General features: G+C 41.3%; 4 protein-coding genes across 8 annotated transcripts in view; 2 read left to right on the forward strand and 2 right to left on the reverse strand.

Annotated features, from left to right (window-relative positions):
- slc41a1 (solute carrier family 41 member 1) overlaps positions 1-3645 on the forward strand; it is a gene marked incomplete at both ends in the record, with an annotated part of 22386 nt that extends 18741 nt beyond the window's left edge. Inside the window, 3 exons of the mRNA XM_080025524.1 lie at positions 264-398; positions 1815-1963; positions 3460-3645. Coding sequence (XP_079881650.1) covers positions 264-398; positions 1815-1963; positions 3460-3645 — 470 coding nt within the window. The remainder of the gene's footprint in view (positions 1-263; positions 399-1814; positions 1964-3459) is intronic.
- A 4593-nt stretch (positions 3646-8238) lies between these two features.
- Positions 8239-15743, reverse strand: LOC307250110 (EF-hand and coiled-coil domain-containing protein 1). The gene is made up of 9 exons (XM_080027069.1): positions 14978-15743; positions 13346-13787; positions 12039-12173; positions 11224-11303; positions 10537-10681; positions 9796-9946; positions 9387-9503; positions 9021-9090; positions 8239-8767 (listed from the first exon to the last, which is right to left on the reverse strand). The coding sequence occupies exons 1-9, from the start codon at positions 15597-15599 to the stop codon at positions 8595-8597; spliced, it is 1935 nt and encodes a 644-aa protein (XP_079883195.1). The 5' UTR covers positions 15600-15743; the 3' UTR covers positions 8239-8594.
- A 15349-nt stretch (positions 15744-31092) lies between these two features.
- On the forward strand, positions 31093-54316 carry etnk2 (ethanolamine kinase 2). Its single transcript, XM_080025580.1, has 9 exons — positions 31093-31444; positions 42525-42662; positions 42776-42897; positions 44052-44192; positions 48039-48181; positions 48768-48851; positions 48934-49094; positions 49182-49255; positions 52825-54316. Exons 1-9 carry the CDS (start codon positions 31298-31300, stop codon positions 52895-52897), a joined length of 1083 nt encoding a protein of 360 aa, XP_079881706.1. The 5' UTR covers positions 31093-31297; the 3' UTR covers positions 52898-54316.
- A 5904-nt stretch (positions 54317-60220) lies between these two features.
- sox13 (SRY-box transcription factor 13) lies at positions 60221-112252 on the reverse strand. Of its 5 annotated transcripts, none has more exons than XM_080025709.1 (15): positions 95741-95863; positions 82149-82362; positions 81537-81639; positions 80332-80418; positions 79213-79385; positions 76677-76745; positions 76401-76515; positions 75841-75888; positions 72783-72856; positions 71723-71858; positions 70913-71031; positions 67995-68100; positions 66847-67017; positions 65263-65479; positions 60221-64013 (listed from the first exon to the last, which is right to left on the reverse strand). In XM_080025709.1, the coding sequence occupies exons 2-15, from the start codon at positions 82359-82361 to the stop codon at positions 63719-63721; spliced, it is 1926 nt and encodes a 641-aa protein (XP_079881835.1). In that variant the 5' UTR covers position 82362; positions 95741-95863; the 3' UTR covers positions 60221-63718. The 5 variants fall into 5 exon arrangements, with proteins under 5 accessions (XP_079881835.1, XP_079881836.1, XP_079881834.1 ...); XM_080025710.1 differs by lacking the exon at positions 95741-95863 and adding an exon at positions 111918-112252 and having other exon boundaries at positions 60222-64013; positions 76401-76512; XM_080025708.1 differs by lacking the exon at positions 95741-95863 and adding an exon at positions 111918-112252 and having other exon boundaries at positions 60222-64013.
- Between the last annotated feature and the right edge of the window lie 22743 nt (positions 112253-134995).

Consider the following 134995-nt stretch of genomic DNA (forward strand, 5'->3'; position numbering starts at 1 on the left):
ATTATAACGAAAAACAAACAGGCATTGATCTTGGTAGAGGTTGACATGGCTGCTTCTACACTTTATAGGCATGTTATGATCATTTTGAATTGAATTGAAAATGTGTTTATAACATACAGTGAAGAAAAAAAAGCTAAGGAAAAACTCATATTTACAAATTATGAACATAAACTATCCAACAGTTGCTTTACAAGTTCGAAAAAACTCCTATTCATATGCGTCTTGTGTCCTATATTTTTTCCTTTGTGTTTCCCTGTTACCAGGTGTGGGAGGGAACCTGGTGGCGGTGCAGGCCAGCAGAATCTCCACCTATCTGCACATGAACGGGCTGCCCATGGGGGATCCAAACCCCGTCCCTAGGAAGTGCCCCACACCCTGCACCTCCTTCCTGGGCTCCTGTAAGTGGAACGTTCCACCCCCACGCTTTGACCTCATGGAAACATACCTTACCACCATGAAATTGGTCTTTTTATTATTGGGATTTTATGAGAGGTTCACCCATGCCCTATATTTCCAGTTTAACATGCCCTCAAAATGACTTACACACCTCATGGTAGGCCTATAGCTTATTGAGGTGAATCTTTAAAGGTCACATATTATGCAAATTGTTCAGCTTTCGAAATTGTAATTTGGGTTTCTACTAGAAACTGTTTTCATGGAGTAGTAGTGTCCAAAGAAAAACTTTATATTTCTTAAGGCCAGGACACACCGGCCCGATAATCGGGCGTCCGACATGGTCGGAGAGTCTGGAGGGGGACACGAATCTGTTTGGTGTGTTTGGTGACGTCGGCCGTCGTAGGTGACGTCGGGCTTCTTTTCAGCCGATTCAACATGTTCAATCAGCGTCGTCTTTCAGCCGGAGCAATCTGATTGGTGGAGAGCTAGCCCGTCTCTGCTCTGCCACGGCAGCGGAGCAGATAGGCCTATTACTTTCACTTTTGTCAAACACTATTTAGGATTTTTAAGCTATCAACAGAATCGGAGAATGTTCGGATTGTTATATAGGCTTAACACAATCAGCACACAACATTAGATTGTCCGTGCAAGACGTTCACATGTTTTCAGAAATAGTCGAGGTAGGCTAGTTTGGGCGAGGTGTGTGTGTGTGTGTGTGTGTGTGTGCAGCATGCATTCTCTCCGTTATAATGACGACCAATGTTATGATAACAGCCTACTTAATTTCATCCGGCGCAAGCGCAGAACGTACGGCAAGTCAGTAGTAGGCTTGGTGTGTTCTTCTCACGGTGACCGTCGGGGAGAATGGAGCTGCCTGAATCGGCAGACTCCATTTTCTGCCGACGGTCGGTAGTCGGACCGGTGTGCCTCTGTCTGAAACGGTTTAAGAGCCTGTCTCTTGCCTTCCAAAAAGCACAGTCTGCTCTGATTGGCCCTAAATCTAACTGCTGGCTTGAATCTAACTGACAGTTAGATTCAAACACACCTCCACAGGTGGATAAGTTAGGTCTGTCTTCCTGACCCCGAAACACACAGCTCACCATGGGTCTTGGTGGATCCCAATATGTTAGAGAGATCTTATTTTCCAGGTGAGAATAGTACCAGTTCCCTTGAATCTGAAACCCACTCTCTTCAGGAGCAGGCTTGTTGAATTGTAAGTCCAAGCACAAGCTTACAGTTATCTGACTGGGCTTTTTAAAACCAGGTTGTCAGAGAGGCGAAGGTGGAGAAAAAGAGAGACAGGGTTGTTTTTTCTCATACTTTTGTATCTAGTCATATTAATGTTGAAAGAATTTTTTAAAAAGTGAATTCTGCATAATACGTGAATCTTTAAAATATTTTATTTATTTCTCTTCTAGCTGTGAACTCTCGCTCGGCCCGTGTGCTCTTCCTCCTGGTGGCTCCAGGTCACATCGTCTTCCTCTACACCATCAACTCCCTGAGGGGGGGACACACCACACTCACACCCATCTTCATTAGCTTCTACCTGGCTGCTGCACTACTACAGGTATACACACTATGCCAAACACTCACTCTCTCTTATTTACTCCCTTGTTTGTTGTGGCTTAGGACAGTACAATATCTAGAAAAGTCCCCGGATGCAAAGTACGTGTGCAATATTGAATACTACAAATTGAAAATATTAACCCCAACCGAGGATTTGGATAATCGTGACACCCCTATGATAATTAACTCAGAGTATTGAAATAACACAAAGCCTCGATCTCTCTCTCACGAAGCTCAAGAAGAAGGTGACAGAAACCGTTCCTGTAACTGTCGGTGCATTTTTAATGTAGAAATGGGTAAAGGTTGCTCATCCTGGTTAGCTTAGCTCAAACACTGGTAGTCAAGGGGAGTAGCTCAAATATAAACTTTACAACATCACTAAATGCTCCTGTGTGCTTGTTGGGACTTATTTCTTTACCACGTTATGTTGCGCTCTATAGTATTACATGTTATGCCATTTAAAAAATTAAAATACAGAGTGGTAGGAAACCAGAGGCAAAAAGCAAAACATTTTAAATGTTGAACTATTCATTTAAGTTGCATTGCTTCAAACTCAGTGAAGGGTGTTATGGGTAACTGTAACTGTAGGTATCTGACACGCATACACAGCCTGATGTCACATCATCAATATTTTTATTTACTTTTTGCTAGACAGTTTTAACCACTACAGATTATGTTTACTCAGTGATTCTTGAGAAGTGGGACAAAACAGGGTGCAATGTTGAAAAAATACAAACCCTATGTTTCGGCAAATTACATGTATGTATCCAACATATACTAAGCTAGTGAGCTAAGCTTTGACACAACCTCCCAGCTTTTGTTTTTTTTTACCGTCATTGGCCTATCACCACCGTCAGATGTCAACTCCGTCAGATTTCCTGTCTGACGGTGTTGACATATTTAACGTTACTTAAACAGAACAAATGGAATTTATCTAGTGGCCATTTGGTTTTTCTGTTGATGTTAGGTGCTAGTATGAACTACTTCAGGAAAATAAAATGATCAAAAAATGTCAAACAACTTCTTAAGAAATTGTAAGTCGGTGTTGACATATTATGGTTGTGACGCAGGACTTTCAAGATTCGGAATGTAAAATATTCTAAAACTGCAACACTTATCAGAGCCTGTCTGACTCTAATGTACTCTGCAGATGTAGAATTTGACAAGAGGTCCTTCAAAGTGACAGCTGCCCCTTATTTTGCCTGATTTTATTACATTTTAATTAAATGTCTGACGGTGTTGACCTAAAGTGGTCCCACCACTTAGAAACCATATAAAACATGAATGTGTTGTAAAAAAAACAGTTTTTATTGATATGAGAGATTATTTAGTGTTGTGTTTGATGAAAAAAGCTATTTTTAATCATTAAAGTACATTTTTAATAGGTATTATTGCATATGAAAGATTGAAACCTTCTCTGAGATATGTAGATATGGAAGACAGCCTTTTGTCCCGGTTCTCAAGAATCACTGAACTTGTGCTTGGTCCTCCCTCCAGGTGCTCATCCTCCTCTACCTGGCAGACTGGATGGTTCACTGGATGTGGGGCCGAGGGATGGACCCCGACAACTTCTCCATCCCTTACCTGACCGCCCTGGGTGACCTGCTGGGGACCGGCTTCCTCGCCCTCTGCTTCCACATGCGCTGGTTTTTGGGGGACAGAGACAGCAACCCGGGCAACTGACTGAATGCCTGCACTGATACACGGGAAAAACAATTCAAATACTGTATACGCTTGCATTGCACGGACGGTGACAAACATCACACACGTACGCCCGGAGCACTTAGCCTGAAAGTGGACATCGTCTATAATAAAAAAGGGCTTATCTCTCCTGTAAGACTCTGATGGATGGTGTAGCAGTGCATACGTATAAGGCAGTAACTTCTCATGTTCAGGATATCGGGGACACTGATGCAGCGCAGCAACAGCCCACATTCTTGACAGTATATGCGTTTCACCTTAGAAACAATGGAGACAAACACATCTCCAACTCAACAACTGAAAAGAAAAACTCCACCCCTTTAAATCCAGCCCCACAGACTGCTATATTTCCCTTAACTAAAAGTCCTACTACTTTTGCTATCGTTAACACCATAGACAAAAATAGAAAAATATGCGTTTGATATGGATGGATATCCGTTCTACGTACAGGGCCGCTCCTCATTATTTTCAATGGGGATGCTAGGCCTCCGGTTTTTAAAATATCCAGTTTTAACACTGGAAATCTTACTGAAGATTAAAGATTCAGTTGACAGAAGACTGCAAAAAACAATTTCGGAACAAGAATGTTTAATCACCAAGTGCTATGTTGTATAATACAGAGTGAATATTATTTCTGATGAAGCAGAAATGCGTAGGGCTAGCTGTTCCCTGGGATTCACTCTGGCCAACACGTCCCTTTTCAGATGGTTTTGTTTCAGGATTGTGATTTCTGTGCTTTCCCTTGATTCTATTAGAGACTATCAGAGCGGTTGTGAATCGCCTAATAGATACCTTAGACTAAGAGCCTGTTTTGAAGTCCCCAACCAATTTCTTACGACCACAAAGGTTATATTACTTGCGTGCGATATGATGATATTAGACCGTGAGGGATAAGAAAGTGTCCACGATCTGTCATTACATAGATCACACTATTTGCGCCTCCATTAGATACACGCAGATAAAATCACAGCGTTCACGTGGTGCAAAACAGTGAGCTCTGCATTTGCTGTAACTTGGAAAATAGTCTTAACCAATATGAATTTTTTGTTGTTGTTGATAAAATCAAGATTCTTGATTCTTCGACTCTATGATATAATGAGAACATATCACAGCCTGTCGTGAGCTACCGCTTAATCGTGATCGTGCCTTAATTGCCATATCGCTATGCAGTGTCTTGAGTAAGATCTGTCTTTGTCTGAGCAAATACACAAAAAAACTGTGGGAAATAGTATGTGGAAAGTGGCCTTTAAGAATGTGTCTGTCTACATGACACACAGCTCACCATGGGTTTTGATGGATCCCAATATGTTAGAGACAGGTCTTATTTTCCAGGTGAGATAGCACCAGTTTCCCCACATCTGAAACCCACTCTCTCCGAAAGCAGGCTAGATGTAGTTGTAGTCCAAGCCAGGCTTACAGTAAGTGACAAAGAGGCTCGACATGTTGCAATGCTCTGGAAACAACCTGAAAGCCATTGTGTTCACACATGGTACAGAGTGTGAATGAGTGTGAAGTTGCTTTAGCCAGGTTGGGCTTACCCAGGTTCAGCTGACACCAGATTGCTGGTATTTTTTCGCCAATATTTGTTATTTTTAATGGGATTACAACAACAAATTTAGACATTAATGGAGCACAGGTGTTAATAGACAGCCTAGGCTCTGTAAATGGATAGTAACCCCATTGTTATAATATCCGTTTCCAGAGCCGAGGCTGTGTATTAACACTAGAATTTTTTTCAGTACACACAGTATGGAAAGGTAGCAGTTCTTAAGGAGATATTCACTGATTTTGACAAAAGGCATTTTCCAGATTACACCTTCAACTTATTTTTTGAGGTTGGTAGTATTTTAGAGTGGGTATTGGATTGATTCAGATTTGACAAAATATCTTAAAGCCATCTGAGGGCCTAGTCAAAGCAATGTTAGTAAAAACCTTAGATTTAAGTCTTAAATCTTGTTGTAGTGTCAGTGGGCACTGAAGAAGATTTCCTTAGTTTTTTTGTTTTTTTCAGATTCTGTAGAGTGGGTGAGAGCAAAATTCTGGATAAATGTGTTGTTTTATTTTTTTTCCACACATATTAATTATGAATCATAATACTCCTGTAAAGGTGGAATTTAACTGTTTGTAAATCAAAGACTGACTGGATTATGTTTAATCAAAGGGCAACCCTTACAAATACACACATATACAATATATATATATATATATATATATATATATATATATATATATATACACACACACACACACACACACACACACACACACACACACACACACACACTGCCACCACACATAGTAACTCAGCTGAGCCCAGCTGACTCTTTTTGAGGGCTTACAGATGAGGACAATGACAGCGGAAGTCTTCAGACACGGAGTACAGACGTTGGTCCAGAGGCAAAGCCCAGTGTTTTAGGAGCTGCCCGCATGCGATTCTTTTCAGACTTGCGTGCTGTTTTGAAGGGTCCAGCAGAATGCATGTGCAGGGCACATAGTGTGAATGTGCAAAAAAAACTTGATTTTACCTGTTGAAATGTTTTGTTGTTGTTGGTCTGACTGATTTTTTAAAGTGTCAATTATGTTAAAATTGTGATTTTTATTTTCTATTCCTTTCCACTTTTCCCTAATCTTTTTAACTCCTTGTGATTTTTATTTTGTGTCATAAATGTCATCAAACAACCACTGTAAAGATGAAGCCACTTGTCACGCTGGTCTAACGCATAAAGCACTGTGATCTGCGTAACGGACACTAGAGGGGAGCGCAGGGATTCTCTTAACTCTACAACTCTGGATTCAATCCACCTGCAGTGACATTGTCCCTGTCTTTCCTCCAGTGTTTGACTGGTCCTCCTTCCATCTGTCTGTATGCTCCACTCTCTTACTGACCAGGTGCCAGCGTTCTGCCTCTATGTCAATAGAAAGTTGTGAATACTTCTATAAGGGAGGCAGGTAATGCTTTGTCTATTTATTTTTAGAAAGCACACAAAGCAAATTGTACATACTATATTTATTCTATATATACGGTTGTTTATTTTGCCATTTCATTTTGGCTCAGCTTCTCTGTCACCATGACTTTGTAATTTTCTCTTCTCTTCTATGGTTTTTTTTTGTTTTGTTTCGTGTGCAAAAGGCCTGTAGAACTTTTTGGTGCTTGCCGCCATAGAACGGTGGTAAGGGCTAACGAATAGCACAGTGCCTAATACCAGTCTTTACACACATTGCACACGCACACACACACACACACACACACACACACACACACACACACACACACACACACACACAGACACAACTATGTCTGACAGGAAAAGTATACTTATAAAACATAGAATGGCCTTAACCTATCGGAGCCAAGCTCAACTCAGAGTAACCAATCAGGAGCTAGGTTCGCCTCAGAGTAGCAACTCTTTAATTCGCTTTGATTAATAAAAGATGTACAGAGAGATTGATTGATTTATGATGTGTAATGTAATAATGAATTTCTATGATACAGCAATGGAGAGAGGGGGAGGGCTGGTAGCATCAGCTACAAGCTTTCGGTAAAACCACAGAACATATATATATATATATATAATAAATTAAAACATCAAATCTTCTAAAATTAGGACTTTGGGATTTTACCGGATGTCAGGAAAAAGTCTGAGGTCAAGTTAAGCACCAACCGATGTGATATTTCAACCCACATACAGCAGAACACCTGAGAAAATAAGTTTCAATGTGGCAAGATGCACAATGCTTCTCCTTATGATTCTAGATGTATTAAGTAGAACCAGCATTTAAAAAGACCCTTCACCCACATTCTGCCTTGTTAGCCTCAGTGCTTGAAAACCCCTGGAGTCCCTGAACTCACCGATGGTCAGCTCGCCAGCATTAGCCTATCCACATGGAGATTGGAGCCTTTGATTCAGATTGTAAACCTTCACCTGTCTCAGGCTGAGATGGGGATGTCAAACTTGTTATGTCTTAAAGTTGTGAGTCTCACCGTATGTTATAAAAGCCCTCTGAGCTCTGTGAGGCGAAGAGGAAGGCTTTCTCCCTGCAGGACTTTGTAAATTGCTGGAAATAAAAATACTATATTATTTCGTACCAGTCCTTCCGTCTTACTGTTTATTTAATGTGTCCGTTTTCACTGTGAATATGTCCGTGATCTGACAAGAAGCCATGCACTATAAAGTGTTTTCCTCTGTTCACTTGTTGGTCAGAAGCAGCTTTTTATGTTGATAAAGCCATGAGAGTTAAACATTTATTTCATTTTGACTACTTATTGGTGTTGTAGATTTGACAATGAACAACATTTATAACAAATGATCTGTAAAAACCTTCAGAAAAGTGCTTAAAACGTACCATGTAAGTACTTGAGACTTTTGCTTCACAGAGTATTGAAAAAAACTAATGTTGCGATAATGGCTAAAAATGGGGTGGTTTAGGAAAAATATACAGATGCAAACAGATAAGGTTTAGTCAAATAAACACCTAAATGTACAGTTTGAACCTCTGATTTATACAGTACAACTATGAAAAATGGAAAAACTGTTTTTTAAACTGCTTGAAAAAACAAATGTTTTGCCTTCAGTGTCTCACCTTAACAGGCGGATGTGTATGTTTACAGTAAATCTAGAAATAAATGATATCAAACTCCTGACCATTGTACTGTAGAATGGATGGATCAACTCTTACATCTTCACACTATGAATAATCCACAGGGAACATGGGGTTTGGATAAAAAATATGTAATCATTCAAATTAAATAGACAGTGTATACTACACAACAGATTGGATTAAAAGGAAATACAAATTAATCTTTAAATACATTTCAGAAATGTTCGTACACAAGTGAAAAAATGGACATGAGTGCAAAGACGCCAAAGCATATTGTAGAAAAACAGACAAACGTAAAGGAGAGGTATAGCACAGGACACCAGTAGCTTATTCTAGCAGGAGATGAGCAGAGGGTTGACAGTACTGCTGCTCTGACGCCCTGAAGACGGAAGCTGGACTTTCTCTCTGCTCTCTCCTTCCTCATCCTCCCCTCCGTTACCAAGGAGATCCCTGGAGGACAGGCGCACACACAGGGCGTCGGCTACTTGCAGGATCTGAGAGCGACCTGGATGGGTAAAAAAACAATGCACAGTAGCAGGGATTCATTTGGCTCAGTATTAACCTGCTTTCTTTGTCTATTATGAGATATAATTTATTTTTTGATCATTATTTTTGTATTTTTTACTTTTGCCAATATAGCTTTCAAAGGCATGTATGGAACCTGACACATTGTTTGAGCTGCAATTGTGCTGTATTCTGAGCATCTTTTAATAAAAACAAATCTTTACAATCAAAAAAACAGCAGGAGGGGGGCCTACCGTCCCCCCTCCTGCTGCACACGTCCAGAGTGTCCATCACAATCTTCCCCAGGGCTGAGCGAGACACGTTCTACACAGGGAGAGAGAGAGGGAGAGATGTTTTAAGGTGTTTTTTAACATATAGCTACAACAATAAACATTAAAAACGCCTATAAAAAAACAAAAATCCCGATATCTTAATAGCAGAATAGGAATATTAAAGGGGGATCAGCAGAAATGGTTATATTAAATATATATTTTTTTTAAATACATAAAAAGAAAACAAAGCTAACAAGCCAGCCAAACTAATGAGACTTTAGCTAGCTACAGTATATTAGCTGCCTTGTTAAGCTGACTGAGTGTGTTGCTTGTGTGTGTTGTGTGGACCTTGTTGCGTAGCTGCAGCAGCAGTGTGAGGGCGTCTGTCAGTTTCTCCTCTAGCACAGACAGGCGGCTCTTCTCTTTCTCCTCCAGCCGTGTCCTGTCCTCCTCTTCCTCAGCTTTCTGGCAAAACAGATCAATGCACAAAGCTTTTAAACACTGTTCTGCCCATATATATTTTTACTATTCTGTTTTACGGTGATCATGTGATATTTATCCTGTGAACACAAGATAACTAACTTGTGATCATGAGATAACTGCATATAATGTTGTGATTATAATGTATAATAAGTGATGCGTGGATACACGTTTTGTTATCTAGCTGAAAGACGTTTTTTTCTTTCATTGTCTTCGATATGGACACTTCTACTCATGGTGAAGAGGTTCCTTTTCTATTGGCTTCTCTTTAACACACCTTTTCGTTCTCTTTGTGTCTGCTTCCGTCTGGCTGCTCTGGGTGTGATCCCCTCAGCAGGCAGCGCCCCCTGCTCTCCATAAACCTGCTGCTGAGGTTCTTATCATGCAGGTGACTCTGAGAGGGCAGTGGGTGGACCCCATTCTGACACCTTAAGGAAGGAATAGGATTAGGGAGATTTACAGTGAGCCTCGTTTCCACTGAGCTGCTCAATACGGTTTGGTTTGGTTTAGCAGGCATTTATTTGCGTTTCCACTTTTAACGGTTGAGAAGGGTACCAAAATAAGCAAAAAATTAGCATGCCGTACCTTTTCCCTTCCGTTGGATTGGACAGGCCCCAAAGGTGGACCTAAACTCTGTAGTCCGTTGATAGGTCGACAAAATAGTAATTTCCATGCCAGAGATAAACTGCTGTATGCAGCAACGTTGACAGGAGTGAAGAGTCTTCTGTCTTGTGTACGCAAGCAGCTCTTTGTTTATTGTGTGGCGTTCCTCTCCATTGAATTAATCAGCAGGCTACACTGTATCCCACTGCTATAATGGCATGGAAGTTACGTAGCTGCTATTGCCATCCGGCACATAACCCGCCTAGAAAGTAAGGTTATTGTTGGCTGTACAAACGCAAGCCAGATCTAGGGATCCTTACCAAATCATACCGTACCAAACTGAACTGTATTGATCAGTGGAAACGAGGCATTAGTGTGCACAGTGGTGGTGTATGTGTGTTGGATATTGGCTCACCCTTTGTCACAGCCGAATGTATGTTGGCTGATGTGCTTCTTCACCTCCATCGGGCTGCACTGTCCTTCCTCCCTCATACCCCTGTCCTCCTCCTCTTCATCAGAGGCAGCTCTACCCTCCACTGCTCTCTGAAGGCACTCTGGATCTGCAAACAGGGGAAGGGACTCATTAACTTTCTACTCAATTATCCATTTCAGTGGTTTAGACTCCACAAAAGTGTGCTATGGTTTGGTGTTTTTTTTATTTTTACTTAACTGCTGCAAAGCATTGGTGAATAATGTTCTGTGGGTGGTGTAATTGACAACATTTAAATGACTGCATTCCATTGAGGTGAGTGAGCTATTAGCTTCCATTGCTCAGAAGGCGAGTAAATGGAAATGAGCCACAATGTAAAAATGAAAAAGTTAGGAAAACTCTAAATCTCGAGAAAACTGTTGTCTCAGAGTTTTACTAACTTTTTCATTTTTACAACCACATGTGTTACTACCCCTGTGCTTTTCCTGCTACAAGTCAAAAGCACTGCTGTGAAAAACAACTATTACAAAGCTTTATGCAAATATTATTGCAGAACCCTTAAAACAAACATGTCAGTGAGCACACTGTGGCAAAATGTGGCTCTGTAGTTGGGTTAGAACATACTCCTCATCCCTAATTGCTCAGTGACTCATGGGTTATCCAGCCACTCACCTATATGTCCACAAGCGTCCTGTGCTCCCATTGGGTACATGTGTTGATGGGCGGAGTCAGGGAGGGAGGTGCAGCGGGATCTGAGGGGGGTAAAGGGATAGTGTAAGATAGCTCAGATATAATGCCAATCAGCAAACAGAGGCAGCTTCGTTAATGGTTTTGATTATGATGAAAAGGTCCTAGGGATAAACATTGAAACATACAGTGGGTGCTGTTGAACTGTGATGAACGGTTATTTGACACGAAAAGCTGTTGTTAGTAAAAGTGTTGCCTATGTAGACTGCTGTGTTGCTTCCTGCACATTAGCATGTACACTACAAATAACGTGGGGCCATCAAAACAAGCTGTAAACACGAGATTCTCACATTATCACCTCATAACTTTGTGAGGGGTAAATGTGAGAATCTTGCAAACGGTTGCCTATGTGCACATCCGGCAGACATAGACACAAACTTGTGTGTAAAACTGTTGGCTTTCAGTAACTTGAATTTCAGCTAGGTGGAGCACAGAGGCAATTAATGTGTAAATGGACCATGTACCAACATGCCGCCACTCTCTCACCAGCGCACGCACGCACGCACACACGCACGCACGCACACACACACACACACAGTGTGTATTACTCATGTTGCGGGGACATTACATAGACTTGCCGTAACTATAAGCAAGTATTGACCCCACGTCCCAACAATATCTCGGTGTGAACAGCAAAGATGTCCCCGCAACATTAGTAATACATGTGCACATACGCAAGCACACACACACACACACACACACACACACACACACACACACACACACACACACACACATACCTGTACTGGCTGAGTTGACTCTCTAGCTGGCTGACCCTGGTCTGCAGCTGAGGCACACACTGAGCCTGCTCCTGGATCATGCGGACCCTCTGGAGCCCCAAGCTCAGAGCCTCTCTGGCCTCCTCCGCTCGCCTCCTGAGGGACAGCATCCAACATCACCAAACCATACTCATCATATCTAGCCATTCTCCCATGCAAACATAGGTGTAGATTGCAGGACATGTCCCCCTGAATATTTAAAGGTAAATATGTGAATGTCAATGTGAATTACATAACTGTAATCTCCCCAAAGAAGGTCAAATGAACAGTTCAGCGTGTGTAAGTATATACACTTATTTGCCAAAAGTGTTGGCTCAATTATTTGGATGGGTGAGTGAATACTTTTGGCAATATAGTGTATATATCTGTCTTACCTGTAACTATGTATTTCCCAACCATTTCGGACAAAGTGGACCATACTTGGTGATGGCAAGGCAATGCAGAAAGTGTGATACAGTAGTAGTTGGCTAATATAAATACTTAATCGATCTTGTTTATGTTTGAAGGTTTGAAGGTTTTCTTTTTGTCATTTACTTTGTGTACTTGCGTACATAAAAAAAATACCGTTTCTCCCTGCCGACAAGCAATTCTAAAAGTGTTAAAAGTGACTAGTGAGGGGGAAAGTGCCTGGTGTATTCAGATTATAGGTGGGTACACTGTGTTCAGCTTGGGGGGAGGAGGGGGGGGGGCAATAAATTGTGTGTGTTCAGAGTTCTGATGGCTTGGGGAAAGAAGCTTTTACACAGTCCGGCAGACCTGGCCCAGATGCTCTGAAAGCTTCTCCTGGATGGTTAATATTGAGATGGTGGGAAGGATGGGAGGCGTCGGCTGCTATGTGTGTGGCCTTTCGGACACATGGTGCTTTGTAGATGTCAGCTATGGTGGGCAGAGAGACACCTGTGTCCTCATTTTCTTACCTTCAGGGTTCCTGAATTATATTCAAATGTCTATGGGACTTGTAACAAGTACCTGTATGTTGACTTTTGTTTTACATAGGGTGTCAATATATAGTTATAGGTAAGAAGCATTTATAAATGGTAAGACCACCTGAACTATTATTTTCTTTTAACTTGGGGAGAAGGGGGTTGTCTTTTAGGGGGACAAATTGACCTCTTGTAAATATTGAGGGGGACATATCCACTGCATTCCCCCTGAAATCTACACCTATCTGGTTACTGTCCCCCTAAAACCCACCTCCCCCCAATGTTGAAACTAAACCTTCCGCCATACATGCAACACATCATCCAGTCCACTGTAAAAGCTCCAACCTGATGTGAGCGTTTTCTTTCCTGAGGGCAGACTCCACCCCGTGCAGCCTGCGCACCCTCTGGTAGGCCCAGCGCAGCTCCTCCTCCAGACGCTGGTTGAACTTCATGGCCTCGTCAAGCTGTCCGTCACGCGAGGAGCGGATCAGCTTCAGCTCCCTGAGGAGAGGGTCCCGGAGGTCCCATCTCCTCCCCAGCCACCTGGCCCCCTCTGCTCCCACAGTGCTGCCTCTGAGCCTGTGCGTTGGGACCAGTTTGCCCTGGACCAGAGTAATGGAGCGTGGGCTGGTTGAAGCTGGCGTGGAGCTGAAGGTGGATGGAGGAGGAGGTGGAGCGCGGCTTCTCTCCCGTCTGAGAGCCACCTCTAGGGCCAGGCAGCGAGCGTCACTGCCCTGCAGCGTGGAGCGCAGGTCCTCTACCAGCTCACGCAGAGCGCACACCTCATCTGGAGGAGGAGAAGAAAGAAGGAACAGTTCAACTTAAGTCAGAAAGTCCAATCAAATCAAATTTGCTTTTGATGATAATTCATACATTATACCTTTTATGTTTAGGATCTGAATACATTCTTCACCAGTGTTGGACAAAACTGTAGACAGTATAAACAAGTAACTAAGTAGTTTAACTGAAGTACTATGCTTTGGTACAATTTACTTTTAAAGTACTTTTACTCTACTTCCATTCAAAGGGAAATATCGTGTATGTTATGCCACGACAATTATCTGACAGCTTTAGTGACTAGTTACTTTACAAATTAAGATTGTATGTTTAAAATGTTTGTAGAATACAAAACATTGTATTAGAGCATAGGGGTGTTCACGTGCATATGTAGGGGAGACCAGGGTTGTTTGGCACACACCTATTTTCTGGTCCTTCGAAGTTCACAGAAAAAAAATTAACATCGTAATGTCTGCTTGCTTTTGTCACTCATTTACTTATTTCAAAACATGTGAAAATCACTAATGTAATTTGTAGTTTATAAACAACATTTTAAAGGGTAAGATTTCATAGTATGTGTTGAGTGATGCTAGCTGTCTAACATAATTTCATCTTAAAGTTGGGTCAAATTTGAGTGGGGATGGTGTTGGCACATGAACAGATCAACCCAGTATACGTTTGCGTGTGTGTGTGTGTGTGTGTGTGTGTGTGTGTGTGTGTGTTGAGCCACTGTTGTAAACTAGCCGACTGATTATAAAGTAGTTCAAACGTGAATTTTCTCCACCAATGAAACAGTACAATACCACAGTATACAGTATAAGAGTAGCCTACATCTGCCACAGGGAGCATTAATATGGAGAATGTGTACCTTTCCTTTTGTAGTTTGAGTACATTTAGCTGATAATATGTGTGGAAATTACACGAAGTATATTTACTTAGTTGTATTTGTTTTGCTACAGTAAAGTAAAATCGTGTATTACAAGAGATTAAGAGAATGAGAGGACAGGTGGTAGAGGGGATGAAAGGGTGTTGCCTATTGCCTCCCCATCTCTTACTCTCAAACTGGAAAATGATTACTGCTGTGTATCTTAATGATGGTTAGATGAAGCAGAAGTGAATTAAAGTTTTTGTATAGCCTACTCCTAGTGAATCCCATGAGACATTGAAATGCAATCACACATGGAACAGACAGTAGCCTACCTGACTCGCAGTCCTCTACAGTCCGCCCTTTCATTGACCTGTTACCGGCTCCACTCTGGTCCCTTGTCAGATCAAAACTAACGCTCTTTCTCCGCCTGACCCGCGGCCACCGGAGCCGGATCTGTCTTTCCACCAGCTCCGTGTCCTCTGTCACGGGCAGGCGCCACACGCTCTCCCCGGCGTCGATGCCTCTGCGCGCACTGCGCACACGGAAATAACCGCAAAGCCGCGAGTGGAAGTCTTTAAAGGAGAGCTGGCTGGGCAGCCCGGAACACACATCCCCAAGCTCCTCATTATCTTCTTCATCTTTTACACTATCTCCGCTTCCTCCTTTATTAACCGTCCTCTTCTTTCCTTTGTCCGCCGCGGTGAGCCCCAGCACGGCGCACAGCTCGCTGAAATCCTCCGCCGACACCGTATCGTCCTGGTTCGGGTAGGCCAGGTGGTGGAAGACCTCCTGCAGGTATTGGTCTATTCCAGTGGCCAGGACTACTATCTCGTTGTCCACGCCGGGGTCGGGGCAGTGGTGATAGGCCAGGGCGCACCGGAGCCACTCGCTTTTACGCGCTGTTCGCAGGGAACAGGGGAAGACGCGTGGCATGGCTAATGCGGTGCGCTCCATGAATCCACATAGACTAGGTTTTCCTCTAGATGTTACCAAATAAACAATCTTATCATGTAAATATGCCTAGGTAGCGATTTAAATCCAGATTCAGGCTAAAACACATCCAGGTGTGGTTTAATTCCTTAGAGGCCTCACCTTGGATTCCTTCCTGGCTCATCAAGTCAAGATCTGATCCCTGCGGGTGAGAAAAAAAGTCCCACTGCTGAGACTCCACCTTTTAGTGTGCACACTCTGATGGCATGTGTGTGTGTGTGTGTGTGTGTGTGTGTGTGTGTGTGTGTGTGTGTGTGTGTGTGTGTGTGTGTGTGTGTGTGTGTGTGTGTGCGCGTGCGTGTGTGTGTTTACCGTTTACAGTTAATTGTGCAAGAAAGTGCGGGGCCCATTTTTCTCCATTAGCCTACATAAGTGGATCAGAAATCATGTATTGCCAAAACGGTTTGCAACCCATGGCTATATAATGTTCCTCCACGCGAAGCATCGAGCAATTCCTCTCAGGGTGAGATCAATACATAATTGTCATGCAGATGTTTTTGCAAGTTGTTTTAATGCATTTAGTCATCCAGTGACAAAGAAAAATCCAGATGTTGGATAAAGTGTTAAAAAGAGTTGAAATCTTTATTTTATTTTCACAACATATAAGTGTCTAAAATGTGTGTTTTAAAGCTCCCATATTATACACTTTTCGGTTCTATTATACACCATATTATATGGTCTTAGTGGTCCCTAATACGTTTTTCTTTAATTGTTTGCTGAAAAAAACTTTCAGATAATTTATTGTACTATGCTGATGTTCAGCTAATCTCACAATGGCCTATTTTAAAAAAAAGAGTTGCAGGTCCCCTCGTAAATATACAATCTTTGAGCTCTCCCCGCCCCCTGTCCGGAAGCGAAGCCAGATACGCCTCGCCCTCTGTCTGTCAGGGCCGTGGACCAATAAGAAATAGGGGTGTGGGCTGCACAGTGGAAGCTTCTGGCTTTACGGTTTGTGAGGTCAGAAAAGGGGATAATTCTGACTGGAGTGTTTTTGGGGGGAGGGGTGGGGGTTTCAGAAAAGGGGAGAGTGAGAAAAGGAGAGATTGTTATTTTTTTTGATATTTTGGCAGTCTCTAGGCACACCGTGGACGCATGGATATGTTGGAACACATTTAAAAAGTGCATTTAGCATAATATGTGACCTTTAAATCGGGTCTCAAAACGTTCTTGTTTCCCTTTTAACCTGTAATTTTTTTTTTTGGTAAAATGTTTTAATTCTCTTATTTAAATGTTGTATTTTTATCTATGTTTTAAATGTGTTCCTTTTTTTTTGTATTTATATTCTTTATTTGATTTTAACCCCGTGAAGCACCTTCAGTGGCCATGTGCCTGAAATGTGCTCTATAAATAAAATTGCCTTGCCTTGCCTTAAGTGCCTTTGACTCATGGCCTGTGTGACAACATAAAAGGTAAAATGAGCTCTGATTCTCTGTAGCTTCTGACTGTAGTACTGTTCTCACTCACCGGGAGCCTTCAGTTGGAAGTCAAAATAATGCGTTTTCCGCTGGGCTGGCTGGGTTTTCCAGGAAACTGAGCAAGTCTTATTGGAATTACCTTTCCCCACCCTGACCACCATGTGTCACACACCTGACAGTCAAAACAAAGGCGGTGACTTGACTGCACTCACCTAGGCTAGAACATTCCATGCAAATTACATATACACTCCACTGATGCACTTAACCAAAGCATTACACACAGAAAACAAAAGTAAATGACATTATCAATTTTTCAGTTGATTGGAAAAAGTATCAAATTGTAACATTTGTCATTTATTTGAAAATGTATCAAGCAAAACTGACAAACAATATAATGATGGGTGATCAGCATTGACTCAAATGTCTGTAGCTTTGTACTTGCGTGGTATCCATTTTTAAATAAATAATCAAGTCCAAAATGTCTAACAATTCCTTCCAGTAAAAAGGCCTACTGTGTACGAAGAAAATGTAAGCATTCTACATACTTTTTTGGGTGGTTGCTAATGACAAATGTCTCATGTGTCATGATCCCGTTTGGGCTCCTTGGCCTTATATGTGTTTTCCCTTTTCACCTGTTTTCTGTGTGCTGAGCTAATTGCAGGGGTGGAGCCAGGTGTGCTGGAGTCAATCAACAACATTCACAGCTGCCTTCAATCCTCATCAACTGCTCTACTTATACCCGGGCCTACCTTCCAGACACTGCCAGATTGTAGCTTCTGTTCTCACACAGTCAGTTCACTCTCTCGCGCACCTGTTTTCAGCCATGCTCTGTTGCACGTTTTCCTGGTTAACCCTTGTTTCTCTGCCACAGTTCTCCCGGCCTGACTCCAGCCACCAGCTCCAGCCCTAGCTCTCCAGCACTACTCCTCGGACCCCTCCTGCCTGCCCGCTCTAGCCTGCTTCCACTCAGCCCCCTGGACTTGCCCCGTTGCTCTCTCCCTGGACCCTGATGCCAGCCAGTTTCCCTCCCCGGATCACGGTCCTAACACCCTGCTGGTTTTCTCCTGAAATAAATCTTCTTTTACTTACACTGTCTCTGCGCCTGTGTCCTCCAGACCCAACCGTAACATCATGGGAGTTGAGGAATTGGGATTTATGAGGACAGAAATCTTTGCACAGCACATAAATAACCACTCAAATGAAAACTCTTCACTGCCCATGAACTGGACTTGTTTTGTGCAGACCAGTAAATAAGAGAGAACCACACACTTTTATTAACAAACATTGAGGAACGTAAAGAATCGTTTCAAATGAGTCAAAAGTGCTACTGAAAAAAAGGAGATGTCTAATAGTCAAACTTCACCATATTTTTCCTCTCTGCATACCACACACATACTGTACTGGCTATAGCCCATGAGTCATGTGCAGTCACATGATCTCACAGAGGGAAACCTCACACTCTTAATTCTTTGTTTTGGTTTCCAGCACTGGCCTGACTGTGGATGAGCTGCAGCGCTTTCTAACTGAGTCACCTGCTGGGGCTTTGACCTGTGGAGAGGTTTGTGAGTGGTGGACACTGCTTCAGTCAATGCTACTTAAGGCTACAAATAATTTACTGTCCCGAGGCAACCATACATCCTCTCAAACACTCACACAAATTGTCAAGGAAACACAAACCGACACATATCACCTGTGGCCTGTTCCATGGACGTGTGGAGGCAGGCACAGATCAGTGGTGGCAATCAGCTCAGGTCCTCAGGCTCAGGAAACTATCTTCCTTCCAGGGAAATAATCTTTGATAACACACTGCCAAGGTCAAGGTCTACGTGGCAACAAGGAAAACAACAAAACAAGGTGTGCAGATCAGTCGTCACATAAGGGTTTACATATAGATATTTCAAGCCATTTCTTTAAGGGAATAGTTCACACTCTCTGGTCGTCTTAAACCAGAGTGAGGCAACAATTGGCTTAACATTAAAATTGTTGAACTACTCCTTTAAGTTCCTCTCTTTCCGTCAATATGCTTCCGTAGAGAAGTATATTAACACATTTATGCACGATTTTTGTGCGAAATGGGGGCGCACACGTGTGTCTGTGTGTGTTTAAACGGGGGTGTTTGTGTTAGGTCACTAGGAGTTAATGTGCGGCTCAGGCCCTGTTGTAATGCTGCTCAGTCCTCCAGCTGCTGCCGCCTGCTCTTGGTGAAAGGAGCCAATCTGAAAATGAAAGGATGGCAAGCAAGAAGAAGAGGCTGTAAAATAAAAGGGGGAGGGGAGTGGTGCGGTGTGTGTGTGTGTGTGTGTGTGTGTGTGGGGGGGGGGGGGGGGCGGGGGGCTAGTGTCCTGTTGTTCACCTTTGAGAGAAGGAGGAGCAAGACAGCATCAGTATTGATAGGAAATGAGTTAAGGCTTTTTGTTGGCTGCCATATGCTCCTCTAAAGGGTCAACAAAAAGGCAAGTACATGCACAAATGCACGCAGACACACACACACTCTTTGGAGCGGTGACACTGACCAACATCTGTGTCCGTTGTCACAGAGGGCCAGTCCTGGTTTAACCCAGAAGGGATGTGAAGGTTTCTAAATGGGAGGTCACACATAGTGAGTTTTCCTCTCTCTGAACCACATGTTCAGTCATGAGCCCCTTCAGAATGAGGGTTCTCCTTCCAAATTCCAATAGAATTAAGAAAATAAATTGGGGGGATTTTTTTGGAATCCTAAGAACTTCCTTTACAGTCTTTTATTATTATTTTTTTTTTACATTATTATGAGGCCCCGGTGTGACTAGAGACTCCCAAAGTATGAGAAAAAAAAAAATCTCTTTTTCTCCACCTCCAAATTTCTGTCAGATTTCTCTCCCCGTATGACATCATAAGATAAGATAAGATAAGATAAGATAGTCTTTATTGTCATTGTACAGTCACCTATACAACGAAATTGGGATTGCCAACTGAAAGTGCATTACACACACAGAAAAAACAGACAAGCAACTTAAGTTAAAAACAGTATAAAAACAAAACACAGAAATAACAAAAGAAACAAGACAAGGACAGGCAATGTCATAATAAATAAATCTAAAAGGCAGAAAGCATATTGCACTTGTGGAAAGTGAGGTAGCCTATGTATGTCTGTTTAATGTTTTAAACGTCCCCTCATTACCAACCTATCTTAGCACTACCTCCACCTGTGATAAGCTGCACCCCCAGATACCCCTGAATCTAACTGGTAGTTAGATTCAAACCAGCAGTTAGATTCAGGGACATCAGACAGGGCTTTTTGGAACTTGGGCTTTAAAACAGGCTCTAAAACAGAATGTTTCAGCCAGAGGCTGAAAAACTTAGCAAATGTGGAGGGGAATACAGAAAATTGGATACATGTTGGGGAAAACATACAATACTTTCCTCCGAACAGCAAGAAATACACAGTCTTTCTATATCTGTAAGAATACAAGTAGTCATGTCCATTGTTAACATAAAATGCTGCTATAAATTGCAGTTTCTCACAATGACAATTGTTGTTAAGTACAGTGTTGAGCTCATTTCCCTAGTTATTTGATGTATGAGTCTTGTGTCGTCTTCTCTGTGCTTTAGGAGTCAGTTTATACTTGTAAGAGTCAGCACCCATTTTTCAGAGCTACTGTATGTGACTGGACATGCAATCCAGCTTTATGTTATTGTGATGGAACAAACATTATTTTGTAAGCAGTGAGCACACAAGCTTTTAAGTGCTTTGGTGAGCTCTACTTAGTGTGCTCAGGTGCGGCTATCTACAGTATCTGGAGTGGGACAATCGCTGACCTAAATCTCTCAACAAGACTTTCAACTGATAAAATATCGAAAAATTTGTTGAAATGTCACAGGCACTATAAACAAGCTGTTTTCAGAAAAGAGGTCGAAAAGATATGGGAAGTAGAGGAGGAGTGGAGAAAAGAATGTTAAAGGAAAACAAGGACGGCTGGAGATGACAAAAGAAACACAGACAGAAAAAGGCAACGTACAACGTTTATTTAAAGATATAAGTATAGGTAAAATATAGCAACTTGGAGGAAAGAAAACTTTAACAAGTTCAATACATTAAATGCAGAGTTTCTGACCCACAGTAAGGATAATAAGGACTGCAATAGTAAAGTACCTTTAAAGCAGTGATTTGGTCGTTTTTAAAGGTGAGATGCTGGAGGCAAAAACTTTATTTTTTCAAGCATGGTCATATTGAGATTTTTGGCAATTTTGCATTCAGTATATTTAATACAAATCAAAAGGTCCAAAGTGTAAATTTTTTACAAGTGTTTTTTAATTAAACCTTGTCTGTTTGTGTGTGTATATTTATCCTATACAACCTTTTTTGATTTATAAAATTAAAAAAGTCTGTATCCAAAATATATTCTTTGAAATCATTGTAAAACTAATGGTGTAAATACATGTAATACAACATGTGCGTATTCATTCAGACATTTCTGAAAAACAAATCGTTTTAATGTGAGTAATCACCTGGCAAAGTTTCATGATGATATCTATGAGTTAAAATTGTTTCCCAAATCACCTGCAGTGTTTTGCATTAACAGGAGGAAGCGCTCGCTACAATTTTGGGATTTGGACAGCTGTCACTGCAGACACTGGTTAATTAGAGAAGATCAAAACAATGATGACATCACAGCTTACAACCAGTATGGTCATTCAAAGTCTGTCTCTGAACTGTCCAGATGGTCATAATATGTCCTTCAATGACCTTTCCCATTCATTTATTTAGTTGTAGATAATAAACCGTGCACATTGTGTCCATCCACTCAACAAGAACATCTGTCAACTCTGAAAGAAATCCGTGACCTCTGTGTGGCTCTGTCTAAATGTTATGAAGCTGTGTGTGTGAAGGTAAACACTCCCTCTTCACACTGGAATGCTCCCTCTTTTCCAAACACACCGATTCACTCTAATCTATGATAGATGAGAAGTGTGTGTGTGTGTGTGTGTGTCGACATGAGAAATTAGGTCAGACAAGAAGTGGGCTCCGGGGGGTTCACTCTTTCAATGCAAATGATTTATGATGGCTGTTTTGCATTGTAAACGGGCGCTCCACTGTGTGACAATGTAAACATTTCCTCATTCCACAGGTATCAGAACAGCCTACCTTTGAGCTGTGTGTACAAGGTGATGGCCGAGAGACATGCTCATTTACATTCAGCCTCTCTCACAGACACACATGCACATACACACACACTCTAGTTAGTGGTAGATGGTATTAAATGTACGGTGCCCATCATCTTTACCATTTTGTCCTTGAGCAAGACACTTAACCCCAAACTGCTCCAGGGACGCTGTACTATAGGATATAGTTGAACCTACAAACCTACGTGGAAAACTTGAGAGGGGATTTGTGAAAAGATCAATTTAAATGCCCTGTGTACAACTGACTAAATTGACCTACTTACTTACTATTACACACAAACTTATGCCAGCTGCATTCCTGAGAGCCAGCGAAGAGCTTGGATGAAGTTGAGGGAGAGCAGATGAGGCATGTGGTTACAGGTAGACAAGACATTCTCACACACACACTCACACACACAGCCTGGGCGTGACGGCACACACACCAACACATCCCACTGTCCTGGAAAACTTAGTACACAGAGTTTGGTTGCTTAGGATTCAGAGGCTTTAACAACATACACAATACACTGCCTTCCTCAGTGAGGCTTTAATAACCTTCATCTCACACATGCATACACTGACACAAACACTCACAGCAGATGCACGTTCACAAAGTCCTTAAAGGAATATTACAACATATTTTTTTTTAGCTTGCTGCCTCACTTTCAGGTTCAAGACAAGCCGACGGAAACTGTTCCTTTAACTGCTGCTAGCGATATATAAACTTAGAACAAAAATGAAGGAAATTTGTGTTTGGTCGAGTTTTTCTTTGTAGTATCAATGCTTCTTGGCAATACATAGTATACTTTTGGAAAGCCTGTTTATATCCCTTTTTAAATGTGCCACATTTGTAAAGGTGCGAACACACTGCACTCGCCGGTGTATAGGTTGACGCTAGAAACGCAAGTGGCTCGCCGCTTGATCATATATCAGACAGCCTACCTGAAAGTGCAAGTGTGCCGGGTCTTTCGAAGGACAACACCGGTGCTTCGCTGTACTATATTGGCATTCCACACTGTCGTCAAGTTTGGGTTTATCATGTTATCCTCCGGAACAGCAAAAAACTGGGTGAGTTTCTCTATGCTAACCGGCGCTACGTTGGCTAAAGTAGCCTACAACCAACAGCTAAACAGATGCTAAATACACATATTCACAGAATGTATTAGGAAGCCCAAAGTCCTCACTCTCCACACATCCACCTCGTCTTGCAGACCACCGGGCAATCCCAACACTGATTGGCTATTGCAGCGCGTCAACGCTGAAAAGTTCAATATTTTCAACCTCCCGCGTTCGCCGCTCCGCAAATGACGCGTGTCAGATGATGCGCCCCCGAAACGCCCGCCGTTTGAAGGCCGATTTGCGCGTCGCCGCGCTTGTACATTGACTTTGTATGTAATCTTGATGCACATCAGTGTGTTTGTACCTGTAGGAAAATGCATTTTTTTGTTAGCAGGTGCCAGGCTGTTGTGGCTGTGTATGATTCTTCCACATGCGACTGAGGCCCCTGTTTTTGAAATGAATTAATTGATAAACTGTCAATATGTTTTGTTTCTTCACACTTCAATCATCCAATCCAATAAACGACACCAGACAAGAGTCAATAGCAGAATAAGCTGTTTGGCATTGGCAGAGAAGATTTGGCTTGTTTTTCATGGGTGCAACCCACATACTCAACTTTACTACTCAACCCACAAATGCATTTACCTTACAAATGTGCCACCATTCAAAAGGGAAATAAACAGGATTTCCAACGGTATAAGATTTATTTCTAAGAAGAATTGTAACAACAAAGAAATACTACACCAAACACAAACAACCTTAATTTTTGTCCTCAGTTTAGTTCAAAATCCAAAACTTCTCACAACTATTTGGGTTAAAGCAGAGGTGTCCAAACTACAACCAGTGGGCCAAAGGACGCCCATAAACACATTTTAATTCGATCGCAGCAAATAAAAAAAGATATAATGGAATATGGCCCTTTATTCCGAAAAAAGAAAGAGACGCTGTAGATGGCGTATTTATACAATAAAAAACTGTTAATACTATTGACGGGGACGCGGGAGAGCGGGGTTTGAGTCCCGGACGAGGCAAACAGTTAAATTAAAACAGAGTTAAAGAGACATACTGTACAATAAAGGGTCATATAATTAAATTACATATTTAAGTCCACTGAAGCAGACAGGCAAGGCAATTGAATTAAATGGGAAAATAATCAAGCCACACCATAGACACAAACCACACAATCAGTCATGAAGGGACTCTGCCTTGAGAATGTTGAGGACATTAAACAGATCTCAGTATAGGCCCAATCCTGACTCTCTGCTCCCACACAGTAAACACTGCCAAAGTACCCCAAACTTTCTGTGGACTTGTTTATGTGTTCTGGACTCCCCCCCCCCCCCACACACACACACACTCCAGTTGTGTATAGATTGGCTGCCTCTAGCTAAATTAGCAACAAGTCGGGACAGATGCAAGTCGGCCGGACGTCCGATGTTGTTTAGTTCATGTCCGCCAGTTGTTTGTTTCTGAGATTTTAGAGACAGATAAGAAGAGTCATGATGGACCAGGAAGCCATAGGATCTAATAAGAGCTGCTGTGCTGACAGGCAACTCGTGAGCTTAAGTACAACTTAGTGGAAGGCATTTTATCTGCAGTGACCTTCACTGCAGATGGACAGGGTATCATTTTTAACTTATGTACATCCTCATTAAACTAGTAATCAACTAGAAATTATTGTTTGTATAACACGTTTTTCACAAACGTTTGAATAAATATGCATCTTTGGCAATATCTAACTAGTTATGCGTACATTTGCATCTCCTTACAAAGCAAAAATCTAGATGTTGGATAAAACCAAAGTAGGGGAGAACGGGGTAATCTGAGCCACTTTTTACATTTGCTCCCCTCTAAGCGAGCTAAAATGATTTATCACTCAAATTTACACATTTCCCATTAATTCAGGATGTTTCCAAGAAATGGGCATTAGCAGAATTTTTTCAAGACAAAGGGCAGTGAAAATATGATTGTTTTAAAAAAAGTTGTCATGTGGCTCACTTTACCCCAGCTGTGGGGTAAACTGATCCACTTACTTTTTCCACTCTGCAACTACCATAACAACACATATTGTAACAGTAAGAATCCTGAAAGCTAGCCACACATTCCAGAACTAATGTCGGACTAGTAAAATAATAATGGGGTTTGGTCAATTAAGCAGAGCAAATTTTCTAAATACTTGAAAGTAACTCTGAACAAAATCAAATAAAAAATATTATAATTTAAACGGTTTTAATAAGATTCAAATGAAAGATAGAACCAGTTAGATTAGAACACAGTCTGGGGGTCACACAGGACACAGGACCCTTAAAGCCAGCTAGTGTCTGGGGGTCAAAGCATAGGAAAATCAGAACCAGCGAGAACAGCCTGGGACTCAGAACACAGGAGAAGACCCAACTGGATTATAACATCAGCCTGTCATACTCTACAACTAGGCCTACTCTACATTCCAGCCCTGATGGTTACAGGGAAATATGAGAAGGTGCTCTTTCCGTGTGGTTGCCCCAGGTCGTCTTCCTGGTGTATTTGCTTGGCATGATGGCTTTTCTACAATGTGTATGACATTAAAATAAAACATATGTCATGTAATATTACATTAAAATATGTTTAAGACTAAACTTAACTTGTGCCTCATGGTGGGGGAAAGTGAGACAGTGGCTCACTTTCCCCCACAGCATTTGGCTCACTTTCCCCCACCACCACAATTTGAGAAAAAACTACCTCTCTTAGCATTTCAGGCTAATCTTCAGTTATCAGCATCACATGGTTTCATATGTTGGTAGTTCATCAACACGTATGATAGAAGTTTTTCTACGTGAATACATTTGCTTTGGCACAACAGTTGATTAAGTTGACAGCAAGAAAATTTACTTTTACATGCAAAATACCTATTTTGGTGAAAAAACATGCTTACCACAGCACCATGAGGTCCTCTCTTTCAGGGCCACGGGGAAATGAGAGGGGCTTGAAAACATATATCTCACATGACCACAAATGTTTTTTGTTGCCTAGATACAGGGGGTGGCTCACATTACCGATGCCTCAGATTCCCCTGTTCTCCCCTATAACGTTTATTTAATTTTTACAACATATTGATGTGCAAACTTTTTACAGAACAGATTTTCCCATCTTTAAATAAGAAAATATGTACAGGTCTTGAAAATGCATTTTCGTCATGTTTTTGAGAACAAAATCTATCGTAAATCAGGCAATTAACAATATTTGAACAAAATCCTTCAGAATAGTGCTAAGCATGCTGATGGAAAGTTGAGTTCATGTAAGTGCTTTAGAAGTTGACAGTTTTTGGTTCAGAGTATTGAAAAAAAAGGTATGTTGAGATAATGTCCGTTAAAGATGGTTAAAAATATACATAGCGAAAATGGACCTTCAGTCTGAAATGAATCTTTATGGGACATGAAAGAGTTAGGAAAGTCTTCTCAGTGATAAGACAACTGTCCATGCAGCTATAGCGACAGTATTCCCTCATGCATTCATCCTAATACTACTAATCCTTGTTCAAGTAGACTCCTTAGAGTTACCTGTCCCCATGGCTGCACCACGTGGCCAAGACATTCTTATTACTTTACCCCCACCATTTGGCCAAGGTTGGTACTGCCATAGTGGAGGCTGCTGGTTGTTGCAGACAGCTGCAAATGAGTGTGACATGCAATCCCTCTGACAATAGGCTTGTTCGGTGTGTAAATGGATCTGTGTGTGTACAAAAATCTGTGTGTAGACACATCTGTAAATTATATGAACGGCTGATCTGCTCTAAAAGCTCGAAATAAAGACAAGTCATCAGTTACAACTCTGTCTATTTACACGTGACTTTTGCTACACTTGTACCGTGGCTTGATCTGTAGATTCGTGTGGGGATTTGTCCGTGTGCTTCAGTGGCAGGAATCTTATTTTGAAATCCCTAAACCTTTGAGTACTCAGTGTACTCATCTATTAGCCTTGGGTTTGAGAGGATGAAAGTTGCTATAAATAAGTAGGAAATTTCTGTACACTGCAGCGTTAACAATCCCTTTTAAAATAACGGGGCCTGTGTACAAAAGAAATTGTCGGAATTTGGTTGCCTTCCAGTGTTCCATTTCTTATTTTGCTCTGGGTCTCCAAGCAACCTCAACCGGGACAAAGTTTGCAACATCAGTTAATCTTTGGGACAGCCTGGCGACCATTGGGAGAGGACAGTCTCCAGGTCAGAGGACCCTTCGTCCACAACATTACATTTTTTTTCATAACCCCAAGGCAGACAAGACGCATATAATCCAGGGGTTTTCAAAGTGTGAGAGAGTGAGCAGAGAACAAATTTCAGCAGAGCCCCCCGCCCCTCTCAAATATATATATTTTTTTCTAAACCCCTGTGTGTTTTGAAAGATATTTTCATTATTTTACACATTTTAAACATATTTTTTAAACATTCTAAACATCTTTGTGCGTTTTTAAACACATTTCTTTAAACATTTTACCATCTTTATCGAAGTAGCCTATGTTTTTGTTTAACTTTTTTAAAATACATTTGAACATCTTAATCCAGTGGTTTAATCCTGCTTCCTTTAAGAATGGATTGTAGTGACTGAGTGTGCAGTGGAGTGAGAAAGATAGGCAGACAGACTTCATTCACACACCCAGTGTTTTTTTGCTAGTGCCTCCAATGTCCTGCTGGGTGAAAATATTAGCCAGCAGAGAACCAGAACCCCCTAGGGGGGTCCGGGGGTATGCCCCCCAGAGAGAATTTATTTTACCCTTTTAAAGTGAAATGCATGAATCTGGTGCACTTTGAGAGGACAATTAAGAGGCTAAATATGAGGAATTTTGTGTGAACAAATTATTTGGAGTCATTGAGTCGGAGGAATTAGAAGCTATTGAAGAAGGACACATGAATTTTCCATAAAAATATTAATTGAAAATAAAATATTATGCAGGGTCCTCTGGGTTGGGCTTGAAGCTCTTTTTCTTTAGTGAGACATATTTCTCTGTAATATAATTAATGTATTTAAATGCAGTGAGAGGAACGAAGCGGAAGAACTATTGTCCAGCTATCTTTATTTCATAGACGAGGCTGAAATAGGCTATAGCTATAGACTATACACAGTGCATGGGCAACTGAGGGCAGCCCCATTTCCAAATGTTTTTAAAGAAACTCAATACACACTGTGCTAGGACGTGAACGTGATGTGATCAGTTAACCTCAGATTATCTCCCAGATGAACTGATTCGATTATTAGGCTATTAACTATCTAGACCAAAACATTGTATTCCTTGTTTTGTATGATAACTTACATTTGCTTAGCTTAATATGATGTTAATATCAAAAACACAAACTCAAAAAAAAAAAAAAAAAATCACATAAACCACAATGGATGGGATGTTCTACGGAGGGGTGACGGTCCCAGATGGTGCTCCTCATCACTCATGTGTTGAAAGTCGTCATCAGACCTGAGAGGAGCACCGGTGTCAAAAAAAAAGAAACCCTGTTGTCTATGTATGTTCCCTCTTGTTTACGCTTTCCACAGCCGAAATATCCAGGGTGTCCTTTGATATTTTTTACAAATGCACAAGCTGGAGCATCACACACAACGGAAGAAAGTCTAAGCCTAAGTATCAAGCCCTCAAACCCCCTCTCCAGCTCAACAACTTCACTGACAAAGTCCTCCAGATAATCACTGATGGAATTAAGTTTTTTTGTTCCACAAAAGAGACAAAGAACAATGGTATCCCCTGGGAAGTTGTCCACCCGTCCCAGAATTGGCCATAATTGTGTCGTTGAACTTCTAAACAGGGGTAAGCCATCAACATTGGCCTGTATATTGATGGTCATATTATCAAACAGCTGTTTTTCTGAAGTATGTCTGTCTTTAATGCTGTTAAGAACCCCAAAGTAATGATGATCTCCACCAGAGCACTGTCCCTAACAATGTCCTTGAATCTTTTGGCAGTGATCTATGGTGTACTGTAAGCAATTTTACCAGAAAGCGCCAACACGCCTGAAAGTAAAAACACACAGAGAAAAAAAATAAATACCATGAGCATAGTGGCAGTGGTTAAGGCGTCATCATTTTTTAAAATTGTGTATAGTACAAATGTTAAACATTACAGTAAACAGATGAGTAGTGTAAATTAAATTGTTAAATTATTGGGGTGCGTTACTTTCCAAATGTGTGTCCATAATAACACAGTATTTACACCTTTTATTACAAGGAGCTACCACAGCACTGAGTAGGCTAAGTGTTTGTGTTTATTTTTTTATATTACTTTACTGCTAGTGTGAAAAGTAAATGTATAGTGTATTTAAACATGACCATTATAGCCTAAATGTGTCCTTAGGTAGCAATGAAACTGCAGCCGTTAAAACCATTAATGAAATCATGAAATCGGCAACACCAAAACCAATGTGAAGACCAAGGCTGATAACAGGTGGGTGATAACTTTTTCTTTTCAGTTGTATTATTATAAACTATAGTATAAGTTATAAGCCGATAGCCTACCCCTAATAAGACTGCATTGAAATGACAAGCTAACCTTTGAAGGAATTTGTTTTATTACATTTAAAAAATGACACATTTGGATAAGGCTTCTTTACTGCTCGTTCTACTGATACGATATGGTTCTACTCAGTAGCGGCCTTAGCTATGTTTCAACCCATTCAATTGAATAGGGCCCCGCCCTCTGGGGGGCCCCCAAGCCCCCCCTAAATTTTTTTTTTTTTTTGATAAATAATTCTTGAGCAGGCTACCGGGCCCCAGGCCCCATAGTAACTTTTCATGTTGCATTGTCAAAGAGCTCAGTCACTCATGTCAATAACCGGGTCCAAAAAGGAATAAGCCTAAATATAAGGAAATAAATCATCATGGGCCCCTCAACTAGTAGGGGGAGAAATACAAAAGCATAAGAAACAGCATTAGTAGCTCTGTCTAAGGGGCTTCATGATGAGCCTTTAGGGCCCCCACACACATACAGGAATACGATTTCTATGTGTAAATTCTATGCTGTTCATAAAAAGTAGCTATCCACCCTGTATCTGTTGAAATGAGTCTCTCCATCATAGAACATGAGTCTGCAGACCAATCTACTGTACTGTTTTTACAGTAGCATAGTAAAGAGTGCTGCCTGGTTAAGAAAAATCTGAAAAATAATGTTCCTGCTGCATCTCAGGATTTGATATAGCCTCTAAATTTTCCCCTCAAAGTGCACCAGATTGATGCATTTTAATTCAAAGGGCACACATTTTCTTCCGGGGGGGATGCCCCCGGATCCCCCAACAAGGACCAGGGTCCCTCCCACAGTATCCCTAAATCCTGTGAGAAAAACTGACTTCATTAATATGTTTTTACCATTAATTGTATATGTGCTGAAAAGTCAGTATACCTGACTGGATAGGTAGGAGTGGGGGGCCCTTTAAGAGTCTGCACCCAGTGGCCCATCATCTCATAAAACTCTACAGTCTGTTTTCTTTTTGCGGGAAGCATGCACAAGCATGCACAAGAAATATGTATTAAAAAAAAATAATAATAATTTTTTTTCAAGACAATACAAAAAAAGTGGGGGGCCCCACACAGGTCTTGAATGGGGCCCCCAGATCGTTAAGGCCGCCCCTGTTTCTACTTAGAAATGATTGTACTTTTCCAAATCTCTCTTTTCCCATAAAGCCAGTCGCATGGAACGCTTCTTTGATTCGGTTGAACTCGGACTCCACTTCGGACACGCTCGGAAATAATGGGCGTGCTCGGCTTCGGTGCGTCTCCAACCGGCGGCACAATCGGATGATCCCGGGCGGGCGGAGCTAAGTATAGAGGAAACCGTACCGCTGACTGACTGCTCCCCAAGAAAACCGGCGAGCAGCACCAAACACCCGGCAGTTTACCTCTACATCTCCACCGCTTCCCACCAACTCACCAAACTACAGCCAAGCCAGATAAACTTCAGTCATTCACACAAAACACGTCACCATTTCGCTTCTTTTAAACCGAGCGACACCTGTATGCTGCAGTTTCCAGAGACATCTGTGAAGGGCTCGGAGATTAACGTTTTCAGATAAACGGCTGCAGGATGGAGACGCAGATACACGTGCCCGTCGGCTCGCCGGTCATTAGAAAGATTCCAGTTTTCGTGGACGAACACGATGTGGCGAAGGGAGCCATGAAGCTCATTAAAGAACTGAGACCGGCGTGGGAGATGAGCCACGTCAAGACCAAGGTAACGTTAGCTGCTGAGCTAGCTGTGCACAGTATGCTAGGCTAAGCTAACAGACTGACAGCATCGCAGCATCACCAGGCACTGCCAGTCAGTCATTGAGCTGGAGGAGGGCCCCGGAAACACTGTTCACTTACTTTAACGAACGAACTACCTCTATTTATAATAGCATACTCCCTCCTTACATGATATAAGAATGAAGGCGGCTTATTTTCGATAATTTCTGGGAAGTCTTGGTGACATGATACCGTGTATTAAGCTAGCAAATGTGCATAAGTAATTCCGTTATCTCTAAGGCTAGTAGAAAATAATTCCATTCACAGACGGCTTTATATGTCCAAAGTACAGTACACATAGCAGCGAATTCGGCGTAAAGTACAAGTCATGCTCCTGTCAGCGGTCAGCCAGTGGTGATGTTCACCTTTTATAAAGACTGAGTGCTTTATAGCTGGTTGAAGTGGTTACTGGCATTAAGCCTTGCTTCATCATCATGTTTCTTGTCAGATGTTTTAAACCAAGTGTGACCATAGACTGTGACCTTATAAATGTGAGTGAATGTTAATGGTAATGGAGCTGTGGGCTCTCTACTGGCTAGAGAGAGAGAGAGAGAGAGAGAGAGAGAGAGAGAGAGAGAGAGAGAGAGAGAGAGAGAGAGAGAGAGAGAGAGAGAGAGAGAGAGAGAGAGCTCTCTGTGCTGTTGTAAGGGTGGAACGCCTCTGTAGTACATGATAAAGGCTTTAAAGTATGATGCATTCACAGCACAACATTTGTTTTAACTGTAATTTATGGTGACTATAGTTGGCAGCTGTTAGTTTTCTTGGGCTTTTGATGGAATGGTTGTATATCAGCTATGTAGCACATTTTATATTTTTATAATATTTGCATATTGTATTTTAGAGTTTTCACATATTTTATTCTTTTGAGAAACAACCTTGGTAAAGGTCAAGCAGGACCGAAACATTGGTTCATGGTGATGCTGAGCAAGAGCTGAGCGTGGGATAAAATGTTTTCATCCAAGTGCATACAAATGCATACATCCAAAGCACATGCATCAACGTTTGATGGTTGTGCGAATATACATATTCATATACTTGGGTTGAAAAATAAGGTTCATTTGAATAACTCTGCCAGAGCTGATGCTGACGCAAATGTACTGAAAGGATGTGTGCCATCTAGATACAGGGACTTTCCTTATTAATCAGTCACTTTAAAAGCATGCTCTCGCTCACTGGACTACGACTCGGCACCAGTAAATTAGCTGTAACTGCTTCAATAGATAACTAGCTAATGTGAGGATAGCAGACAGTAGCTTAAAGCTAGATGGACAAGCAGCCTGGTTCGCAGGTTCCTGTGACTGATGTGTTTGTTTGACTGGTAAAGAAAGGTTGTGATTAATCAAACTAAACTGCAAATAAAGACAGAAGAGCTCTGCTGCCCATGGTGCCCTCTGAAAGTGGTGAGAGCCTTCGACATGTTTCACTATAAAAGGCATACTATTCAACATTCTGATGAGAAGAAAAAAAAAAGAATAGAGTCACACGAAAATAATCCCTCTCAATGATAACTTCTGCCCCACTAGAATATGTGGTGGTGTGTTTATCTGCACAGTCCTCCTCTCTCTGGCTATATTTTACATAGTAACATTTGTTGGTATTGTTTTGTAAACAGAAGACTCAGGTCTAAGCTCCACCCAAGCTCTTCCCTGCTACTTTGTGGAGCACAGAATAGAAACCTCTCCCCACTTCCTTGACTGGGGTTACACACTAATATGTACTGTACACACCCCCCCCCCCCCCCACACATGCTGCAAATATTCTCATTTATTTATCCGAGAGGCTGTCAGTGACGAGCGCTGCCCTTTTTCGACATCTCACAGGAGTTCTGTTGTTGGTCAGCTTCTTGGCCTGAACTGTAGCACTGGTCTTTCTAATGCAAGTGTCCTTTTCCTATTTAACCCCGTCACAACGAACTCCAATGATCTAATGTATATCTATAGATATCATATTATCAGTCGGTCAGATATACATTTAAAAAATCTATATGTTATTCATGAGAAAATTATATAACTCTCAGCACATGAAAAAAGTTATATAGAAGCAAAGCTAAAACCATAGGCAAATTGATTGCGGTTTCTCTAATTTGCAGTTTGGAGTCTTCTCAACACACCAACACACTAGTGTATTGTTGAGCAATCTGTTTTAGAGACTCCACAAATGCATAATTGATTCCTTGTTAAAGGATCAATAGTGACAGATGTGTCATGGCCAGGTCAGAGGCTTTGGAGTAGCTCTTGACAGTCGGCTTTTACAGTCGGCACTATAACCCCATTTACCACTACAGCTAATGCCTCGTTTCCACCGAGTAGAGCGGGTCGGAGCGGTTCGGTCCGGGTAGTTTGGCTTTTCATTTGCCAAAAGTTGGGTAGGGTACGGTTTAAGCGCACCTAACCGCTCTGAGCCGCTCCCGATCTCAGTACTCCTCCGTAGGGGTACTAGCCGCCTGAAAGCGGGCCGAAACGGCGGAGCCGTCATTTGATTGGTCGAAATAATCATTTCCGCCATGTGTAGTCATCTCGGCAAGAGTGAAGAGAGTCTTGTGTATTGGCGAAAATGTGAGCACAGCAATGTTTATTGTGTGGTGTTTTTCCTCGTCAATAAATTAATCAGTTGGTTACACTGTGTCCCACTGTGTCACGTAGCTGCCGCAGCCAGCGCTGTTCTCTCACTGTCTCTATCAGTTGCAACTTGCACCGAGCCGTCTCCGTGTGTTTTCGCCATAGATAGTAGGCTAGTAAATACACGTTCACAACAACACGGGGGGAATAAATAAAGAAACGGCTGGTTTGACCAAGCAAAAACGAGAGATCGCTGGCTTGTGAGCGCGGCACTGTTTATTGTGTGGTGTTTTTCCTCATCATTAAATGAATCAGTTGGCTACACTGTGTCCCACTGCTACGATGTCACGTAGCTGCCGCAGCCAGCGCTGTTCTCTCACTGTCTCTATCAGTTGCAACTTGCACCGAGCCGTGTCTGTGCTCACAACACGGGGGGAATAAATAAAGAAGCGGCTGGTTTGACCAAGCAAAAACGAGAGACCGCTGGCTTGACCACAGTTGTTCCACAGCCCGATAGTTTAACCCACATTCTGGCGGCGGCTATCGCAGTCCAGCCTAAACCCCGCCCCACCAGTAAGGGTAGGGTCCGCGGTGGAAACAACACCGAGATTCTTAAAAGTGAGCTGTCCCGCTCTGAGCCGCTCTGATCCGACCCGCTCTACTCGGTGGAAACGAGGCATAAGACAACCATGTGTTCCTGCTGGCTAATCTCTTGTTAGATACCTCACCCATTCACACACCTGCAGCTCAGAACATGTGTTTACCTTCACAGTGTTTCCCTCAGGAAATGTCTTAGGCAAGGTGGTCACTGCCCAAGGCTACAGGAGGAGCACCGTGCCATGCCGAAAATGTTGGGGGTATTTTGCTCAAAGATGCCACTAAAGAAATAAACAACTGTTTATTTAAATACAAAAGACACTGACCTTACAGTTGTGCAATTTTGTTTGCTATGTGCAGGTACACATTTTGTTCAGTACTTACTACGCCGAGGTTTCAAGAAGTAGGTTCCAGATTCTAGGTGGTGATTGGTCAGAGATTGTTGTGTCATCATCAGTGGGTGGCGCCCTGTCCTGCACAACAAACAACCAAGTTATGTTGCTTTCAACTGTTTATTTGAATACAAAAATACAACAGACACTGACCTTACAGTTGTGCCATTTTGTTTGCTATTTGCAGGTACAAATGTTGTGCAAACATGCACAGTACAAAATACAATTAAAGAAAACTTCTACTGTTTTGGTGCAATACTATGCAGACACACTAAATACAAATAATGGACCATACACTTAACATGGCATGTGTATGCATATCAAAGTGCAAATTAAACTTTTTAAAGTTCATTTTTGGATGGGGGCTGTTGTGCGATTATTTTGGACAATAGGCCTACTGTGATGCGATAGCCTATAATTCATTAATGGTCATTTTTAGCCTACTTGCTTGATATCTTTTTACATACAGAGTTTATTGGTAGTTTTGGAACATGTATTTCCCAATTTAAAACATAAAAATAAAGCAGCATTGAACATTCAGAAAATAAATCTTGTTGGCCTACACTAGCATGCTGTTTTACAAATAACTCAATAGGTTGAAATAATAAATACAATGTGTTTTCCCTTTAAAATTACTAAATGCATTTCTCCAAAGGTCAAATACAGTAACAGTGTGACAGTGGCACTTCTGTAAACTTACTGAAACTTCCTGGGCCATCACTCTCATGCATTCATCAGACGTTTCTCTGCGCTGTCTGAGCTGATAGATAGGTTGTGTTGCCAACTTGCCACAGTGATGTGGAGTCTTAAACTGTTCTAGCTTTGCACAGCACTTCTTTTTGTTCAGCTAAATATCCTCATAGAGCAGCGCTGCGTTTACTATCGCCACCAGTTCAAAGTCAGCTTGCTTCTGCTCGTTTACTCTCCCACGTGCAGGCCCTAGTCATGCACGGCGCTGTCACAGGCCGTGTGACGGCGCTGTCACACGGCCTGTAGACACACACACACACGTAAAACAGGGCAGCTGATAGAGAAAAAATATATAATATCTATATGTTTGAGACGTGGACATTTATTTAGCTCAAATTGCGGCCTTTCGCGCAGTTATGACCATGCACAAGCAGACATCGCGCTTGCTAGTACATTAATTGTGCAGCACTTAAAATAAAAAAAATTAAAAAATATTTATATATATTTTTTTGGGCAATTGGTAGTCAAGGTGGGGGGGGGGCTGGCATTGTTAAAGAGCACCTATTATGCTTTTCCAACTTTTATGACCTATAAATGTTGTTATAATGATTTATAGTCATGTTTAACCATACTAAAGTGTCAAATAATGACTTGCATGCATTTAGACGTATTTTCTGCTGACCGTCGGGGTGGCTATGCAGAGCGCTAAACACTAGGGACACTGGTGGCGATTCACTTGTTAAATTTTTCGGGATTTATCTACGTACAACAATCCAAATTTTCCATGTATGGTAATTAGGGATGGGCATTTTAAGAATTTTTTTTGATCGATCATCGGGAAAATTAACGATAATTTATCGATTAATCGTTATCTTTTTACATATTAAAAAATGCCAACAGAACATCCAAAATACAGCGTTTTTAGCATAGACTGTATCCAAGAGGTTTTTACTCGATTAAATCTTTATTCCAAGATATTCTAGGAAAACAATAATCTATTAAAACAAGGCAACTTTTTAAAATAAAAATAATAATAAAATGCAGCGCTGGTTAAAGCCCGAGGCTATGAGCCAACAATGAGCCAATGCTACTATACCTTTTAAAGTTTAAACACATATGCGCCTCCTAAGATGCTGCCAAAGACTGCATAAGGGCACGGCACGTTTCTCTGAGTGGTAAAGGACCTAACTTTACTTCATCTAATAAACAAAATGTGCAAATGAGTTCCCTGATGAAGGCGAAGTAGGAAAGCAAAGACGCTAAAGTTAGCCGCTAATGCTAGCGGTGCTAACGTGACACGTTAAACAGGATCAGATGTAGGCTTCAATGTACAAGTGGTACATAGTTCGGTTTGTTTAGGTGTTGTACTTATACAAGGTTTCAGAATGCTTAAAAGGCCTACTTCACCGGTTTGAATATGAAGGTGTATTGAATTCTGAGATCCTATGTAGTATAAATGTGCGAAAAAAATTGAAATCGGTTCATCCTAGCCTGAGAAAAGGCAGAAAGAGTGTTTTTTTAACCCTATATTTCTCTTTCTCGTGACATCACAGAAAGAGAAATATAGGGTTAAAAAAAACTTACTTTGTAAATAATACTGTGATGTCTTTTACTGTGACATCACAGTAATATTTACAAAGTACGTTTTTTTTAACCCTATATTTCTCTTTCTGTGATGTCACGAGAAAGAGAAATATAGGGTTAAAAAAAACACTCTTTCTGCCTTTTCTCAGGCTAGGATGAACCGATTTCTAAAATGTTTGCACATTTATACTACATAGGATCTCAGAATTCAATACACCTTCATATTCAAACCGGTGAAGTAGGCCTTTAATGAACTTAGTTATTTTCGGTTCTAACGCTGTCCGATGCCACTTCGCCTTGACTTCTTCATGTTTATGTTTTGACATCTACGGAAGCTCGCAGGCTGCTGCCTGAGCCTGTTCTGTTGTCTCCTACTACTAGTTAAGTATCTCCCCCTGCTGGTAGGATGCTTAATTGCTGCCCATACAGTCTTTGGTGCTGCCACATAGTGAAATTAATTGCTGTGCTGCCGGACTCGCACTGCGCAACACAACGGCTATATGATCGATAACAATTTTTCATCCACCTGTCAACTTGACCCCCTACCCACACATCTGGTTAAGGCCTCCCTCCCCTCCCTAGTTCCTCTCATTTCTGCAATCATCCACTCCTCTCTTACTACTGGAACTGTCCCTACATCCTTCAAAACTGCTGCCATCACCCCAATTCTGAAAAAACCTGGTGCAGACCCCTTCAACTTCAACAACTTCCGTCCCATATCCAATCTTCCCTTCATCTCCAAAATCCTGGAAAAGACAGTGGCCTCCCAACTCCATTTTCACCTATCTGACAATAACCTTTATGAACAGTTCCAGTCCGGATTCCGCCCACTCCATAGAACTGAAACTGCACTCATCAAAATCACCAATGACCTCCTTATGGCAGCTGATTCTGGACTACTCACCATCCTCATCCTCCTGGACCTGAGTGCAGCCTTTGACACCATCTGTCACACTACCCTGCTCAACAGACTATCCTCCATTGGCATCACCAACACTCCATTAGATTGGTTCACATCTTATCTTTCTGGCCGTACTCAATTTGTTCAAGTAAAGTCTTTTAAATCCATCCCCTCCCCCGTCACCTCAGGTGTTCCCCAGGGCTCGTTCCTGGGGCCCCTACTCTTCATCATTTACCTCCTTCCCCTCGGCAATGTCTTCCGCAAATTTGACATTAATTTCCACTGTTATGCTGATGACACCCAGCTCTACCTCGCTACAAAGCCCTCGTCCACTCTCCCGCCCACTTCCCTTACTGATTGCATCTCAGAAATAAAAACCTGGTTCACTCAAAACTTCCTGAAATTAAACAGCAGCAAAACCGAGGTTCTCCTCATTGGCACCAAATCTACATTATCCAAAACCGACAGCTTTTCTCTCACCATTGATAACTCCACTGTTCCCCCTCCCCCCAGGTTAAGAGCCTGGGTGTCATCCTCGACACCACACTATCATTTCAACCCCACATCAATAACATTACCCGGACTGCCTACTTCCACCTTCGAAACATCAACCGCCTCCGCCCCTCCCTTACCCCCCACACTGCCACCATCCTTGTCCACAGTCTGGTCACTTCCCGCATCGACTATTGTAACTCCCTCCTCTTCGGTCTCCCCCTCAAGTCCATCCGTAAACTCCAACTGGTCCAGAACTCTGCTGCTCGCATCATCACCAGAACCCCCTCCATTAATCACATCACCCCTGTCCTTCAGCAGCTTCACTGGCTCCCGGTCAAAACCCTTCATCAACTTTAAGATTCTGCTCCTCACCTTCAAGGCCCTCCACAACCTCGCCCCTCCATACATATGTGACCTCCTGCACACCAACACACTCTCCGGTCCTCCTCTTCCATTCAATTCACTGTTCCACCCGCCCGCCTGGTTACCATGGGGTCCAGGGCATACAGCCGATCTGCCCCCCACCTCTGGAACACCCTCCCACCTGACATCTGTAATTCTGACACTCTTTCCACTTTTAAGTCCCGTCTCAAAACACATCTTTTTAATCTGACATATTCCATTTAACCCATTTCACCCCACTTATGTAAATTGTTCAATGTATCTTGTTCTTGTGTTTTTTATGATTGCTGATTTTGTTTGTTTTGTTTTTAAACTGCCCTGTAAGGTGACCTTGGGTGCTAAGAAAGGCGCCCTCTAAATAAAATGAATTATTATTTATTATTATTAATTTCACATGATCGACAATATTCTTAACGATCAATGATCGATCATCGATTAATTATGCCCATCCCTAATGGCAATGCTGCAACGTGCTCAGGCACACTCCGGCCATGCCCCCACCTGCCTGCTCAAATCTGCCCTCACGCTGCTGAAAGTCTTCCGGAAGGTAACCAATCACAACGGAGTGGGGTTGGCAGAAGGGGGGCGGAGAAGGACGAAGCCGAGTGTTGACAGAGAATGCTGAAAGCGCCCAGATGAGAGGAAGAGTTTCCCAAAAATCTACATCGTTTTTGGTGCTGTGATTTGTGTCAGGTTGCTCTATAGGAGTCATTAATGAGAAATTAAGACCAGAAAAGTAGTATAATAGGAGATCTTTACGGCGGCCGCCTTAGCCATAAAGTGCTGGTGGAAACACTGTGTGATATTATCCTGGTGTTGGGTACTATTTTGTAATGGAAATCGACCTACAGAAAATGACAAGGTACCAAAGGTGAGTAGAGTAGGTACCGAGTAATGGAAAAGCACACAAAGTCCTGAAAATGGCACAGCTTGTGAAGCAGATCACAGTGAGGGCAGTGTTAGACTAATGTAAAAAAGTGTTATATAGTTAAGCTGAGGAGGATGTTCTTGTGCAGCGGGCTCATTGTTTTGATGGCAGCGGGAAGCGCTAAATGTGGTGAAACTGTTGACAGAGACAGCCGATTAGCCCGGCCACCTGGACAGGAAGACTTTTACTGTAAATATGCACTGTTCTTTTCCAAACATCACACACACTGAGAACACACAAGAGTGTGCCAACAGAAACAGTCTCCTCTTACAACTTTCTCATGCGCTAGTGAACCATTGGTCTGCCTAGCTGTCGCACCACAGACTCAGTCATGGGAAAAAAAATCAGAGGTCAGGCAGCATATCGGTGAATGTTTACCTCTGTCTGGGTCCAAGCTTATCACGGTCTGTCGATGTATTGATCGCCGGCCTTAGCGCTGCTTTGTGTGGCGGGCAGAAGGGATCAGTCATGTGGTAGCAAAGGCGTAAATGCTTGTGTATGAACGGTCATAACAGGGATGCCTGCGCGCCCATCTCTGTGGTCAGCCACGTGCGGAATGCCAGATATGTGTGAGTGAGCGTCTGGGCCGGGGGAGATGCAAGCAGCGTGTATGTTGTTATTGTGTTTGCTGCAGTGGGATGGACTGGCCCACTGCTTTCCACTGGAGTCATGTTGTCACTGAGATATTTAAGGCCTAGTTCAGACACACAGGGATTTTACTCTTCATTTTAGAGGCGTTTGACTTTACTTGTTGACTCACCGAGGCAACTAGTGTGTCAAAACGATGATGAAATATATTCGTCAACGACCCTTTTTTTCCATGACAAAGACCAGACGTTGACAAAATTTAGATCTTTAATGACAAAAGCTATGACAAAACGTTTCATTGACGAAAATGATAGTGATGATCGGCTATCAGACATTCAAAAGGCAGGACTTTTTCCCTCAATTGTGAGTCTAGTCCGTCCGTCAAAAACATTCGTAATGCTTGTTTGAGACGGGAGACAAGCTGCTCCACTGCTCCTCGAAAGTAGCCGAGAGAAGTCCAGTGCCGTCAAAAAAAAATAAAAAAAAAAATAAATCAGTTTTGACAGTGCTGAAAGAATTAGCGTCGTTGTTGCTACAGTTGATTGTTTGTCTCAAACACATATTACACAAAAACAGGCACTCGTCAATGAGACATAGCCATGTTATTATGTAAGGGATAACGTATAGCAAACGGGTCGCTCTGGAGAAATAAAGAACGTCAGCTACTCACGTATAGGAGTGTTTTCAGGCATTAACCATGACTCGAAAGTTCCTTGCTCTATGCATTCATTCAAAGTCATGTTGAAAAAGTATTCCATTGCTTTTTGAAGGAGTTAGTAGGCCTATGTAACTGTTGTAGACGACTTTCAGCGGATTGATATGACTGGAAGTGATCGATCAGAACAACGTAACAGTCTGTTACCCATAGCGACACTGAATTATCCACATCAGACCGTAGAATGCTGTGCACATCGAAGGCTACAGTGCCGTGTAATAAACAAGGCTTCAATCAGGAACAGAAAAAATAAAGAATAAATTGAATGAGTAGCCCACTAAATTTATATTTCTTGCTATTTTACTGGAGGACATTTCATTTTATGTGATGAACATATTGTACCAACCAAACAAAGGATGGTTATTATTTATCTATTTGCTACAATGACTATGAATATAGCCTATGAGTTAAATAAGCCTATTTTTTCTTAGAAAATAATTTTATATTAGTTGCTGATGAAGTGGATTCAATAACCTATCCCTTATAAGAGATAGATACACTTTTTCTTAACGATATTTTTCTGTGTTTTAACCTTTATTTGACAGTGTGAAGTATACAGTATAGTCAAAGAGTGGAAATCGAGAGAGTGGGATGACGTGCAATAAAGGACCCCGGGTCGGACTTGAACCCGTGAGCATGAATTGAGCCTATGTGGTACGCACTCTACCCACCGTGCCACCGGAGCGCCCAGATAGATAAACCTTTTGACCAAGACTTGACAAATTTAATTTATTTTTTATCAACTAAAACTATGAAGAATACAAATGACAAAAATGTGAGTAAAACTAAGAAATATTTTAGTCTAATGATGACTAAGGCCCGGCAAACACATCCTGGGTCGACTGCATGTCTGCCTTTATATATTTTTCAGAGATACTCGGGTCTCTCTGCTTTAACTGATAGAGAAATACTCTGTTGATTGATCTGTCATTGGCCTTATACTAGCAGCTGTTGCTGTTGTTTCACCATTTCCTGGTGTTTCTCTTTTAAAATAAAACTTCCCATAAGCGCAAATGTGTGGGGAAAAAAGAAAAGAGAAGAAAAAGTAAATGAGGCACACAGATTACGGTCGAAACTCAATATTAATCATGGTAACCAGTCTGGTACAGTCAGAGGTTTGGAATATTCCTATGTTTCTCTAATGGGTTATATTCTATCTTTTATTTTAATCTTCCAGCTCTTTACCGATGGAACCACCAACAAGCTAGTGGGCTGCTACGTGGAGGACAGTCCAGAGGATGTGGTCCTGGTCCGGGTATACGGGAACAAGACGGAGTTGTTTGTGGACCGAGACAATGAGCTCAAAAGCTTTCAGGTAGTGTCAAACCAAAATAGGTGGGGAGATCTAATGGGTCCCGTCAATTGGCCAGTATGTGCTTCAGAAAAGTTTCTCCCATCTTATTCTCGTGTGTTGTGTGTCTCCTTCAGGTGCTACATGCTAATGGCTGTGCTCCTCGCCTCTACTGCTCCTTTCAAAATGGCATCTGCTATGAGTTCATGCAGGGCGATGCTCTTGGGACGCAGGATGTCAGGGATCCTACTTTACTCAGGTCAGGACATAATATGCTGGAGTCATGACACAGCTCAAGTTGCTTTGTTTACTTTATTTTAAGTTATTTTCGTTACAGTCAAACAAAGACACATGCTCTAAAAGCAAAAGACAGCCAGTATTAGGGATTAAACATATACAAATACAAACTGCAGCAGAGCACATTAATCTAGCAGTTAAGTATAATCCCACAGCTCAGAGTTTTGACTGACTTTGCTCAAAGATGGTGGAATTAGAAAGATTGTGACAAGGTTAACTCTACATACACACACAAAATACTTCACAATGCAGAACAGCTGCAGAGAAAAGAGGCAAATAAAGAAAACACACGTGAGTCACATGCAAATGACATTTGGCTGACAGACCACAAAAACAAACCCACCAACAAAGGCCAACTCCACACAACTGAGTTCTTCTTATCATGTTGTTATTACTAGAGAACACTTGTTGGAATAGGCCTAAAGCAGGCCTTTCGACTATACGCGCATAAACGGGAGGTAGATGAACAATAAAAAGGCACTGAATAAATATTTGTATCTACTTTTTGCAACCTCATTATTTCAAAGACAGTCGCTTCAGTGGTGCGTTCACGTGCACACGTACATTTTGTGAGACGTTTTCAGTGCAGACTAGGGGTTAAGCAGAAATATTTATTGAAGCTCGGCCGAGGAGCACATGACAGCAGCACAAGTGAAACACAGTCACAATTCTGACTGTCACTTCCTGGGATCAGTGTTTTAACTTTGTGCAAGTACAACATATCGACATTACTGCATATTCAAATCAGGTCATTATAAGCATATGTGAACATTCTATTGGATACTTAATCATAAACCGCATTTCTGATTCTGATTCAGAAACTAGTAACTACGGTTACCTAAATCATGTTGTCTGTCCTCACACACACTATCTGCAATCTTAAAGGGACACCGGGCATATCAATGTTTTGGGTCTGAGCTGAAGTAGTAAGAGTTCGACCTTGGTGTCTGTCTGTACAGCTGACCTCACAGTGTCTTCTAACAGGAGACAAAGCTGAACTATTGTCTGTGACATTGATAAACACAGAAGTGTATTAATAACCCAAAGGAAGAACATTCTCTACCAATGCAAACCTTCTGAAGCTTTGTGTATGTGTGTGTCTTTGTGTCCCCTCAGACTGATAGCCAGGGAGATGGCCCGTATCCATGCCATCCATGCACACAACGGCTGCATCCCCAAACCCAACCTCTGGATCAAGATGAGGAAGTACTTCTCCCTCGTGGCCACAGAGTTCACCGACCAAGCTTCCAACAGCAGGTGGGACTTGGCCGCTTCAGATGCTCCCCACTGGTTTATAGCGCCACACACACACACACACGCACACACTATGATTTAAAAGTTCATCAAACACAGTCTGATTTGCCTGTAAGTTACGAGGACAATGTCAATCTGCCCTGACCCTTATATTATATGAGAGTACCCAGCGTTTTTTTTTTTAAACATTATTTTCTGGCATTTTTTGCTTTTATTAGACCGTTTGGAGAGACATAGATAAAATAGGGCAGAGAGGGGAATGACATGCAGAGAACGACCCGGGCCGGATTCAAATCTGTATCTGCTGCAATGACGGCGCTCTTACCACTACGCCACGAGCGCCCCCCTAGTGATAGCACTGTTGCTATACAGTTAGTACTGTCGGTCAGTCCATCCACCACTCTGTTCTTGACTGAAATATCTGATGATGAAAGGTGGTGAAAATATTAAGTATTAATTAATAGTTAATGCAGTTTTAAGTAGTTATGGCCAAGCATAAAATACAACTCTCCATCAGCTGTAGCAGGCAAATCTATGTTGTGTTAAAATAAGGTTGTCCATTATGAAAGCACAGAGGGCAACAACAGTTGATGTGATATATTAATCGGAGAGCCTTCTTGGCAAAGACACTATAAAACCTGAGAGTTTATAACTGCACCTATCCAAACAGTGTTTGCCTCCTTGGTTGACACATACATAAGCCTGTAGCATCTGACAAGGAGAAAACAGTTTCCTAAAGTTGGACCTGAAGGTGGTTCTGTTTGCGTCTTGGCACTGGACCTTTGGAGCAGAGAAAAAGAAGACTATTTCATAAGCTGGCCAGCTGCCTGATCCCAGCTGATGTCTTTGTTCTGATGTCCAGCATGGGGCTTATATAAGTGTAACAATAATAGCCAGTGTGGATTAGGGAGTCTGAGGCATGTAGCAGGCCAGCAGATGTTTGCTCAGCTCAGTGTATCAGGTGGCTTCAGTCTCTTCCTTGGTTACACAGACAGCTAGAGTGTCCTGGTCCTGGTTCTATATGGTCTGAAGCACATTGTACATAAAACCCAGATGTCATCTGGGCCTTTTTCAAAGAATTGAATCCAATTCCAGTTTGAACTAGAATGATTTCAGTAGAGAGGACAGAGGAATTATGACCACCAGCCATAGAACAACTTAAGTTGTGAGTGAACATATTGTATCTGTCTAGTGTTAGCTATCATCAGCCCTTGTGGCAAATGCTTACAGATCTGAACTGCTCCATCTTAACTTTCACTTTGGTTTCATCTCCATGTCAAACAGCTGGTCGGATCGGCTTGAGCCGACAGCGGGAGTCAGTCTAAAGTCAGTTGATCACTTAATAATCAAAAAGCAAAATTATAAAATAAATCTCTCTCTCTCTCTCTCTGTGTCTGTCTTTATCTCTCTCCACTGCACACTTAGTCACTCGACAGCGTCGTCCAGAAAAAAAAGGAAAACTCCCAATGACATTGGCTGAATAAAAACTGTTGCTGATCGTACCATCTATCGCCGATGGACGTATCCATTGCCCATTGGCAAATATCGATATATCGTGATACTTAGTTTCGCGATATCAGTATCGATTTTTATAACCAAAAATCGATTTTTTAAAAATTAATTTTATGATTTTTATTTTTTATTTTTTTTTGCTTTTCAAGGCTTAATTGACAGTGCAGAGATACAGATATGAAATGGGGCAGAGAGGGAATGAAATGCAGAGAACAACCACGGGTCAGATTCAAACCCATGTCTGCTGTCAGGCCTGAGCCTATAGGATACTGACTATTGAAGTTAAATCAGTTTTGTTTATAAGAACACTTAAGATTCACTGTGTCACAAAAGCACACTGATGTGTTTTCATTTTCATTGTGTCCTGTATAGTTAGTACAAGAGTGAATTGGATTTGTTATTTTGATGTTAAGCAGCTGCAGCAGTGTTTGATCATTTGCCAAAACCAAAAAAAAGGAAGAAAATAGTAAAGGAAGTTGTGAATGAAATAGTTGTGACTTCATTTGTCTGTGCAATTATCAATATATTGTGCTGTTATGTTTGACAAGGCAACTTGTTTATGGAATATCGCAATATATTGTGATATATCAAGATACGCAATATATCGTGATATATCGTATCGTGACCAGTGTATCGTGATACGTATCGTATCGCGAAGTCCTTGACGATACCCAGCCCTAGTTACTATAATGACAGTTTACATTGGAATGAAATGCCTAGCCAACATTGGAAACGAAAAGGCTGCACTATCAGCTGCTAGATAATGTTAGCCAAACTGTAACTTAAGACAAAGGTTAGAAACCAGATAATGTTAGCTTTCATCCTTAGACACTTAACACAATCTAATTCAAAAACCCTGAAGGTAATAAAGTGTTCTGTATTGGGTTTAACAATCACACTAGCAACTTGCATTACTACGCTGCCTGGCGCAGACTAGTGATAAGCGACAGCAACGAGACACAGAGCCGACCGGAGCTAGGCAAGTTTAAGATGGGACGGCCCACTATAGGGGTGTCTGAAATCATTGGGAAAAACATATTAAAAATTAAGAGGGATATATAAATCTTCCCACCCCCTGAACTGTTATTTTTAGCTCTCTTGGGGAGAATGTGGTTGTCTTCCATATTTTCTTGAGGAGGACAAAATTACCTCTTCCAAAGATTGAGGGGGACATATCCCCTGCATCACCCCCATAAATCTACACCTATGCATCTGAGCCATCATGCTTCAAGTCAAGTTTTGAGTTATTAAATTAATTAATTGTTTTCTCAAGTCGCAATTCATTCAAACTTTGACTCGAGTCGTCTCATGTCCAAGTCACCAAGTCTCAAGGCAACAGTTGAGACTTAGTAGTCTAGGAGATCTCCCAAGTAAAGGAGAGGCAGAGATCTAGGTAGAAATATGCAGTGGGTGTGTGTGTGTGTGTGTGTTTCATCTCCTGCTGAAGGGGGATTACGCCCCATAAACCCATTACACTTAGCACAGGGGTCTCTGGTTGGCTGAGACACTAACTAAGCGACTTAACCCTTTCTCTACGAGCCAATCATACTACTTTGAAGCTGACACATACCATGATCTGATGTTGTCAATGTGCTTCATATTACCGGGGCCAAGCACAGGTTGGATGAATGAATGTTTGCTATTCCTGGTTCATATAAATGTTAAAGAGCAAATATTACAACAGAAGGAAATCTATGAATGCCATTTAAAGCTTAGGATTTGCATTATAGTGATACAATAAAACGAATCAAATCTTTATAATGAGAGATTGTATTGTTGTACTGTAGCCATAGTGACTAAGTGCTCTGCAGCACCATGAGTGTACACTGAGAGCTTCTCTCTCTAGAACTGTCCTCCCAGCAGGCTGGAGCCCCACTGAGCCTGTGTGTTATCTGTGCATGTGGCCGTAGTTGTTTTCACTTCATATACTGTATACTGTATGCTCTCCCTTTGTGCTGGTCACACAAGGAAGAGTTTTTTGTATGGTCATGGGTAAATTATTACAACTAGTAAAAAAAACTATTCCTGACACTTTCATTTACCATATGCTTTCAGGCTAGTGTCTTGCTTGCAGATACTCGGTGTGGTTGGTTCACTTAAAGTGAAGTGTGTGTGTGTGTGTGTGTGTGTGTGTGTGTGTGTGTGTGTGTGTGTGTGTGTGTGTGTGTGTGTGTGTGTGTGTGTGTGTGTGTGTGTGTGTGTGTGTGTGTGTGTGTGTGTGTGTGTGTGTGTGTGTGTGTGTGTGTGTGTGTGTGTGTGTGTGTGTGTGTGTGTGTGTGTGTGTGTGTGTGTGTGTGTGTGTAAAAAGCTGACCTTTGTCCTTCTCTCCCTGAGCAGAATCCAGCAGGAGGTTCCCAGCAAGGCGGTGCTGGAGCAGGAGATGGTGTGGATGAAGGAACATCTCTCCAAGCTGGGCTCTCCTGTTGTGCTCTGCCACAATGACCTGCTCTGCAAGAACATCATCCACAACACCAAAGAAGGTAGCTACCTGGATATAACATGGTGCATTGGCTGATTGTCATCAGTCCCCCACACTGCTGCCATCCAAAGACTGATTGACGAGCTAAAACACCAAACGTGAGACTGATGCATGAGATGGGTTACATATTTTCAGACTAGTAGTAGGATGCAACCAAATATTTTTTTTCCATTCATCTGTCAATCATTTCTGGAATTTTGGTAAAAAGTCCAAAAAAGGTCCAAAACCTGAAGATAGTGACAGTCCTTTAACTACGGTTTGGCCGATGGTATCATCTATCGCCGATCGATGGATCTGTGACCTTCGTCACAATCTGTAAGTCATTGCCTTTGTCCATTAACATTTAAAAGAAGTCAATACACAACAAAAAGAAAAAATAATTCCGACAATAAAATAATAAATTGCCTTCCACACGTGTACTGCATCGATTCATGTTGCATTTCATTGGTCATGTGTCTTAAAGACGATGACATCATCCAACACGGGCAGAGGTCTCATCGTTCTTAAAGGTATATGCAAACCTTGTATTACATTTTTGTATTACACAACCCATTATACTTTTTAAAATGTTGTTGTCCTCTTGTCAGGTCTTGTTCGGTTCATAGACTATGAATACTCAAGCTACAACTACCAGGCCTTCGACATTGGCAACCACTTCAATGAGTTTGCAGGTTTGTTGATCTACAGTCTGATTTGTTATAGATAATGTTATATCTAGTCAGTGTGGCTTCTAATACAACTGTGTTTGATCAGGAATGGCGGAGCTGGACTATGGTCTGTTGCCGAGTCGGGAGATGCAGATGGAGTGGCTCCGGGTGTACCTGCAGGCATACAAGCTCTTCACCATGAAAACAGAGGAGGTCAGCCCGCAAGAGCTGGAGACGCTCTACGTACAGGTCAACAAGTTTGCTCTGGTGAGGAGGAATACACACACAGACATTTACACCCACTGTGTCTCTCATTACTGTACTTTATCTAATGCCTGATTTGTCCCCCTCAAGGCTTCCCACTTCTTTTGGGGCTTCTGGGCACTCATCCAGGCCAAATACTCGTCCATCGACTTTGACTTCCTTGGGTGAGTCGCAGTGTGTGTGAAAAATTTGGAGCTGCGTGTGGTAACCCCCCCTCGTGTAGGATATTACCTAAATGATAGGCTAGACTGTGTGTCTGAAAAGAATCTGTCAATGAAGGTAAACAGCATTATAAAATGTATCAATAGTGTTTGAGCATTCATAGCACTTAACACGTCCTGCCCACACGCCTGTAACATACACGGACACCAGAGAGGAAATAGACCTTAGGAGGTTCCTGGATGGCAACCCAATCGCTCCTGCCGCACTGACAGAAATGCATTGATAGCAGAACATCTCCCCTACTTTGCATTGTTTGACTGTGAAAAGAGTCTGCTCACAGGTTTACTGCTGCAAAAAAAGGGGACATATTAGAATTCAACTTAAACTAAAATATTTGTTTGTTAATGAATAAGAAAATAGAGTGGAGATATAGTTTGGTGCACTGCTTCCTTAATGTTAGCTTAGTCTCTGCATGAGTGCACACAAAAGTCTTGTTTCCACGGAGCGGCTCGGTCCAGTTCGGTGTGGCTCAGCATGCATTTATTTGCGTTTCCACTGATTCCACAAAGTTGGAAAGGGTGCCAAAATAAGCAAGTCGCGCCGCACCCGTTTTTAGGACGCTTTCCTTGTGGTACCAAGCCATCCCAAACGGTCCCTAAAGGGTGGAGCTACACACTGCAGTCTGTTGATTTGTCGACAGAATCCTGTCTGTATGAGAGCCATGCAACGGCTCTGACCACAGTTATCGCCGTCCGGCATAAACCCCGCCTACTAGGGATGGCCATTTAGAATTTTTTCTTTAACCGGTTAACCACAAGAATTAACGGTTATTAACCGGTTAAGATTTAATGTAGCCTATTTATAGTGAAATACATGAAACATTATAGCAGGGCTCCCGACCTTTTTTTGTTCCAAGGACCTGCATATTAATTTAACATACCATTTTGACATTCACACGGCATCTTATCTGTTGTGAGAAGAGGTCTAGTATGCAAATCTAGGAGCAGAAAGTGAAATAAGGACTGAAAAAGGACATTTACACACACACAGGCTTAGGGGATGAGTAGCCTACCGAAACCCGGTGATAAGTAGTGCTGAGCACGGGGCAACATTTTGAAAGACCGTAGTATTGATAAGCTCCGACGTTATCAGTACAGCATAACGGTACTTTATGCTTTTGTTTATGACGGATTTTCGCTATTGATCCTCGCACACAAGCATGGCAGACCTCTGTAGGGGGCGGGCACTCACTGCCTGTCTGTCACTCCCTCACACACTCACTGAGACGGTGATAGATGCAGGACAGCATCCACCTCAAAGAGGGCTAATGCTAGCGCTATGTTAAGCTAGCGGGAGCCCACGCTGTTAATTCAATTATACAAACACATGGCAGGGGAGTGTTGTGACCATAAGTTGTGACTGGCTATCTTTCTGGGAGCGTACCATGGACCTATTATAAAGTTGAGAGTAGGGGTGTGAACGTTTACAAAAATGCCTAACCGTGTACACGACAATTTTTTTTTCGTGTACACGGTTAACCGTTACGTCATTGTCCTCGTGCCCCCGCCGTCTTGTAGGCGCGCGCGCGCGCGCACACACACACACACACACATACGCGTTCGTTCACTTGTAAACACACAATTGACATGAACTACGCTCGTTCACACACCTCTTATAATAGGTCCATGGTACATACACACACACACACACGTTCGCCGTCATAATCGCGCTTCATTCATTTCCTGATTAATATAGCCTATCGCTTTCTACATGTCCACGTTAAATGCATGTTGAACAGGTGTTATAAAGTTCGGGCTACTTACGAGCGTAGTTCACGTCAACCGGGTAACTTTAATCTTTAGGTTATCTTTCATCACTCTTCAATGGCTGTGAGTCGAGTCCCAGCACGGCGACTCCCCGTGTGTGTGTGTGCGCCGATACAGACACTCACTCACACACACTCGCCGAGGGACAGACAGATTCTCGGCAGACTAGCTTTTATCCTCCCCAATTAGTTTATTAGTGATGTAAAATCAATAAAAGCGTGTCTCCAGAACATATTTAAAAACTTTGAAATTTGAAAAAAAAAAAAAAAAAAAAAACGGTTTTCGTTTATTGATTTTTCCTAAACGGTTATGATTTACTAAACGGTTACACGTGTACACGTGCACACCCCTAGTTGAGAGTACCCTACACAACTCTTTTCATTCTTTACCGACAGTTGGCATTCTTACATCCAGTTTAGCGATATCAAAATAAGAGTCCGGATTTCAGAGAAATTAAGATGATTTAATCTTTTTTAACCGTTTAACCTTTAGTATTAACCGGTTAAAGATCTTCTTAACGGTTAACCAGTTAACCATGGACATCCCTACCGCCTACTAAGTAATGGTGCTCTCGGCAGTGGAAACGCAGATCTAGCGTTACCATGCTCGTGCCGACCAGACCCGCACTGCTCTGTGGAAACGAGGCAAAAGTATTCACAAAATATTTCACCTCCACTAATCCCCCATAGAGTTTCAACTCTATATCTGCCATGTTAGACTCTCCTATAATAATGTTATCCGGCGGCCGCCAATTTTAGGGTCTGACTGACGATGTCATTACTCTAATGACGCAATGTTTACAACTACAAACAGTTTTTAATATCAGTTTAAATTCAACAGCTACACAGGTGCTAGTTACACAGGCACTTAAGCAGCTGTTGCTTTTCCCCATCTATCACGTGAGCTCTCCTTTTTGTGAGTGAGTAGCTTGGTTACTCCATGTCCTGATTGGAATCACAGCGCTGAAATTTCAGGTCTACCTGTTGCTGCTAGTTTAAACATTTTGGACATTTGCCATCAGCTACTAGCGCTAATGCTAGCTCAACACTTGCTTTTGTAGAGTTTGGCACAAAGCACGTATTGCAAGAGCTTCAGATGACTCAGCCAGTGGTGAAATAATATAGATGTAAATGTTTATGTTTAGTAGGAATCAGCTTCCACTTTGCCTTTTTAAATACCAACTAAACAGCAAAATGGTGTCTTTCTAAATGTTGTAACTAATATAGAGACAAAGATGAAACGGGTCAAAAGGGAAAAATGTGCCTTGTAACAACATTTGTAGGGTTTACATGTTCTACCCTGTTTCGAAAAACTGAAGAATATGCTCAATAGTTACAACTATTGAGCATATTCTTCAGTACCGGAAATTATAGTTGATATTCCCTTAGACAAAAAGTGAGAATAATTAAAATTTGAAGGTCACATTAATGCTCATTTTCAGGTTCAAAATTGTATTTTGGGTTTGTTCTACCAAAATAACCTTTGTATTTCTCAGAGTGCCATTGCTTAATCTCCTATTTTCAGCCTCTGTCTGAAATGCTCCATTTTAGATCCTGTCCTGAAAAATTAGAAAGGGTTGACCTATCTCATACTTAGGGAGTTTCTTTACGCACTGGGGACCCAAATACATTTTTTTTAAAAAGATTTATTTAGCCATTTTGCAAAATATGTGACCTTTTAAGTTTGACTTGAAGGCTGGATTCCTCTTTGTGTCATCATGGTCTCTCTGCTTTTCTTTCTTGCAGGTACGCTGTGCTACGTTTCAACCAATATTTCAAGACCAAACCTGCAGTGATGGCCATGCAGATCCCAGAATGAGACACGGGTGTTATTGTGGGACTGCCTGTAGGGCGGGGACTCTTCTCTCTGAGCCAGCTGTTGATTGGACCACTGCTGGCATCCTTTTCTTTAACATGCGCATTTACTCTTTCATTCCTCTAACTTAGCCCCGCGGCTGTCACGACTGTAGCTCAAGAATTATAACACTTCCATGAGTTCTGTGTGTATGTGTGTGAGTGTCTGCTCGTGTATGTTTGATTTCTTAATGAATCTTGATGATACCCACATCGTGCTTTCCCTCTTAAGGCAGCTGGACACGGCGTTGTGAGCACAGCGGTGTGGGTTTAGGGTACAGATCCCAGAACTGCTCTAATATATGTCCCACTGGCGCCACAACGCTTGTAATGAAGGTCAAAAGAGAGACAAGACTGATGAGGAGGTTGAACGCTGACATTGATCTATATCCTCTGTGCGCTGTATTTATGGCTCAATGCCATGGCATTATTAATCATTTCACCTCAGATTTGTGCAACCCTTTCCTCTCTTTCCACCAACTTTAACTCTAAGTGCTCGTAGCTACTAGGGATGTGCTATACAATCGATACCGCAATATACCGTGATATTTATTATCGTGATATCTATTGTATCGTTGGCTCCTAAAACCAATATTTTGTAGAAAAAGGTTATTAAATAGTAAAATGCAATAGTTTTGACTCAATTTCTGCTAAATCATCAATACAATGCAATCGGATGTATTAAGACCTCCCAGATCGTACACAGCAACTTGTATTTCAGATCTGTTTTTACATTTTCAGTGAATTATGTAAAAAACATATATCGCAATATGCATCGTTTCGCAATGTATCTTGCGTGATATATCATATCGTGGCCATGTATCGTGATGCGTATCGTATCGTGAAGTCCTTACCAATACTTCAATAGCCCTAGTAGCTACGGTACATCTGCACTCCACATAAGCATCCAACACTACAGCGGTCATGTCGTCTTTCTTTGCATTATTATAGTTGCTGCAGGTTGAGCTTTTGTCACTTCTCTCTGCTTGTAATTCCAGACAAATTGCTAGAAATGTAAAGCAACTATTTCTGTGTGCCAGTGGTCTTTCCCCTGGAAGGACCGACCAGACCCTGAGTGTGTGTGTGTGTGTGTAAGAGCAAATGGAAAAGCTTTGTATGGACTGGCTGTAGGTTGAATCACTATTGTGTTTTAGCAATCAGTGATAGAGAGTTAGCAACATGTTCAGTTATTTATTTATGTGGCGATTTTGTAGAATATTTAACATCTTAAGTGAAAGTTTGGGATGCTTCATGATTTGCTTTGTGCTGAATTGGGAGATAGATGTGTATTACACAGGTGACCTAAAGTGTGTGTGTTTCTGTGTGTGTGTTTCTTTCCTCAAACCGTTTTTCCACCTCCTTGACTTTTATGGTTACAGTGTATCGCTCCATTAAACTTTCCATTTGAACTTTCCAGACCTCTTGGAAAATTACAACCTCTGAACCCCCCCCCCCCCCCCTGCCAGCTCCTCCTTCTTCTCCTCCCAGCATTGCAGGGCTTGGTGATGCCCTGCACTGTAATCCATTCCCGTTCACATCACACATCTTGAGCCAAAAAGTTGGCATCTGAAACTCCAGAAATGTTGCATTTCTAAAACACAGACAGAGAGTATCTACAAAGGTAAAAAATCTAAATAGTGTTTACAAAAGTTGTACAAAAGCCTTTGGCATCTCCAGAGGGAGCTGCGTAAGGTTTGATTAATGTCCTCAAGTGATGTCTTTTGGGTCAGCGCTGGTTGACAAGTTTGAAAATAAAAATCATTTTGAGGGTGTGCATTGAGAAAGACGTGAGCTTACCAGACCTCTGTAATTCATTCCTCATATTAACCTCCACTAGCATCACTCATCTGTATCTCCAACCCCAACAATGGCGTTGAGTTGTGTTGTCACCGGTAATTCAGGCAATAGGCCTGAATTATTTTGAAAAAATATCTAATCCCAATTGTGTTTTAACAAGGACGTGTTTATCAGGCGTCTGTCAGTGTTAGGAGGGCAATGCTAAATCGATGGAGTAGTCTTTTAAAACTTGTTTTATCAGGTTTTTTACTCTGCGTTTAATGGGTTTAGTAGTACAGTACATATCATGTCTCTCGTTGTACTCCAGCTATTAGGTATTTCACTTTCAAGGGGGGAATGGATTAAACAACTAACAAATCAAAAGGAAGCAACAGAGGCTGAGATTTCTTTGGACCCCTCCTATTGGTCCAACATCAAAAACACTGGATCCTAGACTTTCCCTGACCTTTTTTTGCCCATGTCTTTCAAACTCTACACCTAGTTGGCAGTGCAATGTTTTTCTAGTTTGTGGTGTGGTGTCCAAACCCACGCTGCAGTGATGTCACTTGAATCTAGGGCTGAAGCTGAAGCCAATGATTATTTTTATCATTGAGAATACTGCAGATTATTCTTTAGGATGAATCGTTTAATCTATGAAATGTTAAATATTAATGTGAAATGGTCATCACGACTTCCCAGTGCCCCAAATGACCTCTTTAGATGTATTTTGTGTACAAACAAAAATGAAAAATTATTCCCTTTTCTTTAAAACATAGAAAAAAATAATCAATGGATGATTTGGCTCTACTTGACTTATTTCCAGACTTGACAAGGCTTGTCCAGAGCCACTCAATAGTATACATCATACAACGTTTTTCACAATACTAAACAAGACCAGTTAACTGATCCTCATGTGACAGTCAGTGGAGCAATATACACAGCTAGTCTTATAATAGCCTTTACTTGGACATTTTTTTCTCATTCTGGCCACTCATAGTTTAAGAGCCTTAATCAAGCATTTTCAGCTTCATTCCCATTTAATTGAGTCGGCTTTGCATTCAAACCTGCATTCACTTAAATAGTCTTATGAAATAGATGTCCTCTCTCTCACACACACACTGTTCAGGACACAGAGCTCTAACCTTTGTCCTCCACTGCAGCTCTCATGTAACAGACAGACTAAATAATTTACTGAGCAAGCAGAAGGACATTAACTGATGGTGCTGTCAGCTGGATCAGATTTAGATTTCAAATGTGTCAGTGGTTGTTATACATGGAAATGATGATCAGAACCTTTTGGAATGGGAATTCTAAATCATTGTAGGGCTGTGTGATGCTAAATGGGTTGAAGAGTTACTTAGTGAAAGAGTGCTGGCATGAGGGCACATCTGGGAGCATAAGGCTACCAGTAAAATTGTCTTGAAAAAGCTCATACTTCAGTAAGTAGTGCATTTTTTGGAATATAAGCGACATGACCTTATTTAAGGGGAACTCGTAGTAGACTTATCTTCTTAGAAGATGTGCAGACATTTGTGAGCTTGTTACTTGAAAGCACAATCTGAATACCCTAGTAAGGATATTAAAAAAGGGTCATGGACAATCCATGTGCATGAAGACACTGGCCCAGAGTGGACACAGTTTGGGATTTGGTAAGGGAAAAGTTAGTTAGTTAAAATGTAGCTTTCTCTGAAATGAAACCCTTTTAGTCTCTGATAACACAATTGAGTTTGTCCTAAAAAACCTTGCAGTCAATCAGGAGTGTGCTCCTATTTTAGCAACCGTCTGGCCAATTGGTCACCTTACCCACTGTGTTGTATGGCACCAAAATCTTGGTGTTGGTAAGGTACTTTAGACCAGTGTGTTTTTTTAAAGGCTTCAACATCCTTCACACACTGCTTTCCCAATCAATTCAAGTACCCTCGCCCATTCTTCTTTCTCATAACCATACACTGATACACACTGGATCTTTCTCTTTAAATACACAAACTTAACACTGGACGACAACAGAAGGATTTTAACTCCAGTTATTCACTAGGTTATTTAGGTGGAGTTAGGATTGCTTTGTCCAGCTACTTTCCCCCAAAGAGTTATTTCTCATGATGTTAAATGGCTTTTTTCTATAGAATCTGTAAGAAGTAGTTTTTACTTCATCCACAAATGCTTCACCTACACGTGAGATATACCTAAAGGTTACTTTAGTGTTCAGTTTCCAGAGGAGAATGATATTAAGGTTGAAAAATTAGACTTATGACAGATAACTATTTATACGCGTCTCACGTAACTTCTTTTGTCTACCAAAAAATTAGATAAAGGTTTTGCACTGTTTACTGCACTGACAATGGAAGTTTGACATGTTTTGTTCAGACCATAGAATGGAAAATAAAATGAAGGATAACGCTGAATAATTAAAGTCTTATTAACGTGACTGGGCACCAAGATAATTTTGTTGACCATAATTCCATTACATAACAACACTGGATATGATGAAATAAACCTAACATGAAGTGATAGTAGACATTCGGCTAAGTAGTTGAAATCGAATGCTAATTAAAGTCCAATAAATACATTTCAAAATGCTCTTGTGACTACCACTCTAGTGTCCTACAGAGTCCGTCTTGAGTTTCCTGTTCAATGCAAACGGTCAGTGATTTCACTTTCTTAATGTTGGGTTTAAGGCCGTTTTAAACAGGGTTTATTTATTGAGCGAATCTAACATTCATATTTGCTTTTGTTTGTTGTGTTCTAAGTTCTAATCATACCAAAATGGTTAGCTTCATAAGGTTTGCATTGCAGTTCATTTGAGATTAACTATTTTTTTGGTGTGAATGTACTAACTAAATGTTACGACAGCACTGTACAGATAACTGATTATTTTTTGGTTTGTCTTTGTACGCTGATATTTCCTTTTTGAAAATGCTTTGGGCGCTTGCAAAGGAACTCAGCGTGTGGCTTGCAAGTGATTTTGTTATTGTACTCATCCGATGCTAAAGGAGAAGTTGCGTCAAGTGGTGTGCGGCCAGTAGAGATGAAGGATGTGAATACTGTAAGAAATACTGTGAAAAGCTTACTGTACAGTGATCCTTCATACCTCTGTAGGAGTGGAAAGAAGAATTATTTAACAGTTGTCAGTAAATATTTCCATTAAAATGTGTACAAATAATGAATACTCTCTGTGTGCGTTTGGTTTGTCCACTCTCAAAAGTCCATCAAATTACCAATATCACAAATTACCAATATCACAATACACTAATAGCCTTGGGCTAAATGCTTGAGCTGACATGCTACCAGCTATAAGATGTTTACTATTTTCATGTTATTCTATGCAATTCCTTATACTTCAAATGTCTTTATTTACTCCCTTGGTCACTGTGGAAAGCCTTCACATCGTTACTGCAGTATAATATGACAGCTCCAGAGCTGCGTGTCTCATGGCAAGACTGGCTCTAAAAGACCAAAAAAATAAATCTGCAAATGGCTCGTATTGATAATGACCCTGAACATTATTCAATAGCAGCGTTCAGTGCTTTGGCAATAACTGTTGCCCCATTATGAACATTTATACATTTTTCAATCAGATTTTTGCAAAAGCTTATTGAGACACTCACCTTTTGACATAAGATTTTAGAATATTTTTTTTTCCAACAAGTTTCCAGAGGGCAGCCCAATCAGTGTCATTGGTTACAGCTGTGTTTGACAAATTTAAGGTACAGCTTGTTAAGAGAATTGTCTTTTGTTCAAAACAGACTACGCTCCCCACTAGCAATGGAATAAAAAATATGCATATAGGCTAAGTATGTTTTACCCATAGATAGTATAACATTGGAGTCGATGGAAACGGGCTCTCTTCTGCATACAGCCCCCAGTGGCACTTCCGGGTTACTACAGTTGTGGTCACTTCCTTATTGGATGCTGGTAAAAATCCAGGCCCCCAGGATGCTGCCTTCTCCGAGCAGCCAGCATGGACATGTGGCCAACCCATTGGTATTGCATGGTAAGGGGTGGAGCTTATTTTCATGCGGCCCGTAGGCAGATGTCCCTGTCCACACAGTACAAGCGGCGATCAAGATTGTGTCTCTGCACATTTTTTCTGGATATCAATCATAGGCTCATACTTATCTTTAGACCATATACTATTAAAATGTAAGTTTTCTCATTTCAAAACGCCACCTCAAGCGTTTTATTAGCCCAACGGCTTTTAACGGCTTTCAGTTTGTTTTCGCCAGGCTAGATGCTACAGAACGAGACACCCGCCTCCAGTCCGCTACGCTTGCCGCCCTCTTTCTTGATAGGTCCATAATGCCGCTACGTCCATGCTACGTCATGCTTTGGGCCGTATGGAATTTCCGGATTATGCTTCCTTGTTGCTTCTCTGCGCCTATGAGCAGCTTTCATAGGAATGAATGGGCGCCATGTTTCAATACGGTGTCCATTTCTTTATATGTCCATGTAAAAATCGCGAGAGGCACCTATTTGCAGACCCATGGGGAAAGTGGAGCTCCACCGGAAGCCACGCCCCAAACTCATTTCATTGGTCAGAATTGTAACCTACTCTGAATTTGTTTTCTTCTTTTTGTTTTACTGCCGGAGTTCACCTAGCGGTGAATAATAATACACAGTTTCCACCGGTTATGGTGCTAGTACACAGTAAAATACGTCAGTTTGTTAAGGGTCCCAAGTGGCCAGGACGGTGGTAAAAAGTAGATGTTGAGGTAGAAGATGAATGAAGCAACGAAGCTTTGTGTACATCTTCCGAAATCCGTCTGTTTAATTCACAATTATCACGAGTAGGTCAATCACATACAAATATAAACTCTTGTAAATGAAACACAAAAAGTGCCACCACATTAAAATAAATAACTCATTTTAAAAAGTGCAAAAACTATCACAATTAGGTCTATTTCTAGTAGGCCTATCTGTCTAACAAACAATTAGGCATATCTGTGTAACAAATATATAATTATCCTGACTTCCAAAAGCTGCTTGTCTGAGTCATGGTCTGAGTGTGTGTCTTTTCCTGGCTGAGGACAGAAAGCCATTCTGATACTTGTACTTTACAGTAAAATCATTGAATGAAGCTGTCAAATGTACCGGCACTTATAGCTGTCAAATTTACAAATCGTCTTCTAAACCAATTAAATTGAGAGTTCATGGTTTTCCACCAATGAAATGACGTTCGGGGAGGGACAACGCTTTTGACCAATGAACGAATGAACTGAGTTTGGGGCGTACAATTCTGACCAATGAAATTAGTTTGGGGCGTGGCCCCATCCTATTTCCGGTGGAGCTCCGTTTTCAATGGTTTCCCCCATGGGTCTGCAAATAGGTACTCTTGAAAATCGCTGAGGTTGCTTGGTTTTACCGCAGTGGTAGATGATGCCAACTTTGACCACTATATGGTGCCAAATACACCTTTATTACGCTCTATACCTTTTAAAATAACATCTTCAGAGAGTGGAGAGAAAAATCTTACACATTGATCTACGAACACTCTTTGCACTGTGGTTCAAACAAACACAAAAATAAAATAACACAATTAACACAACCAATTTATTGTCTTTCAAGAAAAAGAGGATAAACAAGAACAACAACACAAAACTCTGAAAACATAGAGAAACATACACCTTTAAATTACACAGGCTCTTATAAACAAAATAAAGTCTCTTTCTATATTTACATCAGCAGGGGTGGTGACAGGTGACACCTCAGCATGTCTCTCCACTAAAATGAGATTGAAACACTTTGCCTCTGATATCCATCTCTGTGCAATAAAGCCATACAGCCTGGACCATGATTGTACGTACAGGATAAGCCCCAACCCCAAGCTCTTTGAAATAAATGTTTTTCTCTCGACATTTTGATTTGTTGACCTTCCCATTAGCTCCACGTGAATTGACCTGAATGTTGTGCGGGTGGGCTACATACAACACTGGGGTCAAGGTTTTCTGTTAAATTACCCTATTGGTTGATGGTTGATTGGTTGATATGGTCATTGAGCGATGAAAGCTAAGACACCAAAACTACACATGCTCAGACTAAAATATAATTTAAAGTCATGATCAGCTGGGGAGAGACTCCAAAGCTCCAGCACCACATTAGAAAGAGCTAAATCAGTAGTTATTAATACCGTTCCTAATACCTGAATAACATTATTTTTACAAACTTGTTTACCTTTAAGACACAAATTTTAAATAAACCACAACGCCAATACAGTAACTTCAAAAATTATTATCAAATAGCCTAACATGGTGCAGGCCTATGCTACATGCCCCATTTGCAATCAGCTAGCTAAATTGTTAGCATAGACGACCAGAGCCAATGATGTAGCCTTAGCCTACTGAGGTGTCATGGATGATTTTGGTGTCTGCGTTCTCATGAAGCTGACCTATGGTTCAGTCGCCCAAAACCTTTCCATATTTCTTACACTGTCAACATTACGCTTAATCTCAAGTCGTCAAATCTTAAACTATTACCAGTGTGGAGCTTCAGGAAATTCAAGAAAAAAAAATGTATCTTGGAACGAGGCCCCAGGTTGTAGGCCTACCGATAAAGATGAAGGTTTAGGCCTATACTGAATAATCCCGAAAGTAGTTTTTTTTAAGTTTCAAAAAAACTAAACGAACAAAAAAAAAACACATTTGGATACACATCTAGGTGGTGCTCAACACGACAACTGATTTACACTCAAATAATCAAACAGAGATATTTAAAAAATAAAATAGAATGAGCAAGGCTGAGGTCAACCCACCATGCTATGGAGAGGGGACTGACAGACACAGGGATACAGCATTTACAGCACAGGTCAACTCAACAGTGGGACAGGGAGGGAGGGAGGGAGGGGCGAGGAAGAGGAGGGCTTGGCTGGTGATTTACTGCATGTTATCTGGGATCCACTCCATTGAGTCAGTGACATGACTGAAGACATGTGAGAGAGATTTTAAGATGTATTCATCAGCATTAAGTGAACTGTTTCTCCTGAATGCTGCTGTGATGTGATCCCACTAATTCATTTAAGTCTGTCTATTTAAAACAGCCCCCAGCCTGCACTGTAAAAATTAAAAAGTTAGGAAAGCTCATCATTTCAAGGCAAAAAAATGTGTGTCTACATTTGAGCCATCTGGTAACCTTTTGTTGAGGTATAGCTTATATTACGTAGAATAACTTAATATTTTGACTTACACATGCTAGTAAGAATTTCAAACATTGACAGTGGTACCAAATGATTCTCTGTCATGCGGATAACAAACAAGACGAAGTCAGTCAAAATGTTGATTCAAATATTAAACAGCGTTAAAACTTCCAGAACACAATTATAATAAGTTGGCTCAACTTTTACTTTTTTAGAATTCTTAGTATGTGAACACAAATGTATGTTGAGTTATCTCAAAAAAAGATAATTAGTTGTCTCAAAATTGTAGTCCTAACTTTTTCATTTTTACAGTGTTTGAAAACAGTTCTATGATGTCCTATTTTCTGTTAGGAGGGATCACTCCCAAAGTCCCAGTGATATCAGATATCTCAGCCTGGGTTCAGAGAATACTAGCATATAACAGAAAGCCTGTGTTACAAACTGGAGGTGTAGAGTGTGAAGCATATATATAATGGGATCTCTGAACTATGAGTAGAGTGGGTTAGATGTAACAGCATTTCCAGTGCTCTCCTCACTGAACTCCATGTACTAATAACCAGCATTAACCAGAAGGGGGCGGTACCAACATACACATAGCACAGAGCTCGGTCACAGGCCTGTTGCTCTAACCAAAGAGAAGTTCCTCGGCTGCTGACCTAGCAGGTGGAAAATGGGATTCTATTGAACTTGTATGTTTTTCTTTTACACTTTCCTCCAATGAGTGGAGTCCCAGTGGGGCCTTTTGTTTGACAAAAGTGGTCACGGGAGGAAAACATGGATAAGGCTAAGGGATCAAAACGATAAACCTTCTACTCTGTCAATAGAACTTCTGTATTCTAAAACAATGCAGCCGATGACATGATGTCTATGAAGGGAAATGACTGAGATAAGAGCTCAAGTTGTAGGTGGAGTCAGCGATTCGCCATGTTGCTAGCTACGGTGGCCCCCTTTCTTTCTTTCTTTTTTTTGTTTACATCCCTTTTATTTAAATAGGCCCTATTACAGAGCCTAGGCTGTCGATTAACACTTGATACATTTTTTTAAGAGCACACATAGTATGGACAGGGAGGGGACCGTGGTATTCAATGAATTTGACAAAAAGTGATTTTCAAAAACAAGCTATCTCCAGAATCGCTGACTCCACCTGTGTCTGTGTGTATGGAAGGGTTTCACTGAGAAATGGTGTTCCCTCCCCACGTATTCTTCACTTTTGATGGTCAATTTTATCATTCAGGGTGCAATCACACTTGGCCCAGTTGATCAGTGTTGTGCTCAAGCGCGACTGTCCCCTCTCCCTCCTCCCCCACTGGCCAGGCCTGTATTCACACTGCTCCTATAGATCTGGGCCTAGGCACGATTGCTGCTTGCGTTATACGTAATCACGTCTTAATACAACACACACATTGATTGACGTTGTCACTATGCGTCTTTTGTTTTGAAACTGCGCAGGTTTGAGGAACAGTGAGTTGTCTCATCTGTTTTTTTAAATATTTGTATCCGGACAAATTTACAGCAACGATTCCACCTCCGCATCAGACCAATGTGTACCCTCCGTCGATGGGTGCAGTCAAATTTAAACTGATGTCATGACCACCTTCTATTCTCGTACATTAGCATCTGTACCGTACCAAAGCACACATCTTCCAACCGGGCCAGGGCCAAGGAAGTGTACCGTGCTTGAGTACGGTACGGATCACTCACACTTGATCAAACCAACTAGACTTTAGTCCTCAATCTCGCTTATAGGCACGGTACGAAGTGCCTATTGTGAGTGCACCCTCAGTGACAGGTCTAAAAAAAAATCTCTTAAAAACCATCCTCCCTTCTCTGACTGCCAATAGACATCACACTATCCCCACCTCCACTGCTCATCCTTCGCTCCTTTCAGTCCGTGAGCAGCACCAGTTCCCCCTCGCTCCTCTCCGCGGCGTCACTCTCCTCTCCCTCACTGTAAGGAGGCCTCTCTCTCCCTCTCTCTCTCTCCCTCTCTCTCTCTCTCTCTCGGGGCAGGGAGGTGGGTGTGGCCTGTCGTTGGGCGGGGGGCGGGGCCTGGGGCAGGTAGTGCTCCAGCAGCGCCGGGTGGAAGGGCATGGTCGTCACGGAGACCGAGCTGTTGCCGCCGCCCGGGTACTGCTGGCCGTCGCTGTGTGAGTAGTGCATCGGCTGTGGTTCTGTTTGACTGGGGAGAAGACAGGGGAGGAGGGATTTAATCGACTTTGAGTTTCAAGAAAAGTGCTATATAAATACAATATATGATTATGATGATAATTATTATTATGTGTACACTAAGACCACAACATGTATTATCTCACAGTTGGCTTCTATAGTTTACTGATTTTCAGATAGATTTCCCTTTTGAATGCTGGAGGTCAACCGTTTTGTCACATTTTTTAATAATTCATAAACGTGTTTGATTATTAGTTCAACTTTTTTTTTCTTTCACTCTCAGGTTCAAGACTAAAGGGCGACAGAAACCATTCCATTAACTGTGAGTGCCTTTTTTAAGTATAAATCCAGAAATCGATAATTAGCATAGCTCAAATATTCGTAGTCAATAGCAGGTAGCGTTTAGCCTGCCTCCACCGACAGTCTGAAGATGAACTTAACATTGCTAAACGCTCCTGTGTGCTTGTTGGAACTTATGTATTCAACACATTATGAAGCGCTTTATATTGCACTTTATGTTGCTCTTTTACTCGTTAACTCGTTGTTTTGTTTGCTTTGTTGACCAACTAAAATAAATATGAACTGTAATGGTGTTGCTGCAACTTTAAGATTTGTTTATTTTCAACAACAAAAAGTTGACAGCCTATGGAACTCTGTGTGGCAATCAGTGTTGAGAAAACTCAGCCTGCAGTTTAAATCCATTTTTGTTTGGATTCGGACTCAATATTGAAGTATTTCGCAACCATCGCACTCGTGTTTTGATCTCAATGCAATGGCAGTGTCAGCTGTCAGCTATTGGTGATGTGAGCAATCTGCCCCTTTCAGCATTCTCTATTTGGCAACAATCCTGCTTTTAAGTTTGTGTTTCTCTTGAAAAGTGAAAGTCAGGTACCCTAGCACTGATTCCCGTGACATGTTACTGTCCTGGCAGGCTGGGGTTGTCCCGTATTACACAAAGGAAGGACTCTTTCATTTGCACAAAGAACAATTATCATAGCTTTTTATTACAGGTCTGAAGTCTGTTTGAATGCAAAACAGTCTTTAAAAAAACGTTTTGGATTTGGAGGAGTTTGTGGGAAGGACAGAACAGGATGCTATTCATCATGGAGAACATGAGTGAAAACACCTCCCAGCTCAATATTAGTTCACTTCTGTTTGTGCTTGAGAATCATTAAGGCACAGTGGTGGAGCAAAACCAACTCTGTCCAGTGGAGTGAATAGTTAGTGTTGTTGTGTAGTACCAGGGGCCAGTCTGTGTGTACCTGTGTGTGTAGGTGGCTCTCTGCTCCTGCCGGCGGCTCTTCATCATGGCCTTGTACTCTCCCACCCGGAGCCTCCTGCCCTCCACGATGCAGGTGCGTTTAGGCCTGGGTTTGTACTTGTAGTCGGGGTAACGCTCCAGGTGCTGCCTGCTGAGCCGCGCCTGCTCCTCGTAGTACGGTTGTTTCTCCTGGTTAGACATGGACTTCCACCTGGAGCCTGGAGACAGAGACACAACGGCTTCATTCACACAAGCCTCCTATAGCAGCAAGGCAGGCTGGGAGGAGAGTGTGTGCTTTACATGTGCATGAGTTTCAGTGGTAGATCCAATCAAATTTATATATATTTTTGTCATTTAATAACTATTTTGTTTCTTTTGAGTTCAAATGAAGTCCTGTCCAGGGGGTGTGCTGCGACGAGATAGATTGACAGAGCCTCAGTGCCTGCTGAGATTTGTCTTTAATTTTTACAAAATATTAGTGCCCAATGTTTTTACAGAACAGATTTTGGTTACAGCCTTTTTACATTCTTTTTTATCAAAAAATACAATGGTCTTAAAAGTGCATCCTGGCATGTTTTTAAGAAAAACATGTATCAATCAGAAAATTAACAATGTACGAACAAATCCTTCTGTAACAGTGCTAAGAATGATTATGGAAAGTTTAGTTGAAGTCACACCTAAATGTACATTTTGGACCTTTTATTTATAATAGTAGGAAATAAGACAAGTTATTGATGAAAAAAGTGAATGGGCCATTGAAATGTAATTTGTTCAGTGAGGGGTTATGAAGGCAGCAAACTGACCCATGTCGCTTGATATCAATATTTGGCAAAATATGGCTAAGATTAGCTTCAGCTGTAACAGCAAAAACCCTGAGTGTATTGAATTGAGCAAGAATATGTTTCGATAGTTTAGTGGGTAATTTTGTCTTTTAAAGTTATGGTTTGTAAAATTCACATTTAAAAGTAGATTAGGAATTTAGTTTTTTTAATGATCAATAGACTTTCATTGATGGCTCATTGATTAAAGGTTGCCATCAGGATTTTGTCATTTTCATCATGGCACATGATGATGGAGATTTTCAATCTATATAAACCAAAGATGATCTCATTGGTTATGTGTGGTCACACAACCTGAGAGCTATGACTTTAGCTGGTGTGGTCATTTGTGTGAAAACCGTTTACACATGGAAATGTAATCCTATGATCTCACCAGTGTTTTGGAAAAACAATTCCCTGTAGATTGACAAAAGGTAATAAAATTCCCTATTCAAGTAGATTGATCATTTATATGACTGTGTATGGTTTGTATCTACTGTATGTGGGTGTCCGCGTCTGGACGTCTGTGTGTATCTGTGTGGAGGGGGTCACAGTCACAACAACAAGCTCTCCACAATACAATGGAATGTAAATATTTGGTCCTAGGAAACTGATTCAGACCAGTATTTGTATGTGTGTGTGTGTGTGTGTGTATGTTTACAGGCAGGAGAAGCAAGTGGCTGTTGGTGCCAGGCAGCAGCAGCAGCGTGGTCTCAGAATAGAGAGAGAGAGCCACCCAGCCCTACACTCAGAGCTCCAGCACTCACCCAGGATCTTGCTGATGGAGGAGTTGTGCATGTCGGGGAAGGCCTGCAGTATCCTCCTGCGCTCGTCCTTGGCCCAGACCATGAAGGCATTCATGGGTCTCTTGATGTGTCCCGAGGAGGGAGGGGGCCGCGCCTCCGCATAGCTGCCAGGGACTGAGACAGGCAGGGCACCTGGAGGGGAGAGGACCACACCAAACCACAATATGTTACTCTATAGTCTATTGACACACACACACACACACACACACTCACTCCACTACTTTTTTTTTTGCAGTAGGCTGAAAACGTATCTGTTGAGACTACACCTTCGCCCATTAAAATAAAAAAGCTTGAGATAAATTGTTTTATTGTTTTCTAAATGAAGCCATTTTTGGTACTGAAATATTGTAACTCATGATATATAAGTAAAACATAAATAATTTTCTACCCTATTCACCTGCATTGTATCTTGCCTTAAACTGCTTAAGATAAAAGTGTAATCTTAATCAATGTAATGCAATGTACTTGTTCCTCCTTATGAGTGTTTCACCTAACCTGTTTATTAACCTTTAATCATTGAAGGAAAGGTTTATCCGTGCCCACTAACATCCTTTTTGACAGGCTGTTATGAATCACTTTCCCCCGCCCACATCCTCAGGTCAGCACCACTGACTCAAAGCTACCAACTTCAAGAACACATCCATCATGTGTTTTGATAGTGCTGGATGTGGAGGTGGTGGAAGTTGTTCACTTATATATTTAAAATGTCAATCTGATATTCTGAGGGGGCAATAAAAAAATTATTTGATGATAACTGGTGTTTATTTGCATCTGAAAAGTATTCACAATTCATTTTAGAACATCCTGGAAAAGTTCCTTTTTTCCGTTAATTTAATACAAAAAGGTAAATCTTTCATATCCTCTAGATTTACAAAGTGAAATATGTCAGGCCTGTTTTTGTTTCATTGTTATCATGAAATGACGACCTTCTAAAAAAGAAAAAGTATGTCCATCCATTCATTGAGGTGCACCTGTGGTATAGTGCCTTTGAAATATAAACGTTCTCATCACACAAGTCATGACTGCACACTTGGTAAACATGCCATCATCAATGAAGATAAGGCTTTCATTATTATTATATTAAAACAGGCCTATCCAGGGACACCTACTCTCAGAGTCACTGCTGTGGTGGTCCTCGGTGGACGGCAGGCCGTGTCTGTTCTCAAGCCGATCCGGGTGTGAAATTCTCTCTCTGCGAGGCGACTCTTTATACTCCTGATAAGACAAAAGACAGATGAAGTCAGTCGTTGCTGCTAAATCCCACAAATATTCACACTCCAGCACAAGGGACCATTTGAAATTTGGACCGCAGTAAAAAAGATGACCCGGTGTTGTTCCGGGCACGCATGTGTTACACAGAGTGCTATTTAGGGTAAAGAAACTGCACGCTCACCCATATCAGCTGCTTCTTAAAATGCAGAGCTATAAAATGCAAAGACGGGAAATGACAAGGGCTATGGAGGGAGGGAAGAAGAATGGTGTTTATTGTTTGAGTTGAGGAAATAGGTGAAGGGGACTCTAAATTTGCAAAACTATCAGCGTATCATCAGCATATGTACAGTATTATCCGATCCTTTCCCGCAAAGCATTATTTATCCCTTTGCAGTGGAGTGGCAATACCAAAATAGGTGAGTGCTGGTGTCAAAGCAGCACAGAGGAGGCTAGGTGGAGGCAGGATAATAGAGGAGAGGACAGTATTACTGTGGACAAAGAAAGAGACAGAGAGAGGGCAGGTGGCGCAGTCAATGCCACACTGAAGGCCTTTGTGGTATTGTGAGGCCGCGACAGCTGTTGCTCCCAGACCAAAAGCTTCAGCCCACCTCACACACACTCAACAACCAAGACCCAGAATAGAAGACGTTTTACAAGAACCAAAACAAAAAAACAACACAGTCAGGTTCCATCCAGACACAAATATGTAACGTTGAGATGCTTTGCTGTAGCAGCAATCGTATTTACATTGATGCAAGATGAGATTTATGCATGAATGTTCCATTTAGCTTCACATTCTACTCCGACCAACAATGACATTTTGTCCTTATTTAACTGAAGCAAATGGACTAACCAAAAAGTGAACAGCAGGTGATACCATTTTGTGTCAGGTAGAGTTTGAGGGCCACGTTGAGGAAGGAAAAATAAATGAAATGTCAAGCATAAAGTCTTAATATTACGAAAATAAAGTCGTAACTTTACAAGAAAATGAATCATAACATTACGAAAAAATAAATATATATATTTTACAAAAAAACATATCATAGCTTTATGTTACAGGAATAAAGTCGTACTTTTATGAGAAAAAGTCACAATATAACCAGAAGAATGTTGTAATTGTAAGGTGGGGAAAAAAAATCAGCAAAACATTACCGATGACCTACAACACGATGGCGAGAGCAATCTAATGTCAACGTCCTTGTCAGCCGCTGTTTGTCTCAGGGGTTGGGCCGTGCCACACACAGACAACAGGCCCTCATACTTATAATGATAAGTATTTCCTTATTTGTGAAACCTGAAGGCTACTGAGGTAGGCTACAACTTAACTAAATGTGCCAGGCTCCTCATTTTAATGCAAGGGAAAAGACTCTTCTGAAGATGTCTTAAAATAAAATAATACACGGCCTTAAACTTTATTCTCATAATATCCTTTCTTGTAAAATTATTATTTTATTCTTTTAATATTGTCAATGTCTCAGTTTTTTTCTCATAATGGCCCTAAAATGTATTACTCATGATGGGAACAACAGAGACATACTGTCTTTGTCTTGTACAAATTGTGTTTGCCTGCCATCATCAACAGCTAACACATACTGTAGCTGTAACAGTATTCTCCTGTGGGTGCTCACACTACAGCTGCAATGTTCTTCAGTCGGTCCAATCTCTCAGAGGCACGACTCCCTGTCATCCTAAACCTGACTCCTAAATGTCACTCAGACAGACAGAGAGAGAGAGAGATGAACTCTTTCCACATATTGAGGTTGTTTAGTAAGAAGGCATTTACCTTTATACAGCCTAAAGGTTTTAAGAATGCTTTCAATCATATCATAATACATTTTGTAGCTTAGAGAAAGATTAGTAGCTGTCTAGCCTGCAACTTCACTCTTCTGGGCAAGGACTCAACATTGGACTTGGTCAAACACCACTCTAAATGAATGGCAATGTAGCTCCGTTACTGCTGCATCTGTATATACTGTAAGCAACTGTTTGTGAAAGCAAAAGGTGATAATATGTCAATGTTGATTTAACAACATGTTTACACTGCCCCTTAAGTGGCCAAGAAACAATTAAGGTGGTCATAAAGTAACAAACACAGTAGAATTAAAATTTAAAGCTAAACATATTTGTGTAATGCAACATCTTCTCAGATAAAAATATGCAAATTTAATTTCAAACATGATTTTTTCATGAATATGGACGTCGGGGGGAAAACCTTGTTAAATTGTCTTTGCGGCTATTATGTCAAAGTGTCTCAGGTGATCCAGACATGTAGATTTGCAATCAAACTTACTGTTAGTAAAATAGAATGTGTGTCTGTCCCTTTTCCAGCAATGTTAACCTGGATTTAGTAAAGGGCCGGTGCTCTCCTAATGTGCTAGAGAGCCGCAGCATGACTTCACAGTCTTCACAGTACACATCTGTGTATGTATCCACTCTCTCAGCTAATGTTAGCGCCAACTTCAAGCTCAACAACAGCGGCTATGGATACATTGGATTGGACAAAAGGTGTTGTTACGGGCTTTGCTTAGCGAGCCTATGCATCCAAACATCACTGATCTTACAACTTTACAACATCACTCAATGTTCTTGTGTGCTTGTTGGGACTTGTTCATTTACCACGTTATGTTACGGTTTCTGTTCTATCTTGAGCAGAGGAGTGAAGCAAAAAGCTAAACATTTTGTTTGTTGAACTATTCCTTTAAACTCCTTTGGAGGAAAAAAAGGCTTATGACAGGGGCCCCAAAGAGGAACATTGTGACTGTGTGTGTGTGTGTGTGTGTGTGTGTGTGTGTGTGGACAGTGTAGTTTAACTCACCATCTTCCCTCCTCCCTCTCTCTCTCTCTCCCTCTCTCTCCCTCCTGTGCTGTGGCCTCTCAGGAGCAGCTGAGCGTCGTGGATGGCCTGGGTCACCACATCGCCGTCTCCTAGGAAACCTGAAGACAACAACACAGGGCGAAGAGGAGGACAAACATGAGGAACAAGGTTGTGCAATAACTCCGTGTCTTTTGAAGAATGAGACAAATAAGACATAAATATACAATAAAAGTAGATATTTTCATATTAAGAATATGTATTTAGGGGGCGCTCGTGGTGTAGTGGTTAGAACATTCTCTGTTTTGTTTCTGAAGCATATCTAAAGTGATACACACAGTCCACAGCTCCTGCTTTGAATTGAAGTCATGTGCATGTTTGTTGCCAAGAACTCATTACTATCATCTGGAAAACACTGTGTTAACATTAATTTAATTATCCAACTCATGCTAATGTGTCGAAGCAACACCTGTTTTACCTGGTTACAGACTAGTAGACATGTGAAATACATTTTAAGTAAAGAGCCACAAGACACTACAGGTGCAAAAGGCGTTGGCATTGACAACAAACAATAGATGAGGAGGCATTTATCTAGATGACAATGCCACTCCTTTTCGAATCCAACACCAAACAAAAAGAGGAGAGGAGAGGAGAGGAGAGGAGAGGAGAGGAGAGGAGAGGAGAGGAGAGGAGAGGAGAGGAGAGGAGAGGAGAGGAGAGGAGGAGCGGTGAGATACAACATTCAGTTTCCCGTTTGGGATCATGCGTTCACACTGTCTCTCTCAGCGCGGTGCTACTGTCGTTTTGACTCACTCAGGGTGGAGCGTGGCGGGCTGTGGGACACGTCTCTGTGGTGGTGGTCTCTGGGTCTGTAGGCTCCCAGCTCCATGCTCTGTGGACTGGGGGTTTTGCCTGGTTTGGACGTCAGGTTCAAGGGCTGACCGGCCTCCTAGACACACAGAGAGAGAGAGAGAGAGAGAGAGAGAGAGAGAGAGAGAGAGAGAGAGAGAGAGAGAGAGAGAGACAGAGAGAGAGAGAGAGACAAAGACAGAGCAAATGAGCAGTGGGGTGGGGCTCCAACCATAACTGTGAAATGAACCTAGGGTTAGGGTAAAACAGATATGTGTTGTGATTGCATCTTGAAATGGTTTGCATCAATCGAATTACAAGAATCTTAACTTTCCAAAGATGAGTGAAACTGAAACATAGCAGTTGTGTACAAAGCATAATTGTGTACTAAACGGGGCCACTCACACACATAAGGGCGTAGCCACAAAGAACCAGGGTGTGCATGTATTCCGGTAAGGCACGGCAGATTTATTTTAGCGTGTCGGAGCACATCTGTCACACCTCTGGTCTTTTATTGTCCTAATGTTCACCTCATCTTTTCTTCCCTTTTGTGTATTTAAGCCGTGTTGGTCTATCTCTATAGTATGGTTCACACCACAAACACACACACACACACACACACACACACACACACACACACACACACACACACACACACAGACCTATGCCAAACTCCTTAAATCTTTGAACAGAGGGTTTGGTGTCTTTTTCGTCCTCCCAAGTACAAGAACATTTCATTATCCGTTTAATCTGGAGGCTGGCTCTTTCTTTAATGGGCCTTAAACCACAGACGCATGCATGTATACAGTATATTAAACACACACACACACACACACACACACACACACACACACACACACACACACACACACACTGTGCACTACACAAACACTCAACATAGAGACATAATATCAATAATGTATGTGTATGTATAAGGAATTTTATATGTTATTGACTCTTTCATTTAGATGAACTTTGAAATAGCTGACACACCATTATTAGACTGTAGTAAGTAATATTGTACCTGTCTGAAGGAACCACTGCTCCTCTTGACCGGGGCAGGGTGAGGGTTCTGCAGCAGCATGGGATAGTCCACAGCTGTGGAAGAAAAGCATGATCAAACCATGGTTCAGAAGCTCAGACTTGATTCCAATGTGCTGAGGGAAAAGCCTAAAGCCAGTGGGGTTCCTCTGCACATCAGCAGTAGCAGAGCGGCTGTGGTTCACAAGACACACTGTTTGGTGACATGTAGCATTGGCTAGCTAACAGTAAGTAAGTGTGACACAAATTAGACTATTGAACTCACATCTAAGTGTCTCTATAGTTTACACTATAGTGTTTTGCTTTTCATTCATTCATTTTGACCAGATAATTACAGTGCAAACATTAGAAAATGAGAAAACATATACGATGACATTGGGTGATTTTTTGTTTCCTTCAGCATACTTTATTTTACAGATAACAATAGAACCTCATATTCAATTTGATTTGTAGAGTGCACATTTATTTAATATGTACAGTCTTGACAACTAATTAATATATTTACCTTTAATTGCTCAAGCTTGAATATTATTTTCTATTACCAGGCGTAATTACCTTACGTTAGGACTTGTGAAGAGACCAGATGGTTCTACTTAGGTTACAGCGATGTTTAATACGGGAAGTGGCCTATCATCAGGGGGGGATTGTAGCTATGGTGTCCCAAAGTGTTCACATTTAAATAAAGAAACAAGTCGTTATTAAATAAATAAGAATAAACTCAATTATATGACAGTGAAATTGTAAAATAATCAAACAAATAAATCAATCAAAACACAGCTTGACATCATGGAATATTATTTCCTGTTTTTCTTTTCCCGTGTCATCCCAGCAGCTGTTAGCTATTTAAAAAATGTATTTTCAAAAAGTCTGGTTAGATAGCTTTCATTGTATAGCAGTTTAGTAAAATCTCTTTTAGTAAACATATTTCTATCACCTTAAGGTATATACACTCAACAAAAATATAAACGCAACACTTTTGTTTTTGCTCCCATTTTTCATGAGATGGACTTAAAGATCTAAAATTCATTCCAGAAACACAATTGTACCATTTCTCTCAAACATTGTTCACAAATCTGTCTAAATGTGTGATAGTGAGCTCTTCTGCTTTGCTGAGATAATCCATCCCACCTCACAGGTGTGCCACATCAAGATGCTGATCTGACATCATGATTAGTGCACAGGTGTGCCTTAGACTGTCCACAATAAAAGGCCACCCTGAAATGTGCAGTTTTGTCTCACAGCAAAATGCCACAGATGCCACAAGCATTGAGGGAGCGTGCAATTGGCATGCTGACAGCAGGAATGTCAACCAGATCTGTTGCTCGTGCATTGAATGTTCATTTCTCCACCATAAGCCGTCTCCAGCAACTTCACACAGCCATTGAAGAGGAGTGGACCAACATTCCACAGGCCACAATTGACAATCTGATAAACTCTATGCGAAGAAGATGTGTTGCACTGCATGAGGCAAATGGTGGTCACACCAGAAACTGACTGGTTCTGAGTCCCCAGACCCCCAATAAAGCAAAAAAATGCACATTTCAGGGCCTTTTATTGTGGACAGTCTAAGGCACACCTGTGCACTAATCATGATGTCAGATCAGCATCTTGATGTGGCACACCTGTGAGGTGGGATGGATTATCTCAGCAAAGCAGAAGTGCTCACTATCACACATTTAGACAGATTTGTGAACAATGTTTGAGAGAAATGGTACAATTGTGTATCTGGAATGAATTTTAGATCTTTAAGTCCATCTCATGAAAAATGGGAGCAAAAACAAAAGTGTTGCGTTTATATTTTTGTTGAGTGTATTAATATTGCCATACCTCAATGACACAAAAGGCCATGACTTGCACGCCTTGCTTGCACAGTAAATAAGGATTTTGTTGTCCTTCTAATTAGCCCAAAATGGAGAAAAACAAAACCCGAAAAACAAAACCCTCTGAAACTCATGTGTGAATGAAATGTTGGATATAGTAAGGTGAGGTAAGGTGAATTCAAGTTGTATGAAAATCAGCAAACAAATAGAATGCACTCGAATGAAATTATATAAAACGGCACTGATCGTTTCTTCATTCACATCTTCAAAGAAAAGACGCCTTTAAAAAAGTCTAGCTATAACACACCGCTTCAGATTTCTCCAATTTTCTATATTCAGCTATTAAAACATTCTGAAGCACTTACATACCACACACATACGCGCACACGCACACACGCGCACGCACGCACACACGCACACACACAGACACACAGACACACACACAGAGAGAAACAAATTAATGGTTATTCTGAAATTCCACCTACAACTGGCCTTGTATCTTCTAGGTTTGAAAAGAGAAGAGAAGACAAGGTCAGCCACACAAGCACAGCTTTTAAGACTTGTGAAAGCAAGACTGCACAAAAGCTGTGTATTTCTAAGCCGTGACCTCTATAGCCTGCTAACTGTACAAGCGTAAGTGTGTTGAAAGGTACTATCGACTATATTGTCTAACTGAAGTCTGCATTTGTATCTACACTGATGCCTCCCCATTTTCTATAAAGTATAAAGGCCTTGAGTTAAGGTGCACACGAGGATGTTCCCATTTGGACGGCAACTGGCCCAAGTGTACAGCATTAATGGCCACATCTTTTTTAGCACAAAAGTTCTGGCCTTCAAAGTGCAGGTTGTCAAATAACTTGAGTGTTCATTCTTCTTCTTCAGAACAGGGGAAATTAAGAACCTGGTGTTAAAGAACCCGACACAACCATAACGTTCCCAGCTCTAAAGGCCTGGTGGAGAGCAACCTTGGGGGATTATCAAAAGCTTTTGAAAATAACGAAAGAAAGAAAGAAAGAAAGAAGCACAGAGTATGATTGGGCCCATCAGAAATACGGCAGCTGATGTAAGATGCCTACAGACATTAGACTTAAGTAAGTGTTTTGTGCCTACAGACAACAGCACTGCCAAAAAAAGAGTTGTAAAGTCCTGACTGATACTATTACGACAACCGCCGTGCATTGCTTTGTACCCAACAAGCCTTACAAATGATGGATCACTTACTCAAACGGGTATCTGGAACAACACGCCCCCACCAACACAGCTCCTGGTCTAAGTTTGAGGGGGGAAACAATTCACATAAGAATCTGAATTTGTACCTTCTACTATTCTAAATTGCCTTTTTAGAGTTGCTATTAAGGAAAGTTGATTAAACAAAAAAGGACAAAACTTTAATCGCAAGGGCACAGTGGGCATCTTTTAGTTTATCTTGCAACAATGTAAGTGTTTTGACTCATAGCTCCCTCAATTGGGTAAACTAAAGATTTGGATGAGAGCACAGAGCACAGAAGTAAGAGCCTTAAGCTGGGACCAAATGTTCTTATCGAGAATTGGTTTTGAAATTGCAATCGAGAATAACTGTCTGGCTTTGGTGGTTTCTGGTTTTGATTCTGTCCTGTTTTTAGTCTTGTATGCCTGGTAAGAGTATCCCCTATACATGCTCTATCAACAAAATCAATATCCAACCACTTGCTTAACAAAAATCTAAATGTCATTGATTTTATTTTTGCCATTAAACAAAGGGTGTATTGAAATCTCTGTGCTATAATAGCTTGACAACTGACCTGGCTTGCAGGGGATTGGTTGCAGTGGCAGGTTCATCTGGGGGTCGGAGCTGACGGAGAGGGACTGGGCGTTGGGGTGGAAGGCCGGGATCATCACGTAGGGCATGTTCACCTGCTGGGACCAGGCAGCACACATACACCTTACTCTAACAGCTCTAGCCTCATTCGTCCAAGACACAGATTTTTGATTCATTTTGCAATTGGAACTTGTCGTGTGTTTTTTATTATCCCATGCTAATGCTAATGCTGTTAGCTGTAGTATGTAAAGACACAGACCTGGATCTGCTGCTGGAGCAGGTTGATCTTGTGCTGCTGCTGGATGAGCTGCTGCTGCTGCTTGGCGATCTGAGACAAAGGAAAGGGGTTATTCTCACAGGACCAGATTAGTTACCTGAAAAACAAATACTTCTTCTAATTATTGCGAGACACTGCGGCTGAATAGGGTAAATATTTCAACTCATAGATATCATCATGAAACCTTGCCAGACAAACATCTGTTTGCCTGCAGTGTCTCGCCCTTATACATTAATACTGAACAAACTACAATAATATAATATAATATAATATAATATAATATAATATAATATAATATAATATAATATAATATAATATAATATAATATAATATAATATAATATATTATTACATATTATTACATATTGTATATTCAGATGATGCCTATATATTCAAATGTGTAAAAACAAAATGTCACAAAATAAAACTGGTTAAGATGAAAATCATTGCAAAGGACCTGAATTGCACCAGAAATCAATCACACATCTGTGTTATTCAAATTCCCTGTGTATTTCATTGACCTATAGAGTCAAGAATAAATCCAGCAGCAATAACAGCATTGTTGAGCTGTTAAACCAAAAACCTGATATGTGAGATATCTATGGTCGAAATATACACTCACCTGCCACTATTAGCTACAGTGGTTACATTTCTTGTTAACACATATAACTTCTCAGCCAATCACATGGCAGCAACTCAATGCATTTAAGCATGTAGACCTGGACAGGACAACTTATTGAAGTTAAAACCGAGGAACAGAATGGGGAAGAAAGGGGTTTTAAGTGACTTTGAACATGGCAATTTTGATGGTGCCAGACGGGTTGGTCTGAGTATTTTAGAAACTGCTGTTCTACTGGGATTTTCACTCACAATCATCTCTAGGGTTTACAGAGAATGGCCCGAAAAAGAAAAAATATCCAGTGAGCGGCATTATATTTGGACGAAAATCCCTTGTTGATGTCAGAGGTCAGAGTAGGATGGGCAGACTGGTTCAAGATGATAGACAGGCAACAGTAACTCAAATAACCACTCGTTACAACCAGGGTATGCAGAATACCATCTCTGAACGCACAACACGACCAACCTTGAAGCAGTTGGGCTACAGCAGCAGTTGACCACATCGGGTGCCACTCCTGTCAGCTGAGAACAGGAAACTGAGGCTACAATTCGCACAGGATCACCAAAATTGGACAATAGAATATTCGAAAAATCTTGCCTGGTCTGATGAGTCCCGATTTCAGTTGCAAAGTTCAAATGGTAGGGTCAGAATTTGGCATAAACAACATGAAAGCATGGATCCATCCTGCCGTGCACCATCAACCATGCCACCTTCAAAGTCACTTCCCCATTCTGATGCTCGGTTTGAACTTCAGCACGTTGTCTTGACACGTCTACATGCCTAAATGCATTGAGTTTCTGCCATGTGATTGGTTTATTAGCTATTTGTTTTTACAAGCAATTTAATAGGTGAACCTAATAAAATGGCCGGTGAGTGTATCTGTCATGCTGGGGGTAGAATTCTAAGTTAAATCCAGTTCTGACCTTTTTGGACACCAGGAACTTTTCCATGGGACTAAAACTGCATTTCAGCTGTAGGAAGCTATTTCTAGGTTGGGATCTTTGACCGTGGTTGCTATGCGACAGAAAGTCTTCTAAACTGACTGTGGCTTTTGGCTTTGGGCTTGGGAACTCTTTGGGACGATTTTACAAAAGTCTGTTTGCAGATCTTTGGACGTTCTACTGCACATGTGAAAATTGTATGAACCTTTAATGGCCTGATCCTCTTTTTGCTTCGTGGGCAGGCGCTTCACCTTTTCTGGCGTCTATTATCTCGTGTGCAAAAATGACAACCACGTCTGTCTAATTTGTCTAGTCATGCTTCTTCATATGCAGTCATAACAAAAGTGGAAGCACAGAAGGGACTTTGAATTCCTGACTACTGATACTCCAGAAAGGCCTATTATAGTTTTTCATCTCTTATACTAGAGTGCATGCGGACACAGAAATGTGTTTAAAAATGACAAGGTGTGTGTATGTTTGTATGGAAATAATGATCAAAGATCATTGCAGCTAAAAGAAAAGTTGCTATTAAACAAGACAGTTTTAGTAAGGTGTGGAAACCATTTTTGACAGTGCGATACTTAACGGCTTGATTCATGTGCTCTGCTGCTGTTAAAATTTTATTTTGATTCGACTCTGTATAGACTGCTTTATCCGTAATACTGTCTGATGTTTAGGCAATCCACTTTCAAGCTATGTTTTATTGTTGTCTTCTGTTTTTGTTGTGGTTGTAGTAGTTAGTGTATTGTGTTTTTGTGTCTTTGTTTTATTGTAAAAAATAAATTAAACATTTTGTTTTTATTGACTTTGAATTACTGAATACCGATATTCCAGAAAGGTCTATTGTAGTTTTTCATCAAAATAAAAGAGAGTGCGGGAAAACTGAAATGTGGTTTGAAATGACAAGGTGTGTGCATGTTTGTATGTAACTAATGCAAAGGATCCTCTGAGTGGTATACCTGTTCCTGCTGTTGTCGAGCCAGCTCCATCTGCTGCTGTTGTTTCTCCAGCAGTAGGGCGGCCATGTTCCTCTGTTCAGAATGCGCTCCCAGGAGCTGCTCCCTCAGGCCACTCAGCTGGTTGATCATCATCAACAACTGAAGCTCCTTCTCAGCCAGAGAGGCTGGGGTACCTGGAGGGGAGCAGGCTGCTTTACAAACGGCCTCAAACAATCTGCGTCATGATCAGTGTCGTTTAAAGGGTCCCTATGCCTTTATAAAGATTTGCAAGCATTGTAACAAATTATAATTATAAAGCTATGGGCAATATCTTTGAACAATGTAGGATGCGAAACTGTTAACATTGTGAGAGGAATCACCTCATTGTTGTATTAGGTTAAAGAAAAACATTAAAAATTATAAAGTTAGGAAAATGTAGGCAGTTTTAATACTGTTCAATGTTTTGATCAACATTTTGACCGGTTTTGTTTGTTTTCTGTATGACGGAGAATTAGTTGGCTGAACTGTTATTTTTTAAACTTCTTAGTAGGTAGTAGAACTCAAATGTTCTACATATGAGAGATACATTATCATTGCATGAACGATAATTTATCTCAACAAAAGATCATTTGTGGGCTCAAATGTAGGCAGTTTTCCTTAGAAACTTGAAGATTTTTCTTTAGTTTTAAGGAAACATTTTATTGTTACAGTAAAGTCAAGTGGACTAGTGACGTGTGGTGACAGCAGTGGGACAATGACAATCAAAGCTGGTTTCGTTTTGAACATCAGTTTGTGAATGTGTGCCGTCTAGTAATAATACTCTTTATCATTTGCCTAGACTATTCTTCTGACCTGCTTTTGTCCCTGCCAGCAGTCCCTTTATAGTTTGTTTCTATGTTTTTGTCCCTATATATTTACAGATGTTAGCAAGAACAAAAGATAAAACCAACAATTTTGGCAGCCAAATTATCCAACCAAATGATTGCATGGAACTATGGATTGCTTTTGAAATTTTTCACATCTTTCAGCTAATGTAGAACATGATGATTATGACAAATTAAAAATCAAGATACATATACTGATAAATAAGTGTTATATACAGTCAATGGTAGTCTATTGGTATAGTGTCTGAAAGCTGACCTTTCAGTTGTCCTGCCCCCACTGTGCTTTTATCCAGAAGTTTCTCCTTCCAGTCAGTGTTCAGCAGCTTCTCAATGGTAGGCATTACTGTTAACAGGAACACAACAGGTGCTTAGCAAGAACCGGGCTTGCACTAGAGATGCAGTGAAAAAATATGTTTCTGTAAACGTAAAATCAATCTCACACCAAAACTACTTTCTCAGCCTCTCTGCCTTTCCTTAATGGCATTGATTGAAGAGGACATTTGGTGTGGCGAAGGGCAGAGGTTATTTGTGTGTCTGGGAGAGAAGTGTTTGAGTGGATCAATATTTGGACAGAGAAAAATCCAAGGTCAGCTAGTGGAGAGAACTGGAGAAAATATTTTGAAGGTGAGGAGTGCAGGCCTGTGTGAAAAGTCTTGAGATGAGAGAGAGTCTCTGAGAGCAGCCTTTTGCTTGGCATGTGAGGGAGAGATAAAAAAAATAAAAATAAAAAAAACATGAACCTTGATAACCCCAAAAGCCCATTCAGAAAACCAAGACAACACCTTCGCTTTAGAAGACAAACTGTCACTTCTACGTATCGATTTTTTTTAGCAGACTGCATTGTTTAATGTTGAATAGCAGCAGAAGCTAGTGCACTTAAAAACGCGAGACATAGAGTGGTCAAAGTGAGGTTGGTCGGTGAGAAAATTGTATGGACCTGTGGATGTGGGAGTAAGAGAGAAAGACTATCACCTTATAAAATAAAAAAAGGTTGCAGGTAGGAGACTGACTTCTGAGGACAAAATGTTTCAAATCCAATATCGATATCTATGGTGAGATCTTGTTGAGGTGAATTCAGCACACATTCAAATACACTTTCATATGAATTATTCTATTTTTAATTGATTTGCTATTTTTTTATTATTATACATTATGTGGAGAGTGGGGAAATGTCCAACTATGGACGAAAATGTTATTATTAATCTGACTTCATCAGTTCACCAATGAATTTGTGAACAAAAAGTAGATTTAACACAGCTGTGGAAACAGATAGTAACACCTCTTGGACTAAGATAAGTTTGTCAAAGAATTCAAACCATGTTAAGGCAAGTAACTGCATGCAAAAACACCTTTTTTTCAACAACAATCTTTTAGTCTATTTTGCTTTACATTTCTTTTTTCATGCTAGTATAAGAAAAAAGCTCAAAAATTTAAATGAATGTGTTAAGAGTTTATACACACCTTCCTTAAAGTTGGACTGTCCCTCTGGTCTGTCATGTGTCCTGGCCTCCTTCAGTCCTATGGGGCTTTGCCTGTGAGGCAGCTCCTTACCTGGAGAGCCCTCCTGTCACCACAGAGAAACACACCATCAACTTTGACATATCAATCTGTAAAATGTCCAGCATTTCCTTTAAACGCCTGGTGACAAAAGTGTTTGCTCGGTCATGTCATATCCAGTGGTGGACAAAGTACTCCACCCCAGAACTTTAGTCAAAGTAAAGATACTCCTGATCAAATATTACTTAACTACAAGTGAAAGTGTCCCATTCAAATGTTTTACTCAAGTTAAAGTACCAGAGTATTTGCTTTTAAAATTACTTAAGTATTCAAAACTGCAAATGAGTACATTTCTGCTAGATATAGGCAAAGGATAAACGCAAGATTCCAGTTCCAACAAGACAAGGGGATCAAATTGAGAAGGTTTAGTATTCTGCTCAAATCATAATGTTATAGAATGAAATTTGTGAATGAAACATCTTTAAATCATAAAGTACAAATACTCAAAAAATTTACTTAATTTCAATACTCCAGTAAATGTACTTTGTCACTGTCCACCACTGGTCATATCATTACCGATGGTGAGCAGGAGAGTGGTGGGGTCAGTTGGCGCGCCTCCAGTGGATGGTTCCCTGACCAATCAGGTGAAAGAGACTTCTTGTGAGGAGGATCTACGTTGGCTATGATTGCTCCAGACTCCTCCTGCTCTACTTTGACACCAACGGCCGCCATACTGCTAACATCCCTGCCAGAGAGGAGGTGGAGCGCTGAAGGGCTGGGCTCAACCATTCTGTGGACACACACAAATAACACAAACAGTCTCGGTGTCATTTGGGGTGTGGTGAGGCTGCCATGCCAATTTTGATTTGCTAGAGAGCAATCAGAGATCAGGATGTATCACTTTAGGAAACAAGAACCAAGTTGGTTTAGTTGTCATATGCACAACAATTACAGCATTATACCATTGGTAATGCAATTCTCAAGTCCCAGGCTCCTTTGAACAATGCAATACAGAAGAAGAAAATGTGAAATAGAAACACAAGTGAAGAGAGCAACACCTGAGACACAAATAAACACAAAAGTAGTGCAAGGACAAAGTTCACCATTAGTTTAGCACTAAACCCAAAAGGCTGAGGGGAATGTCCTTAGTTTTGCAGGTATTTGGTCACAAACCAATATTTGGACAAAGTGAAATAGCAGATTATGGAGCTATATGAGCCAGTCGGGACTGAAACAAGGAACTTTTAAATATTTCTGAAATAGTCTAAATTTTCAATCAATTGCAATCCATTTTTATGGCAATCCATCCAATAGTTGGTAAGATATGACTGGACAAATGTGGAGAACTGGTTGTTACGTTACACGTTTTGAGTTTTCTATTCGGCATTTTAGAGCCCCCTGTAGGCCATAACTAGAATGCAGTCTTTTGTAAGTAATTAATATGTGTTCATTCTCATTGGCTGATAATAGTCACATTCTGTTAGTCACGTGATCGGTCATTATTACGGCAGCCATTTTGATCTGTCATTTGAGCCAGAGATCCACACGGCGAAACATCTCTTTTTTCATCTCACGTCATCCATCCGTGTAAGCCTTGGAGAAGCTTTGTTTGTGAGTAACTTGATTCATACATGTCTTATATAATTATTTATGTTAATATTTCATTGTATTTCATAACTTTATAAGTACATTTTATAACCAATTTGCATATTGGTTCATTTTCAGTTTCACACTTCTAAACCTGCTACAAACAACTTGTTCAACAACCTTCAATAAATGGACATACAAGTGCATGTCGACAACATCCTTATCGGTCCTTCATTATTGATCCTGTCTTCAAGTTTCGTGGGAAAAGTGTTTAGCTGTCTGGTGATGTGTGCATCGATACGCGCTCAGGTGCCAGAACAGTGAAAAAACAGCATCACAGCGGGCTCTACACTACGGATACCTACCGTGTTCAAGAGAGATATTCTTCGTTAGCCGTTCCAGTGCATCAGTGTGATCTCACTACACATTAAGATGGAAGCTGCTTCACGAACCGAAGAAAAAAAGGACACTACGTTAGCAGATGCTACAAGGTCTGTATCTGGTGGCTCCAGCTCAAGCTCAAGGTCCTCTTCTGCTAGCCTAGCTGCAGCTAAAGCACGGGCTAAAGTATTAGCTGCACGTGCCCGCACCACGTTTGTTCAAAAAGAAAATGACCTACTAATAGAAAAAGCTCATATGGACGCTACTCTTGCAACAGAAAAAGCTCGTATGGACGCTACTCTTGCTACAGAAAAAGCTCGTATGGACGCTTCTCTTGCTACCCTAAAGCTAGACAAAGAGATTGCATCAGCAGAAGCAGAAGCCGAAGCTCTTGAGTCAACTGCAGCAGAATTAGAGAGAGGCTCCAGAGCTATCATTTCTCTTCCAACTCAATCTCCACGTGAAAGAACGTTTAACTACGTTGAGTGTCATTCAAAAGCAGCCTCAGAGCCTACACCCACTGACCCAATACGTCAGCCTCAACAACGTAACCCTGCTAACGTTAATAGCTCAAGGCAATACAATCAAGACTCCTTCGATGGAGACCTCAACAGGTCTAGGCAACCTTATTTAACCAACCAGGCACCAAGGCCTGCTCCTTATTATAAGCCTCACACCCCCTACCCAATGGGGACACATCAGCCACTCTCGTCCACTCACCCAAAACAGGCTCCTCATACTCACGATGGTGACCGTACAGGGTTCGGTGATGTAGCTCAATTCCTTGTTCGACGTGAACTATTGAGCTCCAGTCTTACCAAATTCTATGATCAACCTGAGAGCTACTGGGCATGGAGGTCGAGCTTCCTAAACTCCATTAGAGGAACTGATCTCACCTGCAGCGAAGAGCTCGATCTGCTCACTAAATGGTTAGGCCCGCAGTCTTCAGCGCACATCAAGAGGATTAGAGCTGTCCACGTCAACGACTCAACTCAAGGCCTGAAAATGGCATGGTCTCGTCTTCAGGAGTGTTACGGCTCACCAGAGATGATCGAAAAGGCTCTCTTCGACAGAGTGGAGAAGTTTCCTGCAATCAACAACAGGGATTATCCTAAACTCAGAGAGCTTGGAGACCTGCTACAGGAGCTAGCATCGGCTAAGCGCGAGGGCTACTTACCTGGACTTGCTTGCTTGGACACAGCTAGAGGCCTGAACCCCATAGTGGAAAAATTACCATGGAATCTCCAAGAAAAATGGATTTCTAAAGGGAGCAACTACAAGTTAGAGTTCAACGTGCTCTTCCCACCTTTCACCTACTTTGCTGACTTCGTCTCCAGAGAGGCCTACATCCGCAACGACCCAAGTTTCTCTTTTGCCAGTTCAGCTGCTACAACAACCAAGCCAGACGCTGCAGATAAGAAGATAAGAAACTTCGTATCCACTCATAGAACGGATGTCTCTCCGGTTTCTGACTCCGACTCAACAGAGACTTCCAGTGCTAGGCCTGATGTCAGTAAACAATGCCCCATCCACCAAAAGCCTCAACCCCTCAAACATTGTAGAGGCTTTCGATCTAAACATATTGAAGAACGCAAGGCATTTCTCAAAGAAGCTGGTATATGTTTTCGATGTTGTTCTTCAAGCAAACACGTTGCCAAAGATTGCAGAACAGAAGTGCACTGTAAGGAGTGCAACAGCGTCAGGCATATATTGGCTCTTCACGCTGGGCCAGCTCCTTGGGCTAACCAGTCCCCTCAGGCAGAGAACGGCGGGGAGTCGGAACCTCCTCCTACTGTGAACTCCAAGTGCACCGAGATCTGTGGAGGAAACAACGGACCAAGCTCCTGCTCTAAAATCTGCCTCATCACAGTGCATCCCAAGGGAGAACCAAACAGGTCAGTGAGACTCTACGCCATTCTTGATGACCAGAGCAACCGGTCACTCGCCAGGTCAGAGTTCTTCGATCTCTTTAACCTTGAAAGCTCAGAGGCTCCCTACACATTACGTACGTGTGCCGGTTTTACTGAAATGTCAGGTAGGAGAGGCAGAGGCTTTGTTGCACAACCTTTGGATGGAACTCTCAGTATAGATCTTCCGACACTCATTGAATGCAACTACATCCCTGAAGACAGGTCAGAGATACCTACTCCAGAAGTAGCAAAATATCACGCTCACCTCAAGTCCATTGGTGCGCACATTCCTCCGCTTGACCCAGAGGCTCAGATCCTTCTTCTCCTCGGGCGTGATGTCCTACAGGTTCACAAGGTCCGAGACCAGCGCAACGGACCTAATAACGCACCATATGCCCAGCGCTTGGATCTTGGTTGGGTCATCATCGGTGAAGTCTGCCTAGGCACTGCTCACAAATCCAAAGATGCAAGTGTGTTTCACACTCACGTTCTTGAGAACGACCGCCATTCACACTTCTCACCCTGTCCGAACGATCTCACAGTTAAAGAGAAGCTTACTATGGAGAGCCAAAGCACCAACAGTCTCCGGGAACCGCTAAGCTCACCACTGTCTTGCTTATCAGAGAGATGCACTTACGATGACTCCTTGGGAAGCAAGATTTTCCAACGCACTGAAGATGATGGCAAGGTTGCTCCCTCTATTGTAGACAAGCCTTTAATCAAGTTAATCGATAAAGAGAGCTACATCGACGATGGTAACAGCTGGGCTGTCCCACTCTCGTTCCGTGCGTCAAGACCACGTCTGCCTAACAATATACAGCAACCGCTGAATCGCTTCAACTCTCTTTATCGCGCACTTGGAAGAAAGCCGGAGATGAAGCAGCATTTTGTCACCTTCATGCAACAAATCTTCGATCAAGATCATGTAGCACTTCTCAGCAACACCAGCTGGCTCACTGGGCCTGACTTTCTGCTGCTACCTCCTAAAGAACACATTCCTGTGGAAACTCCTTTCAGCCTTTCAGACGCCAGAACTCTGACAACCATCTCTACCAATGCAGATGCTCCGTTACTTCTGACTCCCAACACGATTCTTACCCAGAAGGTTTGCTGTACTTATCCTCCTCCAGGCTGCTTCGTCGACGCAGACTTACACCGCCAGCAGTGGAGAAGAGTCCAGCACTTGGCCAACACCTTTTGGGAAAGGTGGCGGCGTAAGTATGTCTCAACCCTCGAGAGTCGCTCTAAGTGGCAGAAGAGCCACCCCAACATCAAGGAGGGAGACTTAGTGCTTCTTCGCGAGACTCAGCTGAAAAGAAACCAGTGGCCCGTGGCATTGTTAACTAAAACCTTCCCTGGAAGTGACGGAAAGATCAGGAAGTTGGAGCTCAAGATAACCAGAGGAGGGACTTCCAAGACCTTCCTTCGCCCTATCACTGAGGTGGTAGTTCTGATGACCCCTTAGGGCCGCACAGACTCTTTCTTGACCCTAGATGTTTAGTCATTTAAGGTGATATTGTGTTCAATACCAGGCGGGGAGTGTTACGTTACATGTTTTGAGTTTTCTATTAGGCATTTTAGAGCCCCCTGTAGGCCATAACTAGAATGCAGTCTTTTGTAAGTAATTAATATGTGTTCATTCTCATTGGCTGATAATAGTCACATTCTGTTAGTCACGTGATCGGTCATTATTACGGCAGCCATTTTGATCTGTCATTTGAGCCAGAGATCCACACGGCGAAACATCTCTTTTTTCATCTCACGTCATCCATCCGTGTAAGCCTTGGAGAAGCTTTGTTTGTGAGTAACTTGATTCATACATGTCTTATATAATTATTTATGTTAATATTTCATTGTATTTCATAACTTTATAAGTACATTTTATAACCAATTTGCATATTGGTTCATTTTCAGTTTCACACTTCTAAACCTGCTACAAACAACTTGTTCAACAACCTTCAATAAATGGACATACAAGTGCATGTCGACAACATCCTTATCGGTCCTTCATTATTGATCCTGTCTTCAAGTTTCGTGGGAAAAGTGTTTAGCTGTCTGGTGATGTGTGCATCGATACGCGCTCAGGTGCCAGAACACTGGTTGACACTGTTATTTTTAGAGGATGGCTAACACTGCAGTGAGAAATTATGTAAACTATGCTATCAATTGGTCCTTAGGGAGGCTTTCATAAGGTTTTTAGCTAGATTATATATAGTACTGTTCATTCTCAATATACGGTACAAACTGGTATTCACAAACTACCCACATGGTCATCATGAATAAGCAAAGGTCTGTCCCTAATCAAGGCCAGGTACATAAAACATGGAAGTGAGTGGATTAATCCTTACCATTTATTTCTCATGGCAAATTCAGCTGTGTTGCTCAACTCAACTCAAATGTTCTATTTCACTCAAATTGGTTCTATTATGCCGTTCTTTTAACTGGTTTTGCAGATGTTATCCATAACACACCTTCTGCATATGATTCACGTTAAAAGTCCCCTTGGAAAGGGGGGTGTTATGGTCTTTGAGCCACAAGAAGGCAGTGGGACATCTGTGCAGGAAATGTTACATTAACAGTAGCTAAACGGGGATCGAAAGAAGGACATTCCTTGCCTATGGTGAGTAAGAACAGCATTTTCTGTTAAAATTAGAATAAGTTTCCTTTACTTTATTATTGCGGTACGGGATTTAGTATTGTGGAAAAGTACATTGTTGAGGGAATATTTAGTCTGCATTAACAGCAAATGTATTTAATATGAAAATATGACAATATATATATGTATACAACTGAATAAATTAGTGTTACCACCACCTAAAGCCAAAGCCATGCTTATTTACTGTGTGTGTGTGTGTGTGTGTGTGTGTAAGTCCAAGTCCATGCGTGTGGGTGCGTGCGTGCGTGCGTGCGTGCGTGCGTGCGTGCGTGCGTGCGTGCGTGCGTGTTTCTGACAGTGAGTAATAGCAGGTTATAGGGGAGAGAGACAGACTATGCCTGGGAGAAAAAGGAGGATAGGACAGGTTGAGTGAGGTTTAAACCGTAGTGAACTTGAGCATATCAACTCTGAGCTTGTGTGTGTCGGCGTGCTTATGCCTGTGTGTGTGTGTGTGTGTGTGTGTGTGTGTGTGTGTGTGTGTGTGTGTGTGTGTGTGTGTGTGTGTGTGTGTGTGTGTGTGTGTGTGTGTGTGTGTGTGTGTGTGTGTGTGTGTGTGTGCGCGCGTGTGTCTGTATTTGTGTGAGTGTGTCATTTCCCCGGCTCTCTGCATCAGCGAGGGGAAAGAAAAACACGGCAGACAGCAGAACAAAACAAACAGAAAAACACACAAGGGCAAAAAGTGCACACATATATATTAAGAGGCAGAGTGAATATAAAAAAAGCCATTGTTGTGAGCCGGGGAACAAAGGAAGCCGGGGACAATGGGTGGAGAGGCTGACAAAAGCCCGCCGGCCGCAGGAAACGGGCCGGATAACAATGCCAGCGGAATGTGCCGACCAACTCGGGAACAGAGGCTGAAAAAAAAAGCGAAGCGCCACCGTTCTGTGGAAAGCATAATAATGATTAGAATCCCCCCCCCCACCTCCACTTCACCCAACTCTCTCCCAGCCAGCCCTGCATTCTGCTGTGATTCTGAACAAAGCCACCTGTCTGCCAGGGGTCCAAGGCTCCAAGCCGCCGTGATGTATATTCGTGTGTGTGTGTGTGTGTGTGTGTGTGTGTGTGTGTGTGTGTGTGTGTGATTAATAGCTGTAGCAATAGAATACAATCAAGAGAGCCGAATATTACTTTATTTAAAGTTAACGCTGAGTAGTACAACGACACTGTCGTCGCATCTACATGAGGTAAGCCTTCGGCGATCGTGCGTGGATTTTACCACCAGTTTGTAAACGCTGCCATACTGAGAAATACAAAGTGAGTTTGGTGGAGCCGATCAGTTTAATCAACTTTGTGTCAACTTGTTGACGTTATTGGTTAAAAAAATGTTTTTAGGATATTGACAAGTTATTTGTTTACAGCTTTTATGACATTAAAAACTCGAACAATTTGACTTTTTTTTGGCAGTGATGGGCCATTTTATTATTATTGGCTGCTACAGCCTCAAACTGAGATGCAATGAAGTTGACCTCAGTGGACATGTGGTCAATGGAGATCTTCTTCTTCTCCACAGGAAGTGATGAACAATGAAATCAAGTGAGTGTGTAACACAGAGGTGACTCTGAAAACAAGAGTGACAGCAGCTCTGACAGGAAGACATTTGGACTGAATCAGCGAGTCACACAAGTTAAGGCCTTCTCTGATTGACTGTAGTTTTTGGCGACAGCTCGGCACAATCCACCTATTGTTCTTCCTGCATGTGAAAACGTCACTCGTCATCTTCCTTGCCTTTAGCTTGCACAACGCTACGACTCTTTGTCAAATAGACAGCCACCAACTGTCAATCAAAGTGAACCAGGGAATGTGGTCCATGCAGGGCTGGCTAGTAGGCCTTAGACGACACACTAACTAAACACACAATAGTCACTTATCAAAACATTGCTCCATTGCGCTACTAGTGACCATAGATAGCTAGTGACGTGATCAAAGACTCCGCAGTATACCTTTAACTTCTAAGTTGCCAACAAGGTTAAATTCAACTGCTATACTGCAACTAAAACCACTTTATTAGACACTTTAAACTCTTGTACTTCTATGTATGTATCTATCTATTTTCAGGAGAATAAAGTTGTTTGAAAAGGCCAAACAAAATTCAGAATAAACTGAAACATTGAACCCTACCATTGATTTGAAAATATAAAACAATATGATAATACCATATGCCAGCATTAAGCATTGAAATGGCTCCACGGCATTTTCCTAACCACAGAACAAATGCTACAGAGCACTCTTCACATTCTTTGGAGGAAAGTTTGCAAGATTTTGTAAAAAAAACCTATGCATTTTTATTATTCAACATAGTGTTTTTTGGTTTCCCCTTCAGTAGTGACGAGCATGTTTTCATGCACACTAATAAACCAATCCTTATCTGATTTCTGGAGTTACCAGATTATTCAAGTGTAAACAGCGTATAGCGATATATGCAATTTCCGTGATTTTCTTTTTATTTGATTTTTTTAACCTTTATTTATACAGGTAAATCCCATTGAGACCGGAGACTCTTTTGCAAGGGAGACCTGTTCCCATTCCCACGTTACCATTCACACACACATTCATACATCGATAGCAGGCTAACTATCGACATTCACACAAGGCAGGGTGGGTGAAGTGTCTTGCCCAAGGACACAACAACCATGACACAAGTGGCAGGGCAGGGAATCGAACCGCCAATCCTTCGATCATTGGCCGACCCAGTCTACCACACACCAACAAATGAGCATAATATACAGAATATCGACTACAACTTTTGACTTTGAACACACATCACGTTATTTGTTTGTGTGTGTGTGTGTTTGTTTGTCAAAATCAGGTTTTCAGTTTTGAATCTCCTGACCAATGAAATTGATTCTGCTCTTAAATTTTAGTCTCCCATCATCATCTAAATTCTATTTGCATAACACCAGTACTTGTCATCTGTGAGTGAAGGTTAAACCCAACCCACATGGACCTGTCCAGCCTGATCCTGTCTGAATGCTATTTTCAGGTGTGGAGTGTGGTTTTTCTGAGTATTACAGAGGACGGAGAGGTGGGGAAATCTTTGGCCAGCACCGCAGCAGCAAGGGGTTGATTGTGTGTGTGTGTGTGTGTGTGTGTGTGTGTGTGTGTGTGTGTGTGTGTGTGTGTGTGTGTGTGTAGGGCCCACTGGCAACACACTGAGACAAGTCCCACGCTGGAAGTTATTCCTGGGTCTCCCCTCCATGTTCCACAGAGACTGAGCTGCATACTGAATTGCCACAGGTGGCTTTAACATGGCTCTGCGAAGACTTTGTGCGTGCGTGTGTGCGTGCGTGTGTCACCCCACTGCAGAGGTATGCACAGAATCTCAGCGAGCCACAGAGCTGTTGACAGTGAGGAATGTGTCAAGGTGCATGTTTGTTTCATGAGAACACAAAGGTTATTCTTTCAAACAATGCCTTTAGCGTCTCAGCCCCAGAACAATGCAAAGCAGTCAAGGTTATGGCTCCCTCCCTCCGCATCAGTCTCATCTACTTAAAAACATACTTATCCTCTCTGCAGCAGAATGCACCAAGACGGAACCTGGCCTTGTGTATGTATGTATGTATTTACGTATGTATTTTATGTAATGAATGAGTCCAGACCATCGTACTTCATTTCATTTGTACAGAGGGTATGGAATCGCTCAATTGACATCCTACTTCCAGGACATCCACCCCAGTCCCTGCACTAAGCTTTGCTTCTTCCAATCGCTTGCTCACTAGTGATTGCTTAGAGAAAATGGTGGCTGACCAGTAACCATGCGGTCTCTGGTTGGATCCCCGGCACCAGACAGGAGGGTGTTAGTAGTAAAACTATTGGTGCCTGGTTTTACATTTACGTTGCCAACCATCTCTACCATTGTGTCCTTGAGCAAGGCACTTAACCCCAAAACTGCTCCAGGGGCGCTATACCATGGCTGACCCTGCGCTCTGACCCCCTCCAAAGTGTGGTAACTTGAGAGGGGATATGCGAAAAAGGAATTTTGATGTACCTTATGTAAATTGACAAATAAAGAAACTTAATTAACAAAGAGGAAAGCCCAGCTTCAACTCAACATCACAAGCTATTGCTTTCATGACCCCAATAAGGTGGAATAAACACCCCATTGACACTAGGACAGTAGAAACTCTACACATCTTCCATTTCAAAGTGAAGAAATAAATGTTGCATATCCATATTTTTTACAGTAGAAATGTAGCCCTTAAAAAAGTGCAGCAAATGTGTTGAAGTGGATGTACCTGCATGATTCTTGGGATTCTTTGGTTTTTATCCACATGGTTGAATGCACTTAATATGTGAGTCACTTCGGATAAAAGCGTAGACTTTGAATGTTGTAATGTAATGTTTAAGTTGATAATATTATCATGCCGAGGATGAACTGATCAGATTTTGAGGTCATAGGTCAAAGGTCACTGTGACCTTACATATTGTGATGTCACAGTGACCTTGCACCATATTGCATCTTCTTAGAAGCTTTACCTTTCTTTAAAGCATTGCCTACCACCACTGGACTTTCCACTGAATTATAGTGGAGTAGAAGTTAGGTTATAAAGTAGCATGAAAAGAAAATGCAGACGTAAAGTATAAGTGCCTCAAGCTAGTAAAGTACTAGAGTAAATGTACTTAGTTCCATTCCAACTCTGGCACTTAACAACGCTGAAACCTTATACTTCCCACGGCACAAGAATCACTTCACACAAAACCTCAGTTACCCAACAAGTTGTTACACGTCAAACCTACCCCCCCCCCTCCTCCTCCCCACCCTTCCCTTCAGAGGGATTGGCAATGTAAATCCCTTCCGTTGTTCTCCCTTTCTTCTCTTTTCTTTTCTTCCTTTGTTTCTCATTCTTTCACTCTATTCTCTCTCTCTCTCTCTCTCCCTCCCGACCGGAGTGGCTTGTTGGGTTTATATCGTCCCTGTCGCTTTCCAACTAGAGCCTGAGGCAGAATGAACAATAGACAGAGAGAGAGAGAGAGAGAAAGAGAAGAGAGAGAGAGAGAGAGAGAGAGAGAGAGAGAGAGAGAGAGAGAGAGAGAGAGAGAGCCTGCAGGAGCCAAAGTCTCAGCAGTTGAGAGCCGGCAGGGATAAAGTGTTAGACATCTAAAGAGCTTCACTCTCGGTGATAAACAAATAAAGACATTGTCCCATTGTCAAAGCCTTTACACTGACAGCTGTAATGGCATAAGGTTCCCTACTGGAACGTATCAAAGGCAGACAACCACAACGTGTCTATGTCAGCTGGCTCAATCTCAACAGTCTATCAATCACCACCGGCAACAACAAAAACAAATAAAACACGTTTAACATCTCGCGCCCTGAGTTTTTGGCACATTTCTTGCACCCGGCCCTGTCACACTTTGCCTCGGAACAGGGAAACGTTTGCATTAAAAAAAAACAAAATAAAAAATATCCCCACGGCTTGTTGTGTTTTCGACAGCGGTTTGTGACCAAGCTCTCGCAGTATATGTTCCCAACCTGCTGTGCCGTCGTGTTAAGACAAGTGTGGGCCGATGCATAAACAAATATTTGGGGAAATGTTTCACAGTTAGCAGTATTTGCTTAGGGATTTGAAAAACAATTCAGAGTTCCGCGCCAGCTAGTTCCTGTCTGCCCACAGGGCCGGGCCGGGGCTGATCACCCGGCAAACTGAAACATCAGCCAAACACGCCACATATTTTTTCCTCTTTTCTTTTCGGTTTTGACACATCAGGATTCCCTTAACCTGCATCCTCTCCACTGCTTTGCTTGGATTAAGCTCAGACAAGAAACAAAATATGACATTGTAAAAAATATTTTAAAGGAATAGTTAATTTTTTTTTGTTAGCTTGTTGCCTCACTCAGGTTCAAGACAAAGTGACAAAAAACATTCCTTCAACTGTGAGTGCATTTTTGAAGAAGAAATGGGCAAAGGTCACTTCATCGATAGTTAGCTTAGCTCAAATACTGGTAGTCAATAAGACTTTACATGCTTTTTTATGTATAGAGGAAATGTATACAGTATATACTTACATTTTTTATTTTAATTTATCAATTTTTTTTATTGTTTTTTTTTATTTTTTATCAACAACTCTAAATGTAATAATATTAACCAACTATAATCAAACTAACTGTGTAAATCAATACAAGGAAATGTATTGCACTTACACATAGAGGGAGTCCCCAGTAAAATGTTGATATATATATATGGTAACACTGTACACTATGAAATATGGAATAGAATGTATAGAAAGTAGTAATGTATAACTATAATCAAACTATAACTGTGTAAATCCATATTGTGTTGCTTTGTTTTATATTTTCAGGTTTTTGCTTTGTTTTTGCTTTTTTTTCAAATATTGTATTGTATTATATTGTATTATGTTATGGTATATTATATTGCATTCTTTTGTATTATATTATAGTATATTATATTACATTGTATTGTATTACATTATATTATGTTGTATTATATTATATTTTATTATAATTGTATTATATTATATTATGTTATATTTAGTTTTTGTAATACATTATATATTTAAACTATAACAATATGTAAAGAGGGTAGGCATAATAAGCCTCGGCTTCGCCCTATACCCTTTTTCGGCCATTGTTACTTTTAAAAGTTAATGATTGATTTTTGTATTGTGTCTCTGTGGTCATGGACCGAAAATTTAAAAAAATCTACTACTAGGGGAGAACGGGGTAATTTGTCACACGGGTAGGTTGTCAGAATCGTTATATATCGGAACCAGAAGGCGCTGTCTGTTACATTTTGGTATGTAAATATCCACAACTGGGATCAGAGGTCACCTACATAGTCTTCCTTGGAGTTAGACTGCTGCATTTGAGGTGAGAGGACTGTTAGTGTTTTTCATGTCAAATTGAAAATATTTAGCTCCTCAGTATTTTTCTTCCCCAATGGGTTTATAACAAAACACTTGTTACTCTAGAAAAGTGTGAAGGGTAAGCTATAGTTTAGATTGTGTTTAACAAGCTAATTAGTTGGGAGATGGTTGTTGGCCTTGATGCTAGCAATAAATTCCAGTTGGGGTTGGTCGTCACATTTTTTGGGGGGTTGGTTGTCACATGTTATCCAAAGGGTGCAGCCAGGAAAGGAACCCAATAACAAAATAAAATGTCAAACTGTATCCTCACTGACACCCCAGAGAAGGAGAGAATTGAGCAGGAAAGGCAGCTAGCATGCAAAAGAGAAAAAGGGCAACCAAATCAAAACGACCCAGTGCATCCCAAACTAGACCAGTTGCCAAGGCTACTGCACCCCAGTGCACTCCACTTTTGTTAATTCCTTGCTCATTTTGTGTTAAGATGCATAAAGTTATGTAGGCCTATTTTTCAACTTGACAATGAAATTAAACTTTCAAATGTAGTTCTGCTTTCTTACTTTCTTTTTAAGATGTTTCCCATAAAGATAACATTGTGACAAACAACCCCATAGTGTGTGACAACCGACCCCTTAATGGGGCTGGTTGTCACAATGTGTTAGAGTGTCTTTGATGGTAAATTTCTTCTTTATTACAATAAGTTAGAAACCCGAGAGTGAGACAATACTGTAAGCTAAAAATAAAACATGTTGAACTAATCCTTTAAGGGAAAAAACGCTTTTAAAGAGGACACAACAACAAGGTCTTAAAACTACATTTAATGGGGTGCCCTTAGCTCAGTTGGTAGGGCGTCCTCCCCATGGGCCTCGGCCAGCAGCGGACCCGGGTTCGATTCCAGCCCGTGGTCGTTCTGCATGTCACTCCCCTCTCTGCTCCATTTCAACTCTGTCTCTACACTATCAATAAAGCATAAAAATGCAAAAAAAAAAACATATTTGAAAAAAAAAATACATTCAATGATCCCTCCATCCATAGCCCTTCATTTTCTGTACTGACCTTGCAGGGATGAGTGGCCATAGGGATATCATGCTGCGCTCCCAGACCCAACCCGAGCTGCTGACACAAGTCATAGTGACTGTGTCTGCCTCGCCATTAAAACAGCTGTGACCCATCCGCCCCTTCCATCCAACCCACTTCTCCTGCCCCTGTCCAGAGGTGGGGAGTACAGAGGGCCTGTTCTTCTGTATAATCCCACCGTACGGGGCCCATCGCACGTCGACCCACCCACAGGTGTGGCGATGGTGCGATAGCAGCTTCGATCAGACACTTTCTAACAAAATGTGGCTTTGTCTGCAGCTAGGATTTCCTGGACATGTGGCTTGACCCTGGGGAAAGCCAGGTTAAGAATAATGACATGTGTAAAGGTCAGGGGATAGGGCAACATGTTAACATTTTCGACAACAGGGAAGTGAAATGGGACTCCATTGGCAAACTGCAGGCAAAAACATACTTTTTTCAAGCACTGGTCAATTTAAAATATTTTGGCTATCTGGCTTCCATAACTTATTTTCTTTCCTTCATATAAATCAAATGTCCAAAATATACATTCAGGTGTTTATTTGATTAAACCTTGTCTGTCTGCGTCCGTACTTTTCTCCGATACAACCATCGTTATCGGCCATTATCTATATTACTGATTCTTTCTAGTCGAAAAAGGAAAGATATACCGTGGACTACATGGTCTCTCCATGCACGTGTTTGGCTAATTTGGCCAATTTCCCATTGCTTTGACCACAGTGCTGCTTCAGTGGCAGTATGGTTGTTGTGACACGGCACATCACAAATGCTCCATCCTCATAATGTTAGAAAAGGTTCCATAGTAGTTGAGTTTGATGCAAATGGGTAAGGATGTTTTCTGAGGTGTGAAATAAAGACTTTCACACATAAATTGCGAGCGCAACACTGTGCAGAGTGAGGCCGTTACTGTCTAAGATTCCAAACTTCTCTCCGTCTCTTATCTAAACTCAACTTTGATCCTGAATGCGTTAAACCTCCAAGGCATGGCATCCAATGGCATACCAGCATTGAAGAGAGGACTGCAATTCTTTTTTAATTGTAATTGTTCACATATTCCACATTCATTCTGATGTAGCCTCATATTTAGATGCTTTGTAGTACAGCAAAAGAAAACATGAAGTGAATTAAAAAAGGACTAAAGGACGGGAGGACTGTTATGAGAACCCTATACATGCCGACTGCATATGTGATCTCAACTATCTACCTCAACACAACCCTACATAGTAGTATGAGCAGGATTGCATTTTCAGCTTCCCTCTCCCATTCTATTCATAGCAACAGGTATGTCTTCCACCAGATAACAAGGTAGAGTTATTGCAACGGTCCATACACCTACACTAAATGATAAAAAAAAAACACTACCACCCGAGTCCTTGAAAGTGACATCCAAAAAAAAAGAACATACAAACTTCAAGCATACACTTCTGTTTTGCCTTCCTAACTGCTTATCCCGCTTTCATGTACTTGAATGACCTTTATATAAGACCATAAAAAGCTTTTCAGTGAAATTTCAAGGCCTTAAAGGCATAACAAAAACACTGAAAACCCTAAGATGAAGTCTCAAAGAACTGTGCGTGTGTATGTGTGTGTGTGTGTGATCTATTTTTCTATTGGCGATATCAGTAAGATGCCCACACGGCACGCCCACGCGCGCACACACACACACACACACACACACACACACACACACACACTCACACACACACACACACACACACACACACACGTTGCCAGATTCAACAAAGCTTCCTTGCGTTGATGACTCTAGGCCTCATTAGAGATTGGCCTCTCAGGGCTGGAGGCACAAAAGCCTTTTGCCCTCTTCTCCTTTCCTTCCCTTCCCCTCGCTCTTCCTCTGTTCTCTTGGCCTTTTGATGTCGAGGGTACTGGACAATAAAGTGCATAGTGCAAAGAATAAGATCATCAAGTATACACACTCTGGTCCCTTCATTGCTTTTTGTGTTTTGCGTTTGTGTGTGTGTGTGTGTGTGTGTGTGTGTGTGTGTTTTTAAATTTTTATTTTATTTTACAAAACGGTTGTCCATCAATCAAAATTGATGGACAACCAAGAGAAAGAGAAAGTTTGTGTCTGTGTCTGCCTGTGTGTGTGTGTGCGCTTGTGTGTACGCTTCTCTGTGTGTGTGTGTGTGTGTGTGTGTGTGTGTGTGTGTGTGTGTGTGTGTGTGCTAAGAAGTGAACACAGAGCGCTTCAAGGCCCCTGATAAGGTGCTGTTGTTCTGCGGTGGCTGGTCGGCTCATCACACAAAGAGTACTGTTGGGAACTCCAGTGCTGCGATGGACTGATAGAGTCATCACAAAGACTACATTTTACTCCCCTTTTCCTCATTGGAGTTTAGGGGCTGCCCCCAACAGAGGCCTCCTAACCGCGCGCGCGCACGCGCGCGCGCACACACACACACACACACACACACACACACACACACACACACACACACACACACACACACACACACACACACACACACACACACACACACACACACACACACACACACACACACACACACACACACACACACACACACACACACAGTTAGCTCCAACACTCTTCCAAATCCTCCCATAGAAAGCGATGCCGCAAACATTAAGAAGTGAAAACATTTTCTGAAAGAAATTTAAGCTGGTCATTGTTTTTTGCACAGTAATAATGGAGTAATAATGTCAAATGCAACTTTATCAGTTTTGGGATAAACAAGATAAGATAATACAGCCAATCAGCTTTAACACACACTGCCCTGTGTTAACACTTAGCCAAGGGGCAAAACAAAGCACACAAAGAGGCTTCTTTATGCGTCAGGCAGACAAGGAAGAGGATGTCCACGCATTCTAGTTAAATGTAATAAAATTAACCACAGCAGTCCTGGACATCACAGGCAATGCCATGGAATTGTTAGCACCCACCAAAGAAGTCTTCTTCCTTTAATGCAAAAATCGGATTTGGAACGAGTGTAAGTTACAGTCAGTCGTTTGCAATACAGAGTCAAGGTCGGACAGGGATTTTGGTGTTCAATAATGATTCTTTCCACTACATGGTACCGGCTCGGCCCAGCTCTAATATCTACTTTTTCGAGGACACCATTTCCCACAACCCCCTGACACCTTCGCTCCTATGGCTGTGATAGTGCAGACATAGCTGGAAAAGTGTCTGTATTGTTTAATGATTCAGCAAACTGCATCCAGCTACTGTATATGGAGGTGCATGATTTGCACGGCCCTGGCGTTATGAAGCCATTTGAAAAACATAGTGTGTCTCTGCTCTGCTCTCTCATGGAGGAAGACTTTTTTTAAAGCTTTTTTTCTTTTTCAAGCAGCAGACAGATAAGAAGTTGGAAACACAACATTTAGATAGCATTAATGGCTTATCACAGATAAAGAAAGACACCAACGGTTAGTTAAAACCTATGCAGGCAATAGTGTAATTTGACCTTCTACTTTAGCGGGTTGTTTAAAAGTTATAGCTCTCTTCTGTTTATCCTTGAGATTTCAGAACTTCTCACTGAAAAATACACTGGCTATAGTTAATCTTGATTAGAGCTAGGGATGCTAATGATGAGTAGCTAAATGATTTGATTGACCAATAAATTATAAAACACATTCTTGGTCATCTCTTGTGCATTGGTTCAGCAACCCATTATTCTGGCACAGCACAAGTTGACCCAATCTAAAGTCCTATGCAGATCTCACTGCAGCAGGTTTTTTTTAATCATTCCTTCGTGCAGTGTTATCTGATAGAACTGATCTGCTAAAAGTGTTGCCTGACCACAGAGATAGGATCATGCTCTTAAATGAAACCGGCAAGACGCTGGTGTGCTGTCAATGGGATCACAGACGACCATTTTGTTTCAGATAACGTTATACACTGCAGACCTCTTTCAGTGTAGTCAGATTAATATGTTTTAGGCCCTCTGCGTGTTTTGTCTTGAGTTTTGGAAATTTGATTAAAAAAATAAAATATAACCACAACTGTTGATGAATAAATTGCAGCAAAAACTATTCCAACTATGTAAGATTTTCAATGCTATGTGAATGTTAACTGATTATTAATATCACTTACCATCAAGAATGGCTCAGAGCACGCGATTCCTCTGACAAAGTCTTCAGGGTTGTGGTTGTGTGTTTTTTCTCATGTCTTTATGTAATAAAACTGATAAATGCACACATCTAGTGTCAGCTTTAGTTCCACATACTCGGGCTCAAAGGTTCCAAAACAGGAGATATTTAAGGCCTTTTTTTTAGAGCGTTTAAACTATGCGTCATACGTTTTTAACTGCTGGACATGTACAAATAGCATGACAATTTTTTTTTATATTTCTTTTATATATAATCTTTGTCTAAAAGTAGAAGGAGATGATTTGGAGAGCGGCCCTGTCATATGCAGAACAGAAGGACACATTTGAGTCTTTACATTTTTCAACATGCTCATCCAATACAAGCAAAACCACTACTGTATTTACAAGGCTTTCACAAGGACAGAAATGTTACCATACACAAAAAAATATATATATATTATTATTTGTAAAGTAGTCAGGACTACATTGTGTAATCTTCCCAGTCAACAGGTGATAACTCCAGGTAAGTTCATAGTGAAATGTACATTAAAGCAGTGTGGTTATGTCAGCCAAATGAAATATGACAACGGTACACTACTGATAATCATAACTCGTTTGGATTATATACAGTATTGTATATACAGTATATACCATAATTGAGAATAGAATAGCTATAAGAAATGAAATAAATCTTGACTTTATATCTTAGCTGCATTAAAACAGATATCAGTTTCATGTTAGACATGCCTGCTGTGTCCATCTTGCTCCAGTTCACTTCACAAGCCTCTCTCTCTCTCCCCCTCTCTCACTCTCTCTCACTCTCTCTCTCTCTCTCTCACACTCCCTCTCTCTCACTCCCTCTCTCTGTCAAAGTATTTCTAAATAAGATGTATAAATAGGCCCATCACACAACGACGACCTTCACAAAGACACAGAGGAGGGAGAGAAAAGAGTCGCAGAACAGGACTCTGGCTTTAGTCACGGCCAGCGCTTTATTATTCTGCCTTTCAGAAGCACAGGTTAAAAGGCAGACATTTTTTCTTTTCTTTTCATGCCTCCCTCTCTCTCTCTCTTTCTCTCTCCCTCTCTCTCTCTCTCTCTCTCTCTCTCTGAAACAGCTCGTCTATTGTGGCGGCTTTAGCGAAAGGCTACTGTGGCATTTATCAGAGGAGGAGGAGGAGGAGTGCAGGGGGACAAAACACACTCCCAATAAAGAGATAGAACAAGAGAAATGGGAAGAAAGGATGTGTATGAAGAAGGCCACTTTTTCCATTCTTCTTCTCTTTCTTCACAAAGCCCCCCCCGCCCCCTCAGCCTTTCCATCCCCTGCTCCTTCAGGCTAGCTCTGCAGACAAAGGCAAGCCCCCACTCTCCACACAATGCTGCTCTCTCCTTAAAGCCCGGCACACTTTATATATCCTCGCTGCATTCACCACTGCTTCTTGAGAGCACCATCGTGTGTGAGTGTGTGTGTGTGTGTGTGTGAGTGTGTGTGAGTATGATCCTGTGTGTGTTTGCATGTGTGTGTGTGTGTGTGTGTGCGTGTATAATGTGTATGTGTGCGTGTGTGAGCGTGCATGTGGTTTTATGGAGTTTTCTCTTTCTTGAGAGCACCCATGTGTGTGTGTGTGTGTGTGTGTGTGTGTGTGTGTGTGCCTGGCGTGTGTATTTGTGTGTGTGTGTCTGTGTGTGTGTGCGTGCACGTGTGTTCTATGGAGTTTGTAATGGTTAGTGGTGGGGGTCTCTGGTTGCTAAAGGGGGCAAGGTTTGTGAGGTGTTACTATGGAGACGCCTTTGAGCAGTATAAGGAGAAGACAACAGGTGATTCTGCTGATGGGGGCCTGTTGGTCTCAGCATTGAGAGTTAGCGGGGGTCTGTGCTGTGTGTGTGTGTGTGTGTGTGGGGGGGGTGTGTGTCTCAGGTATGTGCCCCTTATACTACAAAAAAACAACTTAGTGCCATAGGTCTTAACCTGCTCCAATAGGCCGCGGATCATGTCCATTTTACGGGGCCGACCAGCGTAAGGACATGCTGCCCGGCCTCGGCCCGCAGACCTGAGCACACGGCGGATGGATATGAAAGGTGTCTTTGGACGAAGGAAAACACATTGACTTCTGTATTAAAGCTTCAAAAACAATAGAGTCAATGTCAAAAGCCAGTCAATATTAATATCAAATGCCAATTCAAGAAGGCAGAAAGAAAGACGAAAGCAGAGCAATGGACTGGGGCTCTCTAGATGAGTTATACCAAATAACAATGTTGTTAAAATATTTAGGTTATAATCAATATTTCATAAAAACTATCTATCAACAAACGCAAGGAGCTCGTAGTGTTGTCACCCTCACAAAATGTTGTCTTCATACAGTTAACTGATAAATACCATACATTCTAATACAATTTAGATCAGACCCAAAGAAAATTATTATAAGTGAGATGTTTTTTGTTCTGTATGGAAACAAGGTTATTACTCTATATACCATAGTACCTTTTTGAATATCTTAGTACGACTGCAGCTCTTTTTCAGTAGCGGTATACAGAACCAGACTAAGCAGGACATAAAGTGGTACGGCACACAATATCTAGCATCAGTCTCACCTTTTCCTATTTTTTTTGTGTTTTAACCTCTATCTGACAGTTTGAAGTAGATATAGTGACGGGGGGAATGATACGCGCTCTACCCAGTACGCCACTGCTTTTCGTCTTTTTCACAGTGAGACGCACATATATTCCAAAATGCAAATTCTGTTCATATTCCTGCTAATTGTATATGTTTGATCCCGCATTATTTGTAAAATTATTTCTGGAGAACAGTGAGGGGGGGGGGGGGGGGGGGGATACACATACAGTATTTCAGACCTTATCTAGTTCTAATGCAGTGAGCAGGAGATAAAATGCAGAAAAAAAGCTGCTGTTACAGCCTCTCAGATCTGTCAGAAAGAATGACATGCAGAGAAAGGCCTATCTCTTATTGGGCCACTCACTGAAAGAGATGCCAAATGATAAGTCCAGGAACATTTTATCATTCAAACTACTTTTATTATGTAAAACCTTGTCAACTTTCACAAAGCAAACATATAATGTCCTGTACTGTAGTTTTAGATTTTACTCATTTGAAATGAATTGCAAATCATGTCGCTAGAAAGACTGTGGCGCAAACAAACAATCTTTTGACATTGCAAACACACACACACACACACACACACACACACACACACACACACACACACACACACACACACACACACACACACACACACACACACACACACACACACACACACACACACACACACACACACACACACACACACACACACACACACACACACACACACACACACACACACACACACACACACACACACGCACACACGCACAAAGACTGCTTAAGTTTTCACATGACAACAGCGAGTGCCGTTGTTTGGGGCCCATAGTGAAAAAGTCATGTAAATGAACAAGGAAACCGGTATGTTATTATATATGAGTGCAGAGGCACAGGTATCAATAGAGTGTTTGTGAATTCTCACGATTGCCACAGAATTAAACAAATGTCCAGGAACAAAATAGGATGGCAGCAAGCCTTAATACACCTTAATCTTCAGTCAGGGCGACCAACACAACACTGTGCTCTCATGGCGATGCAAATCTGTCGGTTAACACTGAAAAGTATTTTCAAACAGGAGCTGAAACAATAGAAGGCAAGCAGAGCCTTCAGGCATTTTTTTTTTGTCAATGTAGTGTAACGTTTCAAACTGTCTCTAAGTTCCATCCATTTATGTATTTATCAAAATATACATGTTGGTGTTTATTTGACCAAACCTTATTTGTTTGCGTCTGTATGTATATTTCTCCTATAAAACCATCTTTAACAGCCATTATCTCAACATTAGTTTTTTTTTCAATACTCTGAAACAAAAAAACTCAACTTCTAAAGCACTTACATCAACTTAACTTTCCATAATCATGCTTAGCACTATTCTGAAGGTTATAACAGAAGGATGTGTTTATATGTTGTTAGTTGTCTGATATATGATACATTTAAAAACAGGACGAAAATGCTTTTTTAAGACCTGCGCATAGTATTGATTGATTTAAATCAAAAAATAAAAAGGAAGAAAAGCAGTATCCAAAATCTATACTGCAAAAACGCTGGACTCCAATTTGTTGTTCACATGAAACAAAGATTTTAAACTCTGTCTGTCATCTAGATTTGAGTGTTTTAAAGAGATGGGCAAATGTACGCACAATTAGTTAGATTTGCCAAATGTGTGTATCTATCTATCTATCTATCTATCTATCTATCTATCTATCTATCTATCTATCTATCTATCTATCTATCTATCTATCTATCTATCTATCTATCTATCTATCTATCTATCTATCTATCTATCTATCTAATCAAACATATTGAAACAATTGAAATGCAAAAAAACTGATTGTTTTAATGTAAGTAAAAATTGTAAAGTTTTATTTATGATTATATCTTTAAGTTAAACATTTGACCCTATTCACCTGCACTGTCTCGCCCTTAAGACCTACTTCACCGGTGGCAATATGAAGGTGTATTGAACTCTGTGATCCTATGCAAACATTTTTGAAATCGGTTCATCCTAGCCTGAGAAAAGGCAGAAAGAGTGTTTTATGATCTCACTGTGTGTAACCCTACATTTTACTAGTATGACATCACACTAGTAAAAATGTAGGGTTAGGATTAAGAGGACAGCTAGGCCAAGGGAAGACTTAGGAAAGACTGAGGGAAGAAAAACCTCATTCATTATATTATAATAGCGATTTTATAATGATAGAACGCCGGTTCCGTATGGGTGAAGTATTCCTTTAAGATTCGACAGTATTTACTCTCACACGTTAAGCATACATAAACCCGCTCATTCATGTTCTTGTAGGGCAAAACAATGCAGGGCCGTTATGTGACCAGCATAACGGGAACACACGGACAAAAGAAACGCCAGTGGTTATGGTACTTTGACAAACATGAGAATACGAAGAACACATACTTCCCATCAACAAAAGCTTCCCTTTCAACAACTGCATTTAAAGAAACACACCTTGGTCTTGTAGGAGCTTGTCATTTTTGACATAGTGCGCTGAATGAACACACTTGCATTTAACACGCACACACACACACACACACACACACACACACACACACACACAAACACATACAATTCAAGTGCTGTTTTCTTTTTTTAAGGATTAGAAAGTGTTCAAAAAGTGGCATGAGAAATGCAAGCCAGCGTTTCAAGGATGCTTCCTCTCTTTCTTCTCCCCAAACTGATTTACAGCGCTTGATAAATAGCCTGAAAGCGCTAGGCTTTACTCTGGCATTATTAGCACGTTATTATGAGCTTATGACAGCGTTCACGGGCGAGTGAGTGCACATTCAAAGTGAGTACAGCTGGCACACAATTCAAATGCACTTTGCAACGGCATGTTGTACGAGACGGCACGAGATCCTTCAAAATAGTTATTGAAAATCCCCAGTTTAATCTGCAGGCTTTTCAGACTTAGAAACCTACACATGTCCAGACTCCATCGCTGCCCACACACACACACACACACACACACACACACACACACACACACACACACACACACACACACACACACACACACACACACACACACACACACACACACACACACACACACACACACACACACACACACACACACACACACACACACACACACACACACACACACACACACACACACACACACACACACACACACACACACACACACACACACACACACACACACACACACACACACACACACACACACACACACACACACACACACACACACACACACACACACACACACACACACGCACACACACACGCACACACACACAAAATACATGAAAATCCTACAAGATATTTAAACTTGCGTGAAAACGAGGCAAACACACTTCCCTCATATTATCCACATTTTTTAAAGAGTTTGCAAAGAATCTTACCTTGAAGGTGTGTGTAGATGCTTGCAGGTTTGAGAGTGAGTGTATGTGTGTGCGTGTGTGTGTGTGTGTGGCTACTGTTCTCTCTAGGTTTTATCTGAGTGTGGCCAATCATCAGTATAAGGCTTGTCCTTTATCATCACCTGCGCAGCCTGAGCCACTGTCTGAGTGTACACTGGTGTGTGTGTGTGTGTGTGTGTAGAAGTGTGTGTGCTTCCTATGCAGTTTTATTATTAAGTAATTTTCTTGTTTTTCTTTCACCCTTCGCCAAGGCAACAGGTGGACAGCTGAAAGAATGAATAAAGTCCAGAGCGGAATGATATAACAGTGAGAGAGTAAGTATCAAAAGAGCCTTCTCTCTCCATCTTTGTGTTCCCTTCAAAAAGACACCATTTCTGAAGAGCTTCTCCTGACAGATTTCATATTTCTTTTAAATGGAAAAAAGGGCGCCTATCCACACTTAAGAGGGACGACCGAGAGGCACTCACACTAAATGTACTGGATTATGTATTTGTGATATTGATGTCAAACAGGCTGTTAACATAATGCAAAAGAGGACATGGAACGGACTGTGATACAGTGTTCTTATCAACTATGTAGTGAAGAATTAACCTGAATAATCTCACTTATATCCAACCTTTTTAAGTTACAACACAGCGGAGGAACAATCTTAACCGCCCCATGAAAGCCTGAATAGAAACAAGAGTATAAATTCAAATTTGACACCGCAAAAAATTTCACATCAAACCGATCGACGCTTTACATCCACAGCATCTTTCAGCAGCAGTTACTGACAGTTATTTTTCGGCACTCTGGACCGATAAAACAGCTATGTCATTTTACTACACAATAGATGCATTTGTGACACATGCTATTGAGCTCCAACACCTTGGATTATTTTGCATTGTGCTTTAGTCATCAAAGGTGCATTCACAAACTGTCATAGTCATATTAAAATACCATAACAATCCATGGAATTGTATGGATTTATATGTTGAACTGTTGCCCATGCAAGAGTTCTAATTTAAATGAATGGCTTTCCTAAGGGATATTTTGGCATCATTAAGCCCCTATCTCACTGGGCTGCGACTGTTTGCGACAAGTTGGAGACTTCATTCGCAAACGAGTCTCTAAACTGTCTCCAAACGTTCGCGGAGGTCTCAATTTCCTCGCATGAGTCGCAGAGCCGCGCAGTCCTGTTGCATGAATTTTGAACATGTTCAAAAAAAGTGTGCGACAAATCTGTCTCAAAACAGTCTCAGAGTGGTCGCAGGTGTCTCCAACGCGTTGCAAACCCTTCTCAATTTAGTTTCCGCGAGTCAGAAAGTGCGAGCAATGTGAGACAACTTTGCGAGGGGTTGGCGACTTATGAAACTAAATTGCGACTGATTTGAGACAAAAATGAGACGGTCGTGCGACGCTCGCGAGACATAAATGCGACCTCCTGGCAAGTGTTGGGCAGGACATTCGCAAACGTGTCGTGAGGAACCAACTCGGTGAGACTGCAAGTGAAAATTGTCGCTAATTTGCATATTTGGTCGCAATTTTGTGTCTCCAACTTGTCGCACACTGTCGCAGCCCAGTGAGATAGGGGCTTTAATCTCCAGTCTTTTTGAAATTTGAATATGAATCAAACGACATGAAAAAACAAGTCTGCAATATTTAGCTCACTTTTTTTGTGCAAAATATTTTCTTAGTAAAACTATCGGAGGATAAAGAAAAACCTCCCTTAATCGAAAACTAGCTATTCAATTGTCATTGATTTTTACTTCAAAAGGTGAGACAATAGTTAAAACTGTTCCACAGTTCAATAGCCGCAAATCCTCTGATGTTTGGAAAGTGACTGTTTTTAGCCTATAGGAGCCCACTGGAAGTTTTGAAAAGATACAGTTTTTCTTGAGTCTTTTGAATTACATTGATAATACTGTTTTTTGGCCACTAAATGAACTGAATCTGATTTGTACTTTCTTAATAGTAGTCTTTTTTTCTTTTCTACAAAGAATATATACCATGCTAAGATCATTCTGCTAGCCTAGAAAGTTGATTATTTATTTCTAATTGTGAACCAGTACCACACTCATCAGGTTTGCATTAAGTAGCCCTGAATGAGCTGTGAAATGCTGACCAGTCTGACAGGCGTAACCTGTGTCCTGTCAGCATGTGTATCAGTCAGTCAACCAGCTGACTGTTTTCTCCTATAGGAGACAATACAGCCACATGGTTTTTATTTCAACAGATCACAAGGCTTCCCCCCCAGAACACAGCATTGTTCTCTTTGATTAGCCGGGCCTCACACTGCGCTCAAGGAGTACACACACACACACACACACACACACACACACACACACATACCACCTGCACACGCACAAAGACACACACATAACTACATGCACGCACACACACACAAACACACACAGCATTCTTCTCCATTGTGGTGTTTTGTCAGTGGACTCCTGGTTCAATAGGATCTAGAAAACAATGTCCAGAGGATATAAGGGGCTCAGGAGGAGAGAGCGGGGAAAAGGCTTTGTCCGCTCTGCTGCCTTTATGGAGACGTCCAATGTATAGGACATGGCACACACACACACACACACACACACACACACACACACACACACACACACACACACACACACACACACACACACACACACACACACACACACACACACACACACACACACACACACACACACACACACACACACACACACACACACACACACACACACACACACACACACACACACACACACACACACACACACACACACACACACACACACACACACACACACACACACACACACACACACGTTGTCAGATAAAGTTGCAGATAGTATAACTGCAGTCATTTTGTAGTTGTTTATACCACCAAGAAATGTAAAGAGTTTTGTGCATAGGCTTATAATATAACCCTGACATCATAATAATGCATGATTATATTCTGTCATGGCTGTGTGATGAAAAGATGCCCCTCCCGAACAAACATAGACATTTGAAAGTCTATTTTTGCAAGGTGTCCGGATGACAAACAGGTAAGGTGGGCTCTATTACTTTCTACATCAGACTGGCATGGAGCCAATGGAGTGATTACAACACGTCCTTTACATTGGTTTTGTTTTAGTTCAGTTTTATTTGATTTAAATCAAGACTTTTTACAGCTAAAGGCTACCAATACCAACACGTCCACAATGAGCTACTCGTTGACCAGTTAACTAGTATGATGCATAAAGACTATTTCTCCATTGTTACCTGAGGTGAAATATAACTTCATGCTCATATAGCATGGTGCTTACACAGGTGTCCTGCTTTATGACACTTGACAGCCAATGACAAACTAGTATACTCCCTGGCTATGTTGTAAGACATGACAGAGAGACAGACAGAGTGAGCGACCGGGTTACCTTTCGTCCTTCATGAACTCATTCACCTGAGAAGACAAAGCAGCTCCAAAGAGGGGGGGGGGGGGGGGGGGGGCAGGGGTGAAGGTTGAAATGCCAAACCAGTACTAGAGATTAGCCTCTGTGTGTGTGTGTTTGTGTGTGTGTGTGTGTGTGTGTGTGTGTGTGTGTGTGTGTTTTCCTTTACAACTATATTTGTGAGAAGCAATTTGAGTTTGCGACCTAAGTGAGGACATTTTTGGAAAGTCAGGAGAATTTGTCCAGTTCTCACTTTGGGACAGGCCTTTAAGGGGCTGTTTGAGGGTTAACACTAGGTTTTAAGGTTCAGGTATGAATTAAGTTTAGGTTAGGGTTAGTGTTAGTGTTAGGGTTGGGGTTAGGCATTTAGTTTTGATGGTTACGGTTGGGATAAGGGGCTAGGGAATGCATTATGTCAATGAATGTCCTCACAAGTATAACAGTACAAACGTGTGTGTGTGTGTGTGTGTGTGTGTGTGTGTGTGTGTGTGTGTGTGTGTCAGACAGAGAGAGAGAGAAGGAGAGGTGTGTAGTGGTGCTGACAGAAAGACAGGCTCTCTGCACTGCTCTGTCCTGTTCCCCCACTGTGGGGATCAAAGAGCATGATGGAAGCATGTGTGTGTGTGCGTGTGTGTGTGTGTGTGTGTGTGTGTGTGTGTGTGTGTGTGTGTGTGTGTCCGCGCAAGTTGCCGCATATAAAGACACCACATTACTGTCCTGCTTACTAGTCTGAGAAAGAAAGAAAGAAAGAAAGAAAGAAAGAAAGAAAGAAAGAAAGAAAGAAAGAAAGAAAGAAAGAAAGAAAGAAAGAAAGAAAGAAAAAGGAGGTAGAGTAGAGGAGTGTATACAGGCAGCAGCAGTAGAGGGTGAGGAGAGTGAACAACGAGCAAAGAAAGAAGAGTGCAAGAGAAAGGTCAGGGACTCCCCGCTGACTGACAGCTTTGTACGGAGCCAGCCACTGTAAAGACGGGCGCGCACACACACACACACACAGACACACACACACAACTTCACCGTTCAGTGCGACCCCACAAGCTTTTTTTCATACTCTGTTGTTCACTGCGCTGACACTGAGACGTCACACCTCTGCACGGTCCCAGAACAGCTGTCTGTCCATCCACATCAGACCATAATGACTGAGCCTTTCTCACATGCTGGGGTACCCTGAACACTCAAAAAGGTTCCATTCGGTGGGACCCCATGCATGCTCCACCAATCTACAATGCTTCAAATTATATACGTGGATTGGGACCAGGACTATTAGTTAGACGCCAATTATACTAACTTCATATCAAAAGTGAAAGAAACTGCCTCCCTTATTATTATATTAACCTTTATTTAGACAGGGAAATCCATTGGGACCGAGGTTCTCATTTTACAATGACGCTCTGGTAACATAAAACTCATTTAAAAATCGAAAAACGATACAAAACAGTCGAGCAATAAAAGAGTATAAAAGGAAAACGATTAAAAACAATTAAAAACATTCAAGATAATTCCACTTAAAATATCAAAAAACTGTACGTAAGTGACATGCTCACCTGTCACAAGTCTCTGACTGTGTCCAAGGAAATATTTGGCCCAATCTATGGATTCTTAAAAGATATTCCAGGATAGGCACACCAAAGCAGTTTTTCCCTATCCTATTCTCCGTTTTTTTTTCTCACTTCAACCAATCCTTGAGTGTAATTTTTCTTTTCAAATGTGACACACAACAGACAGACAACTGCACTATCATTCTCCACACTGGATAAACATTCTAATTATTCATTTTCACACTTTTATATATTGAATCAGCAGTGAAGTGAAGAAGCCTTATAAAGAGAATAGGTGTTGAAGTCTATGGTAGAGCTGTTGACACCTGTACCTGGGGTGAGCCTGTCCTGTCTACTCCTATCTGCTCATTTGCATCTTCCAACAGGACTGACACCATCATGCTCATCATCATCTTTAGCATGATCTCCTCTCATTGATAATACTGTCAGCTGCCTCTGTGCTTACTGGCTCATTTTAGAAGAGAAACATTATGATTTTACAAGAGAGTTATAAAGTTGCATGTGGATGTGGAGTGGAGTGGAGAGAACGTATTGGTTCAAGTCTGCGCAAACTGGGTGATGGGTTTGAATTATGGATGATGGAGGGGTGGGGGGGGGGGAGCAAAATAGTATGTTTTTAGAAGTTAGAAATTCCTTAAATGTGGTGGAATACAATCAACCAAGGTCCCTTTGAAAGTGATCATTTGATTCCATTCAACATCACTCACTCACAGCTGAGACGTGTGTAACGTTAGGAAAAGCCAACGTTGTATAGGCTAGAGACACAAAAACTTAACACATCTAAAAGGGAGAGTTGAAGACAAAAGCTGTAGCAGTTTTTTTTTTTTTTTACAAATGAGAGTTAAGAGTTTGAAAGGTGTGGATAGACCAGGCCATAGACTCACCAGTTCCCCGGTGCGCCCCGAGCTCTCCACGAGAAAAAAAGGTTAAAAAAAGAGAAAAACTTCCGTCCTCCTCCGCTTTAATCCCCTTCAGCGCATTCAACTTGCGCTTGCTGGCTGGCTGGCTGAGGGACAGACACACTGCTGCTATGCTCGCTGCTTTACGGTGTGTGTGGAGGACTTCTCTGATCCGGGGTCGGGAGTGTAGAAAGCCGGCTGTTGCTGTTGGCTGCTACTGGTGGGGAGTGGTGGATGTGGTGGTAAGATGACGGCGTTGGAGTGAATAGTGCTGCGGCGCGTAAAATGTTTTGGAGACAGAGCGTGCACCCTGCTCTCACTCAGTCAGTCAGTCAGTCAGGCAGTACTGCTCTGGGTTTCCAACACTGAGCGACCGCAGCGCCCTGCCAGCCGGACTCACCTCCCACTTAAAGGTGCAGTGTGTAATATTGGAATATTTAGTGGCATCAAGTTGTAAAAATTCAAGGTTGCAACGCTTCCTTGAAAACCACTCCCTTTAAAGTAATTACAGAAGCTATAATCGTGGCCTTCAAGGACATTACACTAGTCTAGTGTTTAAAGATGGCATCATCTAACACTGCCTCAAGTCTTTCCACAAGATCAAGTAATGAGGTGAAGATGTGTGAAGTAATTTATATATTTCTTATTCGTCTCCCAACAGGTGCTTTTCCACAGGACGACCATTATTTCTATAAAAATGCGTAAGGCCGTTAAAGGTTCAGTAAGCGTAATGGTCAGATTAGCTAACTTCCTGTCAGTTACTGCAGTTTGCAGTCCCCTCCCTCGTCCCCACGTCACCACATTAATGCACTGCACGGTCTTCAAGCAGTGAGTCATCTAGCATCATCTCAGAACCATAAGTGCGATAAAACATGATAAAAACCATCAAAACCGACATTGGGAAGGATTTTTACCTGCTCAGCCATTGTAGGTGCATACACATACAACCATCTGTCCTCTGCACGTGCACCGGCAGTGAGATGGGTGCCGGTTTGTAGCGTTCTCTCTTCTGATTTGTTATCAGTAGTGGGATCCCCGAAAAGTTTATTTGCCAATTACATGCAGAGTGTTTGACTGAGAGATCGGCTTTATGAAACGCGCACACTATATAAGTGATCACTGTATGAATAAAGAGCGATTTAACACTTATATTAACATAAATAAATCGCTTACTTCACCTTTAAGTTTGTCCGTTCTGACAGGGCTGTCTCCATGAAGGGTGATCACTCCAATGGATATTAAAGGCTCATTCTAAGGAAATAAAAGAAAACACCTTCCATTTTCAAGCGACCATTTACTATTTAAAACATACTTATGAATATTCATTTCCATTTCTACCATGTCTGTTCTGAAAAATGCCAATACATTCTACACACTGCACCTTTAAAGAGAGAGGGACCAATTTCCAGATGGTTTTACTTTGGGATAGATGGATGAATGGATAGATAGAAAGAAAGAAAGAAAGAGAGAGAATAAAAAACCTTAACGATTATGTGTCACTGGCTGCTTGTCACATTAGCACACACGTCGATCAGGCTGTCAATCACTTATTGATCCCCAGCAGTTGCCATCCTCTATTCATCCTTCTGATTCATCCAGATAGGCTACAATGTACACTTTAGTTCAACTCACTCTGCAACCACATGGGCAGTATTTGGGAAGCTTTTCTTTTCTGTATAGCAACGCAAACTAACATTGAGTTCACAGTGGAAGTAGTTGAACTGAATTGAAGCTATACCCCAGGGAGACGTAGTTGGATTAACTAAAGCTACTTAGAAAATGAAGTCCAGATTACTTGTTTTATGTGGTAACTTCTGCCCAATACAGGCGGGCGGCCGGGTTGTAAAGAAGGAATGCTCGAGGCGTAGTGACCGTTAATACTTTATATGTATGGCACATATCACGGTACACATCAACTGGTGATAGCAGTAAATCAAACTTGAAACTAAGGAAGCCCAGAGGAGCTTATATTCATCCAAATAAGAATGCACTTGTCTTGCGATACAAGATACAACATTTTACTTGTAAAAGAAGTATTACGATATAAAACTAAAACTAAATATAATACATAAAGCAAAAAAAGCAAAAAAAAAACGTTTTAATAACTCATTTAAACAAAACCATTAAAAACAAACGTGCAAATATTCTCCCAGATGAGCTGACAATCCAGCTTCCTGGAAGGTGAATAGCCCAGAGAACTAAACCTGTCTGTAGTAAATCAGTCCCATCTGGACTCAGTTACAAGGAATGTCACATTTCTGTTAGAAACAAATCTGGATTTTCTATTATCTGACAAAACCTTAAAGAGCGGGCAGGAATAAATAATATGATGGGTGGGGGGGGGGGGGGGGTATAGGCCGAAAGAGTGTAATCTGAGGTTCTAGGTGATGTGGATGAATGTTTGAACCCTTGTCAAATATATAATGAGATTAAAGTAGGGTCATTCTATCAAACAGATGTGTGTTCACCACATAGCTACAGGTGCATGTTTCCATATGGAGGACAACAATCAGGTCTTTATCGCATTTCAATCTCATAAATGGAAAGGACTCAGTTATTTCATTGTAGTGTTAGTGGGAGGGTTGTCCAGTTTCTTAAGGGTGTGGGTCCATAGAAAATTATTGAAGATTGAAAATTAAGGTTTAGTGAACAATGATATGAAACAGAGAAAAAGCAGCAGGTTTGCACAATGGAGAAGCCAAATAGCAAAACGTTTTAGTACCTTTGCCTAATAAACGACTTCATCTAATATCAAAACTGGTGGCGATATGTTTTCTGTCAATCAAGTAATGGCTGAATTGGCCAAATGTGTCATCTTTTGTAAGTGACCTATTAATGGTCCTGTTAAGAACCAATCCAAAGAAGTTTCACAATGAACCCGTATCCAAGCAACACGTTTGTATTCTCTGAAAAAAAATGTTGTGCAACTGCCACCGCCCAAATACTATAGAGTATATTGAATGAATAGAATTTGATTTTTGAAAATAAATAAAAAGGTTTAATATAACACTTGATGAACTCCACAACAATGTGTCTTTTCAGGTAAACTGTTTTCGTAATCAATGAACCTCTAGTTGTTTTATTACAAAATACCAAATCTTATTTCCACCCAAAAAGTTTTATTCAGAGTATCATATTTTCCTCAATCTCTGGAATTCCCCCTTGAATTAATTAGAAAATGAGGTTTGATTTCATTTTTCTTTCTACAGTGTTTTGTTTGAAAACATAATACAAGAACTTATTGTTCACAAGAAATGGGATATATTTATATAATGTATTTGTTAAAACATGTCAGTAAGCCCATGAGTTAGGGAGTTATGGAGAAAATTACACTTAGAATTGAATGGACAGGCAGAGAGAAGGAGTTTTTTTGTCAAAACAAATTTCCCCCACACTTTCCAAATATGATATTTGTGTGACAGGTAAAAGTGTAACAGATATCACAGACTGTTCGAAGCGTAATAGAAGAACACATCAGTTTGTGTGATAATGGTCTAAACAGGGAGATGGTCAAATGAAAAGATGATGACTTCATTGGCAAACACTGTGCATCAGTATTGATGTACACTCAACACTGAGGCAATGTTCTTGTTTAATATTATGAGGTTGTACCCCATTGTTGGCCTTATAAAGAGGCATTGTGAGGCATGTGTTTTAAAGGTCAAGTATTATGCTACTTTTCAGGTTTAAATTTGTAATTTGTGTTTCTACTAAAACTGTTTTCATGGAGTTCTGTCCATAAAACTGTTAAATCCCATCATTGCAAATGACTGTGGAATACCCTCTTTTCAGCCTCTGTCTTAAATGCTTCGTTTTAGAGCCTGTCTCTTTAAGCCCCGCCTTCCAAAAAGCCTGGTCTGCTCTGATTGGACTCTTGAGGTCTTGCTTATCACAGGTAGTGCTCAGTTAAGTTAATGAGGGGGCAGGGCTCCCCCCTTATGATGTCATGAGGTCAGAGAAATGTGACTGGGTTTTTTGAACACATTCCTAATTTATTTATGAAACTGTATTTCAACTTTATTCCCAAAATTTCGATCATTTCCTCTAACTTTTTTTCATGCGATAAAAAAGCCACAACTGTGAGAAAGAGAAATATACTTTTAAATTTCTGCATTAGAGTAAACATGTTGTGCAGTGCGATTGTCTTACTTGTGTCTATGTCAATAACGTTTGCAGTGAAGGAGGCAAAGAAGCAAAACAAGCTGACTGAACATCAGAGCAATGCGACTGAAGAAGTGAAGACTTCATATCAAGACATGGAGAGAGAGAGAGAGAGAAAGAAAGAGAAAGAGAGAATGGGAAAGAAAGGGAGAATGGACGAGGTCATGGGAGTGCACACGGTGAGAAAAGATAAAAGGAGGTGCGGCTCTGTGGGGACGGAGAGAGAGAGATAGAGAGAGGGACAAAGAGAGAGGGAGAGAGAATGAAAGAGAGGGGGAGAGAGAGAGCGAGAGGTAGAGAGAGCTTGGCTGTGTGTTGTTGGGGGGTCGGGGGTGGGGGGGAGAGAGCTGATGTGCCATTTCTAATCCCTCCTGTTCGTGGCTTTGTGCCGTGGCCCAGCAGGAAGTGGGAGCTGGGCAGACAACAATTAACAAAAGAGCTGTGAAGAATACAATTAGCCATCAATGGCCAACCACGGGCCTTTGTGCCTGTCGCCATGGAGACGGAACAACACCACCGCTATAGCGAGCGAGATTACGAAACCCTTTTCTACACTTCTCCTTTTTTTCTCTCCATCTACACTTTACCCCTTTTACCTTTTCCTTTCTTTCCCACTTTTCTAATGTCCTTTTTTCCTCTTTTGTTCATCTTGTCAGTTCTTTTTTTCCCTCTGTGACACACACACACACACACACACACACACACACACACACACACACACACACACACACACACACACACACACACACACACACTTATATGCACTGCTGTACATTTGAAGCCTTTGCTCCTGCTTGCTGTGAGGGGAACCTGCTGTCTCTGTGTGTGTTGTGATGTCCTGACTTCTTACATCTTCCTCATGACTGGAGAGAGTCAAGCACTACATGAACCTCTTTACACCCTCCAGTGAGATAAACTGACCCCTCAACATCAGCCAAGAGCGCTGGCAGGTTTTTGTTTGGCCAGTCATAGACATTGATGTGGCATTCAATTGTATGTAATAAAGTAGGTTGAGCCCGTATAGCTGATAGCAACCTTAAAGCCTCTGGAAACCTGGTCTAAAATAGCACATATTAATATATGATATCAAAGTTGGGTGTCTCAATGAGCTCTCTATTAAAATCTGACTGAAAAGATGTTTTCATAAATATTACAAAACTTTGTTTAAAAAACTGCTTTTAGACCATTTTACAGGACTGTGTTGGCGTGGCAGTATCCGGCCTCCATGGCAACAGTAATTGTTTTTTTAGAATGTTCAGGCAAAGAACTGCTGTGATTGGTTCAAAATACTTACCGTGTCATAAGAACCAGGGCATAGCCCACCTCATCTAATCCAAATTACTGTAAAGTTTAGCAAACCTAAATGACCATGTCTTTAATTTGGATTGATTAAATACGCATAGCTCTTTTCAGATCCTTATTATCATGCAACTAACTCCCCAGATGACATAGTTAGAAGCATGTTGTGGATTGGGGTTTACAAGGGGCTTTAAAGAGGACCTATTATACTACTTTTCTGGTCTTAATTTCTTGTTTTACACTGCTATAGAGCAACCTGACACGAATCACATCACAAAAAACTATGTAGATTTTCGGGAAGCTCTTTCTCTTATTTTGGCGATCCAGCACGTCCTGTCAACACTTGAGTGTGTGTGCTTCGGCAATCTCCGCTCCCTCCGCCTGTGCATCGGCCATCTCCGCTACCCTCCCCCCCTCTTGCAAACCCCACTCCGTTGTGATTGGTTACCTTCCTTCCGGAACACTTTCAGTGGCGGGAAGCGCGAGCATGGACCTATAAGGGCGCGAGGCAGACGCGAACAGGGAAGTGACAGCATTACCATACATGGAAACATCCGCGTGGTCACGTCACGAATTTTTATGCGACGTCACGAATTATGAAAGGGTAGACCGCTTTGAAGACGTGACTTCTCGACTGGCTAGAATAGTGTTTAGTGCTCTGCACAGACACCCCAGACGGTCAGCAGGGAATACGTCGAAATGCATGTAAGTCATTATTTGATAATTTAGTATGGTTAAGCATGACTATGAATCATCATAACAACGTTTATAGGTCATAAAAGTCAAAAAGCATCATAGGTCCTCTTTAAAGCTGCAGTGTGGCATCATCTGTGGCTGTGAGGGCTCAGTTTGATATTGTTAAAGCCCCTATAGAAGGCTAGATTAAAAGGGAAAAGATCAAGTGCCCTTTAGGGTAGGCCAGTGGAGAAAACATGATGCATGGACCTCTTTATTTTTATTTTTTTTTAATCTCTGCTGCCCTTCAGACAGGCTGAGTCCAGAACCAAAGCGACTATTGGATGTCATTTGGTTTACCCTGAATCATCCAAGCCTGTACCATCATGCATTGAACTCACATCAACAGTTCTTTGACAGAGCGGCAGATACAGATACCTTACTAAAAGAAATGCAGTCTAATAATGGTCCTTTTCCATTACATGGTACCTGCTCTGCTCTACTCTGGTATCAGGTCGGTCTCTAGAGGCTGTTATCCATTACAGGATAGTACCCATGAGAGTACCGTCTTTGTAGCTGGTTGACATAGCAACTTTAGCAGCTAATGTTATATGCATTTCTACTCAGTCTTCATCAGGGCAATTATTGTCACATTTTCTTTTTGGATGAAGTAACGTTCAGTCCATTACCACTCATATATACATACCGTGTAATAGCAGGCTGTCTTATTGTTTAATTTCAACTTAACGTAACGCTTAGCAGCATGTTGTTGGTAGACTCTCATTATGTGTGGCCCCATCCAGCTCACACTGGAGTTTTGCTTTGGCCGGTAAGGAACAGCTACGCATACCTCATCCAGCGACTGGGGCGTGGTTGTCATGGATTCAATTATTTTTAAGAAAGTAGAACACAAACTGCAACCCATTGATGACACAATGTTCTCTACCAATCCCCATTTAGCACCTGATACATTTATTCTGAACCTCGACGGAGTAGGTACCAAGCTAAATACAATGTAATGTAAAAGCATCAAATTCACAAGTCACTGAGGGTGTATTCACACTGGGAAAGTCCGCTAGTGCACTTGCTTTAGTCCAGACCAAATAGAATTTTGATTGTTTTTGTTTGGTGTGGTCCACTTTCATATTGCCCCTTTTGCAAGTGAACCAGCATTACGAAGCAAAACCACACGTGATCTGAGGTCATTCATTCATTGGACAGACATTCGGGGGTGGAGAGAAACAGGAAGCACAAAGTTAAAACTGCGAAATATATATCATTGATATAATATGGGGCTAAAAATAATAAAAGGGCCTACATCTAACTTATAGATAAAGAGGAAAAACATCAAAGTATTGTTGTTTCATATGGTTATAATGTGTAGCCCCATGTCAATGCCACGTTATGTGGCTTGTAGCCTACGATGTGAAATATAATTGTTACTGTATTTTTGGTGCTGGACGTGCGTCACGCGAGAAGAATAGGCTCAAGCTGACACTCAGCTGATTAAGCTGTGTATCAGCTGGGTCGGCGCAGTTCAGCTCCAAACTGACAAGGGGATAGTATTGACGGTCCCGTACATGGGAAGCAAAATAAAAACACATTTCTTGCGCAGCGTGAACCTGTTGGCACTGTGCGAGAGACGCTCCCCTCTCCTTCATCTGATCGCTGAAAACATTCAGCATTTTTACGCGTCCTCTCGATCAAATGTAATAGATTGTGCTGGGCTCCCGGTCAAACCACAACTTATCGTCCTAACAATGGCGACAACAACACTTTCCCATAATGTGAAGCTGACGGCTATTTATTAAAAAAGAAAAGAAAGAAAAGGCACAGTGCCTCCTGCATTTGGGTCGGATCGAGTCCGAACAAATTCACACCACAAACGAACTGCAGCAGAGTGCGTTTGGAAACGCACCGAGACTACCTCTTCAGCTGGGTCTCGGAGCGTTTGTTTGGTCCGCACCCGAGTGCGATTGCTGTATTCACACCTGCCTGAAAGATGCGCACTGAAGGCAGAAGTGCATCTGAGTTCGTTTCAACCGAACTAAACACGGCATGTGTGAATACACCCTGAGACTTCTGGGTTAGCTTGAGGGGAGCAGTCTAAACATCAGATATGGCAGTGGTTTATGCATTGACCAAAAGTGTAATGTTCTCCGTATATATGAGTATTATATTTCTTTGATGAAATGAACACAGGATTGATACAGTTGTTACAAGGTTGACTTGAAAAAAACACTGTGTACATATGGATCCCAGCTGGTGAATAAAGGGATGGCTCTGGTGCTACATGTAGACCTTTGCAGCCAAAGAGTAGGTAGTATTTTACTTTAAAAACAACAGGCAGTCTTGTTTCAAGGTGGGTCATAATTGACTGGGCAAACGGAGCAGTGTAAAGCTGCTAATAATGAATAATGATGTAAGTAATGATAATCCCTTTCTCCTACGCCCTTACTTTGTACTTGAGTACATAAAGGACACTCTACATCCTGACTGTTTCAAATGGTGGGGTGTGGAATGCTCCAATTGTTCTTTTGTCATTATCAATGAGCTTATCCTTTTTATTCACTGGTATTGCTGCAATACATATATTCGGCCATCAGTGGCAAAGAGTGCTGAACTGCTAAGCAGAACTCTAGCCAGTAGGCGATGAAGAAATCCTGCTCCATCTTTATTTTACATGGTTCGCATTGACTTTTACAGCCTGTTGTCAAAATCGCTGTTTGTCAAAATCAGTGAATATTTCCTCACAAGCATTCGAGACTATGTTGTTGTTTTTGTTGTTTTTAAGTAAAATGAGCCATTCAGAAGCATATTGTTGCCGTTCGTCTCTATAACAACGGCAGTAGCAAGCAGGAAGCTATGGTGTTGGCTTGACTACAAGTATGGGTGCAACGTAGGGACAAATAGGCTCTGACTTTAATCAAATCACGATTAACGTGTTAATGCTGACAGCCCTAGTTATAACTCCATGAGAGCCGATTTGAACAGCCGGTATATGTTTTAGGTCCTTTAAACACAATTTGTAGCACATATTTGTGATTTCTCAAAATGAAACAAGTTCTTGTTGTGTCTGTGTCTGTCGCACCTCCCCTTCAAAACTGGGCCTTTTGTTTGTAACAATTCATCCAAACAATGAAGACAAACTGTTGTAAGTCAAAATATGGAAGCAGGGGGGAGTGTAGGAAATGCAGCTGTGAGACAGAGAGACGCACCGGGGGAGAGGCATTTAAAGAAAAGATGAAATAAAATCAGGCCAGCGAATACGGATGTAAAACTGTCATGTTATCAGCTGATAGGCTAAATGTGGAGTAGTAATCATATTTAAAGGTGATGTGAGCGATATATTAATGTTAATATATGTGTTCAATCGCTCTATATTTATACAGTGATCACTTCTATAGTGTGAGCGTTTCATGACACAGGTCTCTCAGTCACCTGCTCTGCATGTAATCGGCAAATACACTTTTCTTGGATCCCACAGCCTGATATCCAATCAGAAGAGAGAACGCTACAAACGGGTACTTCTCTCTGCAGGTGCACGCGCAGAGAGCGACAGAGGGGTGAATGTTTAGCCTTTAAATTGTCCTTCCATTAGGTGTGTGTGTGTGTGTGTGTGTGTGTGTGTGTGTGTGTGTGTGTGTGTGTGTGTGTGTGTGTGTGTTTGTGTTTATGTATGTGTGTATGTATGATAATATGTATTTTCAATGCTAAAAACCAATAAATATAATGTTTAAAAAAATTGTCCTTCCCTCCACTTTCTCAACCACTCATGATGTTGAATGTGGAGCTGTTGAGCAGGTTGAGAGCCAGGACCTCCTGGCTGTGAGCCATGCTGTGCTATCTCTCCAACCGCCTGACATATTTGGAATTTCTCATTTTCTTTTCTTTTCTTCCTTTCCTTTGTTGAAAGAGAATTGTTTTTGTCTTCTGTTCTTTGAGCATGGGTTTTCCTTAGCGTTTGTTTTTACATACAATGTCATATGATTGCGTTGATGGTATGAAGAGTTTCAGAACACAATAACATTTTGAGCAGGGATCTAGTAATGTTACTAACTGGAACACAGTTGTGTTGTTTGTGTCACCTATGGTAAAAAGCATTCGCTATTGTATCTGACAATGGATCTGAACAATAGGAAGAGAAGCCGCGCTGAATGTTGAATGACTACCTTCAGGCGGCCAAGTGGCAACACAATGTTTTGATTATTATCTTGTATTGTGCTTTTGAATCCCAAAGAGTTAAGTCTCTGCTATTTCTAAGGCATCACTTTTGTGTTGTAGTCTACTTGACATGCTTTCCTCTTGTTTGATTACTGTTTGATAGAAAAATACAAACTGTTAAGCTTAACTTAGACAAAAACCTAGTCACAAATGCATCGCAAAGCAAACCGGATGTAAGAGACTTTAATCTTCTTGAATTAGTCAAATCTTTTAGATATCTTCCACAAAATATATGCAATTTACACAACAATCTGTTGCAGCTATAATGTACAGACAGGGACAAGAGAGAAAGCCTTCTTGTTTTCAGCTCCAGCCACTTGGAAAAGTTAGAAAAAGGGAGTTATATTGATGCATCTTATAGCCATGACATAATTTAGGACTAATCTAAATTCTATATTAAATAATTCCTTCATTAATTGTATGTTGCCTGATTTTTTATTGTTTTGTGTGCAACGTATTAATGCGCCCTTTATGCTATTTCCCTTACATTCCTAGATGTAAATATATAATTTCCATCCACCTGACTATACTTTGACGTTTTTTCTTTTATGCATGTGTTTTGCAAAGTACTATATATACTGTGTTGTTGTTGCAAAAAAACAACACTTCATTTATTTTTTCGGCAGATGTTACAGATAATTATTCTTTTTTTCAGGTTTGTGCATTTTATCTGAGCTGTGATTTTTGTTTTGCTTTTTTTTACTACAAATTGTAAATATTTGTAGTAACACATAGTTGTAGTTTTTTGCAACAACACTAGATGTAATGTTGTGATGTAAAAATAAACAAAATTTGACATGCTACACAATAGCATATTCATTCACAAAACAATTATATTAAAGATCTTGTATTACATCTCATACGCTTACAGACCAAAACACTATGGACTTCGTCGCATGTAACACTGCACCATGGGACTTTGAGGCAGGGTTAATAATCAGGTTAAAGGTTCAGTAAGCGGAATGGTCAGTTTAGCTAACTTCCTATCAGTGACTGCAGTTATCAGTCCCCTCCCTCGTCCCCACGTCACCACATTAATGCACTGTGGTCTTCAAGCAGCAAGTTATCTAGCATCATCTCAGGTCCATAAGTGTGATAAAACATGATAAAAACCATCAAAACAGACATTGGAAAGGATTTTTACCTGCTCCGCCATTGTAGGCGCATACACATTTTTTTATTATTTTTTATTATTATTATTCTTTCTGACAATTCCACACAATACACAATTATCTCTTTCACATCATACATCATACTTTGTGTTGTCCGAAGGGTGATGGAAGAAGCCAAAGGCTTATCAGGTCCCGCCCCCATTTTCATCACATTCACACATCTGTCGCTCTGTGCGTGCACCGGCAGTGAGACGGGTGCCGGTTTGAAGCGTTCTCTCTTCTGATTTGTTATCAGTAGTGGGATCCCCAAAAAGTTTATTTGCCGATTACATGCATAGTGAGTGACTGAGAGATCGGCTTTATGAAACGCACACACTATATAAGTGATCACTGTATGAATAAAGAGCGATTTAACACTTATATTAACATAAATAAATTGCTTACTTCACCTTTAAATAACATTCACTTTTGCCTGTTTGGTGTTTTGGTGACAGACAAGTTATAAGCGTGCCACTGTGGGGGCAGAGGTGCACTTCCAGTTAAAAATCAAGGTTCAATTTTCATGTCACTTATTATTACCAGGATTTGCATTTGTTCCCACTAGGGAATTTGTGGCTTTGCAGTTATGTGCATAGCAGAACTTTTTGTATGTAACTTGGCCCACTGATCTCTCTGAAAAATTCAATGGACATCATTTTCAGCTTGACCACATTCACATGTCAGTGGTGTGAATGATTTCAGTTGTCAGTTTTGCAGTATGATCTGGTGGGAACATTGAAAGTGTCTCTTTCCTAAGTTGGTAAATGGATATTGTAACACTGGGACAACACAGTGAGCAGGGGCCTGTTTCCTTGATATCAAATCAAACTTTGAGTTGCATTAGAAAAACCTGCACAATTTTGCATGTGGCAATTCAGTACAGATGATTAGCCATGAGGTCTACCTTTACAAAGCTGCTAATGTTCAGTGTTGGTTGATATTCCCAAAATATATATAGCTAAATTCAAATATGCTTTTATTGACGCCATAGTGAAAGTCTCATTGTTCTGGACATTTAATTGAAAGGTGTTTCTAAATGGTGTTTCTAAATGGTGTTCTCCCTGTCTACATACAGCTTTTCTTTTCTTTTCTTTTGTTTGCGTCTGTTTCTTTGTTGTCCTACTGTGAAATGTGATCACCATTTACAGGAAGTGAATGTTATCATTTGAATTTGATACAGTTGTTGGTGTCTTATAATCCCGAAGGGGATGGGTCCTTGTTTGGACATGACACAATAATAAAAATCCATTCATTCATTCATTCATTCATTCATACAGTAGAGGTGGGCAGATTATTAGAAACATCTTTGAATATGATGCAACCCAGCACAACAACACCAATAAATATGACATGGAAACATATAATCTGAACATTAAAGGCATCATAATAGTATGGCTGAACAGTTGTATTGGACTTCAGTAGATTGTACAGGTATACCTTATTAAGTGGCAACTTAAGGAATTCATTTGTAGTGATTATGTACCTACAGTAACAGTCTCTTCCTCGAGGGTTTTCTGGTCAATGTGTTTTGGACTGTTCTCCTACAGTGGGCCTATCAGGGTGCTTCTTCACACAGTGCAGTGGGAGAGAGATATCATTTGCCACAACTGAAGCCAGTCTCACCTCATCATCTACTGACAATATGTTCCTTCTCATCGCTATAGCAGGTCTGCCAACTGCCTCTGGCCTCAAATACAGTATACCAAAACTCTCTCATCATGTTAGCCAACCCCAAACAGAGCCTTACATTCACTGGTTTCTGCTACTGTGTTAAGGCTCAGTAACACCAGCATTAAAAACTAAAATTAAAGCGACTAGGAGTAACATTTAAATATCTTTTAAACAGCCTCATGTTTCCTCTGATAATCATAAATGACCTTTAACAGCAAACGAGACCATCAGTGCAAAGAAAGACGTTTTTATATAATTTTTATTACTGCTTTCTGTCTGGTCGCACACCCAGTCCGATTTTCGGTTCGCTCGTGCAGGCTCTATGGTCACATATCCGTATTGGTCGCAGATTTCAGTGTGGCACTGCAACGCGATTAGAGAAGCCTATCCCTCCAGGTGAGGGAAGGGGAGCGGGAGCCTTGTTTGAGACAGTTATTTGTCGTCATAATGACTGATAACGGGGCTGAACCATCAAAGAAAAAAAAGAGAATGCAATGAAGAAAAGCTAAAAGGGAGAGTGGTATAGGCTACGGGCGGGACGAGGGCGTTGCCAAGCAACGTGTATACAATTTCACGAGAGCGAAACTATACTGCAGTGTTTACTCCTAAATGAATGAGCGGTTGGTACTAACACAAAGTTTGCTTTGCTTCACCATCATCAGATAACCATTATCTGAAATAGTCATTATTTACATCAACAACACAAACACATTACCTCATCGTGATCCATACTAACTGCCGTCTCTCGTTCATTCGCTTTCTGTGAGGACACGTAATCTTTCAGCTCCGTGAGAGAGAGTAGTTAGGTGACGCTGCTGCATCAACTCATTGCAATCAGGTGTGTGTAGCACTGACTGGCATTAGTTGATGCAGTATCAAAACCACTCTCACGGAGCCGAAAAGAGTCCTCACACTTTCAACACACCGACATGCACTATATTGCGCCCTTCTCAGTTCACACTCGCACGCCTGGCACGAGCTAGAAAACAGCTTTGCGACAGCGGGCGTCGTAAAAATACTACCGCTTTTGTCCAAAGGGGACGCCAACGTGCCATGCTACTTGGCTTTAAATGATTTCAATGGAACGTGTAAATCATGTTCAACTCATTGATAATAGCTGATTTATGGAGAATCTCTAAGATCGTAACATTGTAACGATATCTGCCTTCATGGTTTAAAAAATAAGAAGCTTCACTTTATGCCCACACCTACCCACCTATGGCACTCCTACCTGGAGTACCTATGGCACTCCTACTTGGAGTGCCATAGTAGGAGTGTGCCAGGTTCTTAAGAAGGATAACACTTTATTAATTCCCATGGGGATATTGAGATGTTGCAACAGTAAAATAATACGACCAGTGGGGTATTTCAGGAAGCAGGGTTTACAAACTCTGGGTTTAATCCTGCGCTCTGAGGCCCTGTTCTCACAGTGAAAACGTGACAGTTTTCCCGTTTTTTTTTTTTTTTAAAACCCCGTTCAGACACAATTTATCTGACATCTTCACCCGTGCACATGTTTTCAGAGGAAACGGGACGAAATCGATGTAGTAAGCATGCCAGGCCAGCAGTTGGCGGTACAAGGTAGTAGTAGATAGCTTTTCCGGTACAATTTGATGCATAAAACCTTACTGAAACCGAAAATTAATGCCACTAACGTTCATAAAGCGGTTGATGTAAGCTTGGGGTTACAAGTATTGTAAATGACAAGGTTTCTTTCCTCTTATTTCACCGCATTGAACTCGTGAAAACAGAAGACATGCTGATAGTGAAGGGGCTTTGTGAGCGGCTACTTTTCCTGTTGGGCGTACTTCAAAATAAAAGTCAACTCACATTTGTCCGGTGAAATGCTGTTAATGTTTAGCCAGTGAAATGCTTTTACTGTGAAGCCGTAGCCTTAATGCTCCTTTTGTTGAACAGTAACTTAACCGCTGCGCGCTGAACTATGGATAGTGTTTTTCAATGTAGAGAGAGCCGTGTACATAAGTTTATTTTGCTAGAAAAAGCGGCAGAGCACAAATCTTTCCCCAGACAAAGTGGAGGGTGCATGGTATCAATAACTTACTAATAGACTACAGACTAAATTGGCGAGTGTTATAGGCCTATTTAAGCCCTGCACGTTATGTTGTCTCCTAACTTTTTAACTTGCGTGTGGGTATTGACAGCAAATGTTATAGACTATGCATACGTGAAGTGGAGCCGTGACGTCAGCGTTACCAGGGGAAATGGTTTCGGTGTTCACACGAAACCAAAACCGTTGTGTTTTCCAAAAAATCCTCCCTGGGACGTGATCTCAAAAACTTGCGGTTTCATGCCTGCGTTCAGGCCCGGATAAAGAGAAACGTAACCGAGTGTGCGAGCTTACTGCAGGAGCATTTCTTTAAGGTGCGTGCAGAGTCCAGTGTGGGAGCAATTTTTCCAACTGGATGAAAAACAGTGCAGTAAAGTTAAAACGCTCGTGCAAGCCTGATCTAACACAAAAGCCTTGCGTGAGCGAAGCAGCGATTCACCTGGTGAAACCTGGCGTGGAACTCTGTGGTGGGTAACGGCGAAATTCACAGTGAGACATCGCCGGTCTGAGACGCAGCACAGAAAAACTCTGGTTTGACGACTAAAATTATAACCGGGGAGCAGAGCCGGCCCAAGCCTTCTGGCCCTAAGCCGAATTTGATTAGGGCCCCCCTCTCCAATGTTATCGTGGCCAAATGATTGACTATTGTTAAATGTCATTCACACACCCAGTTCATCCCTAGTGCCTCCAATGTCCAGCTTAGTGAAAATAGTAGCCAGCTGAGATCCTGACTCTCCTAGGAGGGTCCGGGGGTATGCCCCCCCGGGAGATTTTTTTTACCTTTTTAAAGTGAAATGCAGGAATTTGGTGCACTTTGAGAGGGAAATTAAGAGGCTAAATCTGAGGAATTTTGTGTGAACAAATAATTTGGAGATACTGGCTCGAATGAAATAGAAATAAAAGCTATCGAAGAAAGACATGGATTTTCCATAAAAATATTAATATAGAAAAAATATAATATATAAATAAAATAAAAAATATAATTCAGTGTCCTCTGGGATGGTGCTTTTTTTTCTTTTATGGAACATATTTCTCTTTAATATTATGAATGCATTTAAATGCAGTGAGAGGAACGAAGCAGAAAAACTCTGTTGTCCAGCTATCTTTTTTTCCACAAATGAGGCTGAAATAGGCTATAGACTACAGTATACACAGTGCATGGGCAACTGAGGGCAGCCCAATTTCCAATTTTTTTAAATAAATTCAATACCGAGTGATAAGTTAACCTCGGATGAACTGATTAAATTAATAGGCTATTAACTATCCAGACCAAAAAATTGTATTCCTTTTTTTGTATGATAACTTAAATTTGCATAATATGATGTTAATATCAAACACATACCGTAAAAAATAAACTAAAAAATAAATAAATAAATAAATTTCCTTCTCACTGGGCCCCCTTGTGGAAATGGGCCCTAGGCAGGGCTGTACGCTTATTTTTTTAGGTGGTAGCACTGGTGCTAGCAAGCAAAAAAATTCAGTAGCACAAAAATAAATTTGGTAGCACACAAAGTATGATCGAAAACTTGCATAACCTTAACCCTTGCATTTCGCTCTAATTACCTTTGAGCATGTCATCTTGGTCTCATTTGAGATTCTCAACTCATATTATATCCTAGTGTGTGTAGTAATAATTATGGAAAAATGAATAGGGGTGCACTGATTGCAATTTAGAAAAAATAATCTAACCTGCCAATTGCTTCTGTTAATTAAAACCAAACTTTAAAACATTAAACATAGCCTATTAAATAAATAAGTATACATATTGGTACAATTTAGGATAAATTAAATAGGTTGTTGTGAATGTGTTGGGAGTAGCTTTTCAGTGGGTTATTTAAAACTTTGTAAATAGACTAGGCTACTGTTGACTGCTCGCTGCAGCTGAATGAGTTGCCTTTCAAGCTAGAAAAAAGCGCTAACTTCCTGCTCTTACCGGCTTCAAAATAAAAGTCAACTCACGTTTGGCCAGTAACAGGCTTTTAATGTGAAGGCGCACAGGAAATGTTCTGTTTGTACACGCGCTAACTTAACTGCGGTAATGTGCCGTCTCCTTCCGGTAATTGCCGTTGGTGAAGTTTTTATAGCCTACCTAGAATCGCTGCAGGAGCACAGATCCCGAGAGCACATATCTTTCACCAGCCAAAGTGAAGGGTGGACTCAATAACTTACTTGCCTAAGACTCATTTACCCGCAGTGTTAATGTAGAGCCCTCTAAGCAGTGTTGTGCAGCGCTCCTCTGTGTTTCAAAGACAGCCTCTCCTCATTATCAACCTGTCGCAGGAGTGCGAATGGATTTGTATTCATCATCGCACGTGATCAATTTCAGTAGCAAATGCGATCAAAACTGTCGCACTGTACAGCCCTGCCTAGGCACGTGCCTAGAATGCCTATGCCTAGATCCGGCCCTGCCTGCGTTTGCTGTTTTCATGTACATGATATAGTGCAACCGCGGGAATTTTTCTGCGTTTGCACCGTTTCGTGTTGCCGTGAGAACAGGGCCTGAGTTGGCCAACTCTGAGATGAGCAACTCTGGGTTATTGGTTTCAGAACAGTGGATCAGCGCTGGGTCAATCAACTCTGAGAGTGTTCACTCTGGATTGAGCTTGTGCGTAAAAGCCATTGTCAATGGATCGCTGATAACATGATTCACCATGGAAACAGGAGAAACAAATGCTTGATCCTCCCACTTATTCACTTTTCAAAAAAAAAAAAAAAAAAAAACTTCTCCGCTCCTCCCACTAGAGTAAGACATATTAACAAATGAGCTTATGGTATGGAGAAGAATTAACATGGATATTATCTCATTACTCGGATCTTATCACCTCAGCAATTCATAAATAAACGGGGCCAACATTTTTTGTCACGAGAATCATTACGCTTCCGTATGAGAAGCAATAGCCAATTTAAAAAGTTACGCATATCAGCAGCAGCAAAAGTATTAAGCTGGCGCGGCACAGCATTGCTGACAGTGTTTTATATTCGCTGTAATAGGCAAGCTATAATACTGTGCAGTAAACACTGTCGCTTCTTTTAAATGGGGAGTAAAGACATTAACGTCAGACAAATTAGGTGACGGTTTCCATTGTAGAGCATGATTGATTTATTACCAGATTCATTGTCCTCAAGTGATCACACTACATACAATACAAATAGGTTTATTAATCTGAATGTAGAGCATGTTCATGATGTGTGAGGTGGCCACCTATATGAACGACTCGAGGGCTGAGAACTATGCTACTGATCAGATTAATTAAACTCAGAGTAGGTCTAACTGCACCTTTCCAGCAGGTTAGAGTCACGGCGTATGTTGCCGCAGTAACTGAATCTGAGTTGCGCTGAACCTGCTTCTTGAAACGGAAAACCCAGAGTTTCCACTAACTCGGAGCAGACAAACTCAAAACCCGCTTCTTGAAATACCCCTCAGCAGGTCCAGTAGGAAATGTATCAATGATAATCATCTAAATGTTGGGTTTTCTTACTGTTTCACCATATACACAAGATAATAATCATTCATACTGCATTGATCAATATTCTATATGATCAATGCATCAAAGGACTATGGGTGATATAAAAGGTATTTCTCCACGGTTTCGTTAAACTCTTAAACATCAGCAATTTGACTGTTTTGGTAAATATAATATCGGAATAATCATATGATAAAAACTGTACCTGTCCAATGACAGATTGAAATTAAGCTCTGTCTCGAGACACATATTTTTATAATGGGTTTATGGAGATCAAACCAGAGTGAATATCTGACTTATATTCATCATGTTTACAGAAATAGAACTTTGAATCAATGCTAATGATTCTAAATGCCTGCTTGGTGTGGAAATAGGCAAATATTTGTTAATGCATTTTAGCCATAATGAGTTGATAAGGTGACAATGCTGTATTTCTTTCTTGTCCTCAAAGCTTGTTGTTCTGTCCCTTGTGTCCAAAAATTTGAATCACTCCAATGCCAGACAGATTTCATTCTTTATTTTATGGGAAACATTTACATAGAGGCACATGTCCTTTTTAGATATTCCATAGGTCATATAAGAAATCAAATGTAGAAAATCAACACATTTTGTGGGCTGTTTATTGTGCTTATTATAACTTTTACAATGTCTGATATTTTATTAACCTTTATTTATACAGGTAAAATCTCATCTCATTGAGACCCAGGGTCTCATTTACAAGAGAGACCTGTTGTTTGATATATGCTACTGTGGTATTTAACAGGAAATGTGTAATGAGAGCAAATGTGTTTTTTTATTTAATTTATTTGCACACCTAAACAAACCTCTGTGGCCACAGGTGACAGTTGCTGGAGAGCAGCCCAACGTAATCTACATGCAAGACGGCATAACAACCCCGACCTCAAATGAAGTGGATTACCCACACTGTCTTCCTGTGTAGAGATTGGAATCAGGTCACCGCCCTGCTATCTCCATCCAGCCATTTGATAGATATCAGCTGTATCTTAAAGGTTGCTGACTGAAGACCCTACCCGCCACTTCACTTTACTCCACTCCTCAACACACACACACACACACACACACACACACACACACACACACACACACACACACACACACACACACACACACACACACACACACACTAAACATCTCAAGCCAGGCATGTCCAGGATGATATCCAGCAAATATTGAATTATTTAATAGATGCTCAGATGACAGACTAGACCAACAAGAAATCCTTCTGGTTAAAGTATTGCATCAAATAAAAAGTGTTGCGAGACCTGCGACATTCTGCTTGACTTCATGAATGATGTGCTGTTGAATTTGTTAAACTTGTTTGGATTGATGTGAAACTAGGCACGAAACGCTTCACATTCACAATATTCTAATGTAATACTATGCACAGGTGGTTTTAAGTCATGTTTTCTCTCCATCCAAACTCTGCTGCAGCTCATTTCACTGATTAAACAAACCAGAGCACAGGAAAAACTCCTGTGGCACTGTTTAAAATAAAATCTGCGCCACAAAATGACCCTCAGAAAGAGTTTGTTGTGTCACAGAACTGGTTCAGAGCACGGAAATAGACTGAGAAACACTGGACAGAGAGAGAGAAGGCCTACATACATGGCTATGGGGAGGTTTTGGGTCAGTGTTTTCCAGCAGCGGTGGTCACTCGAAAAAGACTAAATAAAAAATATAAATAATCTTTCAATTAAATAAATATCAGTTTAGGGAGGCACCAGGGGGCATCCTTACCAGATGCCCCAACCATCTCAACTGGCTCTTTCCACGCAAATAGCCGAAGAGTACCTCACAGATGACTGAGCTACTCAACCTATCTTTAAAGGAAACCCCAGCCACCCCCCTGAGAAAACCAATTTCCATCATTTGTACCCGCGATCTAGTTATTTCAGTCATGACCCATCCTTCATGACCATAGGTGAGATTAGGAATGAAGAGCTTTGGTCAGTTCTCTACTTGTTACAGACCGATGATGTCATCAGGACCACATCATCTGCAAAAAGCAGCGATGATCTCCTCAGCCCGTAGAACTGCAAACCCTCCCCACCACGACTACGCCTCGATATCCTGTCGATTAATATTACAAACAGTATTGGTGATGAAGCCCTATACTCTGACAGCACCTTGCACAGTATCTCCTGGGGGACCCAACCAAACACCTTCTCCAGATCCACTAAACACATGCATACTCCCGGTCCCCCTCCAGGATACATGCGAGAGTGAAGAAGTGGTCCGTCGTTCCAGGGCCAGGATGGAATCTGAGTTGTTTGACCTTATTTCCTTGTGTCCTACCCCTGTATTTGGCACACACTCTGTGGTCCCCCTTTTGAACAATATACAGTATAACTAGTAAAAAAAAACATGTTGCTTCTCATTCAAGATTTCTTACCTGGTTCTAGAGTGAATCGTGCCATTAAAAAAGGCAAACACATTAACACTGTCTTTGTTTTCACATGCATTGATGGAGAGATCATTTACTCTTTTTGGAAACTTTCCTCATATTTGTAAGCAACACCACATGTGGTGAATGAGTGATTGAATATAGTGATGTTAAGTCAAGGGAGGATCTTAAAATGTCACCAGGGTAAACTCTGATGGAATGACGTGACCTTGAAAATCTAAGCCCCAGAAGCATTGACTGATGTTGTAAAGTGTGTTGAATACCAGCAAATGATGCCCTACTTTGATCTGTTTTTATCAAATGTTCCACACAACCAACTACCCTTTGAGCCTGAGGATGTATACGGTTGTCCAGACAATAACCGCTCCAAGAAGCACTTAAAGTGTGTGAATATGTTGACATGTTGCTTTTAATGGTGAGATTCAACCTTTTAGCACCAATCTATAAGTAAAGCTTCATAGCAACCCTCTTCACCTGCAGTAATGTGACCCATGACCCAGTGTAAATATGGAATGTCCTATGCACACCAGAGGGAGGGAGGGAGGATCATTGACTGACTGACTGACAGCCATCTGAGATAAACACCAACAGTGGTAAAACCTCAAACGATTATATTGCTTAGCTGACACAATATCGCCGCGATAGCAATGTGTGCATTTAGACCAAAAAAAGGTTTCTTCACCAACATGCAAAAAAGCAAAGTGACAAAGTGACACACAAAGCAACACATAACGACCACATAGGGGCTGAATGAGGCTTTATCGAAACAACCATTTTCTGTGAATGTGTCAAAATGTCCTAGATGCCCCCGTCCGATAAACGAGCTTCGCATTATTTCTGAGAAGCGAGAACACCGCAGCGCCCTCTTTTCCGACCCCTCATCCGCTGAATGCAGCAAAACAACACAGAGGAAGCCTGTCAAGCCGAAGGCGAGAGCTGCATTACCCTATAGAGATACGGAGAACCACAAAGACCTGATTGAGCCGATAGCGATGTGTACAATATTCTGTGGAAAGTCTCCGGAGGTCTGAGGGGCGCTCCGTCAGTATCAGTAAACATGAATCAACAGTAGACAGGTAAACAGATTGGACCCAAGGTGGGCTTGAGCCCATGCCCTTTCCCCCCAGAGTCCAAAAGTGCCCTTACTGTGTCAGAATTTTCTTATATATGTTTTTAATTCTATCAAATATAAAGACATAATTGTTGTATATGCCTTATGAGTTTAGAAACTACTTGTCCTGACTTGTCATGGAAAGCCCCGCCCCAGTTTGGTTATAGTACATTCACTAATGGTTTTAAATTATGAATCCAGCCAAAACAACACTGACTTTTTAAGTTATCCATTTAGTATTTAGTATTATTTAATGATAATAAAGTAGGTCAGTAGGACTTAGTGATAGTGCCATGTTATGAACAAAGTGTATGATTTATGGATGGCAGAGGTGAGACAACATCAGGCTGGGATTAGTGCGTGTTGGTTGGGTTATTGCCCATTTTTGTTGCTAAATGTACGTGCACGGCTCTGTTCAACGTTGAGCCTGCACATCACAGGAGTGGCAGTGGCCAGGTAGTCCCGCCAACGGACACCCATCGGTCTACAGCACCCGTTTTTTCCCCTGCATCTCTTTGCAGATCTGGTCCATGGAGCCGGCTATACACTTTTGCCTTTCCGTTGTTGGAAAGCAAATAACAAGCCTGCATAAAAGGCCTGCTTCTCTTCTGTCCATCCACGGACTCACACATACATGCACAAATACACACAGTCCGCACACAAGATAACAGGGCCTCCACATCGAGGGGGGATTCTAGGGGGGGGGGGGTTTGAGGGTCGAGGAGGGGGCGGGGGAGTATGGCACTGCCCCACACAAAGGCAGCCCTGAAATAGCCCCCGCGCACAATGAGACCTGCCACTCTGTCTATGAGAT

The sequence above is a fragment of the Ammodytes marinus genome (genome assembly GCF_949987685.1).
Source record: "Ammodytes marinus genome assembly, chromosome: 4".
Lineage (NCBI taxonomy): Eukaryota > Metazoa > Chordata > Actinopteri > Uranoscopiformes > Ammodytidae > Ammodytes > Ammodytes marinus.

Bases quoted from the DNA above. Each gene is read 5' to 3' on its own strand.
- LOC307250110 (XM_080027069.1), bottom strand. From the start codon at position 15,599: ATGGAGCGCACCGCATTAGCCATGCCACGCGTCTTCCCCTGTTCCCTG. The intron at 11,304-12,038 runs GTATGTGTGTGT...TACCCCCCTCAG, and splicing joins AGTCAACTCAGCCAGTACAG to ATCCCGCTGCACCTCCCTCC. The intron at 9,947-10,536 runs GTGAGCCAATAT...TCCTTCCTTAAG, and splicing joins ACATTCGGCTGTGACAAAGG to GTGTCAGAATGGGGTCCACC.
- etnk2 (XM_080025580.1), top strand. From the start codon at position 31,298: ATGGAGACGCAGATACACGTGCCCGTCGGCTCGCCGGTCATTAGAAAG. The intron at 42,898-44,051 runs GTCAGGACATAA...GTGTCCCCTCAG, and splicing joins AGGGATCCTACTTTACTCAG to ACTGATAGCCAGGGAGATGG. The intron at 44,193-48,038 runs GTGGGACTTGGC...CTCCCTGAGCAG, and splicing joins GACCAAGCTTCCAACAGCAG to AATCCAGCAGGAGGTTCCCA.
- sox13 (XM_080025709.1), bottom strand. From the start codon at position 82,361: ATGGTTGAGCCCAGCCCTTCAGCGCTCCACCTCCTCTCTGGCAGGGAT. The intron at 79,386-80,331 runs GTCAGCTTTCAG...GCTCCCCTCCAG, and splicing joins GGGGGCAGGACAACTGAAAG to GTACCCCAGCCTCTCTGGCT. The intron at 64,014-65,262 runs GTACACACAGAC...TCTTCTCCCCAG, and splicing joins AGAGCCACCTACACACACAG to TCAAACAGAACCACAGCCGA.